General features: G+C 37.2%; 1 pseudogene; it reads left to right on the top strand.

Moving 5' to 3' along the window:
* The first annotated feature begins 20,980 nt into the window (after positions 1-20,980).
* Positions 20,981-133,878, top strand: LOC138319786 (poly [ADP-ribose] polymerase tankyrase-like; annotated as a pseudogene).
* The last annotated feature ends 5,072 nt before the right edge of the window (positions 133,879-138,950 follow it).

Raw genomic sequence — 138,950 nt, 5'->3', positions numbered from 1 at the left:
ATTTAGGAGTATGTTTGAAATTCAATAATAAATTTCAAAGTATCCAAAGCCAATTATCAAATCAAGGCCGCAAAGCCATGTTTGCCCTCTTTAAAAAATCTAACAATATGAAATTAAATATTGTAACTATACTACATCTTTTTGATACATATATAGGGAGTATCTTAAACTATGGTTGTGAAGTATGGGGCTCGTCAAAAGCAAAGGACATTGAAAAGGTTCATACTCATTTTTGCAAACAAATACTTAACGTTAAAAAATCTACCACAAATTCTATGATTTACTGTGAGTTAGGACGATATCCATTGGAATATTACAGGAAATTTAGAATTATCAAATATTGGTTTTAATTAATTAATTCAAAAAATTGTATCTTAAATCGATCATATGAATTTCTAAGAAATGGTAACACAAGAAATTGTTTTAATTGGGTCACTGCTGTTAAAAATGAACTTTTTTCACTTGGTTTTGGATATGTTTGGGAAAACCAGCAACTATATGGAAATTGTAGTAATAACATTTTGCCAATGATTAAGCTTAGAATTTTTGATCAAGCCAAACAACATTTACATTCTTTATTGGAGGCATCTCCAAAATGCCATATATATAAATATGTTGTTGATAATATTACCTTGCCTTTTTATCTCACGAAATATATTGATAAACGGTATAGAGTTTGTCTTACCAAGTTGCGTTTATCTTCACACTGTTTAGCTATTGAAGCTGGTAGATATAATAATACTCCAAGATTAAGACGTTTTTGTAGTATGTGTGATTCAAGAGAAATTGAAGACGAATATCATTTTATCCTGCAATGTAACAAATACAATAATGTCAGAAAAAAATATATTAAGAGTTACTACTGGAAAAAACCCATCTGTATTTAAATTAATTGAGTTATTAAGAGTGAAAAATATAAAGGAGTTATGTTCATTAGGAAAATATATATACGAGGCAACAAAACTAAGAAATAATCAAGGTACCTACTGATATGTAGTCATTATAATTCATTTGTTAGATAATAGTACATGTTGTAACTATACATTTATATTACATTCTCTATATGATATAGTATTGTATATGTCATGCTGAAATTTATGTTCAATATTTGTATGACTGATAGGCCGAATGGCCGAAAGTAATAAAAGAATTGAATTGAATTGAATAATCACAGGTGTCTTACTGTCATCAGGTGAACCGTCGGCCAGAACACCTGGCCACCGCCCCAGGTCATCGCCTCACTTAACTCAACGGGGGTCTATTTACCTGTGTTTGAGTCTCGAAGGCTATGCAGTAAGTTTGTAAATTAGATAATATTTTTCTAATCTTAATTTTCCCAAACAGTTTTATTCATAATGCATAGAACCATGTTGAAATAAAAGTGAAATCTAATTGAAATGTAAATATTCCGCTTTACCAGAAATTTGAATATAATTCATTTAAATATCTTGCTTTACCAAGCAATTTTTTTTTACTAAAGCAAAATTGAATTTCCAGGGTTAAACTCATTAAATTTATATGTGTCGTACTTTTCATTCTAACGAATCAAGAAAAGCTTTTATAATATGTCATTAATCACCAAAATTTACCAACATTTTGATCATTGCTTACAGAATTTTCAATGCATAGGTTTTAATTTTACAATTTTTCATAAAAAACAACACAGAAATATCTCATCAGTATCTCATCAGTCCAACATCATTGGAAAGCCATTTTTGGCTTATATAGATATATGGTAATATTTACATAAATGGTTAAATATACATGCATGAGATTAGCGTCTCTAATGCAACAGTAAAAAAAGCTATGAGATACTTTTCGATGTTTAGTGGTTTGTATATAGTCGTATAGTCATATATAGTAGTAAAATGCCGTACACAGCTTCATGGGCTAACACTATCACTGTGGGTACCCGTACACGGGATATTGGTATCGACGAAGCGGTGGCCTGTCACAGCAAGGGGAAGTATTGCAATATTTTCACAGTTTTAATGTTATTAATGTATCTGTAACTATTGGTCAGTTCAAGCTAAGTATATATCGCGTCCGTATGCGATCTGTCAACCCCCAGTGTCATATATTTATGGAGGAATAGACTGGAATCCTTTGTCACCTGTAGGGGGGTACCGCAATGAAAACGACTGTGAACTATTGTTCGTGATATTGAATTATTAGATTGTTCCAGGTTATCATTTTAGGGTTGTATAGACGGGTTATGGTATGGAAGTTTATGTTTAGGCCAATTTCATATTGTCGTGGTCATGGATGTTTCAACAAGAAGACTGAAAATTTAGCTTTTGTACGGGGGCTTGCTAAACTGGTGTACGGGGACTTGGTTTATGTGATAAATATGGTGTACGGGGGCTTGGCATAATTAAAATGACAAGGACTTCACAATATATTTAAAACAAAGCGTCTAGTCGTCCAAAAGACAAATTGCCTCAACCTTAGTTGGTCGAATGTGCATTCGATTTCTACGGTATACAGCACCATTCTGAGCCTGTATCATGTAGGTAGAGTCACTACACTGTTCCAAAACACGACCTAGTATCCATCGTTCATGTTCCTTGTATTGAAAATAAACATTCTGTCCTTCCTTCACATAAGGTAGATCACGAGCAGTCTTGTCATAGTAACGTTTGACACTTTTCTTCCGACTCTCGCGTTTTCGTTTAACCACGTCATTTTCCTCGCGACCATGGTTCAAATCTGGGACTGAGTCCTGTATCATGTCAAGGCACGTTCCTTAGTTCCATAAGGGCCTCGTATTGGTCCTCTCTGTTTCTGGTACATTTTATCATAAGATGTTTGATCACTTTTACTGCTGCTTCAGCCTTGCCGTTCGCTCGCTGATGCTGAGGAGATGACGTCACATGGTTAATACCCATGTCTTGGTAAAGTGTTGGAATTCTCTAGAGGTAAATTGTGGTCCTCCATCTGACACAATTATTGTTGGAATTCCAAAATGAGCGAATTGTTTCTTCAGAACGTTCACGACAGCAGTTGAGGTAACCTTTGAGAGGTAATCAACCTCTATGTAGTTGCTGTAATAGTCTACAGTTATCAGGTATTGTCTCCCTTTTATCTCAAATAGATCCATACCTAACTTTTTTCCATGGCTTGTCACCATCATTATGTTGTTTGAGTGGTAGTTTCGTAGATCGAGGTGCCATCTCTTGACATGCCTCACAGGTTTCCACCATTTGCTTTATTTCAGTTTTCGTACCGGGCCAGTATACTGTACCTCTGGCTCTCCTCATAGTGGCGTCTAATCCAACATGTGATTTGTGAAGCTTAGATTTTATGTCAGCTCGTAGTGATTTGGGTACGATGACAGCTTCTCCTTTCACTATCAAACCATCTATAATCCCCAGAGTGTCTCTTACATCGAAGTAGGGCTTACAAGGATTTTGAGTAGTCTCCCTTGTTTCTGGCCATCCAGTTTCTATAGTGTTCATTAAGGTTTGAAGATCAGGGTCTGATGATGTGGCGTCACATATTTCTCTTAGCCATTTGTCTGAAATGTCCTCATTGACCTCTATGTTCATGATGCGAGGTCTAGCTTCGTCAAGATATGCTCTGCTCAGAGTATCAGCAATGACGAGTGATGTCCCTTTAAGGAAACGGAATTCTAAATCATACCGGTAGAGTTTCATGATGATATCCTGAAGCCTCCTTGGGGCACTGCTAAGTGGTTTCTTCAGTATTGACTCCAACGGCTTGTGATCATTTTCAATTACTATTTTCCGGCCATATGCATACTGGTCAAACCGTTCTGCACCATATAGGGTAGCGAGTGCTTCCTTTTCGATTTGTGCCCACTTCCTTTCCGAGGAAGTAAGTGCTCGGGATGCATACTCCAATGGTTTTCCATCCTGCAACATAACAGCACCGATACCATCTTTGCTACTGTCAACCTGGATTACTAACTCCTTGTTGGGATCATAGTATGCTGAGACTGGTGTAGATGTGAGTGCCTGTTTTACAGTAGAGAAACATGCATCATGTGTCTTTGTCCACTTGAAATCTACATTTTTACGTGTAAGTTCACGTAGTGGTTCTATCATTGTCGAGAGAGAAGGTAAGAACCTGGCCATGTATTGAACCATACCACAAAATCTTCGCACTCCTGGAGCATCAGTAGGACTGGCCATTTTCAGAATGGCCTCAACTTTCAGAGGGTCTGCTTTAATACCATTGGCGGTAATGGTATGTCCATGAAAGAGTATCTCCTTGAGACATGTAGTTTTCTTCTCTTCATTAAGGACTATGTTTCTTTCTTCACATCGCTGATAAAGAATCTCTAGTTTCTCTTTGTTGTCCTCCAGAGCGATTGCGTCTGACGCGCCTTTTCCTACAACAATGATATCGTCAGCTATGGCGAAAATACCATCTAGTCCTTCTAGGGCTTCGTTTAATTTCCTCTGGAAGATTTCACTAGATACCTTCAGTCCAAAAGGTAGTCGAGCCCATCTATATCGTACAAATGGAGTAATCATGGTTGTATATTCACTGGATTCTTCGTCCAGACGTATATGCCAAAAAGCCTCCTTTACGTCTAGTTTACTAAATACGCGGGCATTGTTCAACTTTGGCAAAACATCGTCGATGGTCGGTAGTTTGAAGTGCTCTCTTTGAAGGGCTGTGTTTAGTACCTGGGGGTCCAAACAGATCCTAAGTTTTCCGTTTGCCTTATGGGCCACCGCCATTTGACTTACCCAATGTGTAGGTTTGGTAATTGGTATCAAAATCTGTCTCTCCACCAGACTGTCTAATTCTGCCTTGACTTGATCTTGGAGTGAGATTGGTAGTTTTCTACAAGGTAGAACTTTAGGTTTTACCCCAGGTTCAAGAGTAAGAGTTGCCTCCCCTAGGTCACCCAGTTTGGTAACAGTTGATGATTCCACTTTTCCAATGAACCGTTCATTGTTTATAGTGACTAGACCCAATTCTTGTATGTCTCTTAACCCAAGAATGTTCTGTAATCTATTATTGACTACAACAAATTTCACAGACTGTCCCTCTCCTGTTTTAGGATTCGTGACCATGAGTTCCGTCTCTCCCAATGGTTTGAGTGTGCTCTCATTAAACATGTGTAGGGTGAGAGTTGTTGGCTGAACTTGTTCTCTCCGAACATATCTTTGGTTGATGGTATTTACATCAGCTCCACGGTCTAGCTGAAATTTCACAGAATTCTCATTTACAGTCATGGAGGCAGTAATTATGTTCTTACTCTGTTTAATCGCGACAGAGTGTAACCACTGGTCGTTTCCATCTTCGTCGAAATCAGAGTTTTCTCCCTCCACACCGACGACATGAAGATTTTTTCTTTTTGCATTTAACTTTGAAGTGGTTTCGTCCATTACACTGGGTACATGTCTTTCCCCATGCTGGGCATGCCTCCTTTTTCATAGTGTGTGTCCGTTCGCAAAATTTACACTCTCTGACAGTTACACTAGCATTTGATTCCCTGTAATTAGGCCTACTGTTCATCGGTTGTTTTTGTTTTCCCTTAACATTGGGCTTGGTAGTGGCTTTCAGTTTGTGTACTTTAGAGTCTTTATAGGCAGGTTCTTTCATTTGACTCACCTGTCTATTTGCTTGTTCATAAGATTGACATATTTTGATTGCTCTCTTGAGGGTAAGGTCGTCATCACGTAGTAGCAGTTGCTGTACTTTTCCAGTAGCGCTAAAAACTATTTTGTCCCTTATCATCCTATCTTCCTGTGTCCCTAAATTACAGGATGCTGCGCGTGATCTCAATTCAGTCAACAATTGATCAAAAGGCTCAAAATACTGTACAGTCCAAAATTTGTGGGACTCGCCGACCTCGTTTTGTCTAGGATTACAGTAATCTCTAATTTTGTTGAAAATATCTACGGGGTTATTCTTATCCATCCCGTATTCCCACGTAAAGTGATCGTATGCCTTCAATAGGTTTGAAAATTATAATTTTGGAATTTAAACTTCGGTTGACTCCGGGTTTTAGTTTCAATTTTTCAAGGTCCAATGAGTCCATGACAGTACCATATGGAAGCGTCTCAGTCAAGCTTAATAGTCAACTTTACCATAATGAGTACGCCTCCAAAAGAATTTCACCCCCTGTTTCAGCCTCCTGCCAGGCTACATTCACTTAGTGGGGTTTGTGATGTGCACATATGAATAAAGAAGTTTCACTGTCTCAGCTACTCGACTTACTTTTGCCTAGACAGCACAGGTATTATCTTTCATTGGACAAAATATGGTAATTTTTACAATAGAAATTTTACAATAATATAGTGGGACTTTAAGTGGGTGTGCCAACTCCGGAATATCGTGATTAATAAGGAAAACTTTGCTATGCAATTTACTGTTACAACACTGAAATTTTGTCATTCTATGAATAGGACATCGGTAATGAAGAAAGGGCATCTAAGGCTACACGTTCAACAGAATTATTGGCAAAAAAATAATTGAAACATTTAGTTAAATGAAACCAGGTGTTCTAAAAGTGTTAGCGCCGTCATTTTACTTCATTACTATTATTTTTTCTTTGTTTTTCGGGCTTTTTTTTAGTTTTTTTTTCTACTAAATCTGGCTTTCTGGTAGACCGATTCTTTTTTATACCCGATATTATCGCGACGTCACAATAATCCCTTGGAAAATCAATGGATTCGTACGTATAAATGTATGTTAATTTTATCAGGTAGAATTATAGTGGGGGAGGAGAAATAGGTTCCCATGTTACCCTCTGGCAGTTTTTCGAAACATGGTTTTTTAGGACCGGTATGATGTCTAGTTTCATTTTATGCTTGTTGCCATTGACAACTAATGTCCCATGGGGGTCATATGGCGGCCATCTTGGATTTCGGGTATCAAAAATGGCCAAAATGACACATTCGCATATATGCGCATAGATAGAGAACCAGACAACATTCAGAGGCAAATAAACACATTTTTTAATATGATTAAAACATGCCGAATAGATTAAATCATCATAATGACGTTACGTCTTCTCATTTTTGTGAAATGACGGGAAAACAATAAAATTTTCAGCTTTTTTCCCCTAAAAATCGATAAATGTCATACTTTTTATCACAAGTAAAAAAAATGATGGACAAATCACCTTGTAACAGTCATTTCGAATTGAACCAACCCTTGTGTAAACATACGTGTACTATAAAAAGATAGATCGCATCAATGAGGTCGGAAAAAGAGAGGGACCCCCTCCTAAAAATTATCAAAAAATGGCCAAAATGACACATTCGTATATACGCGCATAGATAGCGAACCAGACAAAACATAGAGGCAAACAAACACATTTTTAAATATGATTGAAACATGCTGAATACGATTTAATCATAATAAATTATTAATAATGACGTAACGTCTTCTCATTTTTTGTGAAATGACGGGAAAACAATGAGATTTTCAGTTTTTTTCCCCTAAGATATTGATAAATGTCATAAATTACATCACAAGTAAAACAATTGATGGACAAAACACCTTGTACGAGTCATTTCAAATTGCACTTACCCTTGTGTAAACATATGTGTATTTTAAAAAGATTTTATGTTTTTTAGCAGAAGAATCGTGGACATTCCCCCTCCCAACACTACTCATAGAGAAACAAATCTCATAATTATTATTACATAAATTACATATTTCCTGATCTATGATTCAGACAGTTCCAAACTACAATTACATTTTTTAACAGCCAGGGTCATGTAAGAATGTGCCAGGTTTATTGGTGGATGAAAGGCGGAGTTCCCGGAGAAAAAAAACCCACCGCCAACAGTCTATACCTGGCAACTGCCCCTGTAGATTCGAACAAGCTACCCAGAGGTGGAGGGCTTGCGGTAATATATCGAGACATCATACCAATCGGCCATCGCGGCCCCAATTACAACTAGAACGTGGTTAGAACCGTAATAATCCACTCTCTTTTAGTGAACAACTGGAAACATAGAATTTTTCATAAATTTTCGGCTCGTGCAAGAGCGAAACGTAACACTGTCGTCGAATTATCATCCTTGATTTTTTTTGTCCTGAAGACACGATGGTATAGCACAGCTCATTACCACAAAACTAAATCCTTTCGGTATCACAACTGTTACTTTGGTTTTTATCAAACTGCTGCAGGTTGGCGTAGGATTTCATCACTCCAGTAAAATAAATGTACACATCTATTTCGACGATTTCCTCATACTCCACCGAGTCTAGGAATCGTTGGAGCGATGACAGATGACAGGTTGAAGGGCTTACCTCGACGGCCATTGCCAGTCGGGGGACTGGTCTGGGGATCAGGTCTCCGAGCACATCAACGTGCTGGAGATAAGGTTGTTCGGTTGGCTCTGCAGGCTTTTCGAAAGATTCTACACTCCAAGGTGGTTTGTGTAACTACAGACAACTCTACAGTTGTCGCGTATCTGGAGAGAAAGGGTGGGGGCCACGTCCCAAGTCCTTTGTGCCCTCGTCATTCGTGTTCATCTCTTCTGTCAAGAAATGCGGTTGACTCTCTTAGTCAAGCATCTTCCAGACAGGTTGAATGTTCTGGCGGATATTCTTTCCAGGCACCACAAGACGGTTGTGACAGAAAGGCAGCTAAATCTCCCGATCTTCGATGGCATTTGCTAGGTGTGGAACCGACCTGATATAGACCTTTTCGCCATTTCGCCACTAATTGTCCACTTTTGTCTCTCCGGTGCCAGACCAAATGACTTGGGCTGTGGACGCTCTATCTCTAGATTGGGAGGGGATACATGCTTATGCATTCCCTCCATTCAACCTGGTGGGCAGGGTTCTAATAGAAGTTTCGGGAGCATCATTTTCCCCTCCTTTTGACAGCGCCCCTGTGACCGAGACAATCCTGGTTTCCGGAGCTCTTGTCGTTTCTGTTGGTCGATATTCCTCTATTTTTCCCAATCAGAACCAATCTCCTGCGCCAGCCTCGGTCCTGGAAGATCCATTCAAGAGCGTGGAAGCTATCTCAGGAGGTCTCGCTCAGTCAGTTTTTTCTTAAGACGTGTCAGCTCGCATCTCCCGATCAATAAGTCTTCCTCACCTGCCCTCTAACAGTCATGGAAGATCGTCTGTGATTGGTGTATCGACAGGAAGATTGATCAGGTCAAGGCCTCTGCCCAGCTTATTGCGGATTCCCTTCTCTATTTGTTTAGGTAACGCAAAATTGCCTCTAGTACTATTGCAGGAAATCGCATGGCTATTTCCAGTGTACTGTATTCTCATTGTAGACCAGAGTTAGGGTCTTCGAACTCTTTGTCTTCCTTGATTAGGTGATTCAGTCTGGACAGGCCTAGGGTACGGCAGTTAGCTCCACAGTGGAATCTAGCACATGTGTTACTAAAAGGGGCTCCTTAAGAGCATTTTGTGTCGGTCTCCATTAAGGTTTTTACTTTTGACTTCCTGCTTGCTTTTGCCTCAGGCCGTAGGAGGAGTGATATCCATCTATTCACTTTTCGTGCTTCGTTGGGCCAGATATAGCTCTGTTACCCTACTCACTGATCCTGCCTTTTTGGTAAAGATTCATAATCTCTATTGAGTCGAAGGAGAATGATCGGCTGCTTTGCCCCAGTTGGACGCTTAGGTATTCCCTTGATAAAACAACGGGGCGATGTACTATACTTGCCCATTAAACAGGGTCAGCAGGATTTCTCCTCCCAGTACATCTCCAGATGGATATGTCAGGTGATCAGGATTGCTTATGAGCAGTCTAATTATCAATCTGTGGCGAAATGCAAGGAGATAGCCCATGAGGTTAGAGCCCTTGCGTCTTCTTTGGCTCTCCATAATGTGTCCTGGTTCCAGGACATCATGTTTGCTGCCTTTTGGCGTGGTCAGACTACTTTCAATGACTTTTACCTACGGTCCCTGTCCTGTCATTCTAATTGACTGTTTTCCTAGGATCCCGTTGTGGCGGCCCAGTCTTTGACTGTTCCTCCTCAGCAGATTTTATACGTATTTGTAGTTTTTAACTTATGCGAGCAGGCATCACAATGGTACACCTTTTTCTAGGGGAAGTATATCCAAAATTGAAGGAGAATAATTCGAACCCACTTGTTTTCACTAAAAAGAACTAAATTTTTACGGTTATTGGGAACTGCCTGAATAATGGATAAAACATGTGAACTAGCCTTTGGATGTTTACTGGATCCGGGAATATATTTTTTTTAAATCATTGGGGAAGGGGTTGGAGTCATCTCGCTTCTTCTGCAAAAAACCATGAATATATTCTTTTATAATGCACATATGTTTAGACAAGAGTCAGTTCAATTCAGAATAACTGTTACAATGTGCGTTGACAGAATATTTGGAGTATTAATTTATTTCAATTTTATTTTTTGTTTTTCAATTTTTTTTTCTACTGTATTTTCTTTTCGGTGTGTGTGGGTGGGTGGGTTCCCTCTATTTTTCCCACCTCACTCATGCGATATATCTTTTTATAGTACACATATGTGTACACAAGGGTTAGTGCAATTCGAAATGACTGTTACAAGGTGTTTTGTTCATCAATTGTTTTACTTGTGATGTAAATTATGACATTTATCGATTTTTAGGGGAAAAAAAGCTGAAAATTTCGTTGTTTTCCCGTCATTTCAGAAAAATGAGAAGACGTAAAGTCATTATTATGATTTAATCTATTCGGCATGTTTTAATCATATTAAAAAATGTGTTTATTTGCCTCTGAATAATGTCTGGTTCTCTATCTATACGCATATATGCGAATGTGTCATTTTGGCCATTTTTGATACCTGAAATCCAAGATGGCCGCCATATGACCCCCATGGGACATTAGTTGTCAATGACAACAAGCATAAAATGAAACTAACTAGACATCATACCGGTCCTAAAAAAACAAGTTTCGAAAAACTGCCAGAGGGGTACATGGGAACCTATCTCTCCTCCCCCATTATTAATTATAAGCGTAAGTGGATTCACACAGTTTGCAAACTTTCATACCCCGATGAAATTAAGAAATAGTGACATCAGTGCTTAAGTGAAGGCCTGTCATTATCTCGATAGTCTGACAAACATACCATAGCCATCAGCTTGTCATCCTTTCATTGAAAACGTCTGTAAGAAAAGACTCCCCTTGTCGTCGACTATAAATTAATCTCCCGAAACTATTATTAACAATCATTTCTCTTTCAAATCAGCCCCGTCAAAATTGATTTTTGCCTCCCTTCTAGCATAGAAGTGGAAAATGTATCTTTTGGAAAAATGGTTGGTAATAAGCAGAAATTATGCAACATGATTCAATAGCCATTGTTCATTTTGACAGGTTACACATATATACCCACTCGTGTTACTATTTTTACTTTTCCGAAGGACAACCTACAGCGGCTGTGTATAATCTCCGTGTACCGTCTGTATGTCATCTACCGCTTTGATGATTCGTATGAAAAGGCATGAAAATGATGCTAAGCTATTTAGCAAACCGAGGTTGAATTATGCAAGAGTCAATATTGATCTAGCGTGCAGGGTTGTGGCCGTCATAGAGTATATCCAATACAGAGTTAATGAAACACTATAATTCTTTATCAACTATAAACTAAATTCAGCACTTGTGAAATAAGATATTTTTGTTTTGATAACTAATCTAACAATTCACCTAGACATTTGAAAATGTATTTTAGGTCATCAAATGTGTTTAAACATGTATAATAAATCCAGAGCTTCAACTTCATTCCCACACTCACCAACATGTATAAGAAATCCAGAGCCTCCACTTCATCCCCACACTCACCAACATTTATAATTAATCAAGAGATTCCATTTCATCCCCACACTCACCAACATTTATAATTAATCCAGAGCCTCCACTTCATCCCCACACTCACCAACATGTATAATAAATCTAGAGCTTCAACTTCATCCCCACACTCACCAACATTTATAATAAATCCAGAGCTTCAACTTCATCCCCACACTCACCAACATGTATAATAAATCTAGAGCTTCAACTTCATTCCCACACTCACCAACATTTATAATAAATCAAGAGCCTCCACTTCATCCCAACACTCACCAACATTTATAATAAACCAAGAGCCTCCACTTCATCCCCACACTCACCAACATTTATAATAAATCCAGAGCTTCCACTTCATCCCCACACTCACCAACATTTATAATAAATACAGAGCTTCCACTTCATCCCCACACTCACCAACATTTATAATAAATCAAGAGCTTCCACTTCATCCCCACACTCACCAACATTTATAATAAATCAAGAGCTTCCACTTCATCCCCACACTCACCAACATTTATAATAAATCAAGAGCCTCCACTTCATCCCCACACTCACCAATATTTATAATAAATCCAGAGCTTCCACTTCATCCCCACACTCACCAACATGTATAATAAATCCAGAGCTTCAACTTCATCCCCACACTCACCAACATTTAAAATAAATCCAGAGCTTCCACTTCATCCCCACACTCACCAACATTTATAATAAATCCAGAGCTTCCACTTCATCCCCACACTCACCAACATTTATAATAAATACAGAGCTTCCACTTCATCCCCACACTCACCAACATTTATAATAAATCAAGAGCTTCCACTTCATCCCCACACTCACCAACATTTATAATTAATCAAGAGATTCCATTTCATCCCCACACTCACCAACATTTATAATAAATCAAGAGCCTCCACTTCATCCCCACACTCATTAACATTTATAATTAATCAAGAGATTCCATTTCATCCCCACACTCACCAACATTTATAATAAATCCAGAGCCTCCACTTCATCCCCACACTCACCAACATGTATAAGAAATCCAGAGCTTCAACTTCATCCCCACACTCACCAACATGTATAATAAAGACAGAGGTTCCTCTTTATCCCCACACTCACCAACATTTATAATAAATCAAGAGCCTCCACTTCATCCCCACACTCACCAACATTTATAATAAATCCAGAGCCTCCACTTCATCCCCACACTCACCAACATGTATAATAAATCCAGAGCTTCAACTTCATCCCCACACTCACCAACATGTATAATAAATCTAGAGCTTCAACTTCATCCCCACACTCACCAACATTTATAATAAATCCAGAGCTTCCACTTCATCCCCACACTCACCAACATTTATAATAAATCAAGAGCCTCCACTTCATCCCCACACTCACCAACATTTATAATTAATCAAGAGATTCCACTTCATCCCAACACTCACCAACATTTATAATAAATCCAGAGCCTCCACTTCATCCCCACACTCACCAACATTTATAAAAAATCCAGAGCCTTCACTTCATCCCCACACTCACCAACATTTATAATTAATCAAGAGATTCCATTTCATCCCCACACTCACCAACATTTATAATAAATCCAGAGCTTCCACTTCATCCCAACACTCACCAACATTTATAATAAATCCAGAGCCTCCACTTCATGCCCACACTCACCAACATTTATAATAAATCTAGAGAATCCACTTCATCCCCACACTCACCAACATGTATAATAAATCCAGAACTTCCATCGACCCACTAGCATGGTAACTATGCAAAATATTTTCAAAGAACGCTGTTGGTAATCCCCATTTATTGAAAATATAAATGTTTGTACAAATCTTATTGTTCAACTGTTTGAATGGTATGTATTACGTAGGTATGATATGGTTTTATCTTTTCTAATACATAGTAAGTAAGATGTAAAGACAATAATGCAAGGGGAAACACTATCTACATAAATAGTAAGTAAGATGTAAAGACAATAATGCAAGGGGAAACACTATCTACATAAATTCCGTTTTTAAGTATGATGGCCACACTGAAGACATAATTAGTAAGTAAGATGTAAAGACAATAATGCAAGGGGAAACACTATCTACATAAATTCCGTTTTTAAGTATGATGGCCACACTGAAGACATAATTAGTAAGTAAGATGTAAAGACAATAATGCAAGGGGAAACACTATCTACAAAATTCCGTTTTTAAGTATGATGGCCACACTGAAGACATAATTAGTAAGTAAGATGTAAAGACAATAATGCAAGGGGAAACACTATCTACATAAATTCCGTTTTTAAGTATGATGGCCACACTGAAGACATAATTAGTAAGTAAGATGTAAAGACAATAATGCAAGGGGAAACACTATCTACATAAATTCCGTTTTTAAGTATGATGGCCACACTAAAGACATAATTAGTAAGTAAGATGTAAAGACAATAATGCAAGGGGAAACACTATCTACATAAATTCCGTTTTTAAGTATGATGGCCACACTGAAGACATAATTAGTAAGTAAGATGTAAAGACAATAATGCAAGGGGAAACACTATCTACATAAATTCCGTTTTTAAGTATGATGGCCACACTGAAGACATAATTAGTAAGTAAGATGTAAAGACAATAATGCAAGGGGAAACACTATCTACATAAATTCCGTTTTTAAGTATGATGGCCACACTGAAGACATAATTAGTAAGTAAGATGTAAAGACAATAATGCAAGGGGAAACACTATCTACATAAATTCCGTTTTTAAGTATGATGGCCACACTGAAGACATAATTAGTAAGTAAGATGTAAAGACAATAATGCAAGGGGAAACACTATCTACATAAATTCCGTTTTTAAGTATGATGGCCACACTGAAGACATAATTAGTAAGTAAGATGTAAAGACAATAATGCAAGGGGAAACACTATCTACATAAATTCCGTTTTTAAGCATGATGGCCACACTGAAGACATAATTAGTAAGTAAGATGTAAAGACAATAATGCAAGGGGAAACACTATCTACATAAATTCCGTTTTTAAGTATGATGGCCACACTGAAGACATAATTAGTAAGTAAGATGTAAAGACAATAATGCAAGGGGAAACACTATCTACATAAATTCCGTTTTTAAGTATAATGGCCACACTGAAGACATAATTAGTAAGTAAGATGTAAAGACAATAATGCAAGGGGAAACACTATCTACATAAATTCCGTTTTTAAGTATGATGGCCACACTGAAGACATAATTAGTAAGTAAGATGTAAAGACAATAATGCAAGGGGAAACACTATCTACATAAATTCCGTTTTAAGTATGATGGCCACACTGAAGACATAATTAGTAAGTAAGATGTAAAGACAATAATGCAAGGGGAAACACTATCTACATAAATTCCGTTTTTAAGTATGATGGCCACACTGAAGACATAATTAGTAAGTAAGATGTAAAGACAATAATGCAAGGGGAAACACTATCTACATAAATTCCGTTTTTAAGTATGATGGCCACACTGAAGACATAATTAGTAAGTAAGATGTAAAGACAATAATGCAAGGGGAAACACTATCTACATAAATTCCGTTTTTAAGTATGATGGCCACACTGAAGACACAGTTTAAGATTTAAATCGATAATTAGAACAGGCATGACGAGTCTATATGATGACACTTAGGAGTAAGAGAGAGACACGAAAGGTAATAATTTAAAATGATTGGATTAAGCAGTTAAGACGAAATCTAGTGAACCCTTAGATCAGTGGAAATGGTAAAATGTAGAGCTCATGCATCATGTTAGTCAAATCAATTGGAGAGAAAGTTAATAACCAATGCTCTATTAAGCAGCTATCACAAATATTGACTTTGTTGGATTTTTGTCACAAAGAGATCGAGGTACGCAGCAGATCCCAGAGCAGGATGTCCTTTATTGTACTGGAATACATCGTCAATACACTTATAGTTATATGAGAAGATGGAGGTCACACTAAGCCCTCGTCAATCCATTACCGTATGGAAGGGTACAAGTTGTGCACAGCTTCTCTGTTTAGCCTACTGAGGTTATAATAATACAAACACCTCTATATGTGTGATATTGGTATTATCATAATCATCGTGAGCAGTAACATGGTCCACCGATAGACTTAATCGATGTATTAAAATTTATTGATACTGCAAAATCTCCTAAACTATGTGTTAGTAGGAAGTGGAAATGATACCATGGAATTCTACTTGTATAGCGTTTTGTTGTCCTATGTTTACTAGAATAAAAATCATCTGAAGAATTTTCAATACGTTTCTTCTGCATGTCTAGCTAGTGTTCAGGTACCCGAGTATTTAAATTTGTTTTTAGATGAAAGAATACCAAGCAACATCCACACTGCAATTAGGATGTCCCATTGTATTATACCGTAAAGGGTACCTAAATCTGGGAACTTTATCCACATGAAATGCTATACATCGATTTTCAAGTTATCAAATGGATGAAAAATCAAAATGATTTGATCTCGGTAGCCAAGAGATTAATATCCCAGATTTAGTCGCCTCTTTCGATCATATGATGGGACATTAGGTAGCCAAGAGATTACCAACCCAGATTAAGTCGCATCTTACGATCAGCCGATGGGGCATTAGACATAATTCTAACTTACTACCTTCAGTGTGTGTGTTGCATGAGATGATCTCATACAACAAACTTATATAACACAAACACCTGCTTTAAACATGAAGATGTTTAGTATACAGACGATACCATTTATTAAATACAAAGACGGTTAATACCTTCGTGAAGAGGGACAGAGTCGCCTATACCGGGACCAAATGCTTTGACAGGCGACTGGACCATGGATGTGAACGAACGACAGAAAGCGTGCCAAGTAGGATGACTTGTTGGTTAGAGGCGGGCATTGATGGCAAACTAGCAACCTCCTTGTGGAAGTACGGTGCAGATGAGTATTACAGGATTTTGCCGATGCAACTGAACGTGCTCCCAGTTATATGTGGATTAAGAGAAGTCAGTACCTGAAAGCGAAACGTTGGATCAGAGTGACTGCCACTATTGTAGACCCCATCCAGACAGTGTTTATGATAGATTCTGATGATTCCAACGGGTCGGCAGTACCAAATACCATCAAAATTAAAAGCATGTGTAATATATCATACTATGTGTGACATATGATATTACAGATATTTGTTTGTGAATCCCATCTGGCCAAAACTAGGACCGAACGTTTTGTCATCAGTAAACTATCAGATATAGAAGGTGAAGTCGATATCTAGATCATCACTAATACAAAGTTTAGCTCCACCATTCAAAGTCATGATTTGTGCATTTAGATGTTTAAATGTTGGCATTTTTCACCCATAATTTTAGCCTCTCTGCTCCAATCGTAGCATTTTCCGTTTTTGCCGCATATGGGTCGTGATTCGGTATACAACAGAGTATACCGGCAAACTTTGAACGAGTTAACAATAAATGTATTCGATGTGAAAATTGTCGGTCTATTGATAGATTCCACGTACACTAAGAAAACTTACACACTGGTAATACTTGAGAATTCAAACTACTTAGTAACAAAACTTTACAGTTCGTCCGTTCATAGAGCATCTGGAAAAGGGAACAATATAGACTAATTATGTTGTTTAGCAGCATGTCGTGTAAGTACACATACATGTTTGTATTTAGTGTATGCTTGAATTATATTTTTAACGCTTTATTTTATAAGACGACGTCACAAACGCATACCAAAATGTTGCCGTTCATTTGCATAAAGCATTTCTAAAACAAGGAAAATCTCAAGCAATACTTTGTGTAAGGGTTAAATTAAAAGGAAAGGAGGGGTATCACTTTGGTGGCCACTCAGTGATAAGCAAAATATTTTGCATGAAGATACTTTAGGGTCAGCTGCATATTGAATGCTATTCAGAATATCCGATTTTTTCTACACTCATGGTAATTTTAGGGGCCAAAGGTCAAAGGGTAAAAATTCACATTTTCACTGTTTAAGTCCTAAACAGGCATACTAAGCATACGCTGTTTTCCCATGTTTAAAGTAGGTTTCTAAATTATTTAGGCTTGTTTTGTGAGCTTATTGCAAGCAACACCTTTAGTTAAGGTAGGATGTTATCTGTTCCATGTTAGCATTAAAAAACTTTAATGTTTTTGCTGAAAACCAAGATTTTTCAACGATTTTATAGCTTGAGATTGATGTTTAGTACTACTGCATGTGGATCTTGAAATGACCTGCATAAGATGATTACATCCTAAGGTCACTTTTGTTAGGTCACGTGCATAAATTAGGTCATATTCAATGTATGGTATCATCTATCAACTAAGCATACGCTGTTTTCCCATGTTTAAAGCAGGTTTCTAAACTATTTAGGCTTGTTTTATGAGCTTATTGCAAGCAACGCCTTCATTTAAGGTAGGATGTTGTAACTGTGCCTGCTACCCCATTGCATGATCGTAAAAGGCGACTAAATTTGGTATCTTAATTCCGTGGGCACAGAGAAAATACTTGTAAATAAATTAGATATAAATAATTTTCAACCATTTCGAAGCTTTCTAGCGCTTGATTTGTATTTTGTCACGATCTACTGCTTATAACTAAATTCTAGGGTCACATTCGCACATGCATAAATTAGGTCACATTCAATGGAAAGGTATCATCTGTCAACTAAGTGACTTCTGGATTTTTCATGTTTAAAGCAAGTGTTTAAGTTGTTTGAATTTGTTTTAAGAGAAAATAAAGTGCAACATCTACATTGCAAGTATGATTTTAAAATTGTGCCTGCTACCTCAATGCATGATCGGAAAAGGCGACTAAATTTGGGATCTCTATTCTAGCGGCAACCTAGAAAAATATATCGAGAAGGTTTCTTTCTCAGGAAGACTCTCCTATCACTACAAACCAGTTATTTTTCAGATAGCATCCGCTGATGGTGAACGATACATGTTAAATACATTATGTTGTTTTCTAAAGCCATTAGATAAAGATTCCATATTTGGTCGCCTTTTACGATGATGCAGTGGGACAGCAGGACAATTATAACATCCTACCTTTAGTGAAGGTGTTGCGCGTGAAATAAGCTTATAAAACAAGCTGAAATAATTTAAAATCCTGTTTTCAAACATTTGAGAACAGAGGATGCGTAGTGGACAGATGATATCATTTATTAGATATGACCTAATTTGGGCACGTGACCTCCCCAATGTGTTCCTATGATTTAATCACCTTAAGTGGGTTATGTCAAGATCCACATGCAGTATCAAACTTTAAATTCAAGCTATAAAATCGTTAAAAATCTTAGTTTTCAGCAATAATATTGAATTTTTTAATGCTCAAATGGAACAAATATTTTACTAGGTCAATGTGACCTACTCTTTGAATGTTTCATCAGTTTTCTCAACTGAACTTCACAAACCCAATATTCACATGCAATAACTTCAAAAAATATTATCTCTATTCTAATATTTAGTTAATTAAGGCTTATACAATGAAAATGTGAATTTTTACCCTTTGACATTTGACCCCTAAAATTACCATGAGCGCGGAAAAAATCGGATTTTCTGAATAGCATACAACATGCAGCTGACCCTAATGTATATTCATGCAAAATATTTTGCTTATCAATGAGTGGCCGTAAAACGATAGTGATACCAAAGTGATACCCCTCCTTTCAGTCCTTAATCTATTGAAACGTGTACAGGTCACCTGTTGTGAAGTTAATTACTGAAAGTAGTAATAGAAAACTAATTGTCAGGTTAGTTGGAATTTTTCCTAGTCAGAACTAACATAGCAACTAGTTTTATGTAATTTTCAGTAACTGGCATTATACGCTTCCATTTAATCTTTTTTTTTTTCATTTCACTTCACAGTATCATTGTGTTGATGACTTATAGTTTCTATGTCTCTCAACAACTCTCAATTACATAGGGTCTTCCGGATGTCCTCCACCTCCTTAACCTGACACGCCTTAATGGCTGTTAAAGATGCTACACTGCTGGCGAATGGTATTTTATTTCTATCAAAAACAGGAGCAGGGAAATAAATATTTTTCTTCGGTTACGAAAGTTACTTACTTTACACCATTACCACCATTGACCTTCTTATAGATAATTATTGCATCCCGAAAAAAATCCATGGCACTATGTCCTATATGAAATGAAGTAATGATTGTACATGCACCAAGAGCAAAACAAATTATTTCATATGTACTTTTGTGGTAATTAGTCTCATATGTACATGATTAAACATCGTTATTGTTCATATGAATCCTTCATTCCCTGTCGGCGGTGGAGCATCTTTTATAAAATGTTCGTGTTGACTGTCTCCTCTGTTGTGGCGTGAAGCACCGTCTATACGGGACCAATACATGTGGAAATATCACAAAGTTCAAACAAACTAGGCATAGGAACATGGGGGTGGGGGTAATGTTCCAAAGGGAGGAACAGACACCATCAGTCATCACTAAGAAACAAATGCCTGGCTGTCACGTACTTTTTGGCAATCGTTTGTGTTATCTCTTAGTAGACCTGAACATAGCTTCTTTTAATAAGATAATACAAATGCATCCTATTCAATGATAATAATTAAAACATGATATAATACTGATTATATTAATCAAAGGTCGAATCAAAAGGCATATATTTGACTTGTTCAGTTTTAATCCCTCTTTCCTTGTAAATGAACTGTAGAGTGGAAAATTTATCCGAGTCTGTTCCTTTTCTTACTTCAACATTTCCATTGTCTGTACATTGAAATGCAATTAGCCTAATGTAAATGAAGCTTGCATAAATTATAGACTTGTTTATTTTTTAGTCGTTTGATTTCAAGTTTAAAATCAAAGTCATTTACATAGGTGAATCTACCAAGAGGCTTAGATAAAAATCGAAATAAAGTAAAATATCATGAAAAATATATATATATTTAAATCTATCTTATGAGACTCATCAATCCATCAATTTCCATTGGTAACCGGATCCACTTATTTTTCCCTAAGGGGCCAAAGTGTGTATCACGTGACAAAGTGTTTTGGCTGTTGTATTTGTTTTCCATTCAGTACGTTTAGGGAATTAGACCCCTGTACCTTCACAGAATGCGTGTATATTTTTATTTTGTAATTGTCTTGAAAATTTCTCACATGTAAATCAAAATATTTTGATGGTGTATGAAATAGGAACCGTTTTCTTAGTACAAAATCAACATAGTAATAATTACCATTACAAAGAGAGGGAGGTTAACAGAACTGCTGCGAAGATGGCGACCATGTGTGTCAGAAGCCGGTACCCCTTCGTGGGCTAGAAATTCACTGTTTATTAGACAGTTTTAATTTCTGAGCTTATTGCGTCCCGTGTTTATTATCTTCGTTATTTAGACAAAAGGTAACTGTCTGTGTAGTGACTGTAATTGGTTAGAACGCGGCACAATGCACCTCGCCCGAGCATGTCGCGTGGGTAATCGCTAAATCGTGATGGGCTACTGTAACATTCACGACCTATTTCTTTCACGAAATAGTTTGTAACCGCCATGCAAATGTTATTCTCACATTATCCTAACCTCATATTTATTGTTGCAAATATATATGCTAATGCATCTTGTGTCTGCACAAAGGTATGCATGTATTCCCCATTGACTGTCAACATTGCACCCCCCCCCAACTCTGTTCCTCGTTTGTTTTCATGTCAGCTCTGTAGATCTTCATTTGAACGACCTGATAATGAAGTGAATAGTCACAATGATAATTAAATACCTACCCCCATGTTTTCAATTCAGTTATTATAGTGTTGTACGTTCAGTGAATCTATGAACACAATTTATGTCTTGTGTGGGTTATTTTAGTACCTCAGAAGTTTTAAATTGCACCAGAAAATTAAACATTTTTTTCATTTATGTCAGTGTGTGTGCTAGCTTAATATGCAATCATATCAACAGTGCAGTTGGTATTTATTATTTATATTTGTTAAATTCGAAATAACAACTTTTACTATTAAAACAAGAGTTATTTCCCTTGGTGCATATTTGTGATTATATGCTGAGTTGTCATATGAAGATTATATCGTATGATAGCTACAAAAAGTTACAAGTATTGGTACAAGGGTGAATCTATGTACTTTATGGTATGACAGATTGTAAATAGCTAATTTGATTAATAATGATTTACAGATGGATAAGGAAGAAGGCAGTGACACCCAAAATCCTGGTACATCTGGAAACATGTCTGCATCCAAGGTAATCTTCATTTTACATACTATAGATGCTAAAGATGGTTACACACGAATAAAGATCAGGGATGTCAACAACTGAGGTAAATAGTATGTCGATGCCTGGCAAGTAGCATTTATAATAAAGTGGTTAGGAGTTCCCTTCCTGCTGTAACAAGTGAGGAGAAAATATAGTGGCCAGACTACACCACTACCATGGGTATTTAGTTGGCTCTAATTCTGTAATAGAAGAAAAAATGTAGCGAATGTTCCACTGATTGAGTAACATTGTCCCGCATCCAATCATGCTATACTACAACACATTTTAAAGGAGGGAAAATATAAATGATTTTGTTGTTTAAACAGTACAGAGATAGCCTTTTATCATTTAAGGTAACTGTCCATTCTCATGTGTTGCATGAAATTCACAAGTTTGGTGCTCATTGTAATGAATCTGAATGATAAAAAGTTTATTCGATACTTTTTACAGAAAAAGAAAGTCTATAATATGGAGCCACGCACACCTCTGAAAAGACAGAGAGTGCCTGTCAACAGGTTCCAGTCCCCAGCCACTGAGGAGCTGTCCTCAACTGCTGCTAAAACACCCAAATCAAGTAGTAAGGAGGAAGCTGTTGTCCTGCAGTACAAGAAAGGAGTATTCCTGGCAGTTCGTGGCGATGAAGGTAACATTGAATAGATATGGATAAAATTGGTTAACTGTTAAGACTGTCATTGAAACAAATTCAGTTCTGAGTGAGGCTTGATTGGCACATGCAATGTCCAGTTGCAATTCAGATATGTGGAATACTTATTAGCTCAAAAGTCTCTGAAACTAAGCATCGGATAGACTTTAATGGGCCATCTAGTCAGATGCATTTGCGGTCATGTTTCAATTATATAGACCTAATCATCTTGATTCTAGTTTCGTAGAAGGAACTGACACATTCAGACTTGCATTAAATTATATGGGAACAGTTCAGGTCATTTAAATGCTGAAAAGCAATATCAGAATAGAAAAAAAAAAAAAAAAAAAAAAATGAAGAATGAATTAGGTGTGTTTTCTCCTTATTTCGGCGCTATTGAAGCCAGTTGTTCTGTTGGTCATTTTAATACCTGGACGACCTGAAGTAGTTGGCGCACTGGATACTAATACTAACACTAAAACAGTGAAAATTTATAGTGATATAAATGTAACAATTATTGTGAAATAACAAAAGCATCTTCTGATGAATGAAAACTTTATTTTGAAGTTGATAATGATGATAGATCCATACAAAATGCAACAATATTAAAATGCAAGATGTTGTTTTAAGCTTAAAAGTGATTTCTTAATACATAAAGTAAAATATGTTGAGTTTTCATTAAAAATCAAATGATTAAAATTGCAATTTTACTTGCTCAAATAAGGTCAGGGCAAGTAAAATTCAAAGTCACTTGCCCTATAGGGCAAGTAAGTTTAAAAAGTGAATGTTGAACCCTGTTCTCTGAAACTAAGCATGGGATAGCTTCCATTATCCAATGGTAGCATCCTTATGGGGGTGGGTCGAGGGGATCGGGGGTTCAAATTGTACAAATAGTCGGGCTGACTCCCAGGGGGCCTGAGGGGTAGGACCAAAAGGGGTCAAATTGGCTATTTTCATATAAACTACTTGTTCTCTGAAACTAAGCATGTAATAGCACACATAATTCAATCAATGGTAGCATCCTTATAGAAGAGGGATTCAATATTGTACAAATGATAGGGCTGAACCCCCTCAGAGCCCTGAGGGGTGGGGCCAAAAGGGTCAATTTGGCTATTTTCATATAAACGACTTCTTCTCTGAAACCAACCAAGGAATAGTACTCATAATGGAATGGTAGACTCATAATGGATTCATAGCATCCTTATAGGGTGAAGATTCAAAATTGTACAAATGATAGGTATGAACCCCCTCAGAACCCTGCAGGTGGGGCCAAAAGAGTCAATTTGGCTTTTTCATATAAACGACCTCTTCTCTGAATCTAAGCATGGAATAGCACTCAAAATGCAATAGTCACTAAGCATCCTTATAGGATGGGGATTCAAAATTGTACAAATGATGGGGTTAACCCCTTAGGGGTCTGAATGGCAGGACCAAAAGGGATCAGTATGGCAACTTTCATATTAACAACTTCTTCTTTGACACTTAGCATTGACTAACACTCATACTCATAGTCATATGATATTGATAGCGTCATTATATGGTTGGGATTCAAAATTAAACAAGTTGTCAGGTCAATTTTGCTATTTCTGATTGTAAGAGTTTTTGTAATAATTTGTTAAAAAAACAACAGGTGAGTGATACAGGCCCTCTGGGCCTCTTGTTTCATTAAGACTAACATATTTTGTTGTTTTTAGGTCAACTGACCCTTTCAAAGGGTCAGGATGACCTATTGTCATCATGCACCGTCCGTCGTCGTGCGACGTGCGTAAACTTTTCATTCAAAAGACTTCTTCTCAATAACAGAAAGGCCCAGGGTACTGATATTTGGCCTGTAGCATGCTGGGACAAAGGGCTACCAAGTTTGTTCAAATGAATGACCTTGACCTTCATTCAAGGTCACAGGGGTCAAAAAGGCTTAAATCTTTAAACGACTACATTGTGTTGTGCTAATAGTCAGAGGACCGTTAAGGCCCATGGGCCTCTTGTTATTCTTTCTTTCAAATATGATACTACCAAGTATCCAGTGTCCATCTAAATCTGCATAAATGAACATAACACATTATGATGATGTATAGATTCTTAGGATCATTTGAATAGTATTACTTTCAGCTTAAATATTATTTACATTATTTCATAATCTTTGTTTCATTTCAGGGAGCTTTTATATGTGCCGCACACAACAAAATGTGTATAAAACTACAAAGCATTTTAAGATCCAGTGGTTGGACTTGCATGAACCCCCAAACATATACAAGTTTGACTTTCTGGATGCAACAGAAATTGAATGTGTTTTGACCAATGTCAAAATGGAAAGAATTGCAAGGGAAACCTACCGACTTCCACACTCAGAGCAGACTCGTATTGAAAACATTCTTGTGAAAGCTCTGAAGAAGGAGAAAGGAGAACTTGTTGAAGAAGAGGATATGCCAGTTGAGGAATCGGGTGGAGAGGAGGACCTGGCTGAAGACAACAGTGAGGAAGAAGGTATGTTCAATAGTTAGTATTATGTAAGGAAATAGTTCTTTTTTCAAAGACTATACATAGAGAATGTATAATCATTTGAAAATCAATTTTGTTCTAAATGTTATCCAAATATTTAAAACCTTTTGTTTCTGTTACTATTAGCATCAGAGAAAGTCAGAGTTGTGAACTGTGATTGAGGGTTGTTCAAGTCTTGATAATATTGTAATCTATGTTTGAAAACATTTTGAAGTAAATTTTGGCATCAAAAACTCTTTAAAATAAACGAAGCCAATAAAAGTACTTATGTTTTCATTAATGTTATTTCTGTATGTTATGATTTTTCTATGAAGCCAAATTTTGACAGAAATGAGTGAAATCAGGAAACCCTTACAGATGTGAAATAAACTTGTTTGACTTTTGCATAAATATATTTTCTTATAAAGTTTCTACATCAAAAGCATTTTTGGAGTTATCAAAAAAGTTTCTAGTTTGAGATTCATCAAAGTATGAAGAAAAGTGTAAAGATATACAACATATTTATTCTGTAGACTGGGAAGATGAGGAGCCATCCACAAAGAAAGCCAAATACTCCAAGAGTGAAAAGCCGAAGACAACACCCAAGTCCAGGAAAAACATTACAGTCTCCATCAAAGGTCAGTCATGTTGGATTACACTTTATAATAAACCAATAGAAATATTCACATTCCTAATTTAGTTTTACCCTTTTAAAAACAAAACAGCTATTACAGATAGAAAAGCTATAAAATGTCCTTAGGGTTTTTCCAGTCCCCAGGACTCCAGTTTTTTTTAAACGGGGACCATGCATAGAAGCAATTTTTACAACATTGGGACCACTCATAGAAGAGGTTTTTTAAACCCATAGAAGCAATTTAATTTGAGATCCATATAAGCAATTTAAAAAAAAAAAATCACAGATGTATTTTTCATTTATTAATTTTTTTTTTGCATCCAACATTGTCGTACACGCAAAGGGGGAGTCCGTCTATCTATTTCAGTTGAAGTTCAAACTCTTAACTTGTCCAAATAAAAAATTGCTGGTTTGATACTAAGGTTTTCTGATATTTTGAACACAGCTCACTTGACGACTTCGTTAAAAGGATGTCAAACTCAAAAAGTTATATCTTATCACCTTAGAGGATTTGAGTTTTCGTATGTAGGTCTGTATATACATTGTATGCACTGCATTCAGAATTTGCCATAGGAAAGAGTCACATTATTCACATTTTCCTACAATAATTTGTACTTATGTCATACTATGATCGGAAAATGAACAGTAGATATTTTTGAAAGTTTCGTTTCAATTTGTCCTAATATGAATATTTTAATTTCTTCTAACTTGTTTCAAACCGAAAGTACAATGTCATGTAAATTGACATGTGCCATGTTGACCCATTTCCACATTCAACACACCGTTCCGTATTGTTTAGTTACCCCCAAAATACATAAAAACATTTTAAACACTTATTATTAGCTCACCTGGTCCAAAGGACCGAGGTGAGCTTATGGGATACCGCAGCGTCCGGCGTCCGGCGTCCGTCAACAATCGACTTCTTCTCCATAACCGCTGGTCGGATTTCAACAAAATTTGACTGGTAGCATCCTTATCGGCTACTAACTAAAAATTGTACAAATGATGGGGCTGACCCCCCGGGGGCCTGAGGGGCGGGGCCAAAAGGGGTCAATTTGGCTATTTCCATATAAACGACTTCTTCTCTGAAACCAAGTATGGGATAGCACCCATAATACAATGGTAGCATCCTTATAGGGTGGGGATTTAAAATTGTACAAATGATGGGGCTGACCCCCCCGGGGGCCTGAGGGGCGGGGTCAAATGGGGTCAATTTGGCTATTTCCATATAAACGACTTCTTCTCTGAAACCAAGCATGGGATAGCACCCATAATGCAATGGTAGCATCCTTATAGGGTGGGGATTCAAAATTGTCCAAATGATAGGGTTGACCCCCCGGGGGCCTGAGGGGCGGGGTCAAAAGGGGTTAATTAGGCTATTTTCATATAAATGACTTCTTCTCTGCAACTAAGCATGGTATAGCACCCATTATGCAATGGTAGCATCCTTATAGGGTGGGGATTTCAAATTGTGCAAATGATGGGGCTAACCCCCGGGGGCCCTGAGGGGCGGGGTCAAAAGGGTCAATTTGGCTATTTCCATATAAACTACTTCTTCTCTGAAACTAAGCATGGTGTAGCACCCATAATGCAATGGTAGCATCCTTATAGTGTGGGGATTCAAAATTGTGAAAATGAAAGGGCTGACCCCCAGGGGGCCTGAGGGGCGGGGTCAAAAGGGGTCATTTTGGCTATTTCCATATAAATGACTTCTTCTCTGCAACTAAGCATGGTATAGCACCCATAATGCAATGGTAGCATCCTTATAGGCTGGGAATTCCAAATTGAGCAAATGATAGGGCTAACCCCCGGGGGCCTGAGGGGCGGGGTCAAAAGTGGTCAATTTCCATATAAATGACTTTTTCTCTGCAACTTAACATGGGATTGCGCTCATAATGCAATGGTTACATCCTTATAGGGTTTGGATTCAAAATTTTGCAAATGATGGGGCTGACCCCCTGGGGGCCTGAAGGGTGGGGTCAATTTGGCTATTTCCATATAAACGACTTCTTCTCTGAAACTAAGCATGGTGTAGCACCCATAATGCAATGGTAGCATCCTTATAGTGTGGGGATTCAAAATTGTGAAAATGAAAGGGCTGACCCCCAGGGGGCCTGAGGGGCGGGGTCAAAAGGGGTCATTTTGGCTATTTCCATATAAATGACTTCTTCTCTGCAACTAAGCATGGTATAGCACCCATAATGCAATGGTAGCATCCTTATAGGCTGGGAATTCCAAATTGAGCAAATGATAGGGCTAACCCCCGGGGGCCTGAGGGGCGGGGTCAAAAGTGGTCAATTTCCATATAAATGACTTTTTCTCTGCAACTTAACATGGGATTGCGCTCATAATGCAATGGTTACATCCTTATAGGGTTTGGATTCAAAATTTTGCAAATGATGGGGCTGACCCCCTGGGGGCCTGAAGGGTGGGGTCAATTTGGCTATTTCCATATAAACGACTTCTTCTCTGCAACTAAGAATGGAAGAGCACTTATAATGCAACGGTAGCATCCTAATAGGGTTGGGATTTGAAATTGTACAAATGATAGGGCTTACCCCCCGGCCCTTAAATGGCAATAGATGCGAGGTCAAAAAGGTCAATTAGGCTACTATTTTCATATAAATTACTTTTTCTCTGAACCTATGTATTGGATAGCATATTTGTATGGTATCAATAGCATCATTGTATGGTTGTGATTCAAAATTAAACTTTGGGAGTCAATTTTGCTTATTTTTCTAATTGTCAGAGTCTTGTGATAATTACTAAAAAAAACCAGGTGAGCGATACAGGCCCTCTGGGCCTCTTGTTTTAATGATTATAATCATAAGCTTTATATGCAATATGAGATTGGAAGGGAAGTATCAACTAGGCAAACAGACAAGTTTCTGAATATAGATAGTTGTCCACCAGAAGTTCTTATTTCAGGAAAAATAGAGTCTAATACATTTCCAAAATTATGAAAACTATTCCAAACATTGTAATTTTCAAACTTTATCAATGAATATTTTGCTGAACTCCAATTTGTTGTCGTAGAGCCAATCTACCACATCGGCTACCGACTAAGTGTTGAACGACATGGTCGCCATTGTTGAACTCTCGTCTTCAAATATCGTTCATTAATTACAGACATTTTTGACTTGCTATGGTCTTGGCAATTAAATTTTTCTGAGAAACAGACAGAAGCAAATTTAAGTTGAACAGAAATATAGGACCATGGATAGAAGCGTTTTTTTTTTTTACTGACACCGACCATGCATAGAAGTGATATTTCTGAGAGTGCCACCATGCATAGAAGCGAATATTTTTGGCGTTTGGGGCCCTTATTTTGATCCACTGTGCATATGGTGAATTACTTTTACAAAATTTTACTGTTGGAATGGTTAGTGTAAAACCTTATATTAAAGATAAAAGACACCTTGGAACAAATGCAAGACAATCTATATTACTTATCCTGTTTTATTTAAATTGAAGGCTCTGGTACAAAGAAAGCAAGCACAAAATCAAAAGAAAAGAAAACTGAAAAAGGTGAAGTATCATGTTACTTTGGTTTCAACGTTATGAATTTGTTCTCTTTAAATAATTTCAGTTGTTAAAGCTGTTATAGATTATACATGCTTAAGGCTGTTCCAGTGAAATGTCTGTGAGTCAAGTTTTGTTTGGAGTCAACAAAATTTAACCTAAATCCTTAGTCTTGGTTAAATTGAATTGATTTGATGTCTGTACTAGGTATTTAAGTTTTAATATTAAAGTATTTCTATTTGTTGCTAGAAAAAGGAAAAAGGCAAAAGAAAGAGAAGAAGCCTGAAAAGGAAAAGAAGAAAGGACCAGACAGAAATCTAAAACCCAATCCTAAAGTCAGAATTGTGGAGAAAGATCCTCTTTTTCAAACAAAGTATGTCTACTGCAGAAAGTTATTGTTTTATCTTGGTAATTACCAGAAATGTCTTATTCAATTATTTCACGTTGTGATATCCTTGTTAAAATATGAACCTGTAAATTACAACACAATTTACAATGGTATGAGACATTGTGTTTACTTCTTTTCCAGAGATCATGTTCCATTCATCTCCAAGATGGCTCATGGCAAGTTGGTGTTCCGTGCAATTTTCCAGAATGATACGGCTCTCCTTAAACAGTTGCTAGAAGATGACCAGCATGTTTACTCTGTAAGGTTATTTGTGTTTTTGGATGTGAGAGATCTTCTTTTTAGCTCGCCTATTCGAAGAATAGGGGGAGCTGATGTTGTCTCCCCGGCGTAGGCGTCGGCGTCCCATTTCACGTTAAAGTTTTTGAGCAAGTTTCTGTTTCGTCAATAGTTTAAGCTTAAGTCATCATAAATGTTTATGATTTTATTTTCCTAATGTGTATGGATGCTGAATGTGATTATACAACCAATTTGGGGCCCTTTAGGGGGTTTTTGAGTCTGTTAATTTGTCATATTTCTATGTTTAAATAGTAAATACTTGAACATCAACTTCTTCTGAATAGGCAAGCTTTGCTGTTCTCCAACAGCTCTTGTTTTAAAGAGAAATTGCTGTATTCTTAACCTGCTGTAGAACTAATTTTAAGGGTTCTCACTGATATTTGGTATCTTTGAATAAATTAGAGGTTTGCTTGTTAGATAATTAGTAAAGAAAATCTATTTGGGTCAGGGTCTAGATTATGGTTCTGATTCATAATTGTGTCACTCTTGACAAATGATTTAGATAATTATTGTATTGAAGGCGTTGATGCCAGAAGTTAAAGTGGTGTTTGTGCTACATATTTACAATATCATATGTTGTAGGTTGGTGCTTCAAAGTCTTTAGCAGATAGTTGGACAGCGCTACACTATGCCCTGAAGGATAACAACACTGAAGCTGTTAACTTATTGGTCAAAGACATTCTAGAACCAAACATGGATAATGTCCGTAGGAAGTTACCCGAGCCACAGCAACTCATTGCTTCCATCAGCACTGGAACGTAAGTACATCAACCTTCCTTGCTTTCACTGAGAAGGACCAAGGCCAGTTATCATACGACATTGTGGCAGAGGAAAACAACACCATTATACTTTTAAAGGTTATGAGATCAACTTTTCCTTATTTCAGGCATGCATGCTTGTATGCATGTTTGGAATGACCAAGACAGTTGTAGTATGCGATAATTAACACTGTGTAAATTGTGTATTATCTTTTCTCTTGACAGTTCGGGTACAATTATGGCCTAAATAAAAACATGTCTATACATTTAATTATAAGTATGTTTTTACTTCAGGTACAATCCTAAGTATCTTGGTATATGTTTTAAACTTCAGTTACAATCCTATGTATCTTGGTATAGTAGGAGTATGTTTTTACTTCAGGTACAATCCTAAGTATCTTGGTATAGTAGTATGTTTTTACTTCAGGTACAATCCTAAGTATCTTGGTATAGTAGGAGTATGTTTTTACTTCAGGTACAATCCTAAGTATCTTGGTATAGTAGGAGTATGTTTTTACTTCAGGTACAATCCTAAGTATCTTGGTATAGTAGGAGTATGTTTTTACTTCAGGTACAATCCTAAGTATCTTGGTATAGTAGGAGTATGTTTTTACTTCAGGTACAATCCTAAGTATCTTGGTATAGTAGGAGTATGTTTTTTACTTCAGGTACAATCCTAAGTATCTTGGTATAGTAGGAGTATGTTTTACTTCAGGTACAATCCTAAGTATCTTGGTATAGTAGGAGTATGTTTTTACTTCAGGTACAATCCTAAGTATCTTGGTATAGTAGGAGTATGTTTTACTTCAGGTACAATCCTAAGTATCTTGGTATAGTAGGAGTATGTTTTTACTTCAGGTACAATCCTAAGTATCTTGGTATAGTAGGAGTATGTTTTTACTTCAGGTACAATCCTAAGTATCTTGGTATAGTAGGAGTATGTTTTTACTTCAGGTACAATCCTAAGTATCTTGGTATAGTAGGAGTATGTTTTTACTTCAGGTACAATCCTAAGTATCTTGGTATAGTAGGAGTATGTTTTTACTTCAGGTACAATCCTAAGTATCTTGGTATAGTAGGAGTATGTTTTTACTTCAGGTACAATCCTAAGTATCTTGGTATAGTAGGAGTATGTTTTTACTTCAGGTACAATCCTAAGTATCTTGGTATACGAGCTGTACGACAGTTAACAGTTAGCCGGGGAGGAAAGGAAGGAAACCAGGCCTTTACAAAGGTAGTGTTTATATCAGACAAGCAAATGTATTCAAATTATATGTCCTGAATTTTGGAATCCGATGTTTTAGCTTTTTGTACATCAAACCTGTCTGTAAAGACCACCTAGGAACAAGTGTAAAATGTTCTCTATAGCCAAGTGGTGTGTTTATACACATGTGAAATTGTTATAAATGACAATTTGAGACTCTTAAGAAAGTGGTCTTGATAAGTAGGTAGTGACTTTATAGAGGTGGCCGCTAAGGCAGGTTGAATTGTAGGTGTAGCTTTGGCTTGAACTACCATATATTTGCGTGTATAGTGCACACTTTTTTCATAAATTATCAAGTTAAAAGTTGGGGTGCGCACTATACGCAAGTACTAGGTATGTCCAGGCCCTGGGTCACTGATCACCTGATCACAGACTGGCAGGTCCTAGCTAAAGTTTGCAGTAACATTTTGTACATGTCGTGATAGGGTTATTATTAAATACTTAAATCTTGTGTCCATGTTCAATGCATATATTCGATATAAATGAAAACACCACTTGAAATTTCTATCTTTAATTCCTTGAAAGTTTGTTTTGGGAGCATGTGTGTTCATGACTGGACACATGTTACGATCATGAATCTTCTGTAAGGTATCTACAAATCTAAATGGCTAAATGAATATAACCTGGAGTTTGAAATTATGTATAAGTGTGTAATTGATTTGCCACATTAAACAGATTACCTTAAATATGTTTCTCCAGTGTGTGAAAACTTTTGAACTTGCAAATGTTTATGAAAGTGAGTGTAAAGGCCACATGCAGAACCAGCAAATTAAATATGAAACTAAAACCTTCCTACATTAACACTGACCAATCGGCACTATAAATGATGGCATGACTGTAAAACATATCATTAACATCTTTTGAAATGGTTCTGTAACATCTCATCTTGATTTCAATACTAATTGAAATAATTGAGCTTACTAGGCCTGTAGCTGTGTAAAAAATGTGTCAATCATCGTGTCAAAATCCTCTCGCCTGTTAATTTTAATGAACAGAAGGTTGTTTTAAGCACCGATAAACAATAGGAACCGTTTGATTTTGTTCAATAAGATTGTTTGGAGGCCATGCAAATCGTTTTGAATGAAAATGCGAAAACCAAGTTTTTTTTTTGTAATTTAAAAAAAAAAAAACCTCTAAAACGTACCTGTGCAATATACGCAGGTGTGCACTATATGTGCAAAAATATGGTCAGTATTTCCATGTTTGTTACAAAAATATGAAATATGTTACCATTATTTCTAAGGTCAGTTTGATTTTAAACATATTTTTATTGTCGTAAATTATTGACAACAGGGATTGGACACAAGTTTTGCCAACTTAGTAACGTCCTCTCCCGAATACATAATATGAATATATACATCATGGACAGCAATGAAGACAATACATATATATAATATGAATCAAAAACTTTCTATTTTAAGAATGAACGAGAAAAGGGAAAGATAGAGGAGTATAGGAGAGGAGAATAGTTATTTATTAAGTTATAATTATTTGTAAAAGTGATAATTGTATACATAGTTATTTGACTGGCTGGGAAACACCGATCGGTAACTTCCTTAAAACGTTGTCCATTATACACATTCCATAGAAAACATTGCACTGGAGATCCACTTGAAGCCATTTCTTTCCTTGAAAATCTTTCAACTACACCAGCCAGCAGATACAACTAATTTATACTTTTGACATATGTATAACATGTAATCTATTAATCAACTAAGATACGGGGTAAGTATAGGAAATGGGGTAGGATGCTCATAATGTCAAAACCTGCCAGTACTATCAATATAAATTTGGACTGCCTTTGCAATATTAAGGTTAGCATCATTTTCTAAATCTGCATCTCCTCTTTAATAGTAATGTATCTAATGTGATGCCACCGGGGTACCAATGAAGATCGTTTAATAATGTCTGCCGTATAATGTGATATTTTGGGCATGTAAGGAAAAAGTGATAAGAGTCTTCGCACGTGAATCCACACTCACATCGTGCTGAAGGCAAAAGATTGGATCTGAAAAGATCATAATTTAAAGTACTTGCTCTATTCCTTAATCTACAGTGGAGAATATTAAGCCGTCTAGTACCAAAATTTAGAAAACACAAATCGGTTTCAGGAAGGAAAGATTTACTTAAATTTGATTTGAAGGTATTTAAAGTTGGAGAATTTCTAATAGATATATCCAAGGTCAGTTCTGCTCTATTGTGCTACTTAATTCACTTCAAAAGAATAACATTGCTATTTTATAAAATTATACACATATATTTTGGTTGTTAGTTAATTCTTAATGATTCCATGTGATGTCAGTATCGGAATTTCATTTCAGGAAAAAAGTGAAGATAATTTATTCGATGAAATAATCACTGAAGCACTGCAGATGGGAGTGAAAAAGGAAACTTTAGATGCAATGATTGCGAGCTGTGGTGAAGTTTACTGTCACTTTGTAAGTTTCCACCTTCACGAATTTCTTGTTATGAATCATTATAACTAGGGATATCAATCTCATTGTTGTAAAACTCTTAATTGAAAAATATAAGTGATATTAGGAAATATTTGAGCTTTCATTTATTTTTCAGAATTGTTAACCCTTAGAATGCTACACTCGACTATTTACGAGTTGGTAAAAATGGCACTCACTGCTACACACGTAAAAAGACGTTTTTTGACTCTTGAGTTTTCAACCGACGGTCCGATAGTCAAATCTCCCTCCTGCTAAAATTATGACTGAAAACGAAAGTAAAATGCTGCCGATTGGTTTTAATGTCATTACATTCGATTATACGCTAAAAATAGCCACAGGTGTGGAAGGAATTTGAATGGAATACTGACTCATCAAAATGGCTGCTCCGATAGATCGAAGTGATGAAGAACATGTAAAACAGTTCTTTGCTAGCGATGTGTCAGATGTTGAAAGTAAATTTGAAGGGTCAGATACTTTAGATTGGGATCCAATAGAAAGCAACATTATTTGTATTCCTCCTATAAATCATTGTGTGCCTGATGCCAACACAGAACATGAGACAGACCCCCACGCGGCCGGCTGCCATGTTGACAGACGACTAGATTTACTTTGACAATGCGCCATTCATAGGCGAGTTGAAATTAATGCATAACATGAATAAATGTAAGCTAGCTGCTTTTCAAAAGGATTTTTGGATGATTACATTATAGAAAATAAAGTTATTCAAACAAAATTATATATATTATCTACATGAAGCAGACGGATGAAAAATGTCAGTCTTGCATTTTATGAGATGCAGGTGTTTCTTTTACTTTGATTAAATGGTTATGAGTTTTATCCAGATTAAATGATTTACACCACTGTTGGTCAAGTCATGGTGCACTTGAAACACATTTTTTAAGAAATTGTTTAGAATCGTTTTCTAATTATATTGTCTAATTAACTTTCACCTGACTGGCAATGACTAACTTGGATTCACCTGAACTAATGGGAATAAACAGCATAAATACAAACTACAGGCAATAACAAACAATTTTCAAATAACTTTTATTCACATAGTGCAATTAGTTTTCAAGATATACTTATTTATGATTAAGTTATCATTTCCCTAGATTTTACAAAAGTAATGCAGCACTGAGAGCCATTACTATACAAACCATTGCAGCAGCCTAAGGGTTAATTATGAACATACATTATCCATTGTATCTATAAATATACATTATTCATTGTATCTATAAACATACATTATCCATTGCATCTATAAACATACATTATCCATTGTATCTATAAACATACATTATCAATTGTATCTATAAACATACATTATCGATTGTATCTATAAACATACATTATCCATTGTATCTATAAACATACATTATCCATTGTATCTATAAACATACATTATCCATTGCATCTATAAACATACATTATCCATTGTATCTATAAACATACATTATCGATTGTATCTATGAACATACATTATCGATTGTATCTATGAACATACATTATCGATTGTATCTATAAACATACATTATCCATTGCATCTATGAACATGCATTATCAATTGTATCTATGAACATGCATTATCAATTGTATCTATAAACATACATTATCGATTGTATCTATAAACATACATTATCGATTGTATCTATAAACATACATTATCCATTGTATCTATAAACATACATTATCCATTGCATCTATGAACATGCATTATCAATTGTATCTATAAACATGCATTATTGATTGTATCTATAAACATACATTATCGATTGTATCTATAAACATACATTATCCATTGCATCTATAAACATACATTATCCATTGCATCTATGAACATGCATTATCAATTTTATCTATAAACATGCATTATTGATTGTATCTATAAACATACATTATCGATTGTATCTATAAACATACATTATCCATTGCATCTATGAACATGCACTTTCAATTGTATCTAAAAACATACATTATCCATTGTATCTATAAACATACATTATTCATTGTATCTATAAACATACATTATCCATTGTATCTATAAACATACATAATCCATTGCATCTATAAACATACATTATACATTGTATCTATAAACATACATTATTCATTGTATCTATTAACATACATTATTTATTGCATCTATAAACATACATTATTCATTGCATCTATAAACATACATTATTCATTGTATCTATAAACATACATTATTCTTTGTATCTATAAACATACATTATCCATTGTATCTATAAACATACTTTATTTATTGTATCTATAAACATACATTATCCATTGTATCTATAAACATACATTATCCATTGTATCTATAAACATACATTATCCATTGTATCTATAAACATACATTATTCATTGTATCTATAAACATACATTATTCATTGTATCTATAAACATACATTATCGATTGTATCTATAAACATACATTATTCATTGCATCTATAAACATACATTATACATTGTATCTATAAACATACATAATTCATTGTATCTATTAACATACATTATCGATTGTATCTATAAACATACATTATCCATTGCATCTATGAACATGCATTATCAATTGTATCTATGAACATGCATTATCAATTGTATCTATAAACATACATTATCGATTGTATCTATAAACATACATTATCGATTGTATCTATAAACATACATTATTTATTGCATCTATAAACATACATTATTCATTGCATCTATAAACATACATTATACATTGTATCTATAAACATACATTATCCATTGTATCTATAAACATACATTATCCATTGTATCTATAAACATACATTATCCATTGTATCTATAAACATACATTATCCATTGTATCTATAAACATACATTATCCATTGTATCTATAAACATACATAATCCATTGTATCTATAAACATACATTATCCATTATATCTATAAACATACATTATCCATTGTATCTATAAACATACATTATCCATTGTATCTATAAACATACATTATTCATTGTATCTATAAACATACATTATCCATTGTATCTATAAACATACATTATCCATTGTATCTATAAACATACGTTATCGATTGTATCTATAAACATACATAATCGATTGTATCTATAAACATACATTATCAATTGTATCTATGAACATGCATTATCAATTGTATCTATAAACATACATTATTCATTGTATCATAAACATACATTATTCATTGTATCTATTACATACATTATTCATTGTATCATTAAAGTACCATTACTTTATCAATGTAATTATTTAAATTACACATTACTTTCAGTTTTTACTAAAGAAAAAAAAATCATCCTATGGATTGGGCATTTTGTAAAAATAGCTATCTTTATACATACATATCCATTGTATCTATAAACATACGTTATCGATTGTATCTATAAACATACATAATCGATTGTATCTATAAACATACATTATCCATCAGGGATGGGTTCAATTACATAGCAATGTAATTAATTAAATTACACATTACATTTTAAAATGGCATTACCATTACCATTATATGATGTTTGCAATGTAATTCATTAAAGTACCATTACTTTATCAATGTAATTATTTAAATTACACATTACTTTCAGTTTTTACTAAAGAAAAAAAAATCATCCTATGGATTGGGCATTTTGTAAAAATAGCTATCTTTATACAATACATATCAATACATATCAATGAACATTTGTATACTAATTTAAGATATGCATTCATTAATAAGGTACTTTAAATATCCAAATATTACATTTATAAGAACAGTCTTATTAGTATATGCATTTATGTTTCACCAGTCAATACGCTCATGTTAAAGTACATTTAATTTTCGAGGTTACATTGATAATTATCAGACTTTCAAAATTGGTGTGACCAGAAATATTATATAGTGTGGATACTAAAACAGTGTACATTGGTAGAAGTAACAGAAATTTAGTGTGCACAGGTATATGGAAAATGTAATTTAACAAATCTATCTATATTCATGTCCTTGAAAAAAACATCACATGTAATTGAAATGCAATTGAGAAGAAATTGAGCATTACATGCATTTTTAGGTCATCTGACCGAAGGTCAGGATGACCTATTGTCATCGTGTTTTGTCCGTCGTCGTGCACCGTTCACCGTACGTAAGACTATTTATACAAAATCCTTTAAATCGCTACTTGTCGTAGAGTTCTGAACGGAATGTAACTAAATTTAGCCACAAACATCCTTGGGGAAGGGGAACAGAACTTGTATTAATTTTGGCTCTGACCCAACGGGGCAGGAGGGGCGGGGCCCAATAGGGGAAATAGAGGTAAATCCTTTAAATCGCCACTTGTAATAGAGTTCTGAATGGAATGTAACCAAATTCTGCCACAAACATCCTTGGGGGAAGGGGAACAGAACTTGTGTAAATTTTGACTCTGGTCCCCAGGGGGCAGGAGGGGCGGGGCCCAATAGGGGAAATAGAGGTAAATCCTTTAAATCGCTACTAGTCATAGAGTTCTGAATGGAATGTAACCAAATTTGGCCACAAACATCCTTGGGGGAAGGGGAACAGAACTTGTATAAATTTTGGCTCTGGTCCCCCGGGGGCAGGAGGGGTGGGGCCCAATAGGGGTAATAGAGGTAAATCCTTTAAATCTCTACTTGTCCTAGAGCTCTACATGAATTGTAACCAAATTTGGCCAGAAACATCCTTGGGGGAAGGGGAACAGAACTTGTATAAATTATGGCTCTGATCCCCCAGGGGCAGGAGGGGCGGGGCCCAATAGGGGAAATAGAGGTAAATCCTTTAAATCGCTACTAGTCATAGAGTTCTGAATGGAATGTAACCAAATTTGGCCACAGACATCCTTTGGGGAAGGGGAACAGAACTTGTATAAATTTTGGCTCTGACCCCTGGGGGCAGGAGGGGCGGGGCCCAATAGGGGAAATAGAGGTAAATTCTTTAAATCGCTACTAGTCATAGAGTTCTGCATGGATTGTAAACAAATTTGGCCATAAACATCCTTGGAAGAAGGGGAACAGAACTTGTATAAATTTTGGCTCTGACCCCCTGGGGGCGGGAGGGGTGGGGCCCAATAGGGGATTTAGAGGTTAATATTAAAATTTCTTCAGAAAAGAAACAATGAACCTGTATTCAGAACATTACTTGGCATTACAAACCAGGTGAGCGATAAATGAGCTTGGTCCGACCCCTAGTTGCTGAGGGGTGGGGTCCCAAAAGGGCAAATTTTCTTAATTTTAGCTTTAAAATCCTATTCCTCCTTCCTCCTTGGATGAATTTCATCCATATTTGGTGTGAAACATCATTGGGGAAGGACAATCATATTTTATATAAATGAGCCTGGTCCGACCCCTAGGGGCTGAGGGGTGGGGCCTCAAAAGGGCTAATTTTCTTAATTTTAGCTGGCCCATTTCCTGTTTTCAGGTTTCGGTCTCCGATCTCAATGAAAATTGGTCTATAGAGGTTTTAATTGATGCCGAACAACATGCAAACATTTTCGTTAAGATTTTGGTATTCCAAGATAGCCGCTGGCCCACTTCCTGTTTTGAGGTTTCAGTCTCTGATCTCAATAAAAATTGGTCTATAGGGGTTTTAATTGATGCCGAACAACATGCAAACATTTTCGTAAAGATTTAGGTATTCCAAGATAGCCACTGGCCCACTTCCTGTTTTGAGGTTTCAGTCTCTGATCTCAATAAAAATCGGTCTATAGGGGTTTTAATTGATGCCGAACAACATGCAAACATTTTAGTAAGGATTTTGGTATTCCAAGATGGCCGCCTGCCCACTTCCTGTTTTCGGGTTCAGTCTCCGATCTCAATAAAAATTGGGTCTATAGGGGTTTTAATTGATTCAGAAGGGGGAACTTTAGGTGAGGACAATCATATTTTATAAAGGACCGAGCTAGGACCCATGGGGATAGTATGGTGGAGGTCCAAAATGGGAGCTTTGTTGAAATTTGTCTTTAAAATCTGACTCTTCCTTATATTAATCCTTGAATGGGTTACAACCATATATGGATGAAGGGCTACCAAGTTTGTTCAACAAATGACATTTACCTATTTCAGAAACTTACATATTCAACTAACGAGTTCCTTGTATTGTTTATATTAATTGTTAACCAATACTTTATAATGTGACTTTGTTGTTTTGTGCCATGAGTCAGATGACCGTTAAGGCCCATAGGCCTCTTGTTGTAATGTAATTAATTAAATTACCATTACATGTAATTGAAATTTGCTTTAATTACACATTACATTCAATTACTTGAAAAATTGTAATGCATTACAATTAATTGCCTGTTATCCATTGTATCTATAAGTAAAGTTGTGGTCATGCACTTTACTTTGTGGTTATTGAGTAAGGATATGGTTTGGTCTCCAGAATGACGAAAAGATCAACAACATTGTTTTTGCTGTACTTCGCGGTCACAGAGACCTGGCTGGAAAATTGATGCAGGATGCTTTAAATCGAGGAGGATTTGGTTTCAACTTCTTACATAAAGACGTAAGTGTGGAGGCTGTTCATGATGTAAATGATAGTGTTTGTTCTAAATCCCACTGTATATCTTTCCAAACTGATGTGTTGGATCATATTTCCCTCATTCTTTCAGTAGTGGTAGTTAGAACATAAGAGGTTAACCTTGTTGTCTTGTGAGAGATAGAATGTATGCTCTTATTACCTAAACATTTGTAGATTATCTATACGTTTGTAGATTATCTATACATTTATAGATTATGTATATATTTGTAGATTATTTATACATTTGTAGATTATTTATACATTTGTAGATTATTCATACATTTGTAGATTATATATATACATTTGTAGATTGATACATTCGTAGATTTATACATTTGTAGATAGATACATTTGTAGATTGATACATTTGTAGATTTATACATTTGTAGATTTATACATATGTAGATTTATACATATGTAGATTATATATACATTTGTAGATTATCTATACATTTGTAGATTATCTATAAATTTGTAGATTATCTATACAGTTGTAGATCATCTATACATTTGTAGATTATCTATACATTTGTAGATTATTTATACATTTGTAGATTATACATTTATAGATTATACATTTGTAGATTATTTAAATTCCAGGTACTTGTGTTCAACAATGAAGATCTGAAACCATTCCAGAGTGCATCTGTAAGAAAAAAGCCATTCAGCAATCATGCCGTAAGTTGATTTTATAACCAAACTTTATTTTAAATCCATAATTCATTGTATCAGGAACCTTATCAATAAAACTACTGGATTGTTTTCTCTATGTTTGGTTGTTCTGACCGACTTGTTTTTACTTCTAGATGACACCATTGCACTGTGCCTGTATCAACCCTAACACTAAGTACCTAGAGAAGCTATTGGCTGTGGAGCCAGATATCAACTTGGAGGACAAGAGTGGTAGGAGGCCCATACACTACGCCGCTGCCTGTGAGACCACTGGGCCTCTGGAGCTTCTGATTAAAAAGTCAGTATAACCTTGGTAACTGTCTGATCTTTACCAAAATGATACCTGGATGACATGAAACTTGTACAAAGTTTTTCTAAAGAACCACATAATCTGTCCTGTGTTTTTCTAATATTATTGATCCATGAGCTAATTAAGAATGTAGTTTCATGGTAAGGGAGACAGATCATGATTTTTTCATACAGACGCTTGAGTTATGACAGTGCCCCAAGCTCTTCAAGCATTTGAATGACCGCGATTTGATTAATACCCCCTTTTCTGAAGTTTGAATTTATGAATAAATTATTCTATTAGTTTTAAAAATAACAACACAAATAATCCTATTAATCTTAAATTGCTATTTTATGGTAAATATATATTGATTAAACATTGTTAATTATTTTAAAACTAAAACTATTGACATCTAGGCTATATTGTAACAGAAACTTCTGCAGTGAATGTATAAAAAGTATATATAATAGGGGAGATAACTATATTGTGAATCCCGTCTTTTTCAATGAAAAATGAAGGGTTTTTGGTGCTAAAAATGCTCTATCTTGACAAATTGTGGTTCAATTTTTTTGAAAATTGACTGATTATAAGCAACTTTGTCACTTTTTAGTCTGTTATTTTTCTATAAAAATTGAACATCACAATTTTGATTTATTTTCATTTTGGTGAGAATGTTTTAGATAATTTACTTGCGTCTTTTTTACCTAATTTCCTCCAAAAATGATCACTAGTAATTAATTATGAATCACTAGAAATTAATTATGACGAGAAGTAAAGCATTTAAAAAAAAAAAAGGATTGATATATATCACGTCAATTAAACAATATATATATTGTAGAACATTTTGTTAATTATTTTCATTAACGGGGCGGATTTAGTACAGACTAATGCTGTTTTTTCATGTGCAGATTCTACTCAAAAATGGCAAATTTGAATATTTATTTTGAAAAAATAGATGGTTCAATTTCTTCGAAACTTTGACAGAAGATGCATAACAACATATTTACTTCATAAATCAAATATGAAAAATATTAAACGACAGGAAAATTTTGGGGAATGTGAGACTACCACCTTAAAAAAACTATTTTCATTAAATGTCAGAAACTATGTATCTATGTACACAGGAAAATATCATGCTTTTGGGGTTCATTGAATCCTGACCTTGTTGAACTTTAGATGATAATATCAGCTTATTATGTGAAATTTTGTTATTTTGTTAGATCAGTTTATGACCAATTGAATCTTTTGTAGGGGAGCTTACCCTATGGAATGTTTTCTGGCGGAGCTAACCCTAATGAATATTTTGTAGGGGAGCTAACCCTATGGAATGTTTTGTAGGGGAGCTCACCCTATTGAATGTTTTGTAGGGGAGCTCACCCTATTGAATGTTTTGTAGGGGAGCTCACCCTATTGAATGTTTTGTAGGGGAGCTAACCCTAATGAATATTTTGTAGGGGAGCTAACCCTATGGAATGTTTTGTAGGAGAGCTAACCATATTGAATGTTTTGTAGGGGAGCTCACCCTATTGAATGTTTTGTAGGGGAGCTAACCCTATTGAATGTTTTGTAGGGGAGCTAACCATATTGAATGTTTTGTAGGGGAGCTCACCCTATTGAATGTTTTGTAGGGGAGCTCACCCTATTGAATGTTTTGTAGGGGAGCTAACCCTATTGAATGTTTTGTAGGGGAGCTCACCCTAATGAATATTTTGTAGGGGAGCTAACCCTATGGAATGTTTTGTAGGGGAGCTCACCCTATTGAATGTTTTGTAGGGGAGCTAACCCTATGGAATGTTTGTAGGGGAGCTCACCCTATTAAATGTTTTGTAGGGGAGCTAACCCTAATGGAGTTAGATCAGTTTATTACTAATTAAATGTTTTGTAGGAGAGCTAACCATATTGAATGTTTTGTAGGGGAGCTAATCCTAATGATGTGACCAGAAGGAGGTTCACCCCTTTACACTACGCCTGCTATGCAGAGCAGCCAGAGAACATCGACCTATTGTTGAAAAATGCAGTAGCTAAGAATGCTGCGGAAGGTGACGGTGGCGATCCTATGATAGCTAAGTGGGGTGTTGGAGGTATCAACCGCCCTAACTGGGAGACAGTTTGTCCCATCCACATCGCTGTACAGAGTGGAAATGCTGTAAGTAACATGTTATTAAGGAATTTTCATTTTGTTGAGGTTATGAGGGTATAATGGTAATGGAGCCCATGTAAATTTTATGTAACCTGGTAAAAATCTATTCCTTATAATTACAGTTTTTCACCTAAATGAATATTATTTATTTTTGCGTCATTTGCATATTTTTTGCCCACCATCATCAGATGGTGGGCTATTCAAATCGCCCTGCGTCCGTGGTCCGTGGTCCGTCGTCCGTCCGTAAACAATGCTTGTTATCACTATTTTGTTCAAACTTCACATGGAGGTTACCCTTGGTCCCTAGTTGTGCCATACAGATTTTGAAGCTGATCGGAAAAAGATGGCCGCCAGGCAGCCATCTTTGATTTTGGCAGTTGAAGTTTGTTATCGATATTTCTTGAGAACTACTAAAGGGATTTTGTTCAAACTTCACATGGAGGTTACCCTTGGTCCCTAGTTGTGCCATACAGATTTTGAGGCTGATCGGAAAAACAAGATGGCCGCCAGGCAGCCATCTTTGATTTTGGCAGTTGAAGTTTGTTATCAATATTTCTTGAGAACTACTGAAGGGAGTTTGTTCAAACTTCACATGGAGGTTACCCTTGGTCCCTAGTTGTGCCATACAGATTTTGAGGCTGATCGGAAAAACAAGATGGCCGCCAGGCAGCCATCTTTGATTTTGGCAGTTGAAGTTTGTTATCGATATTTCTTGAGAACTACTGAAGGAATTTTGTTCAAACTTCACATGGAGGTTACCCTTGGTCCCTAGTTGTGCCATACAGATTTTGAGGCTGATCGGAAAAACAAGATGGCCGCCAGGCAGCCATCTTTGATTTTGGCAGTTGAAGTTTGTTATCGATATTTCTTGAGAACTACTGAAGGGATTTTGTTCAAACTTCACATGGAGGTTACCCTTGGTCCCTAGTTGTGCCATACAGATTTTGAGGAAGATGGCCGCCAGGTGGCCATCTTTGATTTTGATAGTTAAGGTTTGATATCCCCATTTCTCAAAAAGTGCTGAAGGGATCTTTCTCAAATTTGATATGTAGGTTCACCTAGGGCCCTTGTTGTGCATTTTTGGACCAATCGGTCAACAAGATGGCCGCCAGGCATCCATCTTGGATTTTGATACTTAAAGTTTGTTATCGCTATTTCTCAAAATGTACTGAAGGGATCTGTCTCAAATTTCATATGTAGGTTCCCCTAGTGCCCTTGTTGTGTATATTGTATTTTGGGACCAATCGTCAACAAGATGGCCGCCAGGCAGCCATCTTGGATTTTGATAGTTTAAGTTTGTTATCGCTATTTCTCAGAAAGTGCTGAAGGGATCTGTCTCAAATTTCATATGTAGGTTCCCCTAGCGCTCTAGTTGTGCATATTGCATTTTGGGACCGATCGGTCAACAAGATGGCCGCCAGACAGCCATCTTGGATTTTGATAAAGTTTGTTATCGCTATTTCTCAAAAAGTACTGAAGGGATCTTTCTCAAATTTCATATGTAGATTCCCCTAGGGCCCTAGTTGTGCATATTGCGTTTTGGGACCGATCGGTCAACGAGATGGCCCCCAGGCCGCCATCATGGATTTTGATAGTTAAAGTTTGTTATCGCAATTTCTCAGATAGTACTGAAGGGATCTGTCTCAAATTTCATATGTAGGTTCCCCTAGGGACCTAGTTGTGCATATTGCATTTTGGGACCAATCGGTTAACAAGATGGCCGCCAGGCAGCCATCTTGGATTTTGTTATTCAAAGTTTGTTATCGCTATTTCTCAGAAAGTACTGAAGGGATCTGTCTCAAAATTCATATATAGGTTCTCCTAGGGCCCTAGTTGTGCATATTGTGATTTGGGACCGATCGGTCAACAAAATTGCTGCCAGGCAGCCATCTTGGATTTTTATATTCAAAGTTTGTTATCGCTATTTCTCAGAAAGTATTGAATGGATCTTTCTCAAATTTCACATGTAGGTTCCCCTAGGGCCCTAGTTGTGCATATTGTGATTTGGGGCCGATTGATCAACAGGATGGCCGCCAAGGAGTCATTTTGGATTTTGATAGTTGAAGTTTGTTACCGCTATTTCTCAAAAGGTACTGAAGCGATCTGTCTCAAATTTTATATGTAGTATGTTTGAAAAAGTTTAAAAAGTAGAGAAAAGATCCATCTTTCCTTTGTCAGATATAGATCATTCTTTGGTGGGCGCCAAGATCCCTCTGGGATCTCTTGTTTCTTAAAATAACCGTATTTTTAGGTCATTTGACCCGAGAGTCAGGATGACCTATAGTCATCATGTTTCACCTGTCGTCGTCCGCTTTGCGTAAACTTTTCACATTTTGAACTTCTTCTCAAGTTCTACCGGTGCGATTTAGCTGAAACTTGCATGAAACGATCCTGACATGGTCTTGACATAGTGTTGTTATTTTTTAGGGTTGATCCTAAATCCAAGATGGCCCCCACAGTCGCCATCTTGAAAACACATTTTGAACTTCTTCTCAAGTTCTACTGGTGTGATTTGGCTGAAACTTGCATGAAATGATCATGACATCGTTCCGACAAATTGTTGTTATTTTTCGGGTCGATCCGAAATCAAAGATAGCCCTCATCTTGAAAACACATTTTGAACTTCTTCTCAAGTTCTACCCATGTGATTTGGCTAAAACTTGCATGAGATGATCCTGACATGGTCCCGACAAAGTGTTGTTATTTTGGGTCGATCCAAATAGACGCCATCTTGAAAATACATTTTGATCTTCTCAAGTTCTACTTGTGCGATTTGGTTGAAACTTGCATGACATGATCATGACATGGTCCCAACCAAGTGTTGTTATTTTGCGGTTTGATCTGAAATCCAAGATGGCCACCACAGCCGCCATCTTGAAAACAAAATTTGAATTTCTTCTCAAGTTCTACCGGTGCGATTTGGCTGAAACTTGCATGAAATGATCATGACATGGTCCCAACAAAGTGTTGTTACATCTTTGGTTGATCCCAAATCGAAGATGGCTACCATGACACTATGTCTAATTAATTCTTATATGATTATTGCCAAGGTAGTCAGATGACCGTTAAGGCCCTTGGGCCTCTTGTTTTCTGTCTCGTCTTCGTCAATGAATTTGATTGAACAGCTGATTGCAATGTAGTCATTCATATGTTCCAACCAAAAGTGGGGTGACCCCACATTGCTACGCCAGCAACTATTCCCGTAACAATGGAATCCCCGCACGTGTTGTGCGATCGTTATACACTGATAATGATAATACAGTGTAACTTCCTGAAACCGAACCTTCTCAAAACCGATCACCTCTAGAAACCAAACATGGATGTCATATACGGAATGAATTTCTAATTATTAATAGTAAATAAAACTTGCTAAAACCGATCCCTCCCAATCCCGAATACCGGACCGATTTTAGATCGGAATAGTCAAATGTAACTAAAATACACTTCTGAAAACCGGCCTTACCTGAGTGACACCGATAGTTTGCATAGAGGTCTGATCAACCGACCGTGATATACACATGTACCTGTATCCATAGTTGTCGCATGCCATGTCCTGGGGCATGTATACAGGTGTGAAGGCTTGCGCTATAGGTATATGTACACGGTAACTATACCTGAGAGGATGGTGTAATTATTTGATCATGTCTATTGTTCAGATATTTAACCAAGGTCTACCACGTGCACTGCCGGTTTGTTTACTGTAGGAAAACAAGCAGAGCTAGTAATAAACAGAAAGTTTCGTATTCAATTTTGAGAGTCTCACATGGGTTATTTATTTACTTATATAGTTGTCGGATAACGTAAATTATCTGTATGAAGAAGCTGAAGCCATGTATTGTTTTGTCATATGATGCCCGGCTTCGACTGGTCATCGTGTAATTAGACCATATTTAAATTTGATTCTTGATGTAACGGGCCATATTTAGGTTAGTTCAGACGAGAACATCCCCAAGATCATTCACGCAACTAACTTCGTTTATAAGCGGTAACAAAGTCAAGATTGTTGTAATCCATTCCTTTTAATCGTATGATTTCCTCTTTTGTGATAACATTTACATTAACAATTGATATTGGTCGGTTATAACGAACACTTGTCAGTACAGTGTAGTGTAGAAAACGACTTCTGACAAAAAAAATCCGGATTGTAATGATCGATATTCGGTTCACTTCTCCAAACTGAACTCTCTCTAAACCGGCCAAAATTCTATGCACCAACCATGATCGGTTTAGGGAAGTTCCACTGTACTAGAAAGCATGGTTATTGAGTCCATGTCAGTGCAAACTGTAAATATTTTAACATAATGGTAAATAAGATTATGATAATTTTCTAAAACTTTTAAATTTCCAATAAATTTTATGAAGTAATCAAAGCTTTGTATTACTGCGCAAGTTTTGCACTGAGCTGTTAAGATAAATGTATTCCATGTTAATCACAAATATCTTATTATTACTTAATTAATCGAAGTATCACTTATCAGATATATTTTTGAATTAATAGTAAATGCACTAATAATGTTTTAAAATTAACAGGAGATTGTACGAACACTTCTGAAGCATGGTGTAGACGTCAACAAACCATTGTCAGCCGGCAAGGAGAAACTATCACCTTTGATGATTGCAGCAGGAAAAGGCAATTTGGACATTGCCAGACTCCTTATACAAGCAGGAGCTGTTGTGGAACAGCTTGGTTTGTATAGTATTCGGATTGATCAGTACAAATTACTCTGTTTATCCTCCAAACTTGCACTCATATCCTGATAGAAAAGTAACTTTCATTCAACTAAAGGTTTAGCAAGCCAGTTGAGAATAATAGTATTCTAGTGCTATCTTTTTTCTGCTTTTACTTTATCAATTTTAATTCTCTATTTTATCAATGAAGCAGCTATTAAATGTGTTGATCAGATACCTAGATAAAGCTGACAATAATTTTAGTTTTGATATTGCCAAATTATTTTGACATTTAATCTGATGATATTTACAGACAAATTTAAGAGAACAGCACTGACCCATGCAGTAATGAACGGTAGTGTCACGGTGACCTCCTATCTGCTGTACCTGGGAGCAGACCCTAACCGCGTGGACAGTTCCAACAACTCCCTAGTTCATTATGCGGCTGCCTACGGCTGGTACTTTGTTCTTAAGATGCTTGTTAATGAGGGTGGTGCTGACCCAAAGAAAGCAAATGACTGGAAGGTAGGTCTTGGCTAGAAGGTAGGTCTTGGCTAGAAGGTAGGTCTTGGCTAGAAGGTAGGTCTTGGCTAGAAGGTAGGTCTTGGCTAGAAGGTAGGTCTTGGGTAGAAGCAGGGGGTAAATTTTACGTAGAAGAGGTATTCAGTAAACCAAAATAAATACATGTCAATTTATTGACCTTAGTTTTCAGCTGGTATCCAAATTTACTGTACATTTATTAGCTCACCTGGTTCAAAGGACCGAGGTGAGCTTATGGGATACTGCAGCGTCCGTCGTCTGTCGTCCGTCGTCCGTCAATAATCGACTTCTTCTCCATAACCGCTGGTCGGATTTCAACAAAATTTGACTGGTAGCATCCTTATGGGCTACTAACTAAAAATTGTACAAATGATGGGGCTGACCCCCCGGGGGCCTGAGGGGCGGGGCCAAAAGGGGTCAATTTGGCTATTTTTTTCATATAAACGACTTCTCCTCTGAAACCAAGCATGGGATAGCACCCATAATGCAATGGTAGCATCCTTATAGGGTGGGGATTAAAAATTGTACAAATGATGGGGCTGACCCCCCGGGGGCCTGAGGGGCGGGGTCAAATGGGGTCAATTTGGCTATTTCCATATAAACGACTTCTTCTCTGAAACTAAGCATGAGATAGCACTCATAATGCAACGGTAGTATCGTTATAGGGTGGGGATTCCAAATTGTACAAATGATGGGGCTGACCCCCCGGGGGCCTGAGGGGCAGGGTCAAAAGGGGCCAATTTGGCTATTTCCATATAAACGACTTCTTCTCTGAAACTAAGCATGGTATAGCACCCATAATGCAATGGTAGCATCCTTATAGGGTGGGGATTCCAAATTGTGCAAATGATGGGGCTGACCCCCCGGGGGCCTGAGGGGCGGGGTCAAATGGGGTCAATTTGGCTATTTCCATATAAACGACTTCTTCTCTGAAACTAAGCATGAGATAGCACCCATAATACAATGGTAGCATCCTTATAGTGTGGGGATTCAAAATTGTGCAAATGATAGGGCTGACCCCCCTGGGGTCTGAGGGCGGGGTAAAAAGGGGTCAATTTGGCTGTTTCCATATAAATGACTTTTTCTCTGCAACTAAGCATGGTATAGCACCCATAATGCAATGGTAGCATCCTTATAGGGTGGGGATTCCAAATTGTGCAAATGATAGGGCTGACCCCCGGGGGCCTGAGGGGCGGGGTCAAAAGTGGTCAATTTCCATGTAAATGACTTTTTCTCTGCAACTTAACATGGGATTACGCTCATAATGCAATTGTTACATCCTTATAGGGTTTGGATTCAAAATTTTGCAAATGATGGGGCTGACCCCCCGGGGGCCTGAAGGGTGGGGTCAAAAGTGGTCAATTTAGCTATTTCCATATAAACGACTTCTTCTCTGCAACTAAGAATTGAAGAGCACTTATAATGCAATGGTAGCATCCTTATAGGGTTGGGATTTGAAATTGTACAAATGATAGGGCTGACCCCCAGGGCCTTGGACGGCAATAGATGCGAGGTCAAAAAGGTCAATTAGGCTACTATTTTCATATAAATTACTTTTTCTCTGAACCTATGTATTGGATAGCATATTTGTATGGTATCAATAGCATCATTGTGTGGTTGTGATTCAAAATTAAACTTTGGGAGTCAATTTTGCTTATTTTTCTAATTGACAGAGTCTTGTGATAATTACTAACAAAAACCCAGGTGAGCAATACAGGCCCTCTGGGCCTCTTGTGTTGCCTTATGGAATTATAAAGGACCATGTGATTGTGCTTCAGGTTCCCAGTATTATTGCAATGATGCCCCAAAATATCCTGAAATCAATAGTAATTTCAGTTTCATTTGTTTCAGTTGACACCTGTTGGAATAGCTTTCATGAAGGCACATATGGGCTTGGTTGACTTTCTGTTGAAGATGCCTGGTGTTGACATCAACTTTAAAAATGATTCAGGTAAATTTAACAGATTTTAGTTCTTTTAAGCTCACCTGGCCCGAAGGGGGAAGGGGAACATAGTTTGTAAAGTTTGGCTCTGACCCCCTGGGGGCAGAAGGGGCAGGGCCCAATAGGGAAATAAAGGTAAATCCTTTAAATGGCTTCTTGTCATAGACTGCTGCATGGAATGTAACCAAATTATGCCAGAAACATCCTTGGGTGGAAGGGGAACAAAGTTTGTATAAATTTTGGCTCTGACCCCCTGAGGGCAGGAGGGGCGGGGCCCAATAGGGAAAATAGGGTAAATCTTTTAAATCTCTACTAGTCATAGAGTCCTGCATGGAATGTAAACATTTGGCCAGAAACATCCTTGGGTGGAAGGGTAATAAAGTTTGTATAAATTTCGCTAAGCGAAATCCAAGATGGCCACCACAGGTGCCATCTTGAAAACACATTTTGAACTTGCTGAAACTTGCATGAAATGATCCTTATAAGATCTTCTTGATCCCAAAGGAAGTCAGATGATCGTTAAGCCCCTTGGGCCTCTTGTTAGGTCATTTGACCCGAACGGTCAGGATTTCGGGTCAGGATGACCTATTATCATCATGCTTTGTCCGTCATCATGAGCTGTGCGTAAACTTTTCATTCAAACAACTTCTTCTCCATAAACGAAAGGCCTAGGGTACTGATATTTGGCCTGTAGCATACTGGTATGAAGGCCTACCAAGTTTTTTTCAAATGAATGACTTTGACCTTCATTCAAGGTCACAGGGGTCAAAAAGACTAAAATCTTTAAATGACTTATTCTCAAGAACTAAAAGGCCCAGGGTACTCATATTGGGCCTGCAGCATGGTGGGATGAAGTTCTACCATGTTTTTTCAAATGAATATATTGGAAAAATACATTTATGAACATTATTTTCTTAGTTTTCATAGGAAATTACTAAAAGTAGTCAAACTGGGTTAGAATTATTAGTATGAAATACTATTTTAACACCATATCCATATTTGCCCTGGCCGACCCTTTGGGCCCAGAGAGGTGGGGCCAAAAGGGGTCAAAAGGGGTCAAATGGCTAATATTTAAAAAAATCTTTCTTCTGAATTCACAGATTTGATGGAACCAAATAATCTTCATAGAATGAAAAGTCAAATTTATGAAATCACTGACTGACTTCAAGGTCCTGATGGGCAAATATTTAGTGTTTATATGTCTTTGTTATCCCCCGCCCAACGAAGTTGGTGGGGGATATACAAATGGGTTCCGTCCGTCCGTCCGTCCGTACGAATGGTTTCTGGAGCATAACGCTAAAACCAGTAGAGATATTTCCACGAAACTTCATACACACATTGGTCTTATGGTCTAGTAGTGCCTTTTGCTATTTCTAGGTTTGCATTTTTTGCATTTTTTCTGTAACCAGGGAAACATTGCTGAAAATATCATATTTTTGTACTAGGTTCATTTCCGGAGCATAACTCTAAAACCAGAAGAGATATTTCCACGAAACTTCATAGACACATTGGTCTTATGGTCTAGTAGTGCCTTTTGCTATTTTAAGGTTTTCACTTTTTGTACTTTTTTCTGTAACCTTGGAAACATTGCTGAAAATGGCAGATTTTTGTGTAAGAATCGTTTCCGGAGCACAACTCTAAAACCAGCAGAGATATTTCCATGAAACTTCATAGACACATTGTTCTTATGGTCTAGTAGTGCCTTTTGCTATTTTTAGGTTTTCACTTTTTGTGCTTTTTTCTGTAACCATAGAAACATTGCTGAAAATATCATATTTTTGTAGCAGGTTCATTTCCGGAGCATAACTCTAAAACCAGCAGAGATATTTCCACGAAACTTCATAGACACATTCTTTTTAGGCCCTTTATGACACTGTCATTGTACTAGTTATAAACAGGTTAATAGTTTTTCACCTATATGCTTCACATTCATAAAACTATTCACCTTGCTGTATCTGCCCTTACCAGAAAAGAAAGAAAAACATTTGGATTATATTCGTGGCAGTGTTATTTGGTGGATGAAAGAAAATACGAATTTAAAACTGCGGTCAAATTTGAATGATATATGTATCTTAAGACATTAGACAACACAGACCTTGAATTTAATACTGCGTGGAGTAAAATATTAAAAAAAAAAAACGGGAAAATTATAGCCAACAAATGTCAAGGCTGTATACCTGATTCAACAATTGCAGCCCCGCTCTACTTGAATTATACTCCATCTTTCTTTAGCTCAACTTCCTTTTTCCTGTTTTTTTTTTTCATACACATAAGTCTCCACAATCAATTATTCAGCTTTGATATCTCCATTGGCGGGGGATCTGAATGACTATGTCCTTGTTTCATTCTGTATCCAAACTCAGGTGACCGTTTTAATATTGATTTCTTATTTATACGCTTTGTTGACTTATAAAAAAGTCTTGTTTTGCTAATAGGAACAACTTTGATATGTCTAATGATGATTTATGTAATTATCTGTCCTACTATTTCAGGAAGAACCTTGATCAGCATCGCCTGTGGCAGCAGTCTCAACACCGGCCTGTACGATCAAATTGTGTATCTGATGGACAAGGGGTCAGATCCTAGTATCACTGACATCGATGGAATGAATGCTGTCAGTATACAATCTCAGTATTCACTCAAGATAACTTGAAATGAAAAATGAATGAAGTATTACTGAGAAGACATTTAGTACAATCTGTTGCTTGCATTCACCAAGTAAAAGATTTATTATAAGCTTTGAGTTGTCATTACAAACATAATATAGAAATATCCATCTTAGTCTGAATCTTTAAAGTAAATGAGAATGAAATCAACGTGTGATGTTTCTAAATAAGAATCATATTCTTTGTGATCTTAAAACTTACATTTTGATTTCCAGCTTCATCATTTGGCTGCCAACACTGTAAAGCCACCGAATGGTTGTGATGTAAGTAATCTCCTCTATTTTCATTGTATTAGGTGTGTGGGATTTAAATGACACTTTTAAATAATCCTGAGAAGAACATAATAAAGCATAAACATTTTTAGGTCACCTGAGACGAAGTCTCAAGTGACCTATTCTAATCGCCTTTTGTCTGTCGTCGTGCGTCGTGTGTCGTGCGTCGTGCGTCGTATGTCCGTAAACAATTTACATTTTCGACTTCTTCTCCAAAACCGCTGAAGTAATTTCAATGAAATTTTGCACAAACCTTCTAAGGCATAAGGCCAATCAAAATTGTGAATTATATGGTCCCCACCCCCCAGGGGGCTGTGGGATGGGCCAAAAGGGGTAAAATTGAGTAAAATTTCAAAAATCTTCTCTACTCACAGATGTGGTAGAATCAAATACTCTTCATAGATAGAAAGGTCTTAAGGTCCTTTACAAAAATTGTGAATTATATGACCCTGGGGTCTCTAGTTTCCCCCTGGGGAGGGGGTTAAGTTTACTATACTTTATATTGAGAAAACACTTTTTTGCGCATTATTTGGTCATTTGTAATAGAAAATGAGTCAAATGTTGTCAGAATTATCAGTATGAGATGGCCATTTAATCCTATTAACAAATTTTCTATGACTGACCCCCCAGGGGCCTTAGGGGCGGGGTCCCTAAATAGAAAGGTCTTAAGGTCCTTTATAAAAATTGTGAATTATATGACCCTGGGGTCTCGCGTTTCCCCCTGGGGAAGGGGTCAAGTTTACTATAGTTTATATAGGGAAAACACATTTATGAGCATTTTTTGCTCAATTTTCATTGGAAACGAGTCAAACTTGGTTAAAATTATTAGCCTGAGATAGCATTTTAATATCATATCCACATTGGTTCTGGCCGACCCCCTGGGGGCAGAGGGGCGGGGCTAAAAAAGGCTCAAATAGGCTAAAACTTCAAAATCTTCTTCTGAAATTCTGGAAATGGTAGAAACAAATACTTTTCATAAATAGAAAGGTCTTAAGGTGTTTTACAAAAATTGTGAATTATATGACCCTGGGGTCTCGCATTTCCCCCTGGGGAGGGGGTCAAGTTTACTATAGTTTATATAGGGAAAACACATTTATGAGCATTTTTTGCTCAATTTTCATTTGAAACGAGTCAAACTTGGTTAGAATTATTAGCCTGAGATAGCATTTTAATATCATATCCATATTGGTCCAGGCCGACCCCCTGGGGGCAGAGGAGCGGGACCAAAAAAGGTCAAATAGGCTAAAACTTCAAAAATATTCTTTTAAAATTCTGGAAATGGTATAGGTCTTAAAGTTTGTTTAGTTTATAAAAATTGTAAATTATATGACCCTGGGATCTCCTGTTTCCCCTTGGGGAGGGGGTCAAGTTTACTAATAGTTTTATAATAGGAAAAAAACACATTAATGAGCATTTTTTGCTGAATTTTCATAGGAAATGAGTCAAACTTGGTTAGAATTATTAGCCTGAGATAGCATTTTAATATCATATCCACATTGGTCCTGGCCGACCCCCTGGGGGTAGAGGGGCGGGGCTAAAAAGGGTCAAATAGGCTAAAACTTCAAAAATCTTCTAAAATTCTGGATATAGTAGAATCAAATAATTATAGATGGAAAGGTCTTCAGGTGTTTTATAAAAAATGTGAATTATATGACCTTGGGGTCTTACGTTACCCCCTGGGAAGGGGTCAAGTTTACTTTAGTTTATATAGGAAAAACATATTTGTGAACATTATTTGCCCAATTTTCGTAGGAAATTAGTCAAACTTGATTAGAATTATTAGCCTAAGATATAGCATTTTAACATCCATATCAGTCCTCGATGACCCCCTGGGGGACCAGAGGGGTAGGACCAAACATGGTCAAATTGATTAAAATTTCAAAAAATACCTCTAAGTTCACAGGTATGATGAAGCAAATACTCTTCATAGTCTAAAAAGGTCAAATTTATAAACCACTGACCAACTTCAAGGCCCAGCATATAGTGTTTATATGTCTTTAATTTGTTTCATTATATATTCTAACTCAGGTGACCGATAAGGCCCATGGGCCTCTTGTTAGGTCACCTGAGACAAAGTCTCGAGTGACCTATTCTAGTCGCCTTCTGTCCGTCGCCGTGCGTCGTATGGTGTGCATCGTATGTTCGTAAACAATTTACATTTTCAACTTCTTCTCCAAAACTGCTGAAGCAATTTCATTAAAATTTTGCACAAACCTTCTAAGGCATAAGGCTAATCAGAATTGTGAAGGGTGCTGTGGGAGGGGCCAAAAGGGGGTAAATTGACTATAATTTCAAAAATCTTCTTCTCCATTCCCAGATGTGGTAGAACCAAAAACTTTTCATAGATAGAAGGGTCTTAAGGTCCTTTAAAAAAATGTAAATTATATGACCCTGGGGTCTCTCGTTTACCCCTGGGGAGGGATTTAAGTTTACTAAAGTTTATATAGGGGAAAACACATTTTTGAGCATTATTAGCTCACCTGCCCGAAGGGCAAGTGAGCTTATGCTGTGGTGTGGCGTCGGTCTGTCCGGCATTCATTTTTCCATTTTAAACAACTTCTTCTCCAAAACTTGGAGACCTAGAGTCTTGAAATTTGACTTATAGCATGCTGGGATGATGGGCTACCAAGTTTGGTCAAATGAATGACCTTGACCTTCATTTAAGGTCATGGGTCAAATAGGTGAAAATCTTTAACAAACTTCTTCTTAATAACCAAGAGGCTAGAGATCTGAAATTGGGCTTGTGACATGCTGGGATGAAGGGCTACCAAAGTTCTTAAAATGTATGACGTTGACCTTCATTCAAGGTCACAGGGGTCAAATAGGCTGAAATATCTTGATAAGACTTCTGCTTCTTAACCAAGGGGCCTAGAGACCTGATATTTGACTTATATAGCATGCTTGGATGAAGGACTACAAAGTTTGTTCAAATGAATGACCTTGACCTTCATTCAAGGTCAAAGGTGTCAAAAAGGCTAAAATTGTTAAACACCCTCTTCTTAATAACCAAAAGGCCTAGAGACCTGATACTGGGCCTGTTATATGTTGGGTTGAAGCACTACAAAGTTTGTTCAAATGAATGACCTTGACTTTCATTCAAGGTCACAGAGGTCAAATAGGCTTCAATTTTAAAACAACGTCTCTTTAATAACCAAAAGGCCTAGGGACCTGATATTAGGCCTGTTACATGCTGAGATGAAGGGCTACCAAGTTTGTTCAAACGAATGACCTTGACCTTCATTCTAGATCAAAGGTGTCAAATTGGTTTAAATCTTTAAACAACATCTTTATAACCAAGAGGCCTAGGGACCTTATATTTGGCCTGTGGCATGCTGAGATAAACGACTACCAAGTTTGTTCAAATTAATTACCTTGACCTTAATTCAAGGTCACAGGGGTTAAATAAGCTAAAATCTTTAAACAACTTCTTAATAACCAAGAGGCCTATATACCTGATATTTGGCATGTGACATACTGGGATGAAGGGCTACCAAGTTTGTTCAAATGAATGACCTTGACCTTCATTCAAGGTCACAGGGGTCAAATTGGCTTAAATCTTAAACAACCAAGAGTACTGGGGATCTGATATTGAACCTATGATATGTTGGGTTGAAGAGCTACAAAGTTTGTTGAAATGAATGACTTTGACCTTCATTGAAGGTCACAGGGATCAAATAGGCTTAAATATTTTAACAACTTCTTCTTGATAACCAAGAGGCCTAGACCTTGACTTTCATTCAAGGTCACAAGGGTCAAATAAGCTAAAATCTTAAAACAACTTCTTAATAACCAAAAGGCTTAGGGACCTGATATTGGGCCTGTGGCATTCTTGGACCAAGGGCTACCAAGTTTGTTCAAATGAATGATCTTGACCTTCATTTAAGGTAACAGGGGTCAAATAGGCTAAAATCTTTAAAAGACTTTTTCTTGATAACCAAGAGGCCTTTAGACCTGTTATTGGGCCTGTGACATGTTGGGATGAAGCGTTACCAAGTTTTTTTCCAAATGAATGACCTTGACCTTCATTCAAGGTCATAGAGGTCAAATAGGCTTGGATCTTTAAATGACTTCTTCTTAATAACCAAAAAGCATAGGGACCTGATATTGGGCCTGTGGCAAGCTGGGATAAAGGGCTACAAATTTTGTTCAAATGAATGACCTTGACCTTCATTCAAGTTCACAGGGGTCATATAGGCTTAAATCATTAAACGACTTCTTAATAACCAAGAGGCAAAGGGGCCGCTAACATGCTTGGGCATGATATAAATTCTTATTCACTCTCCTATTTGTAAAGTATGAACCATGCTACGCCTATTTAAGTCCTCTCCAAATCATATTTCAAAGTATAAACATGAATTCATTCTGCAATTCATTAATACATATATTTATATATACAAATAAATTGAATTAGTTACAGTATAGTGATAATAAAGTTAATAATTACTTATTAAAGGGGGGTAACTCCAATTTTAATAGAAAATGTTTCACAACAAGTTTAGTTATTTGGATTTCATGTTTCTAATGATTGTAGTTTTTGAATGATCAGTATATGGCTATTGAATCCTTTTAACAAATTTTCCATGACTGACACCCAGGGGCCTTAGGGGCAGGGTCAAAAGGGGTCAAATAGACAAAAAATTCAAACATCTTCTGAAAATATGGAAATGTTAGAATCAAATACTTTTCATAGATTAAAAGGTCTTAAGGTCCTTAATATTCTCTATTGATTTATTAGCTTTACAGTGTGAACATTTGACATTTTGATGGGAGGGTTTGTGACTTATGGTTGGAAAATTTTGACATTTTGATGGGAAGTTTTGTAACTTATAGGGATGTCACGGTTCATGTTTTTTCAGCTTGGTTCGGTTTCAACTTTTTTGATCGGTTTTCGGTTTTTTCGGTTCGGTTCAGGCAAATCTTAATTGAACACTTTTTAAGTCTATTTTCTATCAAAAACAAGTTTTGCTTTATATTTAAAGATGGTATATCACTTAAACAAATGTTTTTTTTTTCTTTATCAAAATTTCACTTCTAATTAAAAACATATAATTTATTGCGACCTGAAAAATAATCCACAGCACTATATCCTATATAGATTGAAGTTCTAAAAGTGCATGCAGCAAAGAAATTCATTAATTATTTTATATCATTTTGTGTCTTAATTAGACATATAACACGATTAAATACCATTTTTTGTTCAAATATTGAGTATCATTTATGATCTCTCAGCAGTGGAACATCTTTAAAAAACATAATTGAACGTTTTCTTATCTTTTTAACTCTTTCAGTACTATTGACACATTAATCAGTCACAGAGAGATATATGTCCTATGTAATATGATATATTATTTCGTCACTAAAACTTTTCTCGTATCCTTCATGACGCATTATTATGTGATGATTGACATGTGAAAATTGTAAGTTTTACCGCAAATCAATACATCGGTATTATCTCAGAAAAAGTGTTTTTAAAAAGTATTATGCATTGGAATTATAATAGAGATAAACATTATTAGGTACCAGGTGCATGTTCAATCGTAAAATGGTTTAATTCACGGAATATTGGCCGACGGAAACGCGATGGTTTACAATCGGCAACACAATGGCGGCTTGATTTAGCTGCCGATATTTTGCGGGATTAATGTTATCGAAAAAATATATTAAAAAAATCATCAATTACATAATCTCAAACATTAAGTGAAATATATCATTAAGATATTATGAATGTGCAAAAAAATGTCCGCAGACAGCAAAAAACGATCTTCTGAATGACTGAACTTGCACACGTGTTACACATATATGTCGGTCAACAGGTGTATTTCTCGGGATTCTGACAAACAACTTTGCCGTATTTTCAATGAAATAATCTGCAATACAGTTTATACACGTAAATTACAGGTATTATAGGACAGTTATTTTTTCAATGAACTGAACCGAAACTAAGAATTATCGTACCGAACCGAACCGTACGGTTGATATTTAACCGTATTTTCGGTTAACCGTGACACTCCTAGTAACTTAGGTTGGAAAAATAACTAATAAAATAGGTGGGGGTATTTATTAGAGACGGGGCTTCTAATGGTAGGTTGTAGTTACATAATAAAATAGTGTTTGGAATGGTAATTTTTTGTGTGCATTTTTAGGTCATCTGACCCGAAGGGTCAGGATGACCTATTGTCATCATGCACCGTCCGTCGTCGTGCGCCGTGCGCCGTGCGCCGTGCTAAAACTTTTTATTCAAACGACTTCTTCTCAAGAACCAGAAGGCCCAGGGTACTCATATTTGGCGTGTAGGTTGCTGGGATGGAGGGCTACCAAGTTTGTTCAAATGAATGACCTTGACCTTCATTCAAGGTCACAGGGGTCAAAAAGGCTAAAAAATTTTAAACAACTTCTTCTCAAGAACCAGAAGGCCTAGGGTACTGATATTTGCCCTGTAGGATGCTGGGATGAAGGGCTACCAAGTTTGTTCGAATAAATGACCTTGACCTTCATTCAAGGTCACGAGGGTCAAATAGGCTAAAATCCTTTAAACAACTTCTTGTGAATAACTAAGAGGCCTAGAGACCTGATATTAGGCCTGTGGCATGCTGGGATGAAGGGCTACCAAGTTTGTTCAAATAAATGACCTTGACCTTCATTCAAGGTCACGAGGGTCAAATAGGCTAAAATCTTTAAACAACTTCTTCTCAAGAACCAGAAGGCCCAGGGTACTGATATTTGCCCTGTAGGATGCTGGGATGAAGGGCTACCAAGTTTGTTCAAATAAATGACCTTGACCTTCATTCAAGGTCACAGGGGTCAAATAGGCTAAAATCCTTTAAATAACTTCTTGTGAATAACTAAGAGGCCTAGAGACCTGATATTAGGCCTGTGGCATGCTGGGATGAAGGGCTACTAAGTTTGTTCAAATAAATGACCTTGACCTTCATTCAAGGTCTCGAGGGTCAAATAGGCTAAAATCTTTAAACAACTTCTTCTCAAGAACCAGAAGGCCCAGGGTACTGATATTTGGGCCTGTGACATGCTTGGATGAAGGGCTACCAAGTTTGTTCAAATGAATGACCTTGACCTTCAATCAAGGTCACAGGTGTCAAAAAGGCTAAAATCTTTAAACAACTTCTTCTCAAGAACCAGAAGGCCCAGGGTACTGATATTTGCCCTGTAGGATGCTGGGATGAAGGGCTACCAAGTTTGTTCAAATAAATGACCTTGACCTTCATTCAAGGTCACACTGGTCAAATAGGTTAAAATCCTTTAAATAACTTCTTGTGAATAACTAAGAGGCCTAGAGACCTGATATTAGGCATGTGGCATGCTGGGATGAAGGGCTACCAAGTTTGTTCAAATAAATGACCTTGACCTTCATTCAAGGTCACGAGGGTCAAATAGGCTAAAATCTTTAAACAACTTCTTCTCAAGAACCAGAAGGTCCAGGGTACTGATATTTGCCCTGTAGGATGCTGGGATGAAGGGCTACCAAGTTTGTTCAAATAAATGACCTTGACCTTCATTCAAGGTCACGAGGGTCAAATAGGCTAAAATCTTTAAACGACTTCTTCTCAAGAACCAGAAGGCCCAGGGTACTGATATTGAGACTGTGACATGCTTGGATGAAGGGCTACCAAGTTTGTTCAAATAAATGACCTTGACCTTCATTCAAGGTTACAGGGGTCAAAAAGGCTAAAATCTTTAAAACGACTTCTTCTCAAGAACCAGAAGGCCCCGGGTACTGATATTAGGCCTGTAGTATGCTGGGATGAAGGGCTACCAAGTTTGTTCAAATAAATGACCTTGACCTTCATTCAAGGTCACAGGGGTCAAATAGGCTAAAATCCTTTAAAAAAACTTCTTGTGAATAACTAAGAGGCCTAGAGACCTGATATTGGGCCTGTGACATGCTGGGATGAAGGGCTGCCAAGTTTGTTCAAATAAATGACCTTGACCTTCATTCAAGGTCACGGGGGTCAAATAGGCTAAAATCTTTAAACGACTTCTTCTCAAGAACCAGAAGGCCCAGGGTACTGATATTGGGCCTGTGACATGCTGGGATGAAGGGCTACCAAGTTTGTTCAAATAAATGACCTTGACCTTCATTCAAGGTCACAGGGGTCAAATAGGCTAAAATCCTTTAAAAAACTTCTTGTCAATAACTAAGAGGCCTGGAGACCTGATATTAGGCCTGTGGCATGCTGGGATGAAGGGCTACCAAGTTTGTTCAAGTAGATGACCTTGACCTTCATTCAAGGTTACGAGGGTCAAATAGGCTAAAATCTTTAAACAACTTCTTCTCAAGAACCAGAAGGCCCAGGGTACTGATATTAGGCCTGTGACATGCTGGGATGAATGGCTACCAAGTTTGTTCAAATAAATGACCTTGACCTTCATTCAAGGTCACAGGGGTCAAATAGGCTAAAATCCTTTAAAAAACGTCTTGTGAATAACTAAGAGGCCTGGAGACCTGATATTAGGCCTGTGGCATGCTGGGATGAAGGGCTACCAAGTTTGTTCAAATAGATGACCTTGACCTTCATTCAAGGTCACGAGGGTCAAATAGGCTAAAATCTTTAAACGACTTCTTTTCAAGAACCAGAAGGCCCAGGGTACTGATATTGGGCCTGTGACATGCTCGGATGAATGGCTACCAAGTTTGTTCAAATGAATGACCTTGATCTTCATTCAAGGTCACAGGGGTCAAAAAGGCTAAAATCTTTAAACGACTTCTTCTCAAGAACCAGAAGGCCCCGGGTACTGATATTAGGCCTGTAGTATGCTGGGATGAAGGGCTACCAAGTTTGTTCAAATAAATGACCTTGACCTTCATTCAAGGTCACAGGGGTCAAATAGGCTAAAATCCTTTAAAAAAACTTCTTGTGAATAACTAAGAGGCCTAGAGACCTGATATTAGGCCTGTGACAAGCTGGGATGAAGGGCTGCCAAGTTTGTTCAAATAAATGACCTTGACCTTCATTCAAGGTCACGGGGGTCAAATAGGCTAAAATCTTTAAACGACTTCTTCTCAAGAACCAGAAGGCCCAGGGTACTGATATTGGGCCTGTGACATGCTCGGATGAATGGCTACCAAGTTTGTTCAAATGAATGACCTTGATCTTCATTCAAGGTACCGGGGTCAAATAGGCTAAAGTCTTTAAATGACTTCTTCTCAAGAACCAGAAGGCCCAGGGTACTGATATTGGGCATGTAGCATGCTGGGATGAAGGGCTACCAAGTTTGTTCAAATGAATTACCTTGACCTTCAATCAAGGTCACGGGTCAATAGGCTAAAATCTTTAAACGACTATGTTGTATTGTACTAATAGTCAGATGACCGTTAAGGCCCATGGGCCTCTTGTTAACGACTTCTTCTCAATAACCATAAGGCCCAGAGTACTCATATTTGGCCTGTAGCATGCTGAGATGAAGAGCTACCAAAGTTGTGAAAATTAATGACCTTGACCTACTTTTCAAGGTCACAGAGGTCAAAAAGGCTGAAATCTTTGAACGACTTCTTCTCAAAAACTATAAGGCCCAGAGTACTCATATTTCGCCTGTTGTATGCTGGGATGAAGGCCTACCAAGGGTGTGAAAATAAATGACCTTGACCTACTTTCAAGGTCACAGGGGACAAATAGGCTAAAATGTTTTAACGACTTCTCAATAACTGTAAGGCCAAGAGTACTTATATTTGGCCTTTAGCATGCTGAGATAAGGATCTACCAAAGTTATGAAAATGAATGACCTTGACCTGCTGTCAAGGTCACAAGGGTCAAATAGGCTGAAATCTTTGAACGACATCTTCTCAATAACCGTAAGGCCCAGAGTACTCATATTCCGCCTGTTGCATGCTGGGATGAAGGCCTACTAAAGGTGTGAAAATGGATTACCTTGACTTATTTTCTAGGTCATAGGGGTCAAATAGGCTAAATTCTTTGAATGACTTCTTCTTACTAACCAAAAGGTCCAGGGTACTCATATTTGGCCTGTGGCATGCTGGGATGAAGGGTTACCAAAGTTGTTGAAATGAATGACCGTGACCAACTATCAAGGTCGCGGGGGTCAAATATTCTAAAATCTTGAATTTTGAACTTCTCAAATTCTGCCAGTGTGGTTTAGCTGATACTTGCATGAAATGATCCTTGTCATGGTTGTGACCAAGTGTTTTTATATCTTGTGTTGATCTGAAATCCAAGATGGCCACCACACCTGCCATCTTGAAAATATAGTTTTAGGTCATCTGACCGAAGGTCAGGATGACCTAGTGTCATCGCGTTTCGTCCGTCGTTTTGCGCCGTGCGCCGTCTGCCGTGCGCCGTGCGCCGTCTGCCGTGCGCCGTCTGCCGTGCGCCGTGCGTCGTGCGTAAGACTATTTATGCAAAAGCCTACTCCTCCTTCATTCTTTGATGGATTTCAGCTATATTTGGTTTGAAACATCATTGGGGAAGGACAATCATATTTTATATAAATGAGCCTGGTCCGACCCCTAGGGGCTGAGAGGTGGGGCACCAAAAGGGCAAATTTTCTTATTTTAAGCTTTAAAATCCTACTCCTCCTTCATCCTTGGATGGATTTCATCCATATTTGGTGTGAAACTTCATTAGGGAAGGACAATCATATTTTATATAAATGAGCCTGGTCCGACCCCTAGGGGCTGAGAGGTGGGGCACCAAAAGGGCAAATTTTCTTATTTTAAGCTTTAAAATCCTACTCCTCCTTCATCCTTGGATGGATTTCATCCATATTTGGTGTGAAACTTCATTAGGGAAGGACAATCATATTTTATATAAATGAGCCTGGTCCGACCCCTAGGGCCTGAGGGGTGGGGCCCCAAAAGGGCAAATTTTCTTATTTTATCTTTAAATTCCTACTCCTCCTTCATCCTTGGATGGATTTCATCCATATTTAGTGTGAAACATCATTAGGTAAGGACATTCATATTTTATATATTTGAGATAGGTCTGACCCCTTGGGGCTGAGGGGTGGGGCCCCAAATGGGCAAATTATCTTATTTTAAGCTTTAAAATTCTACTCCTCCTTCATCCTTGGATGGATTTCATTTATATTTAGTGTGAAACATCATTGGGCAAGGACAATCATATTTTATATAAATGAGCCTGGTCCGACCCCTAGGGCTGAGGGATGGGGCCCCAAAAGGGCAAACTTTCTTATTTTAAGCTTTAAAATCCTACTCCTCTTCATCCTTGGATGGATTTCATTTATATTTGGTGTTAAACATCATTGGGGAAGGACAATCATATTTTATATAAATGAGCCTGGTCCGACTCCTAGGGTCAGAGGGGCGGGGCCCCAAAAGGGCAAATTTTCTTAATTTTAGCTTTAAAATCCTACTCCTCCTTCATCCTTGGATGGATTTCATCCATATTTGGTGTGAAACATCATTGGGGAAGGGCAATCATATTTTATATAAATGAGCCTGGTCCGACCCCTAGGGGCTGAGGGGTGGGGCCCCAAAAGGGCAAATTTTCTTATTTTAGCTTTAAATTCCTACTCCTCCTTCATCCTTGGATGGATTTCATCCATATTTGGTGTGAAACTTCATTAGGGAAGGACAATCATATTTTATATAAATGAGCTTGGTTTGACCCCTAGGGTCAGAGGGGCAGGGCCTCAAAAGGGCAAATTTTCTTAATTTTAGCTTTAAAATCCTACTCCTCCTTCATCCTTGGATGGATTTCATTTATATTTAGTGTGAAACATCATTGGGCAAGGACAATCATATTTTATATAAATGAGCCTGGTCCGACCCCTAGGGGCTGAGGGATGGGGCCCCAAAAGGGCAAACTTTCTTATTTTAAGCTTTAAAATCCTACTCCTCTTCATCCTTGGATGGATTTCATTTAAATTTGGTGTTAAACATCATTAGGTAAGGACATTCATATTTTATATATTTGAGATAGGTCTGACCCCTTGGGGCTGAGGGGTGGGGCCCCAAATGGGCAAATTATCTTATTTTAAGCTTTAAAATTCTACTCCTCCTTCATCCTTGGATGGATTTCATTTATATTTAGTGTGAAACATCATTGGGCAAGGACAATCATATTTTATATAAATGAGCCTGGTCCGACCCCTAGGGGCTGAGGGATGGGGCCCCAAAAGGGCAAACTTTCTTATTTTAAGCTTTAAAATCCTACTCCTCTTCATCCTTGGATGGATTTCATTTATATTTGGTGTTAAACATCATTGGGGAAGGACAATCATATTTTATATAAATGAGCCTGGTCAGACCCCTAGGGGCTGAGGGGTGTGGGCCCCAAAGGGCAAATTTTCTTAATTTTAGCTGGCCCACTTCCTGTTTTCAGGTTTCACTCTCTGATCTAAATGAAAATTGGTCTATAGGGGTTTTAATTGATGCCGAACAACGTGCAAACATTTTCGTAAAGATTATTGTATGCCAAGATGGCTGCTGGCCCACTTCCTGTTTTAAGGTTTCAGTCTTTGATCTTAATGAAAATTGGTCTATAGGGGTTTTAATTGATGCCGAACAACATGCAAACATTTTCGTAAAAATTTTGGTATTTCAAGATGGCTGCTGGCCCACTTCCTGTGTTCGGGTTCATTTCAGATCTCAATGAAAATTGGTCTAAAGGGGTTTTAATTGATTCAGAAGGGGGAACTTTAGGTGAGGACAATCATATTTTATAAAGGACCAGGCTAAGACCCATGGGGATAGTACGGCGGAGGTCCAAACTGGGAGCTTAGCTGAAATTTGGCTTTAAAATCTGACTCCTTATATTAATCCTTGAATGGGTTACAACCATATATGGATGAAGGGCAACCAAGTTTGTTCAACAAATGACATTTACCTATTTCAGAAACTTACATATTCAACTAAGGAGTTCCTTGTATTATTTATATTAATTGTTAACCACTACTTTATACTGTGACTTTGTTGGTTTGTGCCATGAGTCAGATGACCGTAAAGGCCCATGGGCCTCTTGTTAACTTATTCTAAAGTTCTACCAGTGCAATTTTGCTGGAATTTGTCTGAATAATTTTAAGGATACTGACATTGTCCCAACAAAAGCGTTGTTATTTGTCGGGTTGACCCGAAAAACAATATCTTGAAAACAAATTTTGAACTTCTTGAAGTTCTACCCATACAGTTTGAGTGAAACTTGCATTAAATGATCCTTTCATGGCCATGACCAAGTGTTTTGTATTTTTTAACCATGACACCATATCTAATTAATTTACTATAAAGCTATTGCTAAGGTAGTCAGATGACCGGTAAGGCCCTTGGGCCTCTTGTTTAAAAATTGCTTTTATGGGTTTAAAACATTGCACCTACGGGTGGTCCAAATGTTGTAAAAAATGCTTGTACCCCTGGTACCATAACAAATTGAATTGCTTCTATGAATGGTCCCCCTAATAAAAGGTGGAGTCCTGGGGTGGGATAGATTTTTTACTGGAAAAGCCCTGATCAGATTGTTAATCTTGTGGTATAATTTCTTGTACAGGATTACCAGGAGAGATACGATGAGAACATGGACCTGACCGTGAAGATTGCTGAACTATTGATGAAAGCAGGATGTAATCCAGCAGTTAAAACTACGAAGAAACAAACAGCGGTCACACTGGCTATTGCAAAGGTTAGAGATTAAAACATAGAAATGGTTAGAGATTAAAACATAGAAATAACATCACACTGGCTATAGCAAAGGTTAGAGATTAAAACATAGAAATGGTTAGAGATTAAAACATAGAAATAACATCACACTGGCTATAGCAAAGGTTAGAGATTAAAACATAGAAATGACATCACACTGGCTATAGCAAAGGTTAGAGATTAAAACATAGAAATGACATCACACTGGCTATAGCAAAGGTTAGAGATTAAAACATAGAAATGACATCACACTGGCTATAGCAAAGGTTAGAGATTAAATTAAAACATAGAAATGACATCACACTGGTTATAGCAAAGGTTAGAGATTAAAACATAGAAATGGTTAGAGATTAAAACATAGAAATGACATCACACTGGCTATAGCAAAGGTTAGAGATTAAAACATAGAAATGACATCACACTGGTTATAGCAAAGGTTAGAGATTAAAACATAGAAATGACATCACACTGGTTATAGCAAAGGTTAGAGATTAAAACATAGAAATGACATCACACTGGCTATAGCAAAGGTTAGAGATTAAAACATAGAAATGACATCACACTGGTTATAGCAAAGGTTAGAGATTAAAACATAGAAATGACATCACACTGGTTATAGCAAAGGTTAGAGATTAAAACATAGAAATGACATCACACTGGTTATAGCAAAGGTTAGAGATTAAAACATAGAAATGGTTAGAGATTAAAACATAGAAATGACATCACACTGGCTATAGCAAAGGTTAGAGATTAAAACATAGAAATGACATCACACTGGCTATAGCAAAGGTTAGAGATTAACCCTTAGACTGCTACACGCGACTATATACGCGTTGGTTTAAATGGCCCTCAGTGCTACACGCGTAAAAAGACGTTTTTTGACTCCGAGTTTTCAACCGGCGGTCCGATCGTCAAATCTCCCTCCTGTTGCTAAAATTATGACTGAAAATGAAAGTAGAATGCTTCCGATTGGTTCTAGTGTAATTACATTCGATATTCTCGGGATTATACCCTAAAAATAACCACAGGTGTGGAGGAATTCGAATGGTACACTGACTTGTCAAAATGGCCGCTCCGATAGATCGAAGTGATGAAGAATGTGTACAACAGTTCTTTGCTAGCGATGTGTCAGAAGTTGAAAGTAAATTTGAAGGGTCAGATACTTTAGATTGGGATCTAATAGAAGGCAAAATTATTTTAATTTCTCCTATAAATAAGTGTGTGCCGGATGCCAACACAGAACATGAGGCAGCCCCAAACGCGGCCGGCTGCCGTGTTGACAGACGACAAGATTGACTTTCACAGGCGAGTTGAAATTAATGCATAACATGAATAAATGTAAGCTAGTTGCTTTTAAAAGCATTTTTGGATGATTACAATATAGGAAATATAGTTGTTCACACAAATTTGTTTATATTATCTACACGAAGTTTACCGTCAATGACCGGCATGTTGAAAGAAAACATGAACGAAAAATGACACTGGGATTCCGTTTTATGAGATGCAGGTGTTTCTTTTACGTTGATAACGGCTATGGGTTTTATCCAGATTAAGTAATTTACACCACTGTTGGTCAAGTCATGATGCATTTGAAAAACAATTTCTCAGAAATTGTTTAGGATCGTTTTCTAGTTATATTGTCTAATTAACTTTCACCTGACTGAAAATGACTTACCTGGACTCACCTGAGCTATAACAATACCTTTAAGGGTAACTTGGTCTAAGATAGAGATAATATGTGGTGCATAATGCAAATGCATACACTATGTGACGATAGACCAGAAATTAAACAGGAAACTAGCTTCTTTCCTTCATGAACAATTATCAAGATTTTGTTTGTGAATATTAATTAGTTTTAGAAGTTTTTACCTGGATTTTTTCAAAGACTTAATAACCAAATGAAGTCATATGCTTCTTAATACTAAGGTTACTCTATTAAATTGGTTTTATTTCATAATTTTAATTGAGTTTTCTTGTTATTATTTGATACAACCTAATATTTTTACCTTTAGTCACCTGTATTGTTACCTGTATGCTTAACGAGAAGTACATTTGCGGAATAAACAACATCAATATAAACTACAGGCAATAACAAACAATTTTCATATAACTTTTATTCACATAATGCAAATAGTTTTCAAGATATAATCATTTATAAGTAAGTTATCATTTCCCTGAATTTTACAAAATTAATGCAGCACTGAGAGCCATTACTATACAAACCATTGCAGCAGCCTAAGGGTTAAAACATAGAAATGACATCACACTGGCTATAGCAAAGGTTAGAGATTAAAACATAGAAATGACATCACACTGGCTATAGCAAAGGTTAGAGATTAAAACATGGCTATAGAAATGGTTAGAGATTAAAACATAGAAATGACATCACACTGGCTATAGCAAAGGTTAGAGATTAAAACATAGAAATGGTTAGAGATTAAAACATAGAAATAACATCACACTGGCTATAGCAAAGGTTAGAGATTAAAACATAGAAATGACATCACACTGGCTATAGCTATAGCAAAGGTTAGAGATTAAAACATAGAAATGACATCACACTGGTTATAGCAAAGGTTAGAGATTAAAACATAGAAATGACATCACACTGGTTATAGTGGTTATAGCAAAGGTTAGAGATTAAAACATAGAAATGACATCACACTGGCTATAGCAAAGGTTAGAGATTAAAACATAGAAATGGTTAGAGATTAAAACATAGAAATGACATCACACTGGCTATAGCAAAGGTTAGAGATTAAAACATAGAAATGACATCACACTGGCTATAGCAAAGGTTAGAGATTAAAACATAGAAATGGTTAGAGATTAAAACATAGAAATGACATCACACTGGCTATAGCAAAGGTTAGAGATTAAAACATAGAAATGACATCACACTGGCTATAGCAAAGGTTAGAGATTAAAACATAGAAATGACATCACACTGGTTATAGCAAAGGTTAGAGATTAAAACATAGAAATGGTTAGAGATTAAAACATAGAAATAACATCACACTGGCTATAGCAAAGGTTAGAGATTAAAACATAGAAATGACATCACACTGGCTATAGCAAAGGTTAGAGATTAAAACATAGAAATGACATCACACTGGTTATAGCAAAGGTTAGAGATTAAAACATAGAAATGACATCACACTGGTTATAGCAAAGGTTAGAGATTAAAACATAGAAATGGTTAGAGATTAAAACATAGAAATGACATCACACTGGCTATAGCAAAGGTTAGAGATTAAAACATAGAAATGACATCCTTATCACTATGGAAACTGATAACATTTACTGAATCCTTATCACATGGAAATGATAACATTTACAAAGTTTTTAAAGTAAATTATGACCATATTATTTTACAAATATTAATGCATAAAAAATTATTTTAATGACACTGGTGATTTGAATATTATATAAACAAAATGTGAGATGTGAGTATAAAAAGTTCTTTTCAAGTGTTACATGAACGAATAACAGAAATGAGAAACCAGCAGCTGAATTCAAAACACAATTTAATTATATATACAATATTATACAGAGATGGTTCACAATATCTAAAGTAATTGGTGGTGGTACAAGAGTAATACGATGATTTAAAGTGTTACTTATCTGTATGCGAATGTCCTGGTATAATCCTTGATCCTTCCAGGTTTCAAATGAACAATAATCACAAATCCACGAGGAAAATGAATGTCTACAGATGATTTGTAAAGTTCCAGGCAATATGAATAAATTCACACAAAGTGTTGTAATAATCCACAGATAAAGTCACAATAGCTCTCCCAATAGAATCTTATATGGCACAGTACAATTCTTGATATGACTCATTACATGTCTCATTACAGTTCTGATTAGCTTTGGACAGTTGGAGTATATATAGCTAAACCCTAGTTCAAGAATATTGGAGAACCTTCTACTTCTAGAAATATCTAACTAAAAAAAGTAAACAAATAAACACACAGAACTTTCTGGAAATAGATCATTCTAGATCTCTACTTATAATCAACATGTTTACAAACATATTTGTTTATACATGATAACATTCTAGAAAGTTCTATAACCTAGATTAATGATATGACCTTTATAGGATGTATTGATAAATAAAGCTATAGGAGTTATCTCCCTTATCTCATAACTACATGCATTTAGTGTCATACATAACACCACCCCTCCTTAAAGAAAAGAAAGTTTTCTTGAAAAGGAAACTTTCTTGACATATCAAGTAATATATAAATCCTTGATAAAGCATCAGCCAGAATATTGTCTTTCCCTTTGATATGTTTGATGTCAAGATTGTACTCTTGCAAAGTCAAACTTCACCTGAAAATTCTTTGATTTTTGTTTTTCATTTTCCCAATGAATGTCAAAGGGTTGTGGTCGGTGAAAACCAACACAGGCACAACTGTAGTGCAGAGATACACATCAAATTGGTTTAAGGCCAAAATCAATGCTAAACATTCTTTCTCAATGATGGAATAATTTCTCTGGTGTTTGTCAAATTTTTTCGAGAAATAACAAATTGGATGGTCAATTTGTTCAGCACCTTCTTGCATAAAAACAGCACCAACACCTACATCGCTGGCGTCAACAAACAGTTGAAACTGTTTATTAAAATCTGGCGCAGTCAGAACTGGTGAGTTTGATAGTAGGGCTTTCAGTTTCTCAAAGGCAGACTAACATTCGTCTGACCAGGCAAATTTGACATTTTTCTTTAACAAAGCAGTAAGTGGAGCTGCTATAATAGAGAAATTTTGACAAAATTTTCTGTAGTATCCAGCCATACCAAGAAATCTCATCAGCTCTCTCTTTGCCTCCAGGAGTTGGAAAATCTATAATTGATTCTACTTTGGCCTGAACAGGTTTAAACCTGCCCCTGTCCTACAACATGGCCTAAAAAATTCAACAGTTGCATGACAAAATTCACATTTCAATAAGTTTACAGTCAATTTCATGGTAGTGAGTCTTTCGAAGAATTCACGAATCCAGCGTAGATGGTCTTCCCACGTGTCGTGGTAGTTGATGATGTCATCAATGTATCCATCACAGCCTTCCAGGTCTGATATCACCCTTTTAAGAAGACGTTGAAATGTTGCCGGGGCATTTTTCATTCCAAACGGCATAACTTTGTACTGGTATAAACCTTGTGAGGTCGTAAATGCCGACACTTCTTTAGCTCTTTCTGTTAATGGCACCTGCCAATATCCTTTCAACAGGTCAAACTTGCTTACGTACTTGGCTTTGCCAACTTTGTCAATACATGAGTCAATCCTTGGAATTGGATAAGAGTCTGTTTGACTGACAGAGTTTACTTTTCTGAAGTCAGTACAGAACCGGTATGTCTTATCTGGCTTTGGTACAGAACACATGGAGAGCTCCTTCACTTTGCTGGTTCAATGTCCAACATATCTGGCAGGTTTGTTGCTTGACGTGCATCGCCTACATCCCTCATGATAGATAGCATCTTTGCATCCGAAAATGTTTATACTCAGTATCTCTTTCCATTCGTCCTTCCGACATTTTCTTGCTTGCGAGTACATCTGATTCAACTAATATCATTGTCCAATCTATTTACAAATATCTACATATTTCTTAAGAATTTTGAGTTTCTTGCCCTCCGAGTTTGTACTTTCTTTAAACAACATAGGTCCTTCTTTCACCTGGATCAAAATTTGTCTTCAAAACTTGCATGGGCATCTTTATCATACCATGTTTTCATTTTGGTTTGAGTAAGGGCCAAATTTTCTTTTGCCGATTTACATGCCCTTGTCAACCTTTGCGTAAAGTTACACACATAATCTAAGAGATTCACTTTAGAATCTTTGTCCAAAATTTTGTCTTTCAAAATTTTCAAAGGATCACGTACAGTGTGTCCAAACACAAGTTCAAAGGGACTGAAACCAAGAGATTCTTGTACAGATTCTCTAACGCCAAACAACAACATATGTATACCTTCGTCCCAATCTCTTTTGTTTTTAAAACAATAAGAATTCATCATATTCTTCAATGTTTGATGAAAACGTTCTAAAGCACCCTGAGACTCTGGATGATAAGCACTAGACTTATACTGCTTGATCTGGAGCTGGTACATGACTTGTTGAAAAATACCAGACATGAAATTCGAACCTTGGTCCGATTGGACAGCTTTTGGAAGACCAACCAGTGTAAAGAATTTAACCAAAGCCTTGACTATGTTAGGGGCCTTAATATTCCTGAGTGGAATGGCTTCAGGAAAACGTGTGGAAGCACACATAATAGTTAAAAGATACTCATTCCCAGACTTAGTTTTGGGTAGAGGACCTACACAGTCTATAATGACTACTAAATGGTTCCTCAAATGATGGAATGGGATGCAAAGGTGCAACAGGGATTTTCTGATTAGGTTTCCCTACCACCTGACAAGTATGACAAGACCTACAAAAATCAGCCACATCCCGTTTCAACTTGGGCCAAAAGAAGTGATCTAAGATCCTGTTATAAGTCTTGGTCACACCTAAATGCCCTGCCATAGGTACATCATGAGACAAACTCAGAATATCTTGCCTATACCTCGGTGGGACAACTATTTGATTGACAACCTTCCAGTCTTCCTCGGGAGACACATCAGGGGGGCGCCACTTGCGCATCAACACACCTGACCGACGGAAGTAACAAACCGGGACTTTCTCCGCCTCTTCCTCACTCAAAGCCCGATTACACAGTAAGGAGATTTCAGGATCTTTTTCCTGTTCTTCTATAAGCTCCTCTCTAGACAAAGATGATTTACTCATCATGTCAGCCAAAGAAGTATCCTTGTTAGGAACAACTCTATCACTATCAAAGTCTACAGGATTGCTCAAAAGATCACACTTGCCCCCGACATTCTCTATATCCCTGGACTATAATGATCCTCAACTACTGCAACATCAGAAACCTTCTTACTCATTGAACGAGTTACAGCACAAGAAGGGAAAATACCAGGAAATTCCTGTTGAATAGTCTCAGCATCACCTGTTTTATCTGGAATACTGGATACTAAGGGATCTACCCTAACTTTCTCTCCAGCCAAGTCATTGCCTAAAATGAGCGACACGCCCTCTATGGGAAGTTCCGGTCTAACACCAATGGTGACAGGCCCAGTAACCAAGTCTGACTTTAAATAAACACAATGGAGAGGCACATTAACAAAACCTAACTCTACACCTTGAAGCAAAACACTACTACCAGATGAGGTCTCCTCAGACAAAGGCACTACACCATCTAATATTAAAGAATGAGAAGCCCCAGTATCTCTCAAAATCTTCACAGGTTTCAAGTTGGTGATATCACTAGTAAGTGAAACAAAACCTTCAGAAATGAAGGGAGAGTACTTCTCCAAGACACTATTAGACTCTGAGCTCTTAATCTCAACAGAAAATGTAGAATCTTCCACAATATTACTAAGTTTCTGACTAGGCTTTGACATAGCTAACACAGAAGGAACTGACTGTTTACGCCTTTGCTCCTTACGCTGGAGAGAATAACATTCAGACATAACATGTCCTACTTTCTTGCAGTAATTACAAACAGGACCAGAAGGAGACCCCACACCTGCCCTATGATCCGTTTTAGAATCAGACTTAGTCTTATCACCTAATTTAGGTTTGTCGTTAGAAGGGCCACTAAAGGTTGGGTTCCTAGGCTGACCAAATTTACTAGTACCTGTGGTACTGTTTTTGTCTTGAGAACTGTTTTTAACAAATGAGCCTTTGTGGGTGAGAGCGTAATCATCAGCCATTGTAGCTGCTTCACTAAGTGTTTCAACTTTTCTCTCATCTAAATGAGTTTTTATGTTTATGTGGACACAACGTTTAAACTCCTCTATCAACAATAATTGCCTCAATTTACCGAAATCCTCATCAATTTCTTTAGAATCACACCACCTATTAAACAATTGTTCTTTTTCTCTGGCAAATTCTACATGAGTTTGTTCATCTCTCTTTCTCAAGTTTCGAAATTTCTGGCGGTAAGCCTCAGGAACTAACTCATAAGCTTTCAAAATAGCTTTCTTGACTACTTGGTAATTTGAAATCTCATCTACAGACAAAGAAGAATAAATGTCTCTAGCTTTACCAATCAAGACACTTTGAAGAAGCATTGTAAGCTTATCTTCAGGCCATTTCATACTATCAGCTATTTTCTCAAAATGCAGAAAATACTTGTCAACTTCTTTCTCTTGAAAAGGAGGAACTAACCTAATGTTTCTACTGACATCAAAACCTCTGTTTCCTTGTAAACCCCTAAAAGTTGGATTACTTGAACTGTCCTGAGAAGCTAGTTCTAATTCTTTCATTCTAAGTTCTGTTTCAGCTTGAATTTTTTGCTTCTAACATCTGATCTCTCTCTTTTTCTTTTAATTCTCTTTCAGTTTCTTTTTCTCTTAACTCCTTTTCTATTTCTCTTTCTCTCATTTCTTTCTCTATTTGTTTCATTTTCATTTCATGTTCAAGTTCCATTTGTCTAATTTGGATTTCTGAAGTGACTGTTTCCTCTATGTTATCTAATGCACTAGAGTCAAATTTGCCATTGTCAACAAAATATCTTATAATTACATTCCGAATTTCAGCTTTCCACAAATTAGTTTTGATAGTTAGGCCTAAATGTTTATCCAATAACAGTAAATCCTTCTTACTAACTTGCAAAAGAACTTCCAGGGATGGCGCTTTAACAAACTGTTCTACCTGCATAGTAGTCATATTTATCTAGCTGTTGGTTTCAAATGTAAACTCAAAGTTTGTACACAAATTTTGAAAATTTCTTAATTAATTTTTCATAGTTAGATTTCACAAATTAAATATCGATCTCGGACACGAGCCCCCAATTTCTGTTACATGAACGAATAACAGAAATGAGAAACCAGCAGCTAAATTCAAAACACAATTTAATTATATATACAATATTATACAGAGATGGTTCACAATATCTAAAGTAATTGGTGGTGGTACAAGAGTAATACGATGATTTAAAGTGTTACTTATCTGTATGCGAATGTCCTGGTATAATCCTTGATCCTTGAACCTTCTACTTCTAGAAATATCTAACTAAAAACAGTAAACAAATAAACACACAGAACTTTCTGGAAATAGATCATTCTAGATCTCTACTTATAATCAACATGTTTACAAACATATTTGTTTATACATGATAACATTCTAGAAAGTTCTATAACCTAGATTAATGATATGACCTTTATAGGATGTATTGATAATAAAGCTATAGGAGTTATCTCCCTTATCTCATAACTACATGTATTTAGTGTCATATATAACACAAGAAGCCATTGTTTATGATGTGAAGTGTCCAAATACAAGGTTTTTCTATCGCCTGCGACGATAGTTCGCGAAGGCGATACTACGGTGTTACTTTTTATGGTGTTAGATTTGCATTTAGCTCTGTTTCTCAAAAAAAAGTTAATGTCCAATCCTAACCAAACTTTTAACATAGCTGAAGGACAGCATTATCACCTATCACAACTAGGCCTAATTATTGCAAGATTCATTTCAAGGTATGGGATGCAGAGGCTTTGTAAACTATTTATAAGACTTGACTTGAATGTTTTGCATTTAGCTTTTTTTCTCAAAAAGTATAAGTCTAATCCTAAACAATCTTGGAATATAACTAAAGGCCATCATTCCCATCTCAAGACACCAATTGTTGCAGGATTCATTTTAGGGATTCAGATGCTGTATGTCCTTCATTTTGTTTTACTTTCCGATGTTTTTATATATTCCATTATAGTTATGTAATAAATCAACAATGTGGTACAATCGATATGTATAATTACGCGTAATTCTTGTTAGTTATTTGTGTCACAACTTGTAGGGTGCCTATTTATTCTAAGGTGGACTTGGATTTCAGGTCAACACAAAGTTGGTGCGTCTTTTGGTAGAGAAAGGTGGTGTGATATCGGCTGAAAAAGATGAAAATGGAGCCAACGCCTTGCATCATCTTGCTCTACAGTGCATGGGCAACGATCTAGCACCTCTGTTGAAGATTTTGGCACAGGAGGTAATTTAATTAGGACTTGAAATATGCATACTGTAAACCAACTCTCATTTGTGTGCGATTTACTTTCGCGAATTTGGTGATCCAAGTAAATTCGCAAAAGTTCATCTCCGCGAATTAATAACTACATCATCTATATTGATAGGAATAATTATTCAATTGTTAAATCCACGAATAATTATCTCTGCGAACTTATTTTGAAACAGAAATTAATAGCCGTGAATGTTAGTTGGTTGACAGTATTAGAATGGCATCAGGTTATAGAATTATGACTTTGATTTTTGTTAAATTCAATTTTTAACAACTTAAGCTGTATAATTTACAACTTTCAGTGTGCCATCTAAAAACTCTCATCATTTCCAATACACAAAAGAATGATTGTATCAATGTAATAATCTTGTTCTCATTTCATATTGTTATATACTGCAGAACCCGATGAATAACATTAAGGAGAATGGACTTGATGCGAAAATGGATGTAGACTCAAATGACACTGGTGATGCAGTTAAAGCAGAGAAAGAGCCAGAGATTCCTAGGCTAAAAAAAGTGACATCGTTTAGATCTGGTTTGGAGGGGATTAAACAGATGGTGACAGAAGTGGACCATTCTGGTTATACCCCATTCCTTCTTGCCTGTTGTACATACTCTAACTTCAAGGTAAGGTTACGAGGAATTTACCAATCTTTAATTCATCAATTGGTATTTGTTGGTGGTCATACTGATCAAATGTGGGCCTTATATCTATCTGACACATTGATTTGAGGCATCACATAATTATAAAAGTTGAATAATTTCGTGATATACATTTTTATAGAATAATGAAAGGAATTTATTTTTTCCTTCACAGAAACCCAATGATATGAAAAATTCTGAAGTGCCAAAAGTTTATCAGAATGGATGTGATTTTATCCAAACTTTAATAGAATTAACAAGTTTGGATGTGTCAGTGACTGTACAGAAAAAATATGAGGTCAACAATGTTAACAAAAAATCAACAGACGAGAAAGCCGAGTACAATCAATATGGTAAGTGGAAAGAATAACAGAGTTTTACCTTGTGTTCATCAAATTCTCTAAATAATGTACAGTATTACCCCTCTAACTCGAACCCGGATTCCTCGAATACCGCCTATTCGTCGAACTGGTCGTACAGTCCCGACCGTGTCCCTATATAATCTATATGATAAAACCCTGGATAGCTCGAACAGCTATTCGTTGAATACCCCTTATTCCTCGGACAGAAATATGTCCCCGTTTCATCAAATACATAGTATTTACCCATGTATTCGTCAAACAGGTGTTTGACCCTTGAGATTTTTTTACCGGTGTCACACCTGAATGCACAGACTGACATGGATAATTGCTGACGATCTTGTGTTTATACAGGTGGCGTATCAAGCCTTTAGGTAATTAAGGGGATTAAAAGTGTTATTATTACTTACCCAGACCTGGGTATGTGTACGATTTTGGCGTATTTAGTACGCATATGTGGTCCTAAATACACAATACGCATTGCATTGGCTTTCTACGATTTATTGATGCAAATTAAAACTTTAAAAAAGATATTGTGTTCATACCTTTCTCCGTAATAAGCGCTATATCGGAACACCTCGAGGAGTTCCGGTTGCTATGAAGCGTCTGAAGAGCGCTTGAATGTGATGAACATTTTGCATGGAAATGTGAAGCCTCAGCGTGACACTGATCTGTTAGGAAAAAATGTCTAGCCTAAACAAAAGCAAAGATGACAATCGTGAGGACTCTTGCACACCTAAAAAATTACGGACGAAGGAATTGATGGCAAAGTATAGTGAGGAGTGGCCCTTTCTCTAGATGTCACAAAAGGGCACACATTACGTATTTTCCTCCTAATGTGCCAGGTACTTTTCCTGCGGCCGTGCTTGGAGTTATGACTGCCAAAGACACGTGGGTCATGATAGTTACTTGCCGTTTTAGTTTATATCATATTCTTGTTGTCTTACCCACTTAACCATTCTGTGCTGTGTGTATTGGAACTATAAACAATATATTTGAAATGTATAATTGTTTTATTGTAATTGATATTAAGATATCCGTTAAAGTAAAAATCAAATAATGTATATTATAATTAAGTACTTTTCTGTGCTGGTAACAGTTCATTGACCGATAATTTAAAATACACATTGGTTGTGCAAAATACACATTGGGGCAATGGGAAATCAACATTTACTTCAGAATATATACCCAGGTCTGCTTACCTACATGATTGCAAGTCGTTGTTTAATGCTAACTTTATTTGAACATTTCAGAACAGGCATTAAATTATTGATGTTTCTCTCGTAATAATCTTTGCTGTAAATATGAAAATACGTAAGTTGTTGATCCGTGTTAATAGAAAGTATGCATTGTAAAATGACAAAAGAGGCTTCTTCTCCATAACCGCTGGTCAGATTTCAACTAAATCCTTATGGGCAACTAACTGAAAATTGTACAAATGATGGGACTGACCCCCCGGGACCTGAGGGGCGGGGTCAAAATGGGTCAATTTGGATATTTTCAAATAAACGACTTCTTCTCTGAAACAAAGCATGGGATAGCACACATCATACAATGGTAGCATCCTTATAGGGTGAGGATTCATAATTGTATAAAAAGGTAAATTAGGCTACTATTTTCATATAAATTACTTCCTCTCTGAAACTATGTATTGGATAGCATATTTGTAGCATCATTATATGCTTGGGATTCAAAATCGAACAAATTAAGAGGTCAATTTTGCTAATTATTCTAATTGTAAGAGTCTTTTTGATGATTAGTAAAAAAAAAACAGGTGAAGGATACAGGCCCTTTGGACCTCTTGTTTAAAAATCTAAGCAATTTCAAATGCTCAATTTATGTTATACATATTTTTTTCTACTTGATACTGCTATCAATAAAACACTTGAATTAAGAAATCCAAAATACTGTAAGATAGGTTGATTAAAACGTCATTGCTGTGCATCGTTTGTCATAGCCTGAGACCAGACATTTTGACAGTTGATCATGACCAACCTCGGATGAGTCGAATACCCTGTATTCCTCGAGCCATTGACCTTTTCCCCTGCTGTTCGTGTTATAGGGGTTTTACTGTATGTGTTTTTACTTGGGATAAGAATGATATGTATCAAGTTCCTAACTTTTATGCTTTGATGTAAATGTTGACATGTTATGGATGATTCATATGATACCAAAATGTGTCTAGGTGACTAAAGGTGGGCTTATTAACTGCTCAACATATGATACCAAAATGTGTCTAGGTGACTAAAGGTGGGCTTATTAACTGCTCAACATATGATACCAAAATGTGTCTAGGTGACTAAAGGTGGGCTTATTAACTGCTCAACATATGATACCAAAATGTGTCTAGGTGACTAAAGGTGGGCTTATTAACTGCTCAACATATGATACCAAAATGTGTCTAGGTGACAAAAGGTGGGCTTATTAACTGCTCAACATATGATACCAAAATGTGTCTAGGTGACTAAAGGTGGGCTTATTAACTGCTCAACATATGATACCAAAATGTGTCTAGGTGACTAAAGGTGGGCTTATTAACTGCTCAACATATGATACCAAAATGTGTCTAGGTGACTAAAGGTGGGCTTATTAACTGCTCAACATATGATACCAAAATGTGTCTAGGTGACTAAAGGTGGGCTTATTAACTGCTTCAACATATGATACCAAAATATGATAAAGGTGGGCTTATTAACCAAAATGTGTGTCTAGGTGACTAAAGGTGGGCTTATTAACTGCTCAACATATGTACCAAAATGTGTCTAGGTGACTAAAGGTGTATGATACCAAAAAATGTGTCTAGGTGACTAAAGGTGGGCTTATTAACTGCTCAACATATGATACCAAAATGTGTCTAGGTGACTAAAGGTGGGCTTACATATATGTGTCTAGGTGACTAAAGGTGGGCTTATTAACTGCTCAACATATGATACCAAAATGTGTCTAGGTGACTAAAGGTGGGCTTATTAACTGCTCAACATATGATACCAAAATGTGTCTAGGTGACTAAAGGTGGGCTTATTAACTGCTCAACATATGATACCAAAATGTGTCTAGGTGACTAAAGGTGGGCTTATTAACTGCTCAACATATGATACCAAAATGTGTCTAGGTGGCAAAATGTGTCTAGGTGAAAAAAGGTGGGCTTATTAACTGCTCAACATATGATACCAAAATGTGTCTAGGTGACTAAAGGTGGGCTATTAACTTATGACTAAAGGTGGCTTACTGCTCACATATGATTACCAAAATGTGTCTGATAACCAAAATTGTGTCTAGGGTGACTAAAGGTGGGCATTATTAACTGCTCAACATATGATACCAAAATGTGTCTAGGTGAGACTAAAGGTGGGCTTATTAACTGCTCAACATATGATACCAAAATGTGTCTAGGTGATAATGCTAAAGGTGGGCTTATTAACTGCTCAACATATGATACCAAAATGTGTCTAGGTGACTAAAGGTGGGCTTAATTGAACTGCTCAACATATGATACCAAAATGTGTCTAGGTGACTAAAGGTAGGGCTAAAACTGCTCGACATATGATACCAAAATGTGTACTAGGTGACCTAAAGTGTTGGCTATTAACTGCTCATTACATGATAACAAAATGTGTCTAGGTGACTAAAGGTGGGCTTATTAACTGCTAAATCATATGAACCAAAATGTTTTTCTAGGTGACTAAAGGTGGGCTTATTAACTGCTCAACATATGATACCAAAATTGTGATCTAGGTGACTAAGGTGGGCTTCATTAACTGCTCAACATATGATACTGCTAGGTGACTAATGGTGGGCTTATTAACTGCTCAACATATGAACCAAAATGTTCTAGAGGTGACTAAAGGTGGTCTTATTAACTGCTCAACATATGAACCAAAATGTGTCTAGTACTAAAGTGTGCTATGTCTTCAACATATGATACCAAAATTGATCTAGGTGACTAAAGGGAGCTTATTAACTGCTCAACATATGTTGAGGTGTGATAAAATTGATAATCCACAAAACCATTGACTTAGCCTTATTTAACCTTGAGATATACTATAGTTTCTTTTTGTATTGATAGGAAAACAGTCCGCTGTTCATTTCATGATCAACAGAGGTAAGAATAGCCCTAAGGATTCCAGCTTTGCTGGTCTAAAAATTATCTTGGACAGGAAACCTGACCTGGAACTGAAAAACCTTGACGGCAAAACTGCATTGAGTGTGGCTATAGAGAAACAAGATAAACAGGCAGTGGAGTTTCTGGTGAGTATACACTGGTTATAACATAAGATCTATAGCCAAAATCTTCATCATACAATAGATCTTCTGGTAGTAGGTTTCCCTCACAACTCCACAACAAAGAATTTTGATTGCTCAAATTGTTGATATTAACCTGTCAATCACTAATTGACTAAAATAGCATTAGTGTTTCTAGTAAGTCTGGCTTATTTTGGTTTATGACTTATATTGAAATTCAGCTTGCATCTGGAGCAAACCCGAGCACATCCTTCCCTCTGGACAAGGAGACCACTGTCACCGCCTTAAGTACAGCAGCAAAGTAAGTATGGCTACATGGAGCTGTCAACTGTCGTTTCAGGTTGAACTATAACTGGAGAAATGTTAGAATTATGCAAATTTCAAGAAATACATTGGCTTTTTGTTGAATTTGACATTTACTGTAACATTTAGTAAAATACTGTATTATACTGATATATACCATATACCCTAATTATTCAATACAATTCAATAGATGCTAGAGAGATCAAAATACATTTTAGATAAGTGTGTTGAAATTTGAATTACAGATTGGGAAATCCTGACCTTGTGAAAATGTTGGTCAAGGCTAAAGCACAAGTGGACTGTCGTAACACTAAAACAAAACAGACACCTCTTCACATGATTGCAGCAAACAGAAGTGAGTCATTATTCTCAAATAATTCAAACTATTGTTTCAGTTATTATTAAGATCCCCTATTTCAGTTCTTTTATGTAGGTCAAATAGCAATAACACATTTAAAAAATTTAATCTGTTTTATTGTATATCTCCGATTGTTTGGCACATGTGCTATATGAAAACATTGACATGTGATTTTGTGGAATGTCGAAAGAAGTCTGTCAATGTTAACATTTACAAATTGTATTCATACGCACTGAATACGGTCATGTTCTGCACTCAAGTTATTGGGAAATAAACAGATCTGCCCCAACTAAATTTATTAATATAGAAACAGTAGCAATTGTAAATATTCATGTGTATGTATGTCTAATACAAATAAGAAAATTTACTTTGTTTTTGTTATCTGCACAATTGGTACCTCATTCAATATATAAGGCATAGTGCCATGGATTTTCTCTACAAATTTCTCTACAGGATGCAAATGCTTAGTGTAAATACTTTTAACCTGAAGTAAAAAAAAATCAAACTTTTCAATGCTGGCGATAGTGTTAAGTAAGTAATTGTTGTTACTGATGAATTTTTTTTTATTTGCCTGCTCCTGTTTTTAGTAAATAAAAATCACCATTCGTTGACATTGTAACATCTTTGAAAATAATGATATAAAAACAAAAATGTAAAATATTTGTGTATTATTACAGAAAATGCTGTCAAACCATTATGGCCTTGTGTATTGTGGACTATAATTAATCCTTTTGTAGGTAATGAGTCTAATGCTGTGGATATAGCTAAAATTCTTTTGGATGGTGGTGCTGATGTCAACTCGGCCGATGTTAACAAATGTACACCTTTACACATAGCTGTTAGCTGTAACAGTGGCAAGTCCAACGCCAGCACAGATATAGAGGAGTTGTTAATATCTAGGGGAGCTAATGTGTTCTCCAAAGATAGTGATAACAGATTACCTATCCACTACACATTCATCCAGCAGGGAAAGTAAGTATTGTCTTATCTGGATCAGTGGCCTGTGCTACATGCTGGGTTCTGTTAAATTTTATGTTATATTGTGCTATCAGGGCTCTGTGCCACCTCCCAGCTGGACCCTGTAGAGTATATGTTATATTGTATTATCCAGGCTCTGTGCCACCTCCCAGCAGGACCCTGTAGAGTATTTGTTATATTGTATTATCCCAGCTCTGTGCCACCTCCCAGCTGGACCCTGTAGAGTAGTTATATGTTATATTGTATTTATCCAGGCTCTGTGCCACCTCCCAGCTGGACCCTGTAGAGTATATTGTTATATTGTATTATCCCAGCTCTGTGCCACCTCCCAGCTGGACCCTGTAGAGTATATGTTATATTGTATTATCCAGGCTCTGTGCCACCTCCCAGCTGGACCCTGTAGAGTATATGTTATATTGTATTATCCCGGCTCTGTGCCACCTCCCAGCTGGACCCTGTAGAGTATATGTTATATTGTATTATCCAGGCTCTGTGCCACCTCCCAGCTGGACCCTGTAGAGTATATGTTATATTGTATTATCCCGGCTCTGTGCCACCTCCCAGCTGGACCCTGTAGAGTATATGTTATATTGTATTATCCCAGCTCTGTGCCACCTCCCAGCTGGACCCTGTAGAGTATATGTTATATTGTATTATCCCGGCTCTGTGCCACCTCCCAGCTGGACCCTGTAGAGTATATGTTATATTGTATTATCCAGGCTCTGTGCCACCTCCCAGCTGGACCCTGTAGAGTATATGTTATATTGTATTATCCAGGCTCTGTGCCACCTCCCAGCTGGACCCTGTAGAGTATATGTTATATTGTATTATCCCGGCTCTGTGCCACCTCCCAGCTGGACCCTGTAGAGTATATATGTTATATTGTATTATCCAGGCTCTGTGCCACCTCCCAGCTGGACCCTGTAGAGTATATGTTATATTGTATTATCCAGGCTCTGTGCCACCTCCCAGCTGGACCCTGTAGAGTATTTGTTATATTGTATTATCCCAGCTCTGTGCCACCTCCCAGCTGGACCCTGTAGAGTATATGTTATATTGTATTATCCCGGCTCTGTGCTACCTCCCAGCTGGACCCTGTAGAGTATATTGTTATATTGTATTATCCCGGCTCTGTGCTACCTCCCAGCTGGACCCTGTAGAGTATATGTTATATTGTATTATCCAGGGTCTGTGCCACCTCCCAGCTGGACCCTGTAGAGTATATGTTATATTGTATTATCCCGGCTCTGTGCCACCTCCCAGCTGGACCCTGTAGAGTATATGTTATATTGTATTATCCAGGCTCTGTGCCACCTCCCAGCTGGACCCTGTAGAGTATATGTTATATTGTATTATCCAGGCTCTGTGCCACCTCCCAGCTGGACCCTGTAGAGTATATGTTATATTGTATTATCCAGGCTCTGTGCCACCTCCCAGCTGGACCCTGTAGAGTATATGTTATATTGTATTATCCAGGCTCTGTGCCACCTCCCAGCTGGACCCTGTAGAGTATATATGTTATATTGTATTATCCAGGCTCTGTGCCACCTCCCAGCTGGACCCTGTAGAGTATATATGTTATATTGTATTATCCAGGCTCTGTGCCACCTCCCAGCTGGACCCTGTAGAGTATATGTTATATTGTATTATCCAGGCTCTGTGCCACCTCCCAGCTGGACCCTGTAGAGTATATATGTTATATTGTATTATCCAGGCTCTGTGCCACCTCCCAGCTGGACCCTGTAGAGTATATGTTATATTGTATTATCCAGGCTCTGTGCCACCTCCCAGCTGGACCCTGTAGAGTATATGTTATATTGTATTATCCAGGCTCTGTGCCACCTCCCAGCTGGACCCTGTAGAGTATATATGTTATATTGTATTATCCCGGCTCTGTGCCACCTCCCAGCTGGACCCTGTAGAGTATATGTTATATTGTATTATCCAGGCTCTGTGCCACCTCCCAGCTGGACCCTGTAGAGTATATGTTATATTGTATTATCCAGGCTCTGTGCCACCTCCCAGCTGGACCCTGTAGAGTATATGTTATATTGTATTATCCAGGCTCTGTGCCACCTCCCAGCTGGACCCTGTAGAGTATATATGTTATATTGTATTATCCCGGCTCTGTGCCACCTCCCAGCTGGACCCTGTAGAGTATATGTTATATTGTATTATCCAGGCTCTGTGCCACCTCCTAGCTGGACCCTGTAGAGTATATGTTATATTGTATTATCCAGGCTCTGTGCCACCTCCCAGCTGGACCCTGTAGAGTATATGTTATATTGTATTATCCCGGCTCTCTGTGCCACCTCCCAGCTGGACCCTGTAGAGTATATGTTATATTGTATTATCCAGGCTCTGTGCCACCTCCCAGCTGGACCCTGTAGAGTATATGTTATATTGTATTATCCAGGCTCTGTGCCACCTCCCAGCTGGACCCTGTAGAGTATATTTTATATTGTATTATCCCGGCTCTGTGCCACCTCCCAGCTGGACCCTGTAGAGTATATGTTATATTGTATTATCCCGGCTCTGTGCACCTCCCAGCTGGACCCTGTAGAGTATATGTTTATATTGTATTATCCAGGCTCTGTGCCACCTCCCAGCTGGACCCTGTAGAGTATATGTTATATTGTATTATCCCGGCTCTGTGCCACCTCCCAGCTGGACCCTGTAGAGTATATGTTATATTGTATTATCCCGGCTCTGTGCCACCTCCCAGCTGGACCCTGTAGAGTATATGTTATATTGTATTATCCAGGCTCTGTGCCACCTCCCAGCTGGACCCTGTAGAGTATATGTTATATTGTATTATCCAGGCTCTGTGCCACCTCCCAGCTGGACCCTGTAGAGTATATGTTATATTGTATTATCCAGGCTGTGCCACCCCCAGCAGGACCCTGTAGAGTATATGTTATATTGTATTATCCCGGCTCTGTGCCACCTCCCAGCTGGACCCTGTAGAGTATATGTTATATTGTATTATCCCAGCTCTGTGCCACCTCCCAGCTGGACCCTGTAGAGTATATGTTATATTGTATTATCCAGGCTCTGTGCCACCTCCCAGCTGGACCCTGTAGAGTATATGTTATATTGTATTATCCAGGCTCTGTGCCACCTCCCAGCTGGACCCTGTAGAGTATATGTTATATTGTATTATCCAGGCTCTGTGCCACCTCCCAGCTGGACCCTGTTAGAGTATATGTTATATTGTATTATCCAGGCTCTGTGCCACCTCCCATCTGGACCCTGTAGAGTATATGTTATATTGTATTATCCAGGCTCTGTGCCACCTCCCAGCTGGACCCTGTAGAGTATATGTTATATTGTATTATCCAGGCTCTGTGCCACCTCCTAGCTGGACCCTGTAGAGTATTTGTTATATTGTATTATCCCAGGCTCTGTGCCACCTCCCAGCTGGACCCTGTAGAGTATATGTTATATTGTATTATCCCGGCTCTGTGCTACTCCCAGCTGGACCCCGTAGTATATGTTATATTGATTATCCAGGCTCTGTGCCACCTCCAGCATGTGTAGAGTATATGTTATATTGTATTATCCAGGCTCTGTGCCACCTCCCAGCTGGACCCTGTAGAGTATATGTTATTTTGTATTATCCAGGCTCTGTGCCACCTCCCAGCTGGACCCTGTAGAGTATATGTTATATTGTATTATCCAGGGTCTGTGCCACCTCCCAGCTGGACCCTGTAGAGTATAATGTTATATTGTATTATCCCAGGCTCTGTGCCACCTCCCAGCTGGACCCTGTAGAGTATATGTTATATTGTATTATCCAGGCTCTGTGCCACCTCCCAGCTGGACCCTGTAGAGTATTTGTTTATATTGTATTATCCAGGCTCTGTGCCACCTCCCAGCTGGACCCTGTAGAGTATATGTTATATTGTATTATCCAGGCTCTGTGCCACCTCCAGCTGGACCCTGTAGAGTATATGTTATATTGTATTATCCCGGCTCTGTGCCACCTCCCAGCTGGACCTGTAGAGTATAATGTTATATATTGTATTATCCAGGGTCTGTGCCACCTCCCAGCTGGACCCTGTAGAGTATATGTTATATTGTATTATCCCGGCTCTGTGCCACCTCCCAGCTGGACCCTGTAGAGTATATGTTTATATTGTATTATCCAGGCTCTGTGCCACCTCCCAGCTGGACCCTGTAGAGTATATGTTATATTGTATTATCCCGGCTCTGTGCCACCTCCCAGCTGGACCCTGTAGAGTATATGTTATATTGTATTATCCAGGCTCTGTGCCACCCTCCCAGCTGGACCCTGTAGAGTATATGTTATAATTGTATTATCCAGGCTCTGTGCCACCTCCCAGCTGGACCCTGTAGAGTATATGTTATATTGTATTATCCAGGGTCTGTGCCACCTCCCAGCTGGACCCTGTAGAGTATATATGTTATATTGTATTATCCAGGCTCTGTGCCACCTCCCAGCTGGACCCTGTAGAGTAAATGTTATATTGTATTATCCCGGCTCTGTGCCACCTCCCAGCTGGACCCTGTAGAGTATATGTTATATTGTATTATCCAGGCTCTGTGCCACCTCCCAGCTGGACCCTGTAGAGTATAATGTTATATTGTATTATCCAGGCTCTGTGCCACCTCCCAGCTGGACCCTGTAGAGTATATTGTTATATTGTATTATCCAGGCTCTGTGCCACCTCCCAGCTGGACCCTGTAGAGTATAAATGTTATATTGTATTATCCAGGCTCTGTGCCACCTCCCAGCTGGACCCTGTAGAGTATATGTTATATTGTATTATCCAGGGTCTGTGCCACCTCCCAGCTGGACCTGTAGAGTATATGTTATATTGTATTATCCCCCAGCTCTGTGCCACCTCCCAGCTGGACCCTGTAGAGTATATTGTTATATTGTATTATCCCAGGCTCTGTGCCACCTCCCAGCTGGACCCTGTAGAGTATATGTTATATTGTATTATCCAGGCTCTGTGCCACCTCCCTGGACCCTGTAGAGTAATATGTTATATTGTATTATCCAGGCTCTGTGCCACCTCCCAGCTGGACCCTGTAGAGTAAATATGTTAATATTGTATTATCCAGAATCTGTGACCACCTCCCCAGCTTGGACCCTGTTAGAGTATATGTTATATTGTATTATCCAGGCTCTGTGCCACCTCCAGCTGGGTGAACCTGTAGGTAATTTGTTATATTGTACCCGGCTGTAGAGTATATAGATTATATGTTATATTGTATTATCCAAGGATCTCTGTGCCCACCTCCAGCTGTACCCCTGAAGTATATGTTATATTGTATTATCCAGGTTCCCACCCTCCCAGCTGGACCCTGTTTAGAGAACCTGTATGTCCAGGCTCTGTGCCACCTACCCTGTTATATTGTATTTATCCGGCTCTTCTGTGCCACCTCCCAGCTGGACCCTGTATATGTTAGTAGTATGTGTAGAGTATAGTTATCTTGTATTATCCCAGTGCTTTGTGCTACCTCCCAGCTGACCCCTGTAGAGTATTTGTTATATTGTATTATCCCAGACTCTGTGCCAATGTCCTCCCCAGCTGGACCCTGTGAGTATATGTATTAATTGTATTATCCAGGCTCTGTGCCACCTCCGCAGCTGGACCCTGTAGAGTATATGTTATATTGTATTATCCAGGCTCTGTGCCACCTCCCAGATCTGGACCCTGTAGAGTATATGTTATTCGTTATATTGTATTATCCAGGGTCTGTGCCACCTCCCAGCTGGACCCTGTAGAGTATATGTTATATTGTATTATCCAGGCTCTGTGCCACCTCCCATCTGGACCACTGTAGAGTAATGTGTTATATTGTATTATCCAGGCTCTGTGCCACCTCCCAGCTGGACCCTGTAGAGTATATGTTATAATGTATTATCCAGGCTCTGTGCCACCTCCCAGCTGGACCCTGTAGAGTATATGTTATATTGTATTATCCAGGCTCTGTTGCCAACCTCCTCAGCTGGACCCTGTAGAGTATATGTTATATTGTATTATCCAGGCTCTGTGCCACCTCCCAGCTGGACCCTGTAGAGTATATGTTATATTGTATTATCCCAGGCTCTGTGCCACCTCCCAGCTGGACCCTGTAGATAGTATTATGTTATATTGTATTATCCAGGTTTCTGTGCCACCTCCCAGCTGGACCCTGTAGAGTATATTTGTTTATATTGTATTATCCACGGCTCTGTGCCACCTCCCAGCTGGACCTGTAGAGTAGTATGTTATATTGTATTATCCAGGCTCTGTGCCACCTCCCAGCTGGACCCTGTAGAGTATATATGTTTATATTGTATTATCCCAGGCTCTGTGCCACCTCCCAGCTGGACCCTGTAGAGTATATGTTATATTGTATTATCAAGGTTCTGTGCCACCTCCCGAGCTGGACCCTGTAGAGTAATATGTTATATTGTATTATCCAGGGCTCTGTGCCACCTCCCAGCTGGACCCTGTAGAGTATATGTTTATATTGGTATTATCCCAGGGACCCTCTGTTGCCACCTCCCAGCTGGACCCTGTAGAGGATGGTTATATGCCCCCCTGGGGCAGGAGGGGCGGGCCCAATAGGGGTAAGAGAGGTAAATCCTATATAAATCGCTACTTGTCCTAGAGTTCTGCATGTATTGCAACCAAATTTGGCCAGAAACTTCCTTAGGGGAAGGGGATCAGATTTTGCATAAATGGTGACCCTGACCCCCTTGGGGCAGGAGGGGCGGGGCCCAATAGGGGTAATTGAGGTAAATCCTATATATCTCTACTTGTCCTAGAGTTCTGCATGGATTGCAACCAAATTTGGCCAGAAACTTCCTTAGGGGAAGGGGATCAGATTTTGCATAAATGGTGACCCTGACCCCCGTGGGGCAGGAGGGGCGGGGCCCTACAGGGGTAATTGAGGTAAATCCTATAAATCGCTACTTGTCCTAGAGCTCTGCATTGATTGCAACCAAATTTGGCCAGAAAATTCCTTAGGGGAAGGGGATCAGATTTTGCAATAAATGGTGACCCTGACCCCCCTGGGGCAGGAGGGGCGGAGCCCAATAGGGGTAATAGAGGTAAATCCTATAAATCGCTACTTGTCCTAGAGTTCTGCATGGATTGCAACCATATTTGGCAAGATACATCCTTGGGGGAAGGGGAACAGAAACTTGTATAAATTTTGAATCTGACCCCCCTGGGGCAGGAGGGGCGGGGCCAAATAGGGGAAATAGAGGTAAATCCTTTAAAACGCTACTTGTCCTAGAGTTCTGCATGGATTGTAACCAAAATTAGCCACAAACATCCTTGGGGGAAGGGGAACAGAACTTGTATGAATTTTGGATCTGACCCCCCTGGGGGCAGGAGGGGCGGGGCCCAATAGGGGAAATAAAGATAAATCCTAAAAATCGCTACTTGTCCAAGAGTTCTGGATGAATTGTAACCAAATTTGGCCAGAAACATCCTTGGGGGAAGGGGAACAGAACTTGTATAAAATTTAGCTCTAACCCCCCCTGGGGGCAGGAGCAGCGAGGCCCAATAGGGGAAATAGAAGTAAATCCTATAAATCGCTACTTATCCAAGAGTTCTGAATGGATTATAACCAAATTTGGCCAGAAACATCCTTGGGGGAAGGGGAACAGAACTTGTATAAATTTTGGCTCTGATCCCCTGGGGGTAGGAGGGGCATGCCCAATAGGGGAAATAGAGGTAAATCCTATAATTCGCTACCTGTCCTAAAGTTCTGCATTGATTGTAACCAAATTTGGCCACAAACATCCTTTTGGGAAGGGTAACAAAACTTGTTTAAATTTTGGCTCTGACCCCCCTGGGGGCAGGAGGGGCGGGGCCCAATAGGGGAAATAGAGGTAAATCCTAAAAATCGCTACTTGTCCGAGTTCTGCATGGATTGTAACCAAATTTGGCCAGAAACATCCTTAGGGTTAACAGAATTCGTATAAATTTTGGCTTTGACCCCCTGGAGCAGAAATAGTGGGACCCAATAGGGGAATTAGAGGTAAATATTCAATTCTTTCAGAAAAGAAACAATGATCTTGTATTCAGAACATTACTTGGTATTACAAACCAGGTGAGCGATACAGGCCCTCTGGGCCTCTTGTTTACTATGAAAGATGATTTCACAGATTTTTAGCTCACCTGGCCCAAAGGGCCGGTGAGCTTATGTCATGGCGCGGCGTCCGCGTCCGTCCGTCCGTCCGTCCGTCCGTCCGTCCGTCGTCCGTCCGTCCGTCCGTCCGTCCGTCCGTCCGTCTGTCCGTCAACATTTCCTTTAAATCGCTACTAGTCATAGAGTTCTGCATGGATTGTAACCAAATTTGGCCACAAGCATCCTTGGGGGAGGGGGAACAGAAATTGTATAAATTTTGGCTCTGACCCCCCGGGGGCAGGAGGGGCGGGGCCCAATAGGGGAAGTAGAGGTAAATCCTATAAATCGCTACTTGTCCTAGAGTTCTGCATGGATGGTAACCAAATTTGGCCACACACATCCTTGGGGAGGGGGAACAGAACTTGTATAAATTTTGGCTCTGACCCCCCTGGGGCAGGAGGGGCAGAGCCCAATAGGGGTAATAGAGGTAAATCCTATAAATCGCTACTTGTCCTAGAGTTCTGCATGGATTGCAACCATATTTGGCAAGATACATCCTTGGGGGAAGGGGAACAGAACTTGTATAAATTTTGGCTGACCCTGACCCCCCTGGGGCAGGAGGGGCGGGGCCAAATAGGGGAAATAGAGGTAAATCCTATAAATCGCTACTTGTCCTAGAGTTCTGCATGGATTGTAACCAAATTTGCACAAACATCCTTGGGGGAAGGGGAACAGAACTTGTATAAATTTTGAATCTGACCCCCCTGGGGCAGGAGGGGCGGGGCCCAATAGGGGAAATAGAGATAAATCATTTAAATTGCTACTAGTCATAGAGTTTTGAATGGAATGTAACCAAATTTGGCCACAAACATCCTTGGGGGAAGGGGAACAGAACTTGTATAAATTTTGGCTCTGGTCCCCAGGGGGCAGGAGGGACGGGGCCCAATAGGGGAAATAGAGGTAAATCCTTTAAATCGCTACTAGTCATAGAGTTCTGAATGGAATGTAACCAAATTTGGCCACAAACATCCTTGGGGGAAGGGGAACAGAACTTGTATAAATTTTGGCTCTGACCCCCCGGGGGCAGGAGGGGCGGGGCCCAATAGGGGAAATAGAGGTAAATCCTATAAATCGCTACTAGTCATAGAGTTCTACATGAATTGTAACCAAATTTGGCCATAAACATCCTTGGGGGTAGGAGAACAGAACTTGTATAAATTTTGGCTCTGACCCTCCGGGGGCAGGAGGGGGGGGCGCCCAATAAGGGAAATAGAGGTAAATCCTATAAATCGCTACTTATCCTAGAGTTTTGCTTGGATTGTGACCAAATTTGGCCATAAACATCCTTGGGGGAAGATGAACAGAACTTGTATAAATTTTGGCTCTGACCCCCTGGGGGCAGGAGGGGTGGGGCCCAATAGGGGATTTAGAGGTTAATATTAAAATTTCTTCATAAAAGAAACAATGAACCTGTATTCAGAACATTACTTGGCATTACAAACCAGGTGAGCAATACAGGCCCTCTGGGCCTCTTGTTTAACTCTAGTTTGAAAAATTATTCTAGGTAAAAACCAAATGATACTGGTGTTCCACAATGTTTATTCTGAGTTTGTTGACTTTTTTTAACTTCAAAACTTTTTACCTGTCAATTGTTTCATTTTGTCACGGTTTCCGGAACATGGCAGTATGTTTGAAAAGAATTATGTGTGCGTTATGTTTGCATTTGATTTTGCCACTTAAAGTTGACGCAACATTATAATCAGCAGATTTGTTATTTGAAAATTGATCATACTTGTTAGTACAATACATTTACATATGGGTATTGTCCGAGAAATGTATTTTTATCAGCCTGACACAAGATCAGACAAAGGTAAAGTGCAGAACAAGGTAACATATGCCCCGCCTTTCAGTGGCCACGATAGCCGATGAGAGGCCCTGTTATTTATGGCGCTGGGTACCTCACAGCATCATCCTCCTGCTGTGGGACCTACTGTCCCAGGGAGCGAGCTATTACACAAGTGACACCCCCAACACTTGTTGTATTTTGTCAATAATATATTTTCTGGTTTGCTGTATATATAATCTATAAAATGTTTGAAACAGTTTTATTAAGAATAATTGAATTTTCAGAGGAAAGCTGAAGTGAATCGAAGGGATAAAGAGGGCAACACCCCACTATCTCTGGCAGTCAACAAAGGTCATGACAGGTAACTGATATTTCACTATCACATACACAATCTCTTCTTCATCACTCATCTAGTGTTTCGGTGCATTTTATCTTCATTTTGTAAAATCAAGGGCTTTTTGTGAATGATATCAGTCTAAGAATATATGTATTTGTGACTTGTTTGTATATTTCTAAATATCTAAAAGATAAATTGTGAATTAACTCCATGTAAGATTGTTTTGTTCTACTTTGGGTTCCACAGTATTTAATACAGAGATGATCTCTGTGTGTATATGATGTTAAACCTGGCTTTGTTTTCTGTTCTACAGCTGTGCTATCATGTTAATACAGAAAGGTGCCAACGTAGGTGATAAGGTGATCATTGCGCCACCAGAGAAGAAAAAGGACGATGAGAACAAGAAACCATCCTGGAAATGGAAGCCTGAGCGAATCCCAGAGAAAGATGAGACGAAAACTTACACTATATTCCAGGTTTGTGGTCTGTTAAATGATCAAATTCAAGTGATTTCGTTTTCATTGTGGATACTTCGTAACCAATGTATATTTGGTGTTCCTGTTGTGTATTAAATTTTATCTTGGATTTGGAGAGATATAAATGAATTGTTTGTTTTAACAGGAGGCCATTAAGAAGGAGCTGCAGGGTGTAGCACATATGGTTCTGGATAATACCACGTTAGATAGTAAGGTTATAGAGGTATGTACAGTCACATTTATAGTTGATAATGGTTTAAAAAGAGAAAGATAGAAATATATACCTCCCAAAGGGTCAGGATGACCTATTGTCATCATGCATTGTATGTCGTCTTGCGCCGTCTGTAGTGCGTAAACTTTTCATTCAAACGACTTCTTCTCAGTAACCAAAAGGCTCAAGGGTATTAATATTGGGCCTGCGGCATAATGGGATGAAGGGCTACCGAGTTTGCTTAAATGAATGACCTTGACCTTCATTTTAGTTTCACAGGGGTCAAATAGATTAAATATTTAAGCAACTTCTTGTGAATAACTAAAAGGCCTAGAGACATGATATTGGGCCTGTGACATACAGGGATGAATGGCCACCAAGTTTGCTCAAATGAATGACCTTGACCTTTATTCAAGGTCACAGGAGTCAAATAGGCTGAAATCTTTAGCAACCTCTTGTGAATAACTAAGAGCCCTGGAGACCTGATATTGGGAATGGCTACCAAGTCTGTTCGCGTGAATGGAGTTGATCTTCATTCAAGGTCACAAGGGTCTAATAAGCTAAAAGGAGGTGTTGCATATAGGGTGAAAATCCGCCCACGATAATTTTTTTGATTTTTGAATTTAAATTAGTTAATTGCATTAATACACATATGTCTATAATACTTAAAACCTGATTGAACCATTATTAGGACTACAGCGCCCCCTACATTAACACTGGTAAATTTAAAGCCTATTGGGCCTTTTACCTGGCATAAGTCATAGTAAGAACACTTAAATCACGTTTTTCTTATGATTAAAAATACCACATAAAATTGCCTTTATAACGACATATCACACTTGGCTGTGTCATATATCATTTTATCATAAATGGAACGTAAATATCAAATTTGACAGAAAATACGACTTTTTGAAGTTTTTAATTTTTCGTTTAAGCAACAGAATAAGTAAGGCACTGCTCGAATACCCTAAAATTTTGATATTTAAAATTATATTTAGGTTATCATCTTTTCACCATAAACAGCTCAAGTTGATGAATGACTGGATATGCCATGTTTTTTTAGGTTTATTTCGTCTACCCCCCGTTTTTTTTTCCATAATATCAAAGTACTGAGAGTACACTGTCAAATATTACCGACTTTACTGTAAGAGTAGAATGTGATGATGAGTTGCGTATTTCAACCAAACCTTTAAGTTATCATCATAAACTCATGTTTATAATATTTTTCAGAAATTCTACTTATCTGTTTTGAAACAGTGGGACATATAATACTGACAGTTATGATTTAACATATACACAATGCCATGTTGCATTCCAGAAACTGTATAAGCATTAAGGTAATAAATATGACAGTATGTGTCCTTTGCCGATTGTTAAAGGAGCCATCACTGTTGCCATCGTCTCGGGTAGGGTGTTAGAATTGCACCTGTTATACCCATTGCATGATCGTAAAAGGTGACTAAATTTGGTACCTTTTTTGCTTTTTTGCTAGCGTCAATCAGACATCAGACGAGGTGCTATGTCTCATTTTACCTTTAGTATCGCGAAATAATACCATCAAAAAGTCTACCAGGTACTGATTACAAATTATAAGTATTTTCTCATCCAACATCCTTCATGAAAGTGCATGCTTTCTAGATTATCTAATGAAAGTTCTAGAAACGCTTTAAAAAGTTCTAGAACTGTTCTACAACTGTTCCAGAACAGTTCTACAATGTTAAATGAGACTTTTTCAGAAATGTTCTGAAACTTTTCTAGAAATGTTCTAGACCTGCTCCAGTTTTCAATTCCAGAATATTTCTAGAATTGTTCTAGAACATTACTCTAGAACAATTTCTTGAACACTGTTCTAGAACAATTCTAGTACACTGTTCTAGAACAGTTCTAGAGCATCGTTATAGAAAACGTTGTAGAACGATTGTAGAATTTCTTTAGAATAATTCTATAACAGTTCTAGAACTGTCCTAGAACTCCTCCAGTTTTCAATTCAAGAATAGCTCAAGAATTGTTCTAGAACATTATTCTAGAACATTGTTCTAGAAAAGTCTCATTTAACGTTGTAGAAAGATTTTATTACGCTTAAGGCTATATAGCCTTACAGCGTATTGTCATTGCATGCGAGACCGGAAATGCCTTTTCGACTACGACACCACCTAGCGTGAAAAAGTACTACACCTCAGGTCCAAAAAATCCGCTTTCTAAAGCAAATATGCTGTCATGGTGTAATTATGATTGCATGAAAAAAATCTGTAGTATTTCCTTAAGTGTTATAGTTTCAAAAATGTGTCCAAATCTATAATATCATTGTCTATTAATGGAAAATAGTGAGAATAATTTGCATGAATGATAGCGATCGATGACCTAAATTCTCGCCAATCATTTGCATATAGGATGAACTTCTAGTTTAGATAACACTAAATAAAGGAATTGACAGGATTTAAGTATGTATAAGTAGGGTTGGTATGGGTACTAAATTTTGTCCTCGTGTACCCGAATTTAAGTATCCGATCCGTACCTAGATACTCGACATGTATTCCTACAGTATGTTAACGTATTCCTATGTGAACGCATCAACTTTGTGAGTTAGCTTAGTGGTACAATTTACCGATGTTGTTTGGGGCGATCTGCAGATGGAGCAAATTTCAATGTAATCATAATGAAATGTGAGGGATTTATTCTCCAATACTGCAAATGGCATTGGTATATCAATTTAATATCAATCGGTAACATCATACAATCGTAATGTAACAAGCTGACAGAGCCCAGAATGCTGTTTACCGCACATGCGCAACAGGAAGTACAAAAGAGTGACGTAGTCTTCCTTCGGATAGCCTCTGGTGTTATCATATACAGCATACCGATAGTGAAAGTAAACATGTGCGCCATTCATGATCACTTCTCCGATCATGGGAAATAAGAATTGCAACAATGTTGCTTGTGAACATGTCGTTAGCAGATGAAGTGTCATCCTTTGTGAGTAAAATAGAACAAAAGAGTGCTATTTTGTACTTCCTGTTACTGAATTTTACGTTAACACAGACATCTAACACTCAGTATCAGTATGTTTTCTATTTTGACGGATGCCCAGCCGGGAAGCCTACACATGTTTCCTACGTGTATTTTGATGGGTACCCGGGTACTTCCCCAACACGACCCGTGTGGCAATAATCAACGCCTACAACATTCCATTCGTATTTGGACACAGAAACAGCAAAAATCGTAATTGTTCATTTCGTTTTGCTTATACTTGTCTACAGTAAATAAATTACACATGAAGTGAACTTACGTGTCTCTGTGTATTTCTGCTAACGTATGTGATATAGATGTTTTATTTTATTACAAGAACAAGAACATTACTTTATATTTTGGAGCAGTTTCCTTTTCGAATTCGAAGTTGACAAAAATGAACTGCTAGCATTATTTTCTAATTTTATGACATACAATTTAATGCATTTAATTCAGTAGGTGTAACAGATTTAATTTGCCAAATTGTCCATATGGATACCGTGGTAATGGAGTGTCACATCACAAAACATAACGGTATGTAGGATTTTGTATAGTGTGTAACATACATGACAATGAATTAGCATATTGATGTAATTAATTAATATATAGCTACTGTTGTAGAGGAAAAGATATCACCTTCTGACTGACTTTCAGTCAAAGGTGATATCTTTTCTGCTACAACAGTAGCTAATCAATATAGAGATACAATTGTAGCAGGATTGGACTGGGTCGATCATCGTTGACCAGGTAGCTCAGTCGGTAGAGCACTCCGCTAGTGTTCTGAGGGTCCCGGATTTGAATCCCGGTCTGGCCGCTACATTTTCTCCTCTCCTGTTACAAAATTGGCGCCCAACTAAATAACCCACGTTGGTGTTATTTGGAAGATTCTCGTATGTCTTCGAGGGCGAAGACTTCGAGAAAGGAGGGAGGAGTGTAGCGGGATTGGACTGGGTCGATCATCGGAGACCAGGTAGCTCAGTCGGTAGAGCACTCGGCTAGTGTTCTGAGGGTCCCGGGTTCGAATCCCCGTCTGGCCGCTACATTTTCTCCTCTCCTGTTACACAATCATGCTTACACAATACATTTGTACATAATATACATGTGCATATATGAAGTTTAAGAGACAAGTGTAATCACTTATAAGGCTAGATTTTATTAAGACAAATATTATCTCTGATTTAAAAACTGGAAACATGAGCTTAAAATATTGATAAAAATTAAAAATAAAAAGATTAAAAATGATGCTAATATATTAACTCAAATTACTTGTATACAAGACTCCACAACTGACTTGAACTTAACAAAATTCTTTAAGTTTATGTTAGAGGACTCTATAACTTTTTATTGAAATTATTGCATATTTTATTAAATCTAAAATACCAGGACCCAATATTTGCTAGTCATCCACAGCAGACTCAAAATGTTGAAGAATTGAGATTATCAAGAAGCAGTGAAATAATACCGGGCATATATTAACTAGCTGCAATGGCAGATATATAAAGCTCTAGACAACTTTGTCGTCAGATCTAGGGTTACAATTCTGTCTAATTGACCGTAGTGTTGCAAAACATCTAATGATGAACATGACATAATTAGCGGACTGCAGGTTTCAAGTAAATTTGCAATTGAACAGATTTACAGTATGTAAAAACATATCAAAATGCATACGTTCAGATGGACATGTATCACTAAAGAGTAAAATAAAAATAATGTTTTGTTATGTTATGCTATGTTGTTTTATTCAAGTATTTTTGAATAAACATAATTAAACACAGTTCCCTTCAGTGATAGGGAAGGAGATTTGTTACTATGCAACTATGTCCCCTTGAAATAAAATTTCGATGGGACATTTGATCAGACAATGCGCCAAAACAACATTTTCTAGGGACATAAAGGCGAAAACAAAAATTAACATCAGCATGTATCATCAATGTTTTATTAGTCACTCATTAGTCAGTGTACTGTTGATTCAGCAAATAAGTAAATAATGCTAGCAGATGAATTTGTTCACTGATAATTTAACCAGAAACTGCTTCAAAATTTGAAGTAATATTAAACTTTTTTTTTCTTGTTGTAAAACAAAACATTGATTATATGTATGTTAGCAGAAATACACAGACATGTTACCTAGTTCACTTCATGCATCATTGTTTGTCAAATACAAAATCAGAAACATAAGTGGTATGTAGTTCATATACCAACCCAAAGACCAATTTATTTAATGTAGAAACAAAATGAAATGAACACTTACGAATTTTACTGTTTCTGTCTCCAAATACTAGGTTTACATCTAGGTTCTAACGCAGGGAACTCCCTGAACAGTATCAGATTTTGCGTTATGACATCTTTGTTTACATCGGACCGCTTATACCATTGCTGAGTGTCACGTGACAAGTCGCTTATTTAGATGAAAATCGCTAACACTCGAAGGCAGAACACGATGTATAGTTACATTTACTAAAAAAACGATAAACAAAACTCGATATTTCAATGCATTATTGGTTTGTAATACGCGTCATATAACCTCTGTATACATTTGACAAATCAGCGGGTGGGGAACCAATAAAAAAATACCTTACATCATCGTGTTTAGAAATTGGGGTCCGTCTCTAAAACCATAATATCTTACCGATGATCAATCAAAATGTCTAAGTATGTTTTTTGATGCGTCATTTATCCAACAAATGCGCGTATGGCGCAGGGCGCGTGGCCTTCCCTATCACTGCACTTTGAGTTTCTTTCCCAAATGATTTACGTGTGTTGTTTGTTTGATTAATTAACGTCCTATTAACAGCTATGGTCATGAAAGGACGGCCTCCTATGTATGCGGTGTGTTGCGTGAATGTTGTGCGAGGTGCGTGTTTTGGGAGACTGCAGTAAATTCATGTTGTGTCTTCTTGTATAGTGGAACTGTTGCCCTTTTTATAGTGCTATATCACTGAAGCATGCAACTGAAGACACCAAACAACACTCCCCACCTGGTCACATTATACTGACAACGGGCAAACCGGTCGTCCCACTCCCCTTATGCTGAACGCTAAGCAGGAGCAGAAACTACAACTTTTATAGACTTTGGTCTGTCTCAACCAGGGGACAGAACCCAGAGCCTTCCTCACAGGGGCAAACGATCATCTCAAGGCCAAAAGTGAGGCGGTGCCAATGGAGGCATTAGGAAAGATAAAGTAAGTTAGGAAGAATAGAAAAGATAAGATCCTAAATTTAGTCGCCTTTTACGATCATGCAATAAGGGCAGCAGGTACAATTCTAACGCCCTACCTGCAGGGCAAACAAAAAATTGGTTACTTGTTGTTGAAGATTTCATGTGTGTAAGGGATACCAGTGGGGAAATCATTGCAAACAAATTATCATTAGATAAACCCAGAGAAGTCTGAATGTTTTTTTCTGGTTGTTGGACATTATTCTCAGAAATCACATAAGGCGTCGCTACACGTACTGAATAGAAACATTGTCGGGAGCGCGTGAAGCATCTAGATATAGCCTAACTGGTACTGTACGCTAGATGGTCATGACCTACTTGTAAAAACTCTCCGTACATGGGAGATGCTGAAACAAAGTTAGGCTTTACTTAGGGGATATTTATGGAACTGTATGCGCTAAAGTAAAGTACAGTTTTAACCGAAAAATTATGCTTGTATACTATGTATTTCACCAACCTGTCCAAGTACATGTAAATGTATATCAGTATAGTGTATATTTGACGGAAAACTTGTTAGCATATTAAGGAAAAGGCCCTCTTCACATTATGAACAACTTTATTGAAATAAATAAAAGGTTAAGTTTCATATCGCAGGTTGTATTATGTTCCTGGCGTCGTCATAATTACAATGGGTTAGTTGACTATTTCTGTGCCACTCGACAAAACTTCAATTTATTATATTATAATTGTTATAAAAAGATTTTTAATTTTTTTTTGTTTCGGAAAGGTAGCCTAGTGGCCCTTTCATGAATAACATGAAGTTGATAATCTTTTACATTGAATGTGAAAGCATTTGAATTTTCATTATTCAAAAATGAGAATAAGAACTATGGCAGCTACCCTTGGTAACTGTGAAAAGAACAATTTGTCAAGCTTTCCTATCATTGCTTCCTAATAAACAATACTGTATGGTAGCCTTCTTAGCTTTTTGGGAAGCTAACACTTGTTTTTTATGTCTACTCGTCTGAATACCTGCAAATTAAATTTCTTCACTTGCCTTAAGCTCTCAGTACTTTCAGTACTTACTTTGATTATTCCTTTAGAATAATTCTAGAATAGTTTTAGAACAGGGGTATAAGCAACACATTCCCACCCAGTCACAGTATACTGACAACAGGCGAACCAGTCGTCCTACTCCCTTAATGCTGAGCGCTAAGCAGGGTGTAACGTGTGTCTCGGCCAGGTGACAGAACCCAGAGCCTACCTCACAGGAGCGAGCTCTCAACCGAAGGCCAAACGTGAGGCGGTGTCAAGGAAGACGTTAGGAAGTATAAATAATTTAAGTTAGGAAGACGAGATGCTATGATACGATCCTAAATTTAGTCGTCTTTTACGATTTTGCACAAGGGGCAGTAGGTACAATTTTAACGCCCTACCTGCAGGACCGCGTTTTCATCGTTAGTTCATTTTAATGTCATAAGGTCATCCAACCCGAAGGGTCAGGATGACCTATAGTCACTATGCTTTGTCCATTGTCATGCGCTGTTCGCATTTCGTCATTCGTATAAACTTTTTCATTGAAACGAATTCTTCTCAATATCCGAAAGTCCCAAGAAACTGATATTAGGCATGTAGAATGCTGGAATGATGGACCACCAAGTTTGCGGAAATGAATTACCTTGACCTTCATTCAAGGTCACAGAATTCAAAAAGGCTAAATCTTTAAACGATTTCTTGTGAATAACTAAGATACCTAGATACCTGATATAAGGCCTGTAGTATGCTGTATGAAAGACTACCAAGTTCATTTAAGGTTACAAGGGACAAATAGGCTAAAACCTATAAACGACCTATTGTGAATAACTAAGAGGCATAGGAATCTGATATTGGGACTGTAGAATGATAGCTTAAAGTCCCATTATGCTTTCACCAAACTTTGCTAAAATATACATTAACATCCCTTATGAAAGGTTCTTCATTTGGTTTCTTTACAATGAAGATAATTACGCAATAATCAATTAGTAAAGAATTCTTAAAATAGAACGGGTTGATTTGCATAGTTAAAAATACCTCGTGTATACGTATGTGTTCGATACCCGGATATAGTAAACAAAACACGCATGGCCGAGACAGAGGGCAGTTTTGAGGAAACGGTGAGCAATACAATGTTCTATAATTGTTTAGTATATGATACATATTAGATTCCACAGATTATAAATGTGTCCTGTCAAAGGTTACATATAGTTTATATAAAGCTTAATACAAAATACGTATTAATCGAAAAATAGTGGATGTAAATAGTGAAATGCATACATGGGGCACCATATGGGGTATTTTATCGTACAAATATAAACACGTGGCCGTGTCATTTTTGGTGATGATCGGTTGATTTTCTTTCCTCTCGTGTAATAATTTGAGATAAATACAGTATTAATCCAAAACTATATATAGATAAATAAATACCATGATGCTACTAATCTATTCATAATTTGAGAGTAAGGAGAGCACAGTATATCTAAATACTTAGAACATACGTAAAGAGGTGGACTAATAGCTTACTATATACATGTATTATAACTGCTTTCTATTTATTCTTTGGGTATTTTATAACGATATTCGTCTATGAAATATGTGATAGTACATGCATGTACATATAGATGAAAGATCACTGGAATCGACGCTAGTCGAGATACATCAATCTGTATGTTGTATCTATATACCGATACCTGTCGAGATTTCATTTCTATATAATTAACTGCTGATTAAATGTTTTTCGATTACGTTTCGTGTATTTAGAAAAGGATCATTATATACATCAAGTAGTGATTACCAGGTGCATGAGTCCTAATTATCGTATGGGCATTTTTAAATATAGGCCTACAATTTTATGTACACGGAGCGAATTAAACTAATCAAAGACTCGCATTTATATTAGTACAAACGTCAGTATTAGAGTGAACTAAGGGGATATAAATATTGTCAGACTATTGGAGTTTCATCATTAAAAAGACACAACATATATTATCTTGACCCTTGATACTACCTGGTTGACTATCATTTGCCGTCGGTACGTAATTCTTATATGTACGTAGTAAAAAGGAAAAGGAAATTGAAACTGAAATTTCTCTAATTTCACGAGTGTGCATTCCATTTTACGCTGAACGTGAATTATGTTTATTAGCATTCAGCCCATTTGTTTTCATAGGAAAAGTTCGATTTGTATAAAATATGTGAGAAAAAATAAGTTCGTGATGCCTGCTAGGACTTTACCAGTCTTATTTAAACGGATATTTTCCCCATTTTCTCTGCTTTTAATGAAGGACTGATCCAGGTTTTCTTTAGCTGTTTTGGTATACTTTTCCATCAGATCTTCTTCACTTGATGAACTGTATAGAAATCATTAACGGACTGTTTTTATACTCCATTTTTTAATTAGTACTATTCAATCAAACCAAACTATTCTACATTTTGTACATGCATTCCTTTTCCTGTCCCGTGCATGCAATGAATTATGAGATAAAATGAATCACATTGGCCTACATATGTGGTTCATGCACTGGTGTTTGGCTCTATAGACATTTTTTCTCTCTTTATATATTGACACAGTATTACATATACATTTGTACATGTATATATCATATATAGAGAAAAAAAAGTCTATAGAGCCAAACACCTGTGGTTCATATACATGTATCTTTACATGTAGCATAAACATATATTATGTATATATGTTTTTGCATGTAGTAATTACAAAGTTCATAATAATGATCTTATGCTACTATGTGGATTGTACTCAGTTAGTAATTCATGATCATGATCACTTGTCATTGATATATCCGATAATGCCGATATCGTCGTTGACCCTACATGTTGTCTCAAACACTGGTCTAAGTTTCATGTACATGCTCGCGATCGGTCTGCGATGGAGTAGAACATGTAGGTTTTCCAGACTTCGTATGTATGTATGTATATCTATATAGCAGGTAACGACATGGCGTGTTTGTGTTTACTTTCATTTGTTTACGAGTTTGGCGAGTCATCCCGTGGGAGGCCTCATCAGGTAACACAAACGTCCGTGTGTTCGGTTTTCATGTGCATTTCAACAAAGCTAGATTAGACCCTATAGGCATCTATAAATCTTTATTACAAAATACATAAGATCAGCAAATACCATTGCAATTATAATTTTGTTAATTGCTTGCTTTCCATTCAAGAACAAACATTTTTTGAATAGTTTTAGCCTAGTTTTATATAGAAACTACATGTAAATACATGCATGTACAACATGTATTTGTAGGTCCACGCGTGGAATGCGTGGGATCGTAACGTGCAGTCGATCGCGATCGAGCAATGCAACTTGACCGCTAAATTGTCGTTGTTTGAAGGAACGTGCAAGTGGTGATGAACGGACCCATGTGTGTTCGCTGACACGTATTTGGCGAGTCTTCAGTGCGTTCGCCATGCACGATGTTGAAGTTTGTTAGGGAAATTCCACTTTTTTGTGCCTACGCATGCGTACTAGATTGTTTTGGCTCTGGGGCGGAACTACGAATTTCCCCCTCTCCGAAGAGGGGTTTTCTATTGTTTTTTAGCTCACCTGGCCCGAAGGGCCGGTGAGCTTATGTCATGGCGCGGCGTCCGTCGTCCGTCGTCGTCCGTCGTCGTCCGTCCGTCTGTCCGTCAACATTTCCTTTAAATCGCTACTAGTCATAGAGTTCTGCATGGATTGTAACCAAATTTGGCCACAAGCATCCTTGGGGGAGGGGGAAACAGAACTTGTATAAATTTTGGCTCTGACCCCCCGGGGGCAGGAGGGGCGGGGCCCAATAGGGGAAATAGAGGTAAATCCTTTAAATCGCTACTTGTCCTAGAGTTCTGCATGGATTGTAACCAAATTTGGCCACAAACATCCTTGGGGGAGGGGGAACAGAACTTGTATAAATTTTGGCTCTGACCCCCGGGGGCAGGAGGGGCGGGCCCCAATAGGGGAAATAGAGGTAAATCCTTTAAAACGCTACTTGTCCTAGAGTTCTGCATGGATTGTAACCAAAATTAGCCACAAACATCCTTGGGGGAAGGGGAACAGAACTTGTATAAATTTTGGCTCTGATCCCCAGGGGCAAGAGGGCGGGGCCCAATAGGGGAAATAGAGATAAATCCTTTAAATCGCTACTAGTCATAGAGTTCTGAATGGAATGTAACCAAATTTGGCCACAAACATCCTTGGGGGAAGGGGAACAGAAATTGTATAAATTTTGGCTCTGGTCCCCCGGGGGCAGGAGGGGCGGGCCCAATAGGGGAAATAGAGGTAAATCCTTTAAATCGCTACTAGTCATAGAGTTCTGAATGCAATGTAACCAAATTTGGCCACAAACATCCTTGGGGGAAGGGGAACAGAACTTGTATGAATTTTGGCTCTGACCCCCCGGGGGCAGGAGGGGCGGGGCCCAATAGGGGAAATAGAGGTAAATCCTTTAAAACGCTACTTGTCCTAGAGTTCTGCATGGATTGTAACCAAAATTAGCCACAAACATCCTTGGGGGAATGGGAACAGAACTTGTATAAATTTTGGCTCTAATCCCCCAGGGGCAAGAGGGGCGGGGCCCAATAGGGGAAATAGAGATAAATCCTTTAAATCGCTACTAGTCATAGAGTTCTGAATGGAATGTAACCAAATTTGGCCACAAACATCCTTTGGGGAAGGGGAACAGAAATTGTATAAATTTTGGCTCTGGTCCCCCGGGGGCAGGAGGGGCGGGGCCCAATAGGGGAAATAGAGGTAAATCCTTTAAATCGCTACTAGTCATAGAGTTCTGAATGGAATGTAACCAAATTTGGCCACAAACATCCTTGGGGGAAGGGGAACAGAACTTGTATAAATTTTGGCTCTGACCCCCCAGGGGCAAGAGGGGCGGGGCCCAATAGGGGAAATAGAGATAAATCCTTTAAATCGCTACTAGTCATAGAGTTCTGAATGGAATGTAACCAAATTTGGCCACAAACATCCTTTGGGGAAGGGGAACAGAAATTGTATAAATTTTGGCTCTGATCCCCCGGGGGCAGGAGGGGCGGGGCCCAATAGGGGAAATCGAGAGATAAATTCTTTAAATCGCTACTAGTCATAGAGTTCTGCATGGAATGTAACCAAATTGGCCACAAACATCCTTGGGGGAAGGGGAACAGAAATTGTATAAATTTTGGCTCTGGTCCCCCGGGGGCAGGAGGGGCGGGCCCAATAGTGGAAATAGAGGTAAATCCTTTAAATCGCTACTAGTCATAGAGTTCTGCATGGAATGTAACCAAATTTGGCCACAAACATCCTTTTTGGAAGGGGAACAGAACTTGTATAAATTTTGGCTCTGGCCCCCGGGGGCAGAACAGGTGGGGTCCAATAGGGGAAATAGAGGTAAATCCTATAAATCGCTACTTGTCCTAGAGTTTTGCTTGGTTTGTGACCAAACTTGGCCATAAACATCCTTGGGGGAAGGGGAACAGAACTTGTATAAATTTTGGCTCTGACCCCCTGGGGGCAGGAGGGGTGGGGCCCAATAGGGGATTTAGAGGATAATATTATAATTCCTTCAGAAAAGAAACAATGAACCTGTATTCAGAACATTACTTGGCATTACAAACCAGGTGAGCGATACAGGCCCTCTGGGCCTCTTGTTTTTTAAAAACATGGAAATGTTGGGCATTTTTTATTAGCAGATATTTTCATAAGGATATATGCTTTACTATTCAGCAAAGTTTGGTACTTTATGACGATATTTTTTCACCCCAAAACATAATGGGGCTTTAAACGACTACCAAGTTTGTTCAAATAAATGACCTTGGACTACCTTCATGGTCACATGAGTCAAATAGACTAAAATCTTTAAACGACTTCTTGTGAATAACTAAGAGGACTAGAGACCTGATATTGTACATGTAACATGTTTGGGTGAAGGGCAAATGTTCCTAAATCATCTTGACCGATAGGTCAGGGTGACCTAAAGTGATCGTACTTCGTGCGCCGTTGTCATACACTTTTTTCATTCAAACAACTTCTTCTCAATAACTGAAAGGCGTTGAAACATGATGTTAGACCTAACGTATTCTCTAAGACGCCTTGCAGTATGCTGGAATAAAGGGCTTCAAACAGGTCAAATGTATGAAAATCTTCAAACAGCTTTTCAATATGTGAAAGGCCTCAAGAACTCAAATAGTGGGTCTGTAAAATTCCGCATGATTTGTTTACTTGACCTACTCTCATGGTAACATTTTTTAACTATATCAGACACCAAAAACGTCAATTGAAGAGTTCCTAGCGTGCAATATATTATTTGGTGCTCCAAAAAAGTTGAACAATTTCAGTCCACTGGATTCTTTTTTCATTACTGTATATAGTTTGACCATGTTTTATTGAGTGAATAATAGTCAGACATGGGCTGTTTGACTCACGAATGAAATCCTAGTTATCCATGACATGTTATAGACATCAAAACAACAGTATATCCTTTTGAGAAATATCTAAGGTCAACATATAAGTTACATCGATATACGTTTTGCTAAACGGAATTTGCTTAGTAATAAGTTAATAAACCCATGAAGACAGAAATAGGAAAAACTTCTGACGAATGGTGTAGGAAATATAAGTCATATTGACCTTATTTTGCTGGTATAACATCTAACATATTGTATAGTTCCATATATGACCCTAAAATTAACATTTTGTGATATATGGGCAAAACAAGGTTTTATTTAGATGTAGGTCAAATGTCAATAAACATGTCAGTTTGACCGAACTTTGGTACACCAACTTACATGGGATACATTTTACTCAACTATGACGTCGCTAAAGCGGCTTTTGATACATGATAGAGTCGAGAGAAGGACAGCTTTCGGTTAACATTTTTAACTCTCAGTACTCTCAGTACTTTGATATTGGGTAAGAAATAAAGGGGGTAGACGTACAAAAGTGCCAAAAAGTCGGCATATCCAGTGATTTATTGGCACAATATTTTCATGAGTCAATAAATAATATATGAAGATATTTTTGATTGCTAAAATTTTAGGGTACTCGGGGTTTGTCATTGTTATCTAAGGAATTAATTAAAAACTAATGAAATGAAATTACTCTATTTTCATGAAAAATTAAAAGCAAAACTGGAAATTGCAAGAAAACCCCAACAGATCTGATGAAGTATTGTATATTGTTAAAAAGATAATACGAAATGCTATGTTATTACACCAAAATAATTTATCTTTGGGTTTTGTATGCCTAAATATGACATATTAAAGGCACACAAGTAGGAATCGGACGTAAAACTTACAAAAGGTGGCGCTGTAGTCGCATGATTAATCTATTCATGGAATAAGTACTGTTCAGATACGTATTATGTGCCGATTGATGTATTCGCACCAAAAAATTAAAAATCGATCGTGGGCGGCCATGCAACACCTCCTTTTTAAACGACTTCTTGTAAATAACTAAGAAGCCTGGATATTGGATTTGTAGAAAGGTGGGATCAAGGGACCTTCATTCATGGTCTAATGCATCAAACATATCAGAACCTGAATTTTTTTTTATTAAAAGAGTTCTTTTTTATTACCTTAATTGTTTGCCACTACTATATTCTTTGAGGTGTTGTATTGTGCCAATAGTCAGATGACCGTTAAGGCCCATGGGCCTCTTGTATTGATATTGGTTGTTAGCTAATAATGACTTCTAATCTGTCTGACAACCATGATATTGATGTTCAATGGTCATGTTATCGATTGTAATCCTTTTTTCCCAGGCTGCTTTGCGTGTGAACAGATACCATGTAGCCTTGCGACTGTTGAAGAGGATCACCAATATGAACAGTGTACAGATCTTGAATGCTAGTCACCAAAATCTCCTACATGTTCTAGCGTTGCATACAGAGCCTAGATCACAAGTAGATCTACAACTAAAGGTACTGTAACAATATTCATTTTTCCTTAACTTTATATACAGTTGAGCATCATTAATTTGTACTCGTTTAACTCCCTATTTGATTCAAGGTATTTTGATGGGCCCCACTGAACCTTACACTTAATTATTCTCAAGTAAACTAAACTTGGATTATTCAAAGTTTTACAATGGTCTCTCTGAAGGACGTTTACTCTATTTATATTTTATGTAGGTTATCAATCACTGCTCTGAAAAGAGTTTCAAAAATGTAAATATAGGATTCATAATTAGTATGATTTGATATTGATTCCAAGGGTAAAGAGAAGTATAGCTGTAAATTCCTATTTTAATTATATTCTGTGGTATAGATTCTCTGAAACTTGTTTAGTATGTCACTGAGAAGGATCTCTGATTCCACTCTGTACAAAAACTTGTTAATGTTTAATTACGATCTTAAAATCTAAGATAACATTTCATTGCAGTATGAATTAACAACTTGATTTTGTATACATGTATACTTATTTTCTTTCAGGTAGCCAGAATGCTAATAGAGAAGGGTGTTTCTGTCTCTGCCACGGATGATTACGGCTGTACACCTCTCCATTATGCATGTTTGAAACACCAAGCCTTCAGCCTTGGAGAGTTTCTTATAGGTATGTATGATTGTGATATTTTTAGCCCACCATCATCAGATGGTAGGCTATTCAAATTGCCCCGCGTCCGTGGTCCGTGGTCCGGCGTCGGGCCGTAAACAATGTTTGTTATTACTATTTCTTAAAAACTACTGCAGGGATTTTGATCAAACTTCACATGGCGGGTCTCCTTGGTCCATAGTTGTGCCATACAGGATTTGTGGCTGATAGGAAAAACAAGATGGCGGCAAGGCAGCCATCTTTGATTTTGGCAGTTGAAGTTTGTTATCGATATTTCTTGAGAACTACTGAAGGGATTTTGTTCAAACTTCACATGGAGGGTACCCTTGGTCCCTAGTTGTGCCATACAGATTTTGAGGCTGATCGGAAAAAGAAGATGGCCGCCAGGCAGCCATCTTTGATTTTGGCAGTTGAAGTTTGTTATCGATATTTCTTGTGAACTACTGAAGGGATTTTGTTCAAACTTCACATGGAGGGTACCTTTGGTCCCTAGTTGTGCCATACAGATTTTGAGGCTGATCAGAAGGCAGCCATCTTGGATTTGGGTAGTTGAAGTTTGTTATCGCTATTTCTTGAAAACTATTCAAGGGATTTTGTTCAAAATATACATGGAGGATTCCATTGGTCCCTAGTTGTGCCATATAGATTTTTAGGCTGTTCGGAAAAACAAGATGGCCACCAGGCGTCCTTCTTGGATTTTGATAGTTAACCCTTAGACTGCTACACGCGACTATATACGCATTGGTTTAAATGGCCCTCAGTGCTACACGCGTAAAAAGACGGTTTTTGACTCCGAGTTTTCAACCAGCGATCCGATCGTCAAATCTCCCTCCAGTTGCTAAAATTATGACTGAAAACGAAAGTAGAATGCTTCCGATTGGTTCTAGTGTAATTACATTCGATATTTTCGGGATTATACCCTCAAAATAACCACAGGTGTTGAGGAATTCGAATGGTATACTGACTCGTCAAAATGACCGCTCCGATAGATCGAAGTTATGAAGAACGTGTACAACAGTTCTTTGCTAGCGATGTGTCAGAAGTTGAAAGTAAATTTGAAGGGTCAGATACTTTAGATTGGGATCCAATAGAAGCCAAAATTATTTTAATTTCTCCTATAAATAAGTGTGTGCCCGATGCCAACACAGAACATGAGGCAGCCCCCCCACGCGGCCGGCTGCCGTGTTGACAGACGACAAGATTGACTTTCACAGGCGAGTTGAAATTAATGCATAACATGAATAAATGTAAGCTAGTTGCTTTTAAAAGCATTTTTGGATGATTACAATATAGAAAATATAGTTGTTCACACAAATTTGTTTATATTATCTACACGAAGTTTACCGTCAATGACCGGCATGTTGAAAGAAAACATGAACGAAAAATGACACTGGGATTATGTTTTATGAGATGCAGGTGTTTCTTTTACGTTGATAACGGCTATGGGTTTTATCCAGATTAAGTGATTTACACCACTGTTGGTCAAGTCATGATGCATTTGAAAAACAATTTTTCAGAAATTGTTTAGGATCGTTTTCTAGTTATATTGTCTAATTAACTTTCACCTGACTGAAAATGACTTACCTGGACTCACCTGAGCTATAACAATACTTTTAAGGGTAACTTGGTCTAAGATAGAGATAATATGTGGTGCATAATGCAAATGCATACACTATGTGATGATAGACCAGAAATTAAACAGGAAACTAGCTTCTTTCCTTCATGAACAATTATCAAGATTTTGTTTGTGAATATTAATTAGTTTTAGAAGTTTTTACCTGGATTTTTTCAAAGACTTAATAACCAAATGAAGTCATATGCTTCTTAATACTAAGGTTACTCTATTAAATTGGTTTTATTTCATAATTTTAATTGAGTTTTCTTGTTATTATTTGATACAACCTAATATTTTTACCTTTACTGCTTTAGTCACCTGTATTGTTACCTGTATGCTTGACAAGATGTATATTTGCGGAATAAACAACATCAATATAAACTACAGGCAAAAACAAACAATTTTCATATAACTTTTATTCACATAATGCAAATAGTTTTCAAGATATAATCATTTATAATTAAGTTATCATTTCCCTGGATTTTACAAAATTAATGCAGCACTGAGAGCCATTACTATACAAACCATTGCAGCAGCCTAAGGGTTAAGGTTTGTTATCGCTATTTCTCAGAAAGTGCTGAAGGGATCTTTCTAAAATTTAATATGAAAGTTCCCCTAGGGACCTAGTTGTGCATATTGCATTTTGGGACCGATCGGTCAACAAGATGGCCGCCAGGCAGCCATCTTGGATTTTGATAGTTAAAGTTTGTTATCTCTATTTCTCAAAGTATTGAATGGATCTTTCTCAAATTTCACAGGTAGGTTCCCCTAGGGACCTAGTTGTGCATATTGCACAAGATGGCCGCCAGGCAGCCATCTTGGATTTTGATATTCAAAGTTTGTTATCTCTATTTCTCAAAGTATTGAATGGGTCTTTCTCAAATTTCACAGGTAGGTTCCCCTAGGGCCCTAGTTGTGCATAGTATGATTTGGGACCGATTGATCGACAAGATGGCCGCCAAGGAGCCATCTTGGATTTTGATAGTTAAAAGTTTGATATCGCTATTTTTCAGAAAGTATTGAATGGATCATTTTCAAATTTCACATGTAGGTTCCCCTAGGGCCCTAGTTGTGCAGATTGAGATTTGGGGTCGATTGATCGACAAGATGGCCACCAAGGAGCCATTTTGGATTTTGATAGTTGAAGTTTGTAACTGCTATTTCTCAAAAGGTACTGAAGCGATCTGTCTCAAATTTTATGTGTAGTATGTGAAAAAGTTTAAAAAGTAGAGAAAAGATTCATCTTTCCATTGCCAGACATAGATCATTCTTTGGTGGGCACCAAGATCCCTCTGTCATGGTGAGGTGTCTGTCGTCCGTAGTCTGTCTGTCCATCTGTCTGTCAACATTTCCTTTAAGTTAATAGTCATAGGTTTCTGCATGGAATGTAACCAAATTTGGCCTGAAACATCCTTGGGGAAGGGGAACAGAGTTTGTATAAATTTTGGCTCTGACCCCCTGAGGGCAGTAGGGTCCAGGGCCCAATAGGGAAAATAGGGTAAATCTTTTAAATCTCTACTAGTCATAGAGCTCTGCATGGAATGTAAACATTTGGCCAGAAACATCCTTGAGGGAAGGGTAATAAAGTTTGTATAAATTTTGGCTCTGACCCCCGGGGGCAGGAGGGGCGGGGCCGATTAGGGATAATAGGGTAAATCCTTTAAATCGCTACTTGTCATAGAGCTCTGCATGGAATATAACCAAATTTGGCCAGAAACAACCTTTAAACTGCTACTATACTGGACTTCATAAAAGTTCTGTATGCTTTAGATTGTAACCAAATTTGGCCAGGAATATTCTCTGTGGAAGGATAACAGAATTTGTATAAATTTTGGCTCTGACCCCCTGGAGCAGAAATTAGAAATTGGAAATTAGAGCTAAATCTTAAAATTTCTTCAGAAAAGAAACAATGATCCTGTATTCAGAACGTTACTTGGCATAACAATAACCAGGTGAGTGATACAGGCCCTCTGGGCCTCTTGTTACATGTGTCAGTAATTTCGTCTTCAGTCACTGTCGACTGTCACGAATACCATTTTCTAGGTCATGTGACCCAAAGGGTCAGGATAAACTGTAGTCGTCATGTTTCGTCAGTCGTCATCCGCCGTGTATGAACTTCTTCACAATTTGAACTTTTTCTCAAGTTCTACCGGTGCAATTTAGCTGAAACTTGCATGAAATGATCCTGACATGTTCCTGACAAAGTGTTGTTATTTTTCGGGTCGATCCGAAATCCAAGATGGCCGCCAGAGCCGCCATCTTGAAAACTCTTTTTAAACTTCTTCTCTAGTTGTAATGGTGCGATTTAGCTGAAACTTGCATGAAATGATCCTTACATTGTCCCAACAAAGTGTTAATATTTTTCGGGTCCATTCAAAATCCAAGATGGCTGCTTTGGTGGCCATCTTGAAAACACATTTTGAACTTCTCAAGTTCTACTAGTGCAATTTGACTAAAACTTGCATGAAATGATCCTGACATGGTCCCGACCAAGTGTTGTCATTTTTCGGGTCCATCCGGCCATAGCCGCCATCTTGAAAACACGTTTTGAACTTCTCAAGTTCTACCAGTGCGACATAGTTGAAACTCTCATGAAATGATCCTGACATGGTCCCGACAAAGTGTTGTTATTTTTCGGGTCCATCCAAAATCCAAGATGGCCGCCACACACATTTGGAACTTTGGCTGAAACCTGCATGAAATGATCCTGATATGATCTTGACAAAGTGTTGTTACATCTCTGGTTAATCCCAAATCGAAGATGGCTATTATGACACCATGGCATATCTAATTATTTTTCCTATATGACTTTTGCTAAGGAAGTCAGATGACCGTTAAGGCCCTTGGGCCTCTTGTTTCTCAACAACACCTATTTTCAACTTTTTCTAAAGTTCTGAATTTATTTATGTGTAGGAATTGACAACCAGCAAGGGAGTGTTAGTTAGGACATTAATATCTTTTTGTCTTTCAAACTAAGGTGGCCATTAAGGCTCCTGGGTCTCTTTTGTTTATCATCTGGACACAAACGTACACATGAGATATTTTAAGTATGCAAATTAACATGATTTTAAAGTGTATTGAGTTAGTACAACAATGAATTATAATTCACTTTCTTCTCTGTTTCAAGAATTGTTATCTTCTTTTGTATACTTGGCTGCTTATTTTATGAAGAATAGAAACCCCAATTTAGCATGTTTATATAAATTATTTGCAGAACAAGACAAAGCATTAGATCTGAGCAAGAAAGACAAATTTGGGCGATCGGTATTGGGAGCTTTCTTCTGGAACCAGCATGATGTTTCCAGCTTGACTGAAGAAAGCGCGTAAGTGTAAACTTGTGAATAATGATATCGCTGAAACAAAACATTACTTATGTAGAACATTGCTAACCCCACTATATGTTACACTCTATTTCTAATTGGGTATAATTATGAATAATTATTATTGATACCAATTCTAGCTTATAATGCTTTTATAATATAACATACTCATGGTATGTTTAAGTCCATACTTCAATAGGAGCAGTTACATACTAAGACAACTTTGTTATGGCCAATGCTACATAACTTTTTCCCTCTGTCATTTCATTTCAGAAAATGGCTGAAGATGTTTTTATCCAAAGGTGGAAACTTCAACTTCCTGTATGACTATCCACTATCCGATATGCCTACATTTGATGTTGTCCAGGAAGTAGTTCCAGACTATTTCACTACAGCCAGTGAAAGAAGACTTTCACCAGTTATCTTTTCTATTCACTTTGCTGAATTTGGAATTGTGAAATTTCTTCTTGAAAATGGTGCATCGCCTAACTTTCCTGACAGTAACGGTGTTACACCCCTTATGCATGCTGCAAAACTGGTAAGCAATGCTGAATATACTAGGTGATAGTCATAAAGACTAGAGTTGAAAGTGTGAAATCTACTTTCAAGATGTAACACTTCAATTACTTGTGTAGAACATTGTTTTTGAAACTGTCAGTGTACAAAGTGTGTTTTTATCATTTAGGTGTTTCATTAAAAACCATGTTTTTCATTAATAATGGTTTTAAGGTCACCTGAGACGAAGTCTCACGTGACTTTTTGATGCTGTGAAATACTTGATGGTATGAAAAATAAAACCCCAATATTCAAAACCACAGTCATTGAATTTGTACATACATATACACCATGGATGGAGAATTTTAAGTGTTCCGTTGGGACTCTATGATATTTGTATTACTCCGAGATAGTAGTCTCCCGAAAATCATGAACAACACCTTCTTCGCTGTCTTCCTCCGCGGCAGACTTTCGGTGGATTATGGATTGTGTATGTTTATTGAAATTTTACATAATTCATGCTACTGATCGATTACTGTAATCAAATTTAAATGTTTGGAAGGTTACTACAAAAGAAAGTTCTTTTAACGCTTATAAAGTTTTTTGTGTTGGTTGCATTGACGAACTATATCCGATGATACACTGTATTATTGTGCAGTAAAAGTTAATAGTTTTGAGTATGTGTCTGTCACCGGGAGTTGTGTCTTTTGTTTATCAACAACTGCGTTATATTGAAAGGGGAAAGGTACAAAATTAATCAACATAAACTTACAAAATATAATGATGATATAGATCTATATATGTACGAGCATTTTTAAGTGACAAATAAACTTATATTGTCATGTAATGTACGGTTGCCTTATGAAGACTTGCTAAAGTCCGATGTATTGTATGAATTTTTTTTTATGTTAGCGTTCTTATGAATTTAAAAGAAATTTGAGTGTTATAAGTAACCAAATAATGTACCTTTTACTTGGCAAAAGTATATGGCCATGTTTCATCATGAGTCAAAAGTTGACAAAGCACAACTCACGGTATAATGTTCTGCACGATAATATCTCGCCAACCAGTTACTGTTAGGCTTACGAAGACTTGCTAAAATCCGGTACATTACATGAAGTTTTCTTGATGTTAACGGCTAGCGATCTTGTGAATTTAAAAGAAATCCGAGTGATATACGTAATGAAATAATGTACCTTTTATTCGGCAAAAGTATCTGGCCATGATTTATTAGTCGAAAGTCGTCAAAGCAACCCATGTAAGTTTTCTAAAAAGGAAACCAAAACATCTCCAGAAATGGTAATATTTCTAATGTTATATTTTTCCGAAAATATTCTTTAATGTTAAGTGGATATTATGATACGGATATGTTTAATTATTATTTTTAGCTCGCCTATTCGAAGAATAGGGGGAGCTAATGTTGTCACCCCGGCGTCGGCGTCAGCGTTGGCGTCCCATTTCACGTTAAAGTTTTTGAGCAAATTTCTGTTTCGTCAATTGTTTAAGCTTAAGTCATCATAAATGTTTATGATTTTATTTTCCTAATGTGTATGGATGCTGAACGTGATAATACAACCAATTTGGGGCCTTTTAAGTTTTTTTTTGAGTCTGTTAATTTGTCATATTTCCATGTTAAAGTTTTTGAGCAAGTTTCTATTTTGTCTATTGTTTAAGCTTAAGTCATCATAAAGGTTTATGTTTTTATTTTCCTAATGTGTATGGATGCTGAACGTGATAATACAACCAATTTGGGGCCCTTTAGGTTTTTTTGAGTCTGTTAATTTGTCATATTTCCATGTTTAAATAGTAAATACTTGAACATCAACTTCTTCTGAATAGGCGAGCTTCGCTGTTCTCCAACAGCTCTTGTTTGTCTTTGAAGAGACATTGATGAAATTGATAATTTAGTAATTAAAAAAAGAATTATAAAAAATGATACTCAGATTCTGAACGGTTTCATTGGTGTCAAAATTGTTATTTCAGAAATAATTTAGATATAAAATTTATTACAGTTATTTCAGGAAAATGAGTTATTCAACTTATTAATCTTGAAAAACTTTAAATATCATAAAATAAATATGGTATACTGTAAATATATTTTGTTAAACTCCGAAATTCAACACTGCACACTTAAAGTATACTAAATTCAATATTTAAATGAAAAACCAATTTCTTTATTATTTGGTTTGGATCCTTCAATCACAGCATCTATGAGTGGCCTTGGCACTTTGATTCCAATCACACATCGTGTGTCCGTAAACAATTTACATTTTCAACTTCTTCTCCAAAACCGCTGAACTAATTTCATTGAAATTTTGCACAAACCTTCTAAGGCATAAGGCCAATCAAAATTACATGACCCCACCCCCGCCCCCTTGGCGGCTGTGGGAGGGGCCAAAAGGGTTAAAATTGACTGAAATTTCAAAAATCTTCTTCTCCACTCACAGATGTGGTAGAATCAAATACTCTTCACACTTAGAAAGGTCTCAAGGTCCTCTACAAAAATTGTGAATTATATGACCCTAGGGTCTCAGGTTTCCCCATGGGGAGGGGGTTAACTTTACTACAGTTTATATAAAGAAAATACATTTTTTAGCATTATTTGGTCATTTATAATAGAAAATTAGTCAAATGTTGTCAGAATTATCCCTATGAGATGGCCATTGAATCCTATCAACAAATTTTCCATGACTGACCCCCAGGGACCTTAGGGATGGGGCCAAAAGGGGTCAAATAGGCTAAAACTTCAACTTCAAAAACTCTACTTCTGAAATTCTGAACTGATAGAATCAAATACTCTTAACAGATGGAAAGGTCTTCAGGTCCTTTACAAAAATTGTGAATTATATGACCCTGTGGTCTCTTGTTTCCCCCTTGGGAGGGGGTGAAGTTAACTATATTTGATATATACGAAAAACACATTTATGAACATTAGTTGCTTATTTTTCATAGGAAATAAGTCAAACTGGGTTAGAATTATTAGTCTGAAATGCATTTTGATTTCATGTCCATATTGGTCCTGGCTGACCCCCAGGGGCAAGAGGGGCGGAACCAAAAGGGGTCAAAATGGCTAAAATTTCTAACATCTTTTGAATTCACAGATGTGATGGAACCAGATACTCTTCATAGATTGGAAGGTCTTAAGGCCTTTTACAAAAATTGTGAATTTCATGGCCCTGGGATCTCAGATTTTCACCTGGAGAAGGGGTCAAATTTACAATAGTTTATATAGGAAAAACACATCTATTATCATTATTTGCTTAGTTTTCATAGAAAATTAGTCAAAATGAGTTAGAATTATTAGCCTGAGATAGCATTTTAACATCATATCCATATTGGTCCTGGCCGACCCCCAGGGGCCAGAGTCGTGGGGCCAAAGGGGGTCAAAATGGCTAAAATTAAAAAAAATCTTCTTCTTAATATACAGGTTTGATGGAACCAAATAATCTTCATAGATAAAAAAAAGTCAAATTTATAAAATCACTGACTGATATCAAGGGCCTGATGGGCCAATATATAGTGTTTATATGTCTTTGTTTCATTCTGTATCCGAACTCAGGTTACCGTTAAGGCCCATGGGCCTCTTGTTATAGTTACATGTATTTGTAATCTCTGGTTCTGGTCATACCTTCTACTTCTTTGAATTTGAAATAGAAACAGATTTGAACTATATTCTTTTTATGAAGTTTCTTAATAACTAGATTATTGTCTTTGACTATTCTTCATTTTGGAATAATAGGACCGGGGTGGCCAAGTGGTTAAGATGTCCAGACATATTACCACAAGCCTTCCACCTCTGGGTCTCGAGGTCAAATCCCATGTTGGGCAGTTATCAGGTACTGACCACTGGTCGGTGGTTTAGGATGTAAAACTAAACAAAGGAAACCAATCATGTGATATAAAAATCAAAATTTTAATTTTCAGAATGATCTCTCCATGGTGAAATTATTACTCAACTACTCCTTTGATGAGCACGGCGATGGTGTCAAGAAGCCTGCCCTGACACGTAAAGCCTCTCGGCAGGTGTTTCAAATCAAAGCCTTCATCTCTGTGAGCTCGGAGAACTCCAACAGTGGGCCGGAGGATAGGGACTCAGAGAATGAAGAAAATGAAGATGAGGATAATGAAGACAAAGAGGAGGATGAGGAGGCGTCGGATGATGGAGGTGAGATTGGTTTTATGTAATACTCGACGATATTGTGAGGGGCCATGATTTTGTGCCAGTCCATCCTCCACTTCATTATCTTTGGGCTCTTGTCACTGAAACTTTGAACTTGAATCTTCAGTTAAATTCCATACTATAAAAACTGCCATTTGTGTTATACCATAAATTGTGATATTTTGGATGTGGTCATATTTTGGCATATTTGGCGTTTGGCATGAAAGTGCCAAAATTTAAAACACCAAAATATGGCTATGTATTTATTTGTTTGTATATGATTATAACAATCAATACATCTACATGCCATTTATTAGGTATGTGAACACATACTCATGGGTAAATTACTCCATTATGTTACATGAAGATACATTTGAGGTATGTGCTGTCAACCAGAAAAAAACGTAAACTGTGTGAGTGTCTCTCTTTTATGCAAACAAGTATATAATTAGATGTGTGACTAATAATCACTTCTATTGAGGACAAATATTTTAAAATGTTGACTTTGTATCAATAAGGCTTCAAAACTAATCGCGTCAGTGTTTCATTGTTGTGGGATAATAGACAAAGATAATCTTCAGATTTTTTTTCTTTTGATCAAGTAATTTGCAAAAATTTTGCATAGCATATGAATCACCAAATTTAAATGAACCAAAATTTATCCACCCTGTTTTGTCACAAAAACGCCAAATTTTTCAAAATGCCAAAATATCCCAATTTATGGTAACGAGTTATTTCTCTATAGCTCTTGCCCTTATGAAATGGACACAGAAAACTGTCATAAATAATCTTACATTTTGACCCTTGATGAAGGTTATTCAGGGGATTCGGGTGATGATATGAATGATCAAGATGATGATAATGATGACAATGATACAGACATCGTGGATTGGGACGAGGATGGAGAAGATGAGGCACCAGAACAGTTCCCTTCACTCTCTCGTATGGGATCGAAAAAAGTCTCTCTAATTAGACACGGCAGCAGTGTTAATAAAGGTAAGCAGTTGTTTTCCTCTTCATTTATGAAATTCTGTTTGTCACAAAGAATTTTTTTACTGCTTGTTTTAAAAAAAAGTTTCTTTCCACTTATCTTTATCACGGTTCTTTCTGAATTATCAATTTTAATTATACTGAATAAATGTATACAGTGTACTTGCAAATCCGGACGCTAACAGTCCTGAAAACTCACAATCGAGAAGTAAATATTAGGGAATAGATTTTAATCATGACACATATTAAGATTCAGAATTCAGCTGGGACACAATTGTTTGGATTATTAAGGGTCCACTGTATATTGAATTCTTCTAGGTTTTTCTTGTACACTAGGAAAAAAGGCTTGTTTAGCTATCATATGTTATTCACAGTTGGAATGGTAACAAACTTCTTTCCACTAACAAAATGTTTGTAGTATTTGTGAAATACAAAAAGGTAAGTAATAGAAATGTATTTGACAAAGGAATTCCTGACACTGCAGAAATTGGTTAGTCCCAGAAAACTTAAGGTCTCTTAATAGATGAAATGATTATATTTGACAGAGGAATTCCCCACGGTAGAAAAGACTAGTCCTGTAGACCTTAATAGACGAAATGATTATATTTGACAGAGGAATTCCCCATGGTAGAAAAGACTAGTCCTGTAGACCTTAATAGATTAAATGATTATATCTGACAGAGGAATTCCCCACGGTAGAAAAGACTAGTCCTGTAAACCTAAATAGTTGAAATAATTATATTTGACAGAGGAATTCCTGACTGTAGAAAAGACTAGTCATGTAGACCTTAATAGATTAAATGATTATATTTGACAGAGGAATTCCTGACTGTAGAAAAGACTAGTCCTTTAGACCTTAATAGATTAAATGATTATATTTGACAGAGGAATTCCCCACTGTAGAAAAGACTAGTCCTGTAGACCTTAATAGATTAAATGATTATATTTGACAGAGGAATTCCCCACTGTAGAAAAGACTAGTCCTGTAGACCTTAATAGATTAAATGATTATATTTGACAGAGGAATTCCCCACCGTAGAAAAGACTAGTCCTGTCAACGTGAATGCCACAGATCACCAAGGCTGGACTGTGGTGCACCATCTTGTGTGCCCGTTAGACTATGGTACCTTTGATGCAGAGGAAATCCTCTATGTGTTGTGGAAGGCTGGTGCTGATGTGTTAAAGAAAGACAATGCAGGGTTATCCCCCTTGCAACATTCGTTAATACATAGTGCTTCAAAACTTTCGAAACGACTGCAGCTTATAGCAGGTGTGGAGGAAAGCAAAATGGTAGGTTTAATACAGAACTTTCGTCACTTGCATCAGTAAGAGAGAAATCAAGTGGTAGCTTCCTAACATATTCTTTGGATTGTCCTTTTCTATGTGGATGCCACTGTTACGAAATGATGGGGAAGTTTATTGACATATTGGGTCTGTCCCACCCTATTCTGATTTCACATGGAGGTGGGGATATTTAGGGCTTACAGGCAATTTTATTTGTCTTAATTTTGAACTTTATGCTAATAACAAATTTGTATAGTAGTACATGGTATTAGTAAGAAACTTAAAATCAGCTATAAATTTTTAGGTCTTCTGACCAAAAGGGTCAGGATGACCTATTGTCATCATGCATCGTTTGTCGCCGTGCGTAAAATTTTCTTTCAAACGACTTCTTCTCTATAACCGAAAGGCCCAGGGTACTCATATTTGGCCTGTAGCATGCTGGAATGAAGGGTAACCAGGTTTGATCAAATGAATAACCTTAACCTCAATTCAAGGTCACAGGGGTCAAATAGGTGTAATTCTTTAAAAGACTTCTTGTGAATAACTAAGAGATCTAGAGACCTGATATTGAGCCTGTGGCATGTTGAGATGAAGGGCTACCAAGTTTGTTCAAATGAATGACCTTGACCTTCATTCAAGGTCACAGGGGTCAAATAGGCTAAAACCTTTAAACAAATTATTGTGAATAGCTAAGAGCCCTAGAGACATGATATTGGGCCTGTGACATACTGGATGAATGGCTACCAAGTTTGTTCAAATGAATGACCTTGACTTTCATTCAAGGTCACAAAAACAACTTCTTGTAAATAACTCAGAGGCCTTATAGAGACTGGATATTGGACTTGTAGCAATATTGTTTGCCACTTCTATATTCTCTGAGTTGTTGTAATGTGCCAATAGTCCGATGACCATTAAGGTCCATGGGCCTCTTTTTATCAAGGCTACACAACGCTATATCAAGGTTTATCAAGTCTATACACTTTCTATTAAACATCCAATTTCTTTTCTCATTTTTAGCCCACCATCATCAGATGGTTGGCTATTCAAATCGCCTTTCGTCCGTGGTCCGTGGTCTGTCGTCCGTCCGTCCTTCCGTCCGTCCGTCCGTCCGTCCATTAACAATTCTTGTTACCGCTATTTCTCAGAAAGTCCTGAAGGGATCTTTTTCAAATTTCATATGTAGGTTCCCCTATGGCCCAAGCTGTGCATATTGCATTTTGGGACTGATCAGTCAACAAGATGGCGACAGGCGGCCATCTTGGATTTTGATAGTTAAAGTTTGTTACCTGCTATTTCTCAGAAAGTACTGAAGGGATTTTCTCAAATTTCATATGTAGGTTCCCCTAGGGCCTTTATTGTGCATATTGCATTTTGGGACCGATCGGTCAACAAGATGGCCGACATGCGACCATCTTGGATTTTGATAGTTAAAGTTTGTTACCACTATTTCTCAGAAAGTACTGAAGGGATCTTTCTCAAATTTCATATGTAGGTTCCCCTAGGAACTTACTTTTGCATATTGCATTTTGGGACCGATTGGTCATTAAGATGGCCGACAGGCGACCATCTTGGATTTTGATAGTTAAAGTTTGTTATTGCTATTTCTAAAAAAGTACTGAAGGGATCTCTCTCAAATTACATATGTAGGTTCCCTTAGGGCCTTAGTTGTGCATATTGCATTTTGTAACTGATAGGTGAACAAGATGGCCGACAGGCGACCATCTTGGATTTTGATAGTTAAAGTTTGTTATTGCTATTTCTAAAAAAGTACTGAAGGGATCTCTCTCAAATTTCATATGTAGGTTCCCCTAGGGCCCTAGTTGTGCATATTGCATTTTGTAACTGATAGGTGAACAAGATGGCTGCACAGCCGCCATCTTGAATTTCATTGTTGAAGTTTGTTACCACTATTTCTTAGAAAGTACTATAGCGATCTGTCTCAAATTTTATATGTAGTGTGTTTGAAAAAGTTTTAAAAAGCAGGGAAAAGATCCCTCTTTTCCATTGTCAGACATAGATCATTCATTGGTGGGCGCCAAGATCCCTCTGGGATCTCTTGTAGCTTTAGCTTTATCATTTATTCATCCTTCAAAAAAAACGAAAACGGATATCTACCAGGGAAGGGAATGATGCATTATGAAACATTCTCATGTATAATGTATGACTTGGTTACAGGAGAAGCCTACGTTAGTCACACAGGAGGTCAGGGATAGCCTTCTATCAGGAGGCAGTACTGTTGATTATCAGACAGATGATGCTGAAGAAATGCTCAAAACTCTCGACAGTCAAACTGACGAGTCCATGGACGTGTCCAAAGTAAAGGATGATGATGATGATGACGAAGAAGAAGAAGATGATTCCATAGCAAAACCAGATCCAAATTGTCAGATGAAAGATATAGGGTGTGTAGAGGAAATGCGTTTCGGTAGTTTTGGTAGTGATCGCTTATGATATCTGTGGTTTGTATTTCCAATATGAATAGATCTTCCCTAAAAAAATCCCACCGTTGTTTGCATGTTTTTAGCGATTTAAAATCTTTTCATCCTCTAGGGTTAATACTTGTTACCTCTGGCTTGCTAGTCTGAGACACTCAAAGATATCTATAGCCAAACAATATTTTATGGAATTTCAATCTGTGTGAAATCCAATCTACTGATCAAGTTATAGATACCTTGAAAACAAAAATGTCTTTTACTTAAGGTGACTGAGAAATGAAGTTTTGTTATTACAGGGTATTAGCTATGGATGACACTCAAGGAATCCTGTACGATGTTCTACTGTCCAAGGTGGATGTGTCTTGTGGTGCCTGGGGCATGTTTAAACTTTTACAAGATGCAGGTGAGAAAATTTATACAGTAAAACATGGTCATGATGAACTTCTAAGGGACCAACCCAATAAGCCCATTTCCCTATAAGCGCCCCTCCCCCTTCTTGAGGCATTGATTTCAATTGCCCAGGCATAAATAAAGACCAAAACTACACAAAAAACTGTAGATTCGCAATAATTTCGTCACCTTTTATAAAAAAAATTCAATTTTTTTAAACGCCCTAGAAACTTTTTGGTCGAAAACGGTATGTGCTGGATTTGTGTGAATAATTGATAAATCTATTGTTTTAAAATAATGAAGAGATATTTGGTTGCAGATTGTTTGGCAGAAAGGTGTGGACGTCGTACGTGTTGTTCACCAGGTGGGGTAGAATAGGAGATAGGGGACAGTTCCAGCACACACCATTCCAGAAGAAAGCTGAAGCTGTGGCAGAGTTTGGCAAAAATCTTCAGGTCGAAAACGGGAAACTCTTGGTCCAATGTCAATTCGTAAGTAAATCACATTGCTGCTTTACACAGAATTTTATTTGCCTTTTTAAAATTGACAAAAAACTTATAAACAAGCCCTCTCCCTGAGACATTAAGAGGTTGTTACAAACATTGATTTAGTATTATTAGTGATTTCAAAGTCCTTTTACAGTTTACAACAGTGGTATCCGCATAGGGCCGCGCGGTGGCCGAGTGGTTAAGGTGTACCGACATATTACCACATGCCCTCCACCCTCTGGGTCGCGAGTTCGAATCCCATGTGGGGCTGTTGCCAGGTACTGACCGCTGGTCGGTGGTTTTTCTCCGGGTACTCCGGCTTTCCTCCACCAACAAATCTGGCACGTCTTTAAATGACCCTGGCTGTTAAATAGGACGTTAAACTTATCAAACCAATGTATCTGCCTGTATTGATAAATATGTTACCTGTTTTACAGTTTTGAAAAGCAGCCGAAAAAGTACAGACTTGTTCCGCGGGATGACAAGAGACAGAAAGAGCGCAAGATTGATTTCAGTCTCAAGTCTGACATTCCCTCCAAGCTACCTGAATCTGTAACAATACTTGTTCAAAGAAATGGTATGTAAGATTGAATAGAGTTACGTCTAACTTAAATGCTCTGCTAATGTTGATAACATGTTCCAATGTTCATGTAAATGTTATATACCAGTAGCTAAGTTCTAGTCACAAGATTATTGTCTGTCAGTATGAATTGTTAGCCTTTGAAAATATGAAATCAGTTTTATTAAAGAAATGGATATTCATTGTACACAAGTCTGTTCTTTTCTTTTATTGTCAGAGCTAAAAAGCTTGATTTTACTCTAAACATATTCCCTGAGCGTCTTTGGTTGAGTTACTATTTGGTTGTTGATTAGACTAGTGTTAGCATGATGCTGGCGGCGGTGAACAAGACTGGAATCTACTCTGATGCTATGCCATTTGGCAAAATAAAGAGAGAAGCTCTTACAGAAGGCAGGAAACTTCTGACTCAGCTTGGGTAAGGTTCGGATGTTTGTACAGGGTTGGGTTCTATATCATCACATCAGATAAACAGCCCAAGCCATTGACTTTACAATAAGTAACCAATTATTTATAAAGATCAAAGGACATTTTGTCTATCAATATTTCAGAACGTGAAAGTTTATGAAAGTTTGTTAATGTGACATGGTGGAAATGCCAATTTATTGTATATCTTGTGAAAACGAAAATATGTAACGGATATTTTCAATCTTTATGCTAAGAAGAGATATGAGAAAGAGGCCATCCATGAAGTTACATGGGGATGAGACTGAATGATTATCTTTAAAATATTTATTTCAGGGATTTGATCAAAGCAGTAACTGATCAACAGAAGTCGGGAATGATGACGGCTGAAGACACCCAGTCATACCAAAGCAATTGTGAAAAGGTGAAACAATTGATCATAGAAGGATTTCTACACTTAATTGACTTTATAATATCCATTTTGATCTCAAATATTTTATTGTGATAAATACAGAATACACAATGAAAGATAAGATCATCATGACCTGAATTAAAATTAATTAATTTTGTGTCTCTTATTTCAGATCTCAAAACTGACTAATGAATATTACCATCTCATACCACACCATGGTTTCACATTTGAGAAGATTGCACCAATAAACAACTATATAATTCCCTTAAACAGCACATGAAGGTGCTTTCTGATCTCTTGGACCTGGAATGTGCCAGTAAAATGTTGTTAGCAGCTCAGTCCAAAATTGTCTCGTAAGTACACCAAGCGTTAATATAAAAAAATAACTGAAGAGGAGCTTACTTTTTGGAATATGATGGCACGTGTAGAAAACATTCAATATACCGATTGGTTCAGTAAGATGGCTGACAGGTAGCCATCTTGGATTTTGATAATTGAAGTTTGTTACTGCTATATCTCAGAAAGTACTAAAAGAATCTTTCTCAAATTTCATATGTAGTATGTAGTAAAAGTTTGAAAAGCAGAGAAAAGATCCCTCTTTTCGCTTGTCAGACGTAGATTATTCTTTGGTGGGCGCTGAGATTTCCTCTTGGATGTCTTGTATATAAAAGAAACTTATTTCAAAATAAAACTATGAAAGGACTATGAAGTTACATGTTGATGTTTACAGAAATGAATCCTCTCGACTACATACATCAAGCTGTTGGTTGTAAGATCGAGGTACTCACAGAGGACAGCCCTGAAGCTCAGTACATTCTCAAGTACATGTATAGCTCATGTAAGTGTTCAAGATAATCAAATTATTTGAAAATCAGGCTCCGATTTCTCGAAACAAAAGTACAGACTTAAGTCCAAACTTAAGTTTTTCTCCTTATGTAAATTATGTTGATAAAATTGACTTAAGTCAAATTTTGACTTAAGTTTGTTTCGAGAAATCGAGGCCAGGACCATATTTTTGTTTCATCATGGAAAGCTGAAATATATATACCTGGTAAGCTAAAAATCAGGAATTATGTGTTTAACCCTTTAAGTGCCTCATTGCGCCCTACACCGCCATCGCTCGTATAGCGTTGAAACCGGCCGAGGCCGCCTCAGTTTCCTTGCTTGTTTACAGTGGAGACTACTCCCACCTAATTCTACATCCCGTTATAGTCTCACGAGATCTCACTAGAGCACTACTTCCTGTTTTTTACATAGCATGGCTGCTGTCTGTACCATGCAATTCAGGTTGAATTTTCGATCGCAAACAAAATGATGACTGAATAAAACGAAAGTGACAAAAAAAGATGGCGGACCTACGGGACTCAAGTGATAAGTTTTTTTGACATTAATAGCAAATATTTTTGACAATTTTAATGAGAAAGGCATCAAATAATAAATCGGAAATTTAGAAATGACACGGGATGGTATTGCTGATCAATCTAACATAATTTTTTTTTGATGACGATCGCGAGTAATCGGAAGATGGAGATGATCCATTCTTTCAAAATTTGAATTTTACATAAAATGTTGCCCTATTTACAAGTGTTATATTGGACTTCAAGAAAAATATATGGGCAAATAAATCACTTGCAAATGGAGGAAAGAACCCATTGGTCATCCTCGTTTCAAGTTAATTTTCACTCAAATATTTTGGCATTATATCTGTAAAAACGAAAGGTATGCCATTAAAAATGACCCAATCCAAGATGGCAGCCGACAGCATATGACGAGGTAACGTGTTATCATATCATTATTTGTGAATACCTGAGCCACTACTGACCTTTATAACGGACTGATGAATTGATGAATGCTTCTGAGACTAATTTAAATCGCCAGTAATGACCAAAAAAACACAAAATGATATGGTTGTAGCCAAATTTCGCCATATTTACCTGATGTTACCTGTGCTCGCTTGTACAGGTAAGTTGGTTTCAATACCAATTACTGTTGGACTGTTATTTGGAAAAAAAGGATATCTATAAATGTGGATATAGAACTATTAACCTAAAAAATCACTCTAAAATTTTGATAAATACCTAATGAACGCTTTAAATAAAAAGCCGATTTTATTCCTTATTTTACCTGTGTTATTTACCTGTGTTACCTAGCTCAACCCTTGAAATGAGAATTGGAATTTTTGCTCTAGTTGTATGTTTTGGTTGTTAGCAAGTGTCAAAACTATAATTAATGAAGTTAAAAACAAAGTCAGAGGCTTTTGTATTTCAATATTTTAATCATTTTCACCCTTAATTACCGTTTTTTACGCTGCCCATATTACCTGACAAAATGATATCATAAGGTAATTATGAATATATTTTCTGAAGGTAAAGGTATCAAATGATTCCATTCAAAAATTCATCAAAATCCATCAACAAATGGCAAAGTTATAATCAATAGAAGAATAGTTTTCAAAGTAGTCAAAAGAGTCAAATTGTAATGTAGATTATCCATATTGGTATAATGGTAAGTATTGTGGCAGCTCAAAGGGTTAACACTGAAAAACTGTGGTATAATATTGATGATATCACAGAAGTATGGGTATTGCATGGTGTTATATACCAAGAAGTATGATATTGATGGTATTTAGAAACTATTCATTTTTTGTAAAATGTGAAGTATTGATGTTTTATTTAGGCATGCTTAGAATAACATTATAAGTTATGTACTATAAGAAGTGGCATATTGATTTCAACTCAATAAAAATTTTATTCCGGAAGTTAGCAAACTTATTTGCATACAATAATTACAAATATTTCTTTCATCATCATTCAAAAAAAAACTATATACACCATTATAATAATTTTTCAGCAATCGTGCAAAATACCTTGACAATCACAATAGAAGTCATTACATTGCATCCTTGTTATATATAGGTGCTAGTGAAGTACAAGCAATGTACAAGCTGAGCGACCTGGAGAGGAGGAGCGACTGTTGGTACAAATGTGGACAACCACAAACTTTTGTTTCATGGCAGCTCAACAGCCAATTTCCCTTAGTATCCTTACACAGAGGACTACAGTTTTCTCCTCCAGAGGTCCCCCTTCACTGGAAACTTGTTTGGGGAGGTAACGTATAACAAAATGCTCAAACACATGAATTAATGTTTTGTTAATTTTTCATTTATGCCCCCCTCTATTCATGGTTGGGGGCCTGTAGGAATTAACCATACCATACCCATCTGTTTTCCTTTCCCATAGAGAGGCTGGGGTGATATATATTACTGTTGTTGTAGACATACCTGGTTTGATAAAGATATTAATATTTGTGACATCATACCATACTTATGCTGTTATAATGGGTAATGTTTCTGGACAACATAGACTGGTGAGTTAGATTGTCTAAACATTTACTTTGGAAAATCTAGACAACCTGATTTACCTGTGTCATATATAGACATTTTTATTCACTCTGACTTACTGTCCACACAGCTTTGAAAAAGGCTTCGCTGTATTACTTCCTCTAAAGGGGGATGGCTTAGTAATGAAGCGATTGATTTATTCTGGGGAGTGAAGCGCAAGTGTTTTTTATTGGTCGACACATTTTATAAACATTGCCCATTTCCTCCAACTATGTTAGTTTCCCCACGCATAGTTATACAGACATGCCGTGTGAATCAAAAATATTCTGTCCCATTGACCGTAGTATTGTAAAACATCCAGCGTTGAAAAATAATACAATGTCATGATATGTCAAGTAAATTTACAATTAAACTCAACAATATCCAAACATAAATGGATAATTTCATTTACGCCACCTTCTTGTCTCAACCCTGGTGAATTTATATCAAAATTGATGAGAGATGGATATGGAAAAAAATTGGGACTTCCATACAAAATTTACTGAATTTTTTCAGTGCTTAATTCCTTTACTGGCAATTTCCGACATGTTACTTTCCAAGCTGTTTTGTAAACCGTGGTTATATGTAAAGTTCATTAAAATGTAACATTAAAATATTTTGTTCTGTACATCAATAAGTAGAGAGGTCATGTCACTACCGCGTCACATCTTAGTGATCACGACTGTCAGTGTTGTTTTTGTGGGGCGGTGGCTTATTAAGTCAGACTCGGCTGATTGCCACGTGTAAACTGTTGTCCCATTCAATTTGTGCCTTTATTGATCAAAGGAACTTCCTCCATCTGTCAGGGTAGTAATACACTGTTGCTTTTCGAAGTAAATCCCCACACCGACAATAAGTATGCACCATGATTACCATGATTAGGCCTCACGAGATGCTTGTGTGCTCCCCCAAAGCCTCATACAGAACTAATGAAAAAGTCATTTAGCAACTCTGGAGTGATTAACTGGAATTTATTACCCAGCAGCAAAGTAAAGAAATGTGCGCCACTTGCTAATTTTTCAATACCGATTAAAAATGCAATTTATTGCAAATGTATATTGAAATTGTTTAAATGTTGTAAACAACACAATCGAATTCCTGTCCTTGAATAGTATGTGGTGATGAATCTATTTTCACTTTATATTTAACTTGATTTGTAGTCGTAGTTGATATACATATAAATGTAAATGTTTTCGTATGTTATTTTTTTTTTTTATTAATTACCTTAGTTTAGTTGATTTACTTCTATATATACATGTATAATTTGTCATATTATTGTCTGTTGTATTGCATGCTTTTGTGTCGACCCCATGGGAGATGAGCCATTGGTTTGATGTTTAAATAAAGTTATTATCATTATTATTATAGCAGGTGAGCCAATTGAGCCTTTGTTTAATGATTGGTGTTGTATAATTTTGATTTAATTACATTACCAAATACTTTAGAAACAGACAAATGTGTAATTGTATCAACACAACATTCAACACTGAATGCTTATTTTACAGGGAGTATATTTTGCCGATACATTCTGCAAGAGCAAAGACTACTGCTACAACACAAACCCTACGTCGGACACCAAGCTTTGTTTAGTGTGTGAGGTAGGTAGAGTCTGGCTTACAATGACATTACAACATCTTTACTAGTCTAGTATATCAGGTCCTCTTTATATTTACAACTGCAAGTGAGTAACTCTTATTCTGATTCTGTAGGTTGCCCTTGGCAAGGTACAGGGAGAAAAAGTATTGACTTCCAAGACCTTAAAGATAACTGACTTCAACAGCAAGCCATATCATCGGAAAGAAAGGGGCCCAGCCCTATTTATGATGTAAGCTCTACCCTATGGTAAGTTATGTTTAAGGCCGTAAACCACAAGTGATTTGAGAAAATTAACATTATGGAAACGAAGCAATATTTATCCAGTGATCAATCTACATGCGCATCCCGAGTCCTGGACTCACAGAATTTTAAAAGGACCCATGAAATTTCATGGAATAGGTATCTATAACACTGTGGGACCCATTGTTTTCACAAAAACCATTGAAAAGGACCCACGAAAAATAATCGTAGATTGAACACTGTTTTATCAAATATGCTCATTCTACATCTTAAAATTTCATATATGATTGCAACAAGTACACATGGTAAAAGTGGATCAGTAAAAACAAATTATAACCAAAGAATAAAAAATGAAATTGGAAGAAGAAATAATAATGATATAACCAGACACCATCTTTTACCGAAGCAAAACAATCATGTATCTGTTTATTGTTTTGCAGGGCCAACCATTCCTCTTGGTATGATAACCGATACCAAATCAGAGCCTGCATCCAGAGGATGGAACCATATGGCCTACAGTGAATATGTTATCCAAAACCCTTCTCAAATCTGTCTGCGTTATCTGATACAGTTTACAAAGGCCAGCCCAAGATAAAACTCCAATGAGTTGTACATAGAGTTCATTATCACAGACAAGAGGGAGAACCGTAATAGCTTCAGACAGAGGCAATAAAGTTGTTAAAGTTTGATGTAGCAGAGTAGTGCTTTCTGCACACACTTCTTCATACACAGCAACAAAGTACTTAACCTGATCTGCTAAAATCAGACGGACACCACCTGTAACTAGAGCTATAGCCAGGGTAGATATAGGGTTGAGGATGCAGCGGTACTTTGTTAAAATTACTACCCACAGTTAGAATAAACATAGGTTTTCCAATAACACCAGTGATACATTACGAGTGCTCCCTGTTGGATAATAAGAGTCTCTGTGTCGGTGAGAGAGTGAATTGAGAGAGAATAGTATAAGGTATTTATTACCGAGAATCTGTTTTATATAAGGCTGTATACAGTAAATTATCTGTAAGTTTTGGAAGATAGTCAAATTATTTTGGTATGAATATAAACATGTTTGATGTATGCAGATAACTATGTATTGAATTCTCAGATGTGCAGCTTCAATAAATCATTAATGTTAAAGGAGAATGAATAATGTATGTAGGTTGTAAAGTGTTTGTGTAAGGGTCCAAAAGCCATGGTATACTTGTAACTGTTGACGAATGTTCAGTACATGTATAGATGGATTATGATGTTAACAAGAATCATTGTAACATATACACTTGTAGACATATTTATTATGAACTCATTCCTACAGCAAGTTGTTTAATGCAAGTTAATAAAAAAGATTATTGTGACATCAGTACAGAAAACTAAAGTAATCTTATAAAGGAAAAATCTTCTTTACATTGGCTATAGTAAAAACTAAGTCTTTAATTATACTCTGTAGTTACTAACACAAAATCTTCTTTAACATTGGCAATAGTAAAACTAAGAGTCTTAATTATATCTGTTTAGTTACTAACAATAAATCTTCTTTACATTGGCTATAGTGATTATAATACGCCATTGATCATATTGATGTGTAGTTACTAACAAAGACTTAATGCGCACTTTCAATAAGTTCAAAAGCTTTATAAATATGTATTAACCATATCACATTTGTGTTGTTCCAGAATGCATGAACGATTTCTCTATGAATTTCTAGCTTTTGGAGTTCTATGTTAAATTTTTGCTAGATGTGAATCTGTATTTTTATTTTTAAGATATACTTGTATGATTAGTTTTTAAAACTTTCTCCCAGATGTGATTTTGCATGTTTGTGATTGTTGTAATGTCAGATGTTTGTTTACTATAGATATTTTTAATGCAATAGGTTAGGGTAACTTCTATAAAACTATACATGTGGGCCTTTTACTGGCTAGACCACTTTCTATGTTAAACTATTCTAATTTTTGTTTACAACTTTTATATGGATTATTTCTAAGATGGCAAATCAATTTTATAGAAGTTTTTTTTCAAACTCTGTGCAATTTCATTCATGCATGCAGGATGATAAAATCTCAAAACTTATGTTTATTTTAACAGTACAACTTTACTTTAGCAAAAATCAAATTAATATCCTCTTATCAATTGAATAAACCAGAGTATTCCCACAATGGCAAAACTGCAGGTATTTTCAAAATGAATAGGCTGTCAAATTTGTGAATTATTTGTATCATCTTCAGAAATGATTGTAAACATTAACACTTTTAGCTCAATGATTGCTGTGAGATTTGGTAGATTTAGAAATATTTAGTCAAAGATTTGTTTAGATTTTGGCTCGCATTACTCTCGGCAAAGTGATAATGTCTGTCTGATAATATTTTTGTACCAAGAAGAGATACTATCTACCCTATCCATCCATGAGGAACACAGTAGGAAGTTTGAGGTAAGTTTTTGAGTGGGAAACAGGACCTTCAGGAACCGAATTATAAATCACACAGTTTGTGTTTTAACACACTTGGTGTCATGATATCCTACAACTTGATGCACAATGTGGCATCGCTTAGCGCTTATCATGATGATGTTTGGTTTTTTCTGAATTAAAGTTCTATCAGAATGATAACATCCTTTACCAGGTTTTTTGTAGTATATGGAAAAGTAAAAAAGAAATCTAATCAGAAACCTTAATTGAATAATGCTGATGAACTGCAGCAGCTTGAACAGCAATAAAAGGATTCTACATATGTTACTTACAGTGAAGCTATCACTCCACGGAAGTAAAATAGACAGCATAATGTTATTTTCTACAACTTGATTAATAGTGCTATTAGTTTGTGCTATTAAATTTTATGTTCAGTTTACAGGAGCATAATTATGATTATTTGGTTCGAAATAATCAGTTTATTGCTCAGTTTATTTTGCAAAATCTTTAAATTCCATAGCAGATCCGGTTATGCAGTTTTCATAGAAACATTTACATAACTACATTACTTTAAACAATTCGTTTTATTGAAATACATCCAAATCAGATCATTGTAAAGAAGAGAAAAAATTGATATACATGGATGATGTTGCATTTATTAAACAAAGTTTGTATACTCAGGTAACAGAAGTTAAAAGTAGACCACAAGTCCTGTTTGGGACTTCAATGCTGTAGACTACATCCATTTTTTCTGCCCTCAGAAGCCAAGCTGTAGATAATGCCTAAAAAATCTTTGTTTACATTCAACATTTGTAGTAGCTTTAGGCTTCTGTTTTGAAGCTATATCTTTTCATGAAATTGCTTCAGTAATATGTGAAACAGTATGTAACTGCATTGTTCTGTTAGCGTCATGTTTTACTGTATTTGTTCAATTTCGCCATTTGTCCCTCATACATATTTCTCAATACAAACATGGACCAAATGATTAATATAAGTAGTGAAATGAGAAATAACTAGTATTCCTGGCATTTAGCTATAATTTCATCTAATCAATGGACGGTATGTTGTAGATCTAGTCCATTTCCTGACGATATGTCTACTAGGTAATTCTGATAACTGTAGTAGGACCATTGTAAGTAAGAATCTATCTGATATGTATTTTGTAATAATGGTATAATTAAACTTTGTCACTATACTTGAGTTATTTTGTCATTTTTAGCTCCTATGACATGTTGATGTCATGGCGAAGTGTTTGTCAGCTCATCCTCCAGCGATGTTTCCCTGTAAGTCTCTTCTAGTCATCAACTACTTTTCTGGAAGTGACAAGAGGCCCATGGGGCCTGCATTGCTTGACCACAGGCTCGATTCTTGTGGCTCAATATGGGGGTCGTTTAGTAGGTTACCATATACAAAATGGAAAATGTCAAAAGGCTGCCTTTGCCAAAACGACTAGAATATACTACTCTTTATGGCTAATAATGATTTACAAGTCTTGTCCTTTTGGACTGATCATTCATACAAAATCTTATCCCTTCTTTCCACCCAAGATGTTTCTGACTTACTTTGTAACTAGGCTAAATATCCATTCTGTACACAACTGTTTTACCAGTAGTGATAAGAATATGTCCATTAATAATAGCGTGACTTAAAATTCAAGGTCAAAATTATGTACCATTCACCAATTTGTTCATGGTTACAAGAGATCAGTCTTGGCGCCCCTACCAAAGAATGATCTATGTTCTGACAATGGGAAAGAGGGATCCTTTGTTTGCTTTTCAAAACTTTTACTACATATTACAGTCATTATGAAATTTGAGAAAGATCCTTTCAGTAACTTTCTGAGATATATAACAGTAACAAACGATTATCTACCTTTCGGCCATCTTGTTGACCGATTGGTCCCAAATGCAATATAGCACAACAAAGGTCCTAAGGGAACCTGCACATTGAAATTTGAGACAGATCCTTCAGTCTTTTTGAGAAATAGCGGTAACAATCTTTGATTATCAAAATTGAAGATGGCAAACGCTGTTCGCCATCTTGTTTGCAGGCCACCATCTTGTTGACCCGATCGTTTCCAAAATGCAAAAAAAAAAAAAAAAAAAAAAAAAAAAAAAAAAAAAAAAAAAAAAAAAAAAATATGCAACTACTAACGGTCCTAGGGAAATCTGCACATGCAATTTGATACAGGACCCCTTAAAGCACTTTCTGAGAAAATAACGGTAATAAACTTTGAATATCAAAATCCAAGATGGTGGCCTGTCGGCCATCTTGTTTCACTGGGTAATTGATCCGAAAATGCAATATGATCAACTAGACCTCTATGGGAACCATGCACATGAAATTTGAGACGGATCCCTTAGATGTACTTTCTGAGAAATATCGGTAACAAACTTCAATAGATCAAAATCCAATATGCGTCCTGTCGGCCAGTATTGTTCACCGATCAGTCCGAAAAGACATTATGCCACGAGCCTAGAGATCTATATAAGGAACCAACGAATGAAATATTTGCGAATGATCTCTTTTAATACTTTCTGAGAAAGCTGGGATACATAACTGAACTTATCAAAATTTAAGATGACTTAGCCTGGCCCTCTGCTGCGCCTGTTGACCGACTCGGTCCCAAAATTCATATTGTATCAACAAGTGCCCTAGGGAGACCTACGTATGAAATTTGAGAATGATCCCCTCATTACTTTCTGGAAATAGCAATAACAAATATTAACTACCCAAAATCCAAGATGGCTGTCTGGGCGGCCATACTTGTTGACACGATATGGACTCCACAATGTAATAATTGTGACTAGCGCCCTAAGGAACATACAAATGAAATTGTGAGAAAAGATCTACTTCAGCACTTTTTGAGGAAATACTGATAACAAGAAAGTATTAACGGAGAACGGCGGAAGGACGGACGACAGACCCTCTGGTCCATACAAAGCAATTTGGCTAAAAAAGGCTAAAAATCTAAAATGACCCATTTATAAAGATATTGTTGCAATTTTGGATGCACATGTACATATTATATGTAGTTGTATAAATGATATTTTCAATCTTATTGAGGGCAGACACACCCTCGGAAACCCAGTGTCTAAATTCCACTACGCTCCGAGTATCAGACCATAGGCTGATTAACGTGGGTAACCGACGATCATGGGCAGAGACTAATTCAACTAAATTCGTATATTTGTCACTACTTTATTTACGACCCCATCACAATCCAATATCTCATCCTTCGGTTAAACATACCGTAACATTTTATCTATTGTATCAACTATCTGTCACACAACATGTTCAGATTTTGGAATGTATTTGGTCTAGAATTCCATTCAGAAACACTC

Source organism: Argopecten irradians, chromosome 3, assembly GCF_041381155.1.
Source record: "Argopecten irradians isolate NY chromosome 3, Ai_NY, whole genome shotgun sequence".
In the NCBI taxonomy this organism is placed as follows: domain Eukaryota; kingdom Metazoa; phylum Mollusca; class Bivalvia; order Pectinida; family Pectinidae; genus Argopecten; species Argopecten irradians.
The sequence above is the reverse complement of the archived record's forward strand: the minus strand, read 5'-3'. Positions and strand labels throughout refer to the sequence as shown.